The 132,741-nt window shown below is 39.5% G+C and overlaps 1 protein-coding gene across 1 annotated transcript; it reads right to left on the reverse strand.

The window, feature by feature from the left end:
• Positions 1 to 21,613: 21,613 nt before the first annotated feature.
• Positions 21,614 to 101,301, reverse strand: NIPAL2 (NIPA like domain containing 2). The gene is made up of 11 exons (XM_081266717.1): positions 100,939 to 101,301; positions 81,153 to 81,221; positions 77,966 to 78,137; positions 60,838 to 60,897; positions 50,104 to 50,225; positions 41,532 to 41,628; positions 34,242 to 34,377; positions 32,290 to 32,378; positions 26,079 to 26,142; positions 24,873 to 24,967; positions 21,614 to 23,555 (listed from the first exon to the last, which is right to left on the reverse strand). Exons 1-11 carry the CDS (start codon positions 101,071 to 101,073, stop codon positions 23,443 to 23,445), a joined length of 1,152 nt encoding a protein of 383 aa, XP_081122843.1. The 5' UTR covers positions 101,074 to 101,301; the 3' UTR covers positions 21,614 to 23,442.
• Positions 101,302 to 132,741: the final 31,440 nt, after the last annotated feature.

Genomic DNA, 132,741 nt, shown 5'->3' on the forward strand with positions numbered 1-132,741 from the left:
TTCTGAACTTGGCAACTTTTCTTCAACAATGTTGCCCTCAGCATCCCTTTTTTCAGGGGGCTTCCTGGAATGCTGACAAGAATGAGAAGGTTTGGGGCTGGGATTGGGGCTTGGTGGCAGAGCGCTTGCCTAGCATGCGTGAGGCACTGGGTTCCATTCTCAGCACCACATAAAAATAAACAAATTTTAAAAAGGCATTCTGTCCATCCACAACAACAACAATAACAACAAAAAAGTGAAGGTTTACCTTCCAGTTCTGTCATTCCCTGGCTGAAAGTCCCTGGACAAGTAGTTTAAGCTCTCTTGACCTTGCTCTTGTCCATTCAATGGAAGTAGTATCAATGCCCACCTTGCCATCTTAAGCAAGACTTGAATGGAGCAACAGAAGCCCAAGGGCCTTGTGCTGATCTAGCTTAATTTATATGGGTTATTTTGATCCTTGTAGCAACTTTAAAAATATTCATAGTTGTAATGAGACACAATACCTTTATTTTATTTATTTGTTTTTATGTGGTGCTGGGGATCAAACCCAGTGCCTCACATGTTAGGCAAGCGCTCTACCACTGAGCCACCACCCCAGCCCGCCTTGTAATTCTACAAGTTGTGTCACCCCCATTTTACAGAGAAAGAAACAGGCTTAGGGAGATGAAGTAACTGCCCAGGGTCACAGAGCTAGAAAGTAGTAAAATGACATCCAACACCTGTCTGCCAACATCTTGACCAAAAGCTCTCTAAGAAGGGTTTACCACAACCTAAATTTGGCCCTTTATCTCTCACATGTGACTTACTATTAATAATCCCTTGTAAAACAGGGGCTTAAGGCATCAGGGGTTATTCTCTGGGACTCACAGAGGGAAGAGGAGGGGTTGAATGTGAACATCTCCAGAGCCCAGTTTCCTCCAGATAGGAACAACTGTATGACTGGCAGCAGCCCGAGAACATGCAGTTCCTAGGAGTGACCGCGGGGTGTCGCTGCGGACCGCACAGATGCTCCCAGAGGCTGGAAAACCTCAGTTTAGCCCTGGGCCTGACCTGGATGCCACCGCTGGAGGGATATTCAGTTCTGTTTGTTCAGGGCAGCATCTAGGGAATGGGCTGGGGCTTACGTTCATTTTGATTCAACAGGCGTTTGTGCAGCTCCAGCTGCAGAACAGGGCCTAGGCTTGGGGAACCCAGAGGGATATATATAACCTTGTCCTAGGAGCTTGCAGTACATCTGAGCAAGCAGACACCAACACTCACACCCTCTTCCAAATGAATTCGAAGACATTATGGCATGAGTTTAAAAAAATTAAAATTTGAGTTTGCTTTACCAAGAGTAAATGAGACCCTGTTATGTAGATATGAGTGTTGTCCCCCAAAAGCTCATATGTGAGACAATGCAAGAACATTCAGAGGTGAAGTGATTGGGTTATGAGAGCCTTAACGTAATCAGTGTTAATACGCCAATATGGATTAACTGGGTGGCAACAGTAGGCAGGTAGGGTGTGGCTGGAGGAGGCCAGCCATTGGGGGGTGTGCCTTTGGAGGTTATATTTTGTCCCTGGTGCAGGTATCTTTCTGCTTCCTGATTTCCACGTTCTGAACAGCTTTCCTCTGCCCCACCCTCTGCCCTGTTGTTCTGCCCCACCTCGAGCCCAGAGCAACGGAGTAGACTGTTTATGAACTGAGATCTCTGAAAATGTGAGCCCAATAAACCTTTCTTCCTGTTCTTGTCAGGCCTTTCGGTCACAGTGATGAAAAATCTCACTGAAATAGACTCTCATCCATCCTCACTTGGGGCTGACCTCTTACTCATTTAACTTGGAGAGCTCTCTTTCTTCCTTAAAATGCTGCCTGCTGCCTATTTCCTCCCCCCACCCCACCCCCCCTTTTTTTTTTTTGTTTTGGTACCATGGATTGAACCGGAGGTGCTTTACCACTGAGTCACATGCCCAGCCCTTTTTATCTTTTTTTATTTTGAGACAGGATCTCATTAAGTTATCTAGGGCCTTGCTAAGTTTCTGAGGCTGGCTTTGTGTGTGTGTGTGTGTGGGGGGGGGGGCGGGGAGTACCAGGGATTGAACTCAGGGGCACTCAACCGCTGAGCCACACCTCAACCCTGTTTTGTATTTTATTTAGACAAAGAGTCTCACTGAGTTGCTTAGTGCTTTGCTAAGTTGCTGAGACTGGTTTTGAACTCATGAACCGAGCTGCTGGGATAATATTCGTGTGCCACAGTGTCTGGCATAGTGTTTGTTTTCTTGAATTCTCCAGAATTAGCTCCTCCTTCCTGACCATGAACTCTCTGTAATTGTGCATTTACCAGGATATGTAGTTATATGTCATTTTCCACATCTGCTCCGCTAACTAAAATGTCAGGGTCCCTGGGCTCAGGACCTGGCACAGTGCCAGGCAAGTAATGCATGCCTCAGGAACTTGTTTCATTTGATTGAGTTACTTGAGAGAGAATCACACATGATCTTTAAGTTATTGCCTAATTCAATCCTAACAACAACCCTGCGTCCCGGGTATTACCTGCATAATTTTACAGATGAAGCGATACAATTGCTAGGACAGATAAAGTCTGAAATCCCCATGGTTTAACACACCGAGATACACTCGCCCCCACAGCCTTCTTCCATCTTGATACCACGTAAACTAGAATACATCTTTCCAAGGCTGTTGCTTTAGTCGGGTAGGCCGCCATAACAGACTGGGTGAAGATATAACAAATATTCCTCACAGTTCTGGAGGCTGCGAAGTTGAAAATCAAGGTGTCACCAGTTTGGGTTCCTGGTGAGGGTCCTGTTCTTGGATTATGTGTGTCTTCACTTGGTTGATAGGGAACTCTGGTTTCTCTTCCTCTTCTTATAGGGGCAATGATCCCGTCATGGGATCCCCTACCCTCATGGTGTTACCTAAACCTGATCACCTGCTAAAGGCTCTGCCTCCCAGTAGAAAGCAGAATCTGAGAATCCTTGGCTTTCATGAATCTTCTAAAGACCAGTATAGACTCCTCACCCTCAAGCATATCCCATCATACTGGGGTCAGGCCTTCAGCATATGCATTTTGGGGGGACACAAATATTCAGTCCATAATCACCGCACTTCAAGGACACACGGATACTAAGCTGCCCTGGTCTAGAAGTCACTTCTGTTTGCAACACTAGCCATGTTGGTCCGGTATAAAAGCAGCAGGGACTAAGAAACACAAGGAGAATATGCATATTCAAGAGGCTCTCTCGAAGTCAGAGGCAAGACCACTTCACCTGCACGTACATACACTCACCCTCCAAGGCACCCACATCCACATATGTGTGCATGAGCATAAGTGTACATACCTACAAATCATGCTCCAACACAGTAATAAATATGAAACAGCCTGCAGAGCATCGTGTGCCACAGAAAAGGACATGAGTGAAATAATCCTCAGGCTGGGAATTGAAAAGGCTGAATTCCTTAAAGAAGCTGTTTTGCACCATTATGTAGCAAAGTATTATGCTTAAGATGTTTTGGGAGAGGCACAGCATCTGCTGACAAAAGGGAGATGATCATGTTCCCACTGTTTGCGAGGATAATGGAGTTCTGGAGACAAGCCGTTCTCGGGCAGCTCACAGAGCAGCGAGACATAGTCTTTGCAAGATTTAGCTTGTGCAGCGGGGACCATTGTTTCACATCTTATAATGAGTTTGTGTATTTATAGAAACAGCTCGAGAGGCAGCCTCGCGGTGCCGCCCCATGTGGGTGTCCATGCTGCCACTGAGGTGAATCGTGACTTTGGGGAGCTCACCTGATGACGTTTTGACATGACAGAGACTGGGGAATTTGTGGAAATTCAAATATTTGAGTCAATTGTAACAATAAATTTCCTTAAAAGCCAAACAGTAAAAAGATTTGAAACCCTTGGTTGATTGATGTCACTTTTGCCCTCTCCCAGGAGGCCCACAGTGAGTATCTGGGACAAAAAAGTCCTTTCACGGGGACCTTTCGGGTTCCGCCCAGGTGAACATGAGAGTCCCCGGGAGCTTTGGGTTTTGCCCCAGCAGCTCAACACTTTGATAAACACTGATGTGACAGTTTGTGAGATGATGCTCAGTCTCCATCTATTTCTCCAACTGAGGACCGGGGAGCCCTGCTTCATTGGTGCATGGAGTGACACCTCTTCCGTGAAGCCCTTCTGATCTTCCCCAGTGCAAACATCACTCCATTCCTCCTCTGTGCTCCTGGTAGACCTTGAACTTACATCCATACACCCAGGAGAGTGTAAGCCCCATTTTGGATGGGAGGTCTGGGTGACTGCTGAGTCTCTAGCACGTTCATTGCTGGAGCAATCCAACCACGTTTGTTTGTTCAATAGGTGAATGAACGAACTGGGGAGCCCTGGACATGGAGGGGAGGAGACCTGTGTTCCACTTTTCCTCTTACTTCCCTTCCCAGCCCTAGTTCACTGGCTCTTTGCCATGTCTTCTTATCCTCTCTTAGACTTTCCTTTCTGCCTGGGAATTAAATCTGCTTGGGAGGGACCTCCTGCAGTCGTTCCCAGGAAGACGTGGAGTGGGTTGCTAAGATGTAGTTGCTGCCTTGCCCAGAGGCTCCTGCACCCTAATCTGGGGCAGTGATGTCCTGAAACACGGTGTGGTAACTGGCCTCCAAGCAAACTCCCCGTGAGCCTCCTCCAGGGCTGTTGCCACCACTGAGTAGCTCCTTTCCTCACTGAACCAGGGGCAGCCTGAGTGATGAATAGGATATCAAGGAAGTGATGGTGGTGACTTCCAAAGCGAACTCAGAAGGTCTTGTGGCATTTGCCTTGGCCCTTGGATCACCTTCTCTGGAGGAAGCCAGCTGCCATGCCACAAGGATACTTCAGAGCCCTGTGGAGGTGCCTGCATGGATAGAAGCAGAGCTCCCCCTACCCCCCAACAGCCAGCACCAATTTGCCAGCCATATGAGCGGGCCACTTTGGAAGGGGGCCCTTCAACCCCAGTCCAGCCTTTATGTGATGGCAACATTTACTGGTATTCAGCTACAACTTCAGAGGGACTGTGAGCCTGAATTAGCTGACCAAACTATCCCTCAATTTCTGACCCACAAAAATGATATGGGATAATCAATGGTTCCTATTTAAGTCTCTAAGGCAATTTGTTATGCAGCTTTAGTTAACGAATACAGACAGAGACACAAATGGTAGAATTTCAGACAGCAAGACCCTTCCAGAATTGAGCTGCCCACCCATGGAGTAAGGTTGGTGCTACGTGGTCTGAGAGCCCGTTAAAATCATCTCAGTGCCATTCACACTTCATGGTGCTGCCTTCCCCTTTGGCAGTCTTGACCTCTGCTCCCCACTCCCATGCCTGGGTGTCACCAGAACTTCCCAGCACCCGCCCAAGCACTCAGCACCATTGGTATGGTCAGCTCTGCTTGCTTTCAGGATCCTGCCTTGGTCCCCAGGCCCAGCAGCCATGGGTGAAGACCACATTGCCACAGAGGACTCTCATCCTGAAACTTGTCAGATACCCAGTCATGGACTATGATTGTTTGAGGAGAAAAGAACAGGAATGGATGGAATTTTGTGCTTGGGATATGAAAGGAAAAGCTGAAAATGCTGAAGAAAAATTTCAGATCTTCTGAGAGAAATGAGCTTGTGTTGTTCATAAGCTGTTCTGAGCAAAAGGACCTGCTCAACCAGATAGCAAGGGCCTTGTGAACAGGGACCGAGTGTCTACTCTTTCATTCATTCACTCAGCAGTGCACAGGGGATCCATTTTCCAGGCACAGCGGTAAGTACTTGGGGTAGCAACAGCAATAATCCCTATCCTTATGGAGCTGACATTCCGGTTGGGGAAACAGACAATACAAAAAGTAAAATACACTCAGCTGGATATTTAATAGCAAGAGGTACTGTGGGGAAAAAAGGTCAAGGGAGAGTAAGTGTCAGGAGGTGGCTGCCAGTTTTAGTGAGTCAGAAGTTACTCTGATGAGCAGGTAATATTGGAGTAAAGGCTGATGAAATGGAAAACTGAGTCCTGTGACTGCTAAGGGAAGGATGTTCCTGGCAGAGGAGCCTTCAGTGCAGAGGCCCAGAGGTGGGAGCATCTAGGAGCTGTCAAAAGACAGCAGGAAGCTGGGTGTGGTGGTGCACACCTGTCATCTCAGGAGGCAGAGACAGGAGGATCACGAGTTCAAAGCCAGCCTCAGCAAAAGTGAGGGACTAAGCAACTCAGTGAGACCCTGTCTCTAAATAAAATGCAAAATAGGGCTGGGGATGTGGCTCAGTGGTGAGTGCCCAATCTCTGGTACCCACTCCCCACCCCCCACAAAAAGAGATAGACAGACAGACAGACAGACAGACAGCAGGAAGATATGTGGCAGAGTGAGCAAGCACCAGAGCAAAGGGGCCCAGGTGACAGGGCAAGAGGGGAGATTAAGAACTTTGGCTTTTACTTGAAGTGGACTGGGAGGGAGACGATGGTAGAGTCTGGAGCACCCGAGTATCTTATTGCCATGACATTCAATCTGTGTCTCCTTATCTTCCTGGTCTCTTGGTAGATGGAGGAAGGAATCTAAAGCTCCATTCCCCGGCTGCTCATGCAGGGCTTGCAGGACTTCCCCTCCTAAGGGGGCCTCAGATGTATTTATGCACATGGCCCTGGGATAGGGTTGCAGGTAACAGATACACAGGTGTGCAAGTATGCAAATAGCCCTGCTACTCAAGCCCCTCATGGGAACACCAACGTGGGTGCTCCATGCTTATTTATCCCTTGGAACTGAAGCACCAATTCTGTGCAGGTGCAGGAAAGAGGCCATGTCCCCATAGCTCTGTGACATCTGTGACTCTTCTGTGCCCAAGCACACTGCCTTGAGACCCAGCTAATCCATCTCCCCACCAAGCAGCATCCCCAGGGTTGACTCCCACCCAGCTGATAGCTCAGCCTGGGAGCTAATCTTTTGTGCCATGAATTCCACCCTTCTTGTTTGATACAGAAGGGCCTGGATTCCTCAGGGGCAAGAGGCCACGGGGGCTGTCAACACTAGCAGGGTCTGAGGGCCCAGGCCAGCTGGCCAAATGCCCTGAATGCTCATGTGAAGCCATTGGTGTCGCTGTTTGCTGATATTCCATTTGCTCTCATCTCCTCTGGTCACATCTCCCTTCCCTACACCTGGTTTGCTGGTCCCTGAAGGCGGCTGCCAGTTCCCAATCTTTTCCATTGGCCCTTTTGCTTCTTTAGTGCCTGCAAGAGTTTTGCCCTTGGTGGACTTTCAGTTTAACATTTAATATCTGAGTCATGTAATAGGTGCTGGTGACTTTTGCATAACACCCAGGACAAATGTTGTCTGATGATCTGAGGTGTGTTGGGAGTGTTCTCTTTGTGTGTTTGAGATTTGCACGGTGTACATGTTGCACGCACACCCACAGCAACAGTCTCTGTGTCCCTTGGTTCAGCAGTTTTCAAGCTGGGTTGTTGTCCTCGCTGCACTGACCGTAGTCTCCTTGTTATTGTTTTCCTCTGTATTCTTCGGACCTCCTCTGAGATAAATCTTCAAGCTCTCCACCCCTCCCTGAGCTACTCTATGACTCACGGAGCCCCACACTTGAGAACAAACAGGCCGTCCCCACTTCTCACCTCCACCCTGAGTGACCCAGTGCTCTCTCCAGCGATGATGAACCTTTATCGGTCCTGGGATGGTGACATTATTAAAAACAGATTTAGTAATGCTCTAGTTAGCCCGCCTGTCCAGTAACGGTTCATCATGCTCATAAAGCTAAACAGGTCCATTAGGGGTCAGCTAATCTCTGCTTTTAGGCACGACCACACCTACGTCATTCCAGAAAGATGGGATTATCTTTTACTTGTTATTTTTTAAAGACTTCCAGAGAGAGCTCAGAACTCAGCCTCAGTCAGGGACTGAATCCAGTTACAATGTTCCTGTGGCTGACTGTGGATCTGTGTGTATGTGTGCACACGTGTGTGCATGCATGTGAAGTGCACACTCCAGGATTTCTGGAGATTTCTGCCCTCCACCCCCTGCCCTCTCCCACCTTCTCCAGCCACAGGGGCTGAGACAATGGCAGGGAGAAGCGGAGCAGCAGAGCCGATGGAGCTCTGAAGCCTGTGGAAAGTTCACCCCTCTCCCGCCCCAGGTTCCCTGATGCAAATCCACCTCCCCTGCAATGCTTACTGTCTCCTTGAGCCTCAGTTTCCTTGACTGTGAAAGGGGGAATGATAGTTGACTTTGCAGTGCTACCAGGACTGGTGAAGATGTACGTGAAATGTCTCATTTGTAGTAAGTACTCCACAAATGCCTGCTATTATTGGGGATAGAGAAAGAGATGCGTGTGGGAGGCGCTGGGAACATTTTGACTTGAGAGTCTCCTGAGAACAGAATGTGTGGTCTGTGTGGGCAAATGTATGGCAGGGGCGGATCTCCTGGGGGCCTCTGCTGCTTACCCCACGAGGCTCCTGGGGAGATCCTGAGGCCAACTGAGCAGAGAGGGGTGCTGGGCTCAGGGCTGTTTACACCCCGATGCTTCAGCTGACTGGCTGGTGCCTCCTGCCCTCATGGTATACATCCTGTGTTCCTGGGGTGCGGTATACATCGCCTGACTTGATGAAAAGCAACCTGTCCCGGGGCTGTTGGTTTCCATGGCAGCATAGGGAAAAGCAGCCAAGCAACCAGGCAGTGATGCTTTTTTAAAAAGGGAGTATGATTTGGGAACCTACTGACTGTCATGGCTATGTATACGCAGCATTCAGAGAGGTTCATTTATATAACAAATATTTACAAGCATACCTCATTTTATTGCACTTTATTGCACTTCTCAGATATTGTGTTTTTATAAACTGAAGGCTCGTGGCAATCCCACATGGGCTCACTTCGTGTCTTTGTCACGTTTTGGCAATTTTTGCAAATATTCCAAACTTTTTCATCATTATTGTATCTGCTATGATGACTTGTGAGCAGTGATCTTTGATGTTCCTGTTGTAATTATTTTGGGATGCCATGAACGTTGCCCACATAAGACGGTGAACTTGGTCCAAAACTGTGGTTTGGATCCTGGCTGTGCCACTCACAGCTACCCCTCCCCCACACCCACATGGCTCCCGCACCTGAGCCACCTATACCCCGAGACGCAGCAATATGAAAATGAGACCAACGAATCACCCCACAGTAAGCTTCTAAGTGCTCAAGTGAAAGGAAGGGTTTCACATCTTTCACTTGAAATCAGAAGCTGGAAATGATTAAGCTTAGTGAGGAAGACGTGTGGAAAGCCTGGACAGGCTAAAAGCTGAGCCTCTTACACCAAAGGTCAGCCAAGTTGGGAAAGCAAAGGAAACGTTCTTGAAGGAAACTAAAAATGGACACACACATGCTAACATTCCTGTAAGCCAAAGCCAAAGCCAAATCCAGAACGAGGCCCTAACTCTTTCAACTCTAGGAAGGTGCAGAGAAGTGAGGAAGCAGAAGAGGATACATTTGGTGCTGGTGGAGGTTGGTCCCTGAGGTTTAAGGCAAGAAGCTGTCACCATGACGTACAAGTGCAAGGAAAAGCAGCAGCAGGTGCTGATGGAGAAGGGACAGGAAGTTACCCAGGAGATCTAGCTGAGATCAGGGACAAAGTTGGCTGCACTGATTTCAACAGATTTTCAGTGCTAACGAAACAACCTTCTATTGGAAGAAGATGCCATCTAGGACTCTCATAGCTAGAGAGGAGAAGCCAGTGCTTGGTTCCAAAGTTTCAAAGGATGGGTTGATTCTCCCGTTAAGGCCTAGTGCAGCTGGTGATTTAAGTTGGAGCCAATGCTCATTTACCATCCCCCAAATGCTAGGGCCCTTAAGAATTATACTTAATCTATTCCGCCTGTGCTCTATAAATGGAACAACAAAGCCTGGATGACAGCACATCTGTTTACAACATGGTTTGCTGAGTATTGTAAGTCCACTATTGGGATCTGCTGCTCAGAATAAAAGCTTCCTTTCAAAGTATCACTGAGCTGACAATGCACCTGGTCACTCAAGGGCTCTGATGGAGGTACACCATGAAATTAACGTGGCTTTCATGCCTGCTGGTGCCATATCCATTCTGCAGCCTATGGATTAAGGAGTAATTGTGACTTTCAGGTCTTATGATTAAGGAAAAAAAGTATTTCATAAAGTTATAGCTGTCATAGTGATTCCTCTGATGGATCTGGGCAAAGTAGATTGAAAACCTTCTGGAAAGGATTCACCCTTCTAGATGCTACTAGAAACATTCTTGATTCATAGAAGGTCAAACCTTCAACATTGCTGGGTGAGGTGGCACATACCTATAATCCCAGGGACTTGGGAGGCTGAGGCAAGAGGATTGCAAGTTGGAGGCCAGACTAACTGAATTAGTAAAGCCCTAAGCAACTTAGTGAGGTCCTGTCTCGAAATTAAAAAAATAAAAAGGCGGGGTGGGGGTTGGGGGGTGTATCTTGGTGATAGAGCAGTCCTGGGCTCAATTCCCAGTATTAAAAAAAAAAACAGTATTAACAGGAGTTTATAGTTATAGAAAGAATTTGACCCCAATCCTCATGGATGACTCTGAGGGGTCCGAGACTGCAGTGGAGGAAGTAATTGCAGACGTGATGGAAATAGCAAGATGACTAGAATTAGAAGTGGAGCCTGGAGATGTGACTGAATTGCTGCATCTCATGATAAACCTTGATGGGGGAGGAACTGTTTCTTCTAAACAAGCAAAGGAAGTGGTTTCTTGAGGCAGAATCTATCCTAGTGAAGATGCTGTGAACAGGGATCTAGAACATCCCATAAACTTAGTTGGTAAAGCAGCCTCAGGTTTTGAGAGAATGGACTCCAATTTTGAGAGAAATTGTACCACAGATAAGATGCCGTCAGACAGCATTGCGTGCTACAGAAAATCCCTTGTGAAAAGAAAAGTCTTTCAGTGCAGTACCTGTCACTGTTCTTATTTTAAGAACTTGCTACAGTGACCCAAACCACCCTGAGCAGTGTCATGGCAAGACCTTCCACCACCAAAATGATGATGGCTCACCAAAGGCTCAGATGATCATTAACGATTTTTAGAAACAAAATATTTTTAATTAAGTCATGTATATCATTATATTGTTTTATATACATGATGGTATTGCACACTTAATTAACTTTAAAGATGGTGTAAACATAAATTTATATGCACTGGGAAACAAAAAACACTCAGATTAGGGGAGGGGGGATAGTAGGGGATAGGAAAGGTAGCAGAATACAACAGTCACTAATAGGGCATTATGTAAAATTGTGGATGTGTAACCGACGTGATTCTGCAATCTGCATTTGGGGTAAAAATTGGGAGTTCATAACCCACTTGAATCTAATGTATGAAATATGATATGTCAAGAGCTTTGTAATGTTGTGAACAACCCATAAAAATATGTAAAAAATATATAAAAAAAACCCCACTCAGATTAATCACTTTATCGTGGCATTTACTTTATTGCAGTGGTCAGGAACCAACTCTACAATACATCTGAGGTATGCCTGTATTGAGCACCTTCCATGAACAGGTTAAAGGGATACACCAGTGAGTGTAACAGATGAGGGCCCTGTTCTTGAGAGGCTGACCTTGTGGCACGTGGGGTGGATGTGGGAGACCGACTAGCACGTGACTGAGTCCACTCCCCTGCTGAGCGATGTGGCATCCTGCGATGGCCACGCTGCTAGACAGCGCCGGTGGTCTTCTAGGATTTGAGTGACTGTGTCTTCGTGCATGGGCATGCCTTCCTACCTCCCCATGGGTGGAGCTGTGCTCATCTGTTCCTTTGTAATATAACCCCTTGCCCTGTTTGGGATAGAATGTTCCATGGAAGTGCCTTTTGTGTGTCCCCTTCTCTTACTGTGCCCTTAGGTGTGGCCTTCCTAGGTGTCAGTCAACCTGCCTGCAGCTGGACTCAGCCCCTTGAAACCTGACCCCTTGCCTCATTTGAATAGCTTCTCCTCAATAAAAGGGGTCAGCACATGTGCACGTGGGCTCGTGCTCTCTCTCTCTCTCTCTCTCTCTCTCTCTCTCTCTCTCTCTCTCTCTCAAGTTCAGAGGAGCCATAACAGCACCCCCAAAGGAAAAGGTCTTTCTGTCTCTTGTGTGGTTATTTTGCACAGCCCATTTAGCTCAGTTCCCCTGGAGTGACCCCTGAGTGTCTTAGTCATGAGCAACCCGGCAGGTGGAGATGCAAACACTGAACAGTACCCATCATAAATACATAAATTAGACAGTATTTCAGGAGCTGGTCTGTGCTATGGAGAGAAGGAAGAAAGCAGGGTGATGGGGATTGAGGGTGCTGGGTAGAGGTAGCGTTTCAAATAAGGGGGTCAGGCTGAGCCTCCTTAAGAAGGTGATATTTGAGCAAAGACTTAAAGCAGCTGAGGGGTTTAGCTTGATCAAACAGCCCATGCAAATGTCTCAAGGCTGGGTGCTTTCCAGGAATAGGGAGAAGGCAGCGGGGCTGGAGAGGAGAGAGAACAAGGGAGGGGGAAAGAGGTGGTTTTTAGGACAGAGAGGTCATGGAGTTCAGATCACTTTGGATCTTTTTTCTTGGGCTTTTCTACCAAATGGCCAGTTAGGTGCTGAAGCAATAATCCAGGTAGGAAGGATGGTGGTGATGTTGGAGGTGGAGATGAGTTGTAGCCACTGTTGTTCCACAAACAGCAGTAACTGCATAACAGGAACCAGATGAGCATGCAGACTACTATAATTCAAGGTGGAAGGAACTAAGAGTTGTAGCCTCAAATGTAGGGGCGATTCAAAGAAGGAAGGAGCATCTTGGCTGATAGAAATCATCATGTATGGTCAGGTACAGATGCTCACGCCTGTAATCCCAGCAGCTTGGGAGGCTGAGGCAGAGGGATTGAAAGTTCAAAGCCAGTCTCACCAACTTAGCCAGGCCCTAAGCAACTTAGCCCTGTCTCAAAATAAAATTAATAAATAAATAAAAGGGCTGGAGATGTGGCTTAGTGGTGAAGCACCCTTGCATTCAATCACCCCCCAACCTCCAGAAAAAGAAAGGGAAAAAAATCATCATCTATATTGGAGATGGGTTTTAAAGTTTGGATAGATTCCAACAGAGAGTAGGGCAGGAGGGTAATTAGGGCAGGAGGGTAGCATGGGCGAAGCATGACTGTGGATGGCACAGGGAGGGGCAGGACCTGGGCTTCTTCTATCCAGGATGCCTCCCTAGCTCACAGGGATCACAGGAATCTGGGGACTTGAAAATGGGTCAGACTAATGGGGGTATTTCAGGTGGGACAGTTCTCTTGTCTGTTTGTTTTTTTGTGACTTCGTTCCACTTCTCTTCCTCTAAAAAAACAGGATGGCTTTCATCCTGACAGGTTTAGAAAGATATTTATGCAAAGATATTTATTATGAGGGCTGGAGGACTGGGAAGAAGGGGGATGTGAGTAGAGGCTGGGGAGGAGTGTTGTTTGCTGCCTGTTATGTGAAGGCTGAGGAGCACAGAGGCACCACTCACAGATGTTGGTGTGTGTGTGTGTGGGGGGGGTGGGGGATGCAGAAGAAAGGGAGGATAAAGATGATGAGTTTGTCTTCGGACATCAGTATGGAGATTAAGATGTCCAGAGGCAGAGGTTAAGCAGAGGGTGGAAAGCTGGTCCTGCTGAACTTGATGGCACAGATTTGACTGTATGTTGGGAAGTTCACACAATCTGAAGCCTGCATGAATTAGGCATGGAAAAAGGGGCAGGAACCAAGTAAAATCAAATGGCTGGACCTGTGAGCAAGGTCAGGCTTCTAGCAAATGCAGAGTGGTACCATTGGTACCACTGCAATTGCACATTGGACATCACCCCTGCTGGTGGCTGAAGAGTACATTTGAAACTGCTCATGCTCCAGTTTTTATATTCTGGGATAGACCATCAACATGCCAGGTTGGGGACAGGGACTCTTGACTTTTTGACTTTCACAATGGAAGGGGGTGGGGGATTTCTGCTTCCCAACAAGACATGCCCCATAGGCCCCAAAGTTCCCCCAACACAGCACAGAGCCATAGCTGCTGGGAGCTACAGGACACACAAGTCCTTGTATTACTTTGCTTCATCTGCTGTGACAAAGTACTATAGTCTGGGGGGATCTAAGAACAGAGATTTACCATCTTGCAGTCTCGAGTCTAGAAGTCCAAAGTCAGGGTGTCATTGGGGTTGGTTCCTGTTGAGGGCTGTGGGAGACAATCTCTCCTCATTTCTCTGCTCAATTCTGGTGGCCGTAGGCATTCCTTGGCTTATTGATGGCCTGCTCCCTGTGTCTTTACCCGGCCTCCAGTCCCTGTCCAAACTTGTCTATTCTGTAAGGACATCAGTCATACTGGATCAGAGCTTGTTTTTAACTTGATTGCCTCTTTAAAGATCCTATTTACAAACAAGATCACATCTGAGATAATGGGGTTAAGACTTCAATGCTGCTTTCTCAGGGGACAGTTCTCATGTCTGTTTCGTTTTTTTTTTTTTGTGACTTCATTCCACTTCTGTTCCTCTCAGAAACAGGATGGCTTTCATCCCGCCTGGTTTGGAAAGATATTTATGCAATTGTCAATTTTTAAATTATGAAAATCAAATAAATCTGCTTTGCTGTTTCAATCATTCATAAAAATCAGTTAACAAGCTTTGGTTTGCTCTCAGCAATTTCTGTTGATAGAATGTAGATCCAATTCTCTGCTTGCCTAGAGTGTCCCGGGCCATGGGATAAATGTTTTTTCCATTATGAACTTTTATTGTTGTGGTGTAAGAATCAATCAGGAAAGTGAAGCTGTTCCCTTTGCTTTTGGACTAAGACAACATGTTCAGCACGTGGGCCGTGAGAAGGGGGCCAAATACCAGTTTGCAGCAAAGACCTGTCACCCATGGCCCACCCAGAAATGTCTCGTTCATCAGTCAGACCTTCTCCCCAAACATGCTTGATGTCCTGATGGTTTTAGGAAAGGGCTTTACGGTCACTTGCACGTTGTGAGGCCTGATGTTTGGAGCAGACCTGCTCATTTCTTCCGGATGAGCTTCATCTGCCTGTCACCTCATGTCCTCTCTGATTTCTCATGCATGTGCATTATTCTAAAGGGGAATGTAAAGTCTTGGTGCCAGGCACAGACCCCTCTTTGCACAGCCCTTGTGTCACCTACTCTTCTCCTACGTCTTCCTTTTGTGATTCAGCAAGCCAGACAGAGTTAGCTCTACTTTATAAATGAGATCATGGGGTCACCAGAGGTGGATAGCACCCAGTAACCTTGTGTCCCTCTAAATGGGACTAGAAAAGGGATATTTGGGAATTAACAACAACAACAACAAAATACCCCCCCAAATAAACTTACATGGAACAAAAGGGAGGGAAATAGAAACATGAAAGAAAAAAAATCATCATTTTCAGGGCTTTTGCAGAGGGACTTTGTACCCAGATATTCCAGTGAAGCCCCCACCCCGGCTGCGGAGAATCAGCCGAGCAGAGTAAACAGGAAGCTCCGGGAAGCTATTTTTATTTGGTGCCGTCTTTACTTTCCCTTGTTTCAGTGGAAAATGAGTCTGGATTCCACAAAACTCCTTAGTGAACAACAAATCTCGCTGGAGTCAGTGCCAAGGCCATCATTCCTCAGCCGTGGCTTGGATGCGTTCTCTCTTTGCGGAGACCTTGGAAAGCTGGGGCTTGAGCTCGGGCAGGAAACAGGTGGTTTGCTTTAGAGCAGGCTGGTGGAACGGCCAGCGAGGCCACCCCGTGCCCCGGTGACAGATGTCTGTCCTCTTCCGTAGGAGCCTGTTTTCCCATCAGCAGCTGGGAAGAGGGGTCAGCCTTGGCACGCCCTGGATAGCAGTGGTGTCCCAGGCTGCCACCCTGAGATCTGATGCCGAGGGATGAAGATGGTCAATGGCCAGGCTTCCAGAGGGTGCCTGTCTGGTTCCTGAAGGCAGAATGGCCGAGGCTTAAGTGGACACGGGAATTCCTAGCTTGGCTTGAGGTGGCAAGAGTCTGGGGGAGGTGTGGCGCTTGGAGGAGCCTCTTTGTGCCCTTGTTCATTTTTCTGGTTTTGCCATAAGACCCTCCTGTTCAGATTTACGCTCCCTGCTGGACCCAGCTGAGGAGTGAGGTGTTGAAAGGGCTCATTTGCTTTTGTGCCCTGGGTTCTTCTTGCCTCTGGGACTAATCTTTCTTTCTTCATTGAAAATGAGTTCCCATTCTGTCTCCAGCTCCCTCGGTGTCCCTTTCTGTCTCCCTTTTTCTCACGTGGTGATACCCAAGTCATCATTAAATGATCCCTTGTCGGGATCACTACATCTTTAAAAAATAACAAAGTTGGAATGTTCCTCGAGACAAGGCCCAGGATCTGCTGGGGGTTGAGAGACCACCAATGCACAATTTGAATCCAATCTTTACTTCAAGAACACTTATCATACCATCTTGTATTGATAGTGAATGGCTAAGGATGCAGGGGAAACACTGAATACTGATGGAAGAGTTTCTGAAAAGAAACTGATTATGATCGGATGTTCATCCTGCACTCCCAGAAATGAAGTAAATGCCATAATTTACTTTCCCAATCGAGGCCAGACTCTTGATTATAGCAGAGCTGCTACTTGAGGGCTTCTGAGCTGCTTTTCTGGTCTTACCTCGCTGTCTTCCTCTTCATGTGACCCCCACATCAGAAGCGTTCACCAGGCTTGCTACTCAGATTCTTCCTTGATCACAGAGCCTTCTCTGATATCTAAATTCTACCTGTGCTTCAAAGACCAGCTCAACCCCTGGGTTTATTTCCTAGGGTAACCACAACAAATTACCATACACTTGGGACTTGAAAAAAAAATAGAAATTTATTCTCTTCTGGAGGCCAAGGTGTTGGCAGGGCAGTACTCCCTCTGAAGTCTCTAAAGAATCCTTCCTTGTTTCTTCCAGTCTCTGGGGCTACAGGGATTCATTGGCTTGTGGCTTCATGAATCCAGTGTCCTCCTCTGTCTTCACAGGACTTTGTCTGTGTGTCTGCATCTTCCTGTCTTCTCTCTCTTCAAAGGACACTTACTGGATTTAGGGGTCACCCAGGTAATCCACGTTGATCTCATCAGGAACTTTCACTTCATTACTTTTGCCAAGAAGATTTTTCCAAATAAGGCCATGCATGTTCCCATGGTCTAGGGTTTAGAAGTGAACATATCTATTTTGAGGCCACCATTTAACCACTACAATTTCAATTCCTTTGAAGACTGTCTTCTGACCTTTATCTCTTACCTCCTGTATCCTTTGTGTTGTTCAAGTTTCTTAAGGCTGTTGTGACATTCTATTGTGCACTATAGGTACATTGACGACACCAGAGGTAAGAGTTAGATGTCCCAGGTTCAAATCCCAGCTGCTATTTGCCAGCTGAATGATACCAGTCATGTCACCTAACCCCTCTTGCTAGGTCCAGGACACCGTAAGGAGTCTAGATCACAAGATTTAAGGAGTTACTCACTCTTATCTCCTGAAAGTAAGATTTTCATGAACTTCTTCAAATGTTGTGCCTCAGATGCCTCTTTTGACTTACTGTCTTTTTTTGGGGGTGGGGGAGTGGAGACCAGGATTGAACTCAGAGGCACTCAGCCACTGACCACATCCCAGCCCTATTTTATTTAGAGATAGGATCTCACTGAGTTGCTTAGCACCTTGCTGTTGCTGAGGCTAGCTTTGAACCCACAATCATCCTGCCTCAGCTTCCCAAACCACTGGGATTACAGGTGTGCACCACCATACCCAGCGCGCGCTCTCTCTCTCTCTCTCTCTCTCTCTCTCTTTAAAGAGACAGAGAGAGAGAGAGAATTTTAATATTTATTTTTTATTTTTTTTGGCGGACACAACATCTTTGTTGGTATGTGGTGCTGAGGATCGAACCCGGGCCGCACTCATGCCAGGTGAGCACGCTACTGCTTGAGCCACATCCCCAGCCCATGCCCAGCTCTCTTGACTTATTCTAATCTAGCCCCTGCCCTGCCTCTTGTCTTAGTTTTCATGTAAAGTGGAGACAAAGACCTCCCTGACAGGGAAATTATAAGGATTAAATGAATAACTCAAGTAAAAGCCCAAGCACAGTGCCTGCACACAGCAATGATGTGGTAAACAGTAGCCTTTACTTCTCTGAGTAGATGGTAAGCTCCTGAGAAGCTGGTCTTCATGTTTAAAACATTTTATATTCCTAATATCCATAAACTTGGAAGCAACCAAGGTGACCTTTGGTAGATGGATGGATCAATAAACTGTAGCACATCTGGACAATGGAATATTATTCAGCACTAAAGAGAAATGAACTAGCAAGCTGTGAAAAGACATGGGAAGGGAGTGAAGTGCATTTCACTGAATGAAAGAAGCCAGACTAAAAAGACTAATACATTGTATGATTCCAACAATATGTCAAAACGTCAGAGACAGTGAAAAGATCCAGGGTTGGGAGGGGAAGGAATGAATATGCAGGACACAAGGGAGTACTATAATGATGGACACATGACACTGTACATTGTCCAAACTTAGAGAATGCATACCAGCGAGAGTGAATCCTAATGTAGAGACTCTGAGTGACAGTGATATGTCAATGTAGGTCCATCAATTGTAACAAGTATATCACTCTGATGGGGGATGTTGTTCATGGGGGAGACTATGCAAGTGTGGGAACAGGAAATCTCTGTACCTTCTGCTCAATTTTGCAGAAGCAAAACTAAAATGGTTCTAAAAACAAACACAAAAAAACCAAACACATTAAAAACAGTAAGTAATCAATTATGTCTGAGACTGTTATGAATTTATGAATATTTGCTAAGTGTGAGGCATCTGGTCATTGGGTGAATAGTCCACAATCAAGGAAATAGCCTAAGCTTGGAGTCCATGGATCAAGAGCTCTGGAGCTGATTCATCTCCTTGTTCATGCATGTGTTTAGAAGGTTTAGGTGAGGCGCTTTGGACAAAGGGAGTAGAGCCCAAACCTCAGAAAATTTCTGAGGTTGGTTTTCAAATTAGAACCATGAGGGAAAAGGCTCTGGAAGCGAGCTGCATGCGTGCTGGAAGGACTGGCTCATGTCTGGCTAGCAGCAGCTCAAATGTGCAAAGTGGCTTTGGTCCACGTGAACTGGTCCCATCAGGAACGGACTGGCTCCTTCAGTCTCACTTGCCAGCTCCCTGGGAAGGAAATTCTTTCCTGGAACACCAAGACTATCTTGCATCTTGCCTGGGACTCTGTGAAACTCTCAGCAATGCCTGGCCCAGCTGGGTGTACCCTGAAACACCACATTTGATATTGGGGTTGATATTCCTCTTTTACATTGTGGTTGGGACTCATTAACTCTCAATAGGGATCCACACTGAAGGAGCTGCCTCCCTTTCTAGCAAAAAATGTCTCATAAGTTGGGCCACAGCTCCTGTAACTGATTTGTTCTCCTGGCATGGGGACAGCATGTTGTGTGGTACCCTGAGGCTGGTGAGAAAGGGGACAGACTCAAGAATTCCTGGGTGGGAAGGGCTCTTCCTTGCATTCACCACAATTGCTAAAATACTATGTTTAATAGCCCGAGACTGGTCTATATTTGCATGGAAACCATGTATGTGTGGAATTTTATTTTATTTTTTTTACTTCAAGATGGCCATAATAAGAGCCAGACCATTGTTGATGAGTCTAACGATTAGAAGCAGCCTCGAAATTCCTCACACAATCATGTTGGGTTCAATTTTGAGATCTTGTTCTAATAGTTCAAAATGTGTGGTGTTTATCTAGCAACCTCACTAAAGAACTCATATTCACTGGTGCCAAACACGTGTGTTAGGTTTTCAGCTGCCCCCATCAAGGATTGGCTCAGTAACCAGCCAAAGTAACGGAGTTTACGTAAAGCAGTTTGGAAGGGTATTGGAAGGTTCATTTTAGTAACTGCTATATTTATGTCCATCATATCACTATTAAATTGGCAGGCGTGAGGCAGCCTTCAGAGTGGCTGAGTGTGTACCGTCACCATTCCTGGATGCGCGTGCTCGGGAACAAGGAGTGCAAAGAAGACTCTTGGCTTTAGGAACTTGGCTTGACATTTCTATCCATTTGAGTCATGGCCACAATGGCACCTGCTTCCTTTGGAGCCAGACTTACACATTACCACCATTACTCTTTAATAGCACTAAAATTGCACTTATTTGTGAAATCTGTCTCTTCTCTTTTCTGCCACAGAATGGAATCTCCAGGGCTCTGTGTGAGTGTGTGTGTGTGTGTGTGTGTGTGTGTGTGTGTGTGTGTGTGTATGTACATTCTGAGCTGCTGCCTGAGAAATTTTTTCTTACATTAGTTTTCAAGGGATTCTGGTAAAGAATGTCTTATAGCAATCAGAAAAACCAACATTTAAACTGAAAAACAATCAGATGGTAAAGATCTCTGCTTTAGTTTACTACATAAAAGGTAATGTACAAAGATATCAACTTGGGGTGTGGGATTGGAGAGGCTCTTCCAGTATAATGAGTGGTGTTTGCAAAATAATCACTGCCTTCCAAAGTGAGAAACTTGAACTCCAAGAATAAACTCGTGCTCTCATTTATTTCTTAAATGAGAAAAAAGACCCTAATGTAACTATCAAGACACTCCCATGGTTTCTGATTTATCATGAACAATGAAATGTTATTTTTAAAAATCTTCGATGTCCAAGAAATAGAAAAAACTTGCAGAGCAAGGGTAGAGGAGTCTAGATCAAGGGTTGGCAAACTATAGCCCAGGGATTGGTGTATTTTTATAAATCAAGTTCTACTGGGGCATAGCCATGCTCATTTGTTTACATATTGTCTGCGGATGCTTTTGTGCTACAATGGCAGAGTTGAGTATTTAGGATAGACATCGTATGGACAACGCAGACCCCAAAATATTTACTCTCTGAGTTTTTACTGAAAAAGTTTGCCAATCACTGGTCTAGACAAATAGTCAGATGAGCCAAATGTTGGCTGAAGGTCCCCAACTTACATGCCAAGGGAGGACTAGATTGGTTTTGTTTGTTGTCATGCACTAGTACTTTTAAAAATCCACAAGTCAGTACACTAAAACTCCTACTATTCACCTTACTTTGGGGCACCAATATGAAAAATAAAATTAGATCTGTGTGTATTTTCTATGTAATCTGGATTTCTAAAGCATTGCTGGATTATATAAGTCAATGTCATTTCTTAGTACTTTTAATAGTCTTGGTGGCCCGTAAATACTGGTGCTGTGCTTGTGTCTGCAAAATTATACAATATTCAAAACTGTGCACTCTAGCTATAAATGGAGTCCTACTTCAAGTAAAACTCTTCAGTCTAATTGTTTCCCAATCTTAACCAGTTTCAAGATTCACCAGAAAGCTGTAGTTTACGGCCCCAGACACACTTCTCAGTTGTGCCTCCCAGTGTCAACATGCCGTGCCCATTCAGCACAACGTGCCATAAATTAGACAACTGCTGACTCTGAACCATGGGACACTTTCCACAATGGCAAAAACTGTTACCAGGAGTTCAGAGGCCAGACACACATGGGCTCCGGGCTATTTTTTGTACACTGCTGATAGATTTGCATCTCTCTTCTTTGTGGCTAATTTTGGCCAGTCTGGTCAACAGTATGGGTTAGTATAGAAATTTTCTGGAATTATTCACACAAATCTGTTTTTAGAATAAGGAAATTATGTTTAATTTTATATTCTTTTAATCCATTTCTATATTTTAGCAGACCTTTATTTTATAATAAAAAGCTTCAGAATAAAGAAAAAGATTATAGGTTAGGCCAGCACAGTGGCAAATGCCTGTAATCCAGCGGCTCGGGAGGCTAAGGCAGGAGGATCCTAAATTCAAAGCCAGAATCAGCAAAAGTGAGGCACTAAGCATCTCAGTGAGACTCTGTCTCCAAATGAAATACGAAACAGTGGCTCAGTGGTTAAGTGTCCCCGAGTTCAATCCCTGGTACCTCCTCATTCCATAAATGAGTATAGGTTAGGATGAAGAACAAAATTAAAAGCAGTTAAGATTGCAATCCCCCTAGCTCTGAGTTGAACTCTTACACTAATGAGAGACCATTGGCTGGAACAATATCAGACTCGACAGGTCAGGAGTGATCTGAAGGTTTTGAAATATCATTAGGGATAGGGCTTCATTATTTGATTACAATTAAGTCTTCCTCTTTTCTTCTCATTTAAACGTTAGGTAGGTTATAAACAACAGATATTACTATGGATTCTACCTGCGAACTATCTTAGTAGACCTGAGATTAATAGCAGCAGAAAAGCCATTAAGGGCACAGGAGCACTACTGGGCAGATTTAACTAGCTGAAATCCAGCCAGGCACAATGGCTTGAGCAACTTAGTGATTGCTTACTAAGCAAAATATAAAATAAGAAGGGCTGGGGATGTGGCTCAGTGATAAATTGCACCTGGGTTAAATCCCTTCTCCCAAAAGGCTGAAAGCCAGGTCTCCCGTCATAACCTTCCTAGAAGAATCCACTAGGTTTGAGACAATGACTTGAGGAAGAAATGGAGTATAGTGCAAATATCACTATGAATCCAAATGTGAGTTTTGAGACTTGTGTTGAAAGTTAAAACATAAACCCACCTGATAAATCATAAAATCTGTAACAGTTAAAGGCATAGAATATAGTTTTTCTTCAGTTTCAATTCAAGTATAATAGGACCATATGGCTGAAGAAAATACCATCATTCTACATTTTTATTAAAAATAAACAGCCATTAGTCCTAATTCATTTCCCCCCTTAACATTTCACAGATTCACTTGTCATCCTTGCCCAGGGGCCATGCTCTGTACTGTTCCAATTTTAGAATATGTGTTATGGAAATGAGCACAGTCCTATTTTTAAAATTTTTTTTTAGGCTTAAAAAAGTCCGCCATACCAGTCTTTGAATTCTGCTATGGTACCACTGCAGAATGACACTTATAAATTCTCATTTTACAGAGGCCCTTTCTTTTCAAAGGAGGATTTTAAGTGTTAGTTTTCAGAAAAGATGAGTTGCCTTTCTAATTCAGGAATGAAAAGGGGAGCTCTGTATGGGAGGCTCATAAAAGGTACCCTAGAACTTTCTTTCAGGACTGAGGTTGCCGGGCTAAGGGGTCTTTTGAAGCCAAGCAATAGCCTACAAGCCACGTGGGAGAAGCAACCTTTGCCTCCTATGACCGGATTTCGAAGGCACATTTTTGTGTGACATTCCTGCTTGAGCAGTCAGGCCCCAATTAAGATCTAGCTGGTTAGATGATCACTAGGGAGAGTTCCAGGGTGTGGGGAACACTTCGAATTACATTCCATGAGAACATTAGTCTGTCAAAGCGTAGGAAGGCTCTGATTGTCCACAGTGGGGAAGGACTGAAACGAATGTGAGCACATGTCAGCATGAAATAGCTGCTGACACAAATTGAACATGTGCAATTTTTAAAAAAGGTGGTATCGAATAACAGGCCCACAGCCATCCCTCTCGGCACTTTAGACCTCTTTCTTCTCTCCACTTTGGCTCTTTGTTGAGTCACTTCCATCAGGCAAGGTTCCATAGGATAAGCCATTTGAATCTGGTTGTATTTTGTCCAACGTTTGTTTCCCTGTGGAGATAATAATCATAGAAACAATCTTTTTGAGCCTTGCGGAAGAAAAAAAATCCTAATAATTTCTCTTTGGTCTAGGCCACATTTTATTCCCCTTTATTTATTTATTTATTTTTTAAAGTACTATGTGGTCACCCTCTAAACAGAAAAGATAACCGTCAAGGAAGAAAGGCCCAAGGAATTCCATGTCACTTGGTGTGTGGTCACGCACTGTCCATGTGAGAGAGCTGTCTCCCGACCCCATGCTGGGCATGGAAATCGGTTGGCCAGTCAGGAGATTCATGTGAAGCACTCACTCATCTCCAAACCTTTCTCCCCAGGGCTTTGTCCTCTTTTCCATGTCTAGTCTGAAGCATATGACAACACAGAAAAACAGACTTTAATGGAGCCTTCAAAAGCTGCTCCTATATATGGGGCTTTATGAAGTGGAAAACAGAATTAAAAATAATGGTGTGGACAAATGTGGACAATCAGAGCCTTCCTACGCTTTGACAGTCTAATGTTTTCATGGAATGCAATTTGAAGTGTTCCTCACACCCTGGGTTTGGTTCCCAAACAAGTTGTCTCTAATGCATACCCTTGCCACAGATGCCTATTATTGCCCAGAATGCTTTTTGGCCAATAAGATGGCTCACACAGAAAAAAGAACACAGAATTCATTGCCCAGGGCCATGATTTCTCAGTCTTAGGGATGAGGCTTTAGTGGGTTTTGCCTACTGAATGGTGGAGGAGGCTCTGAGAATCTATTTCCTACCTGGAAACGAGAGAAGCAAGCTAGGGAGAGGTCACCCCAAATCCCTAGCAAAGTGGTGAATGTGAGGGAAGAAGAACCGGAAAGAGGATGCATGTTAACCCAATCTAGATGCATGAGGGGACAAGGGGGAGAAGCCCTCCTGTTCTGGAGGCTCTGATGATGTCACTTTTGGCACATGGTTCACAGGCCACCTCGGTCTCCCCTAGGAGTGATGTTCCTTAGCAGCCTAACCTTCAGTCCTTATATGTATCTCCAAAGCCTCTCCAAGTGGCAGGGATCTGCTGTTGGTAGCCATTTCCCACATGTTTCCCCTATCTTTTTACACTCTAAGGAAAAAAAATCCCTAAATCCCCAGATCTATGCAAAACTGACATTCCATAAATTATTATTAACATTTACACTGAAAACATCACCTTTGCTTCATCATTAAGTGTACTTTTTTTGAGGGTAAGAATTATGTTTTATATTAACTCCATACCACCAAATAATACCAACAATTGTTAACTTATAAGGATAAAAGCTTCTATTATAAATGAGAGAATATATTTATATATTTTTACCAGGAATATCTCCAAAATCAATATAGGACTGTTGCAGATGTTCCTTTTCTTGATTTCTTGTGACCAAAAACACACCAAGAAATGACAGAAAGCACCTGTAAGAAAAAATATTAATAAAGAACACAGGAACACTGAAACAGCTCATGGTATTAAATAACTGAGCTCCATATCCTACAAGATGACATAAATTCCATCAGTTTTGTTTATCCTGCTTCTCATGGTAAGCTGCCTAGAAGTTGTCTTAATTGTTGGAGCCAATAATATTTGTACCCAGAACCAAGACTTGGGCAGCTTCCAATAAATCTCTGCCCCAGGTTTTTACCATCTGGAGGCTAATTCAGTTGCTAAGCCCTTTGGGTAGACACTAGGTCTCGTTTTCTATCCATGCATGCCCAGACCCATTACTGGCATGCAAACACAAGTGCAAAACCAATTTATTCCTTAATTTTCTAAGAAATCTCGTTGTCCTTGGCCATAAGAGTAGTCATAGTTTCCAGACCCCAGAAGTTTGGCCTCGCCCAAATGTCTTATGAAATTGAATTTTCAAGATAGATGGTTTCCTATGCTGAAAATAGTTTAGGCTCAAGTTTGCATAACAATGGTCATGCTGAATACCAGATCAAGAAGCAGGAAGGGCTAATGGAATGCCACTTGAAGCCAATGGAAGCTTCTATACATTGGCTGTATCTTGTCAAGGTTCTGCTCTGTATGCCAGCAAGGCTAGTGATGTGTCCCTCAGATTTCTAGGAAGCATGGAGCTGGCCACTCTAACACAAGAGAGGAATGGATCGACTTGATGCTCCTAGGTCCAAATCTAGGGATCTGCTCCAGTCTTGGTCTTTTATTCCAGGTGATCCTAGAAGCATCCTCTAATTGAGATCCAATCTCCGGGTTCCCAAGGGCGAGGTAGGTCTGGTACAGTAGTAAAAGGTGGAGTAACTACAAAGGCCAGTGAGTTTATCTCAACTTTGGCTGGCACTGAAAATCACCAATGCTTTAGGACCCTCAGGGAGATACCTAAATCAAAAGCCAAAGACACTGAGCCCTGTGAAAGGTGTTAAGTTGAAAAATATGTTTCTTTTAGGAGTGCAGGAAACTGGTGTTTCTTACATTATTTTCCAATTTTCTATACTTCAGGTGCAATGCCAAAAATCCTATTAAAAGTAATAGAATTTCACATACTTTACTTCTGAGGCATTTACTCACCCAAAAAGATATATAAATACAGTGAGAAAAGCGGCACCACGGAATTCCTGGTAAAATACGATACCTATATAGGAATAGAATACAGAATTAATTTTAGGGTAGGAGTATTTACAATAGTTACACATTATTTCTAGAATTATGTAAATATATCTAAATATGGCTATCCTTAAAATGCACATTCAGTAGTTTATTTTTAAAAAAATTTGCATGCCACACTTACATTTAAAATTATTCCAAAGGAACAGAGACTTGTAGATTTTATGTAATATGATTATAATTATTATAAAATCAACACAATTGACAAAAGGTTTTCTTTTCTTTTTTTTTTTTTTTTTTTGGTACGGGGGACTGGACCAAGGGGTGCTTTACCACTGAGCTGTATCTTCTGTCCTTTTTATTTTATTTTGAGACAAGGTCTTGCTAAGTTGCTGAGTTTCTGAGGCTGGCTTTAAATTTGTGATCTTTCTGCCTCAGACTCTCAAGTTGCTAGGATTATAGACGCACCCCACTGTGCCTGGCTTGACATAACTTTTGCAAGTCAGGCACAGAATTACCCAGTCCAAGAATTTCTCACCAGAATATACAAGAGAACAAAAGTCTAGTGACCATATCCCACCTACGATTTTAGATCAGGGTCAGCACCTGGCCTGAGAGTCTGGGTGAACCATGGGGTCACTGACATGGCAGGCCCACCTCAGGCCAGCAGCTGTAGCTCCTCTGTCACTCTTGGCTATGCTCTGTGGTCTGCCAGCCTGGTCACATGCCCATACAGGTACAGGAAAACACTGGCTACTGGGGTGTTGCCCCGCTCCATTTTCCTCTGCTAACTGCTTTCATGTCCTCCTTCTGGCCTCCTTTCCTAGGCGATGGCAAGCAAGCATATAGGATTTATTTTGAGGAACTTTTCTTCTCTCCCTGTTGGTCTCAATGATTTCTTGTTAGTTTGAGGTCCTAAAACCTTTGTAGGGTTTTGTTAAACAAGATATCCTTAATGTATGAAGCACCTGGAATCAGAGTTTTTGTGTCGGGAGCTAGCTTTGTTAGCCAGTCAATGAGTACTTACCGAGTGTCTCCTGTGCACTGATGTTGGGGGTGATGGAGACCCCACTGTGAACAAGAGGAGTCCCGCTCACAGGAGACAAAGCTTTCTCAGCCTCAACCTTATCTCCTTACTCTGAGAATGGACTTCTTACAGGAAGAAGCCACATAGAACTGGATGAATATTTCTGAAACATCTTCCATATTATTACATACTTCTTCATAATCATTTTATTGTGTCCATGTTATTCTAAACTAATGCACCATAGTATTCATTTCTGAGGACAGTTTAAGTTGTTTCTAATTGCTTGTTCTTTAGTAAATAAGCAATGAACTTCTTTTACACATTTCCCCCAGTGTTTTATGATTTTTTTTGTCATTAGAATTGGTTTCTATAAATGGAATTTCTGTTTCAAAGAGTATAAACACATTTTATTTTATTTTTTATTTTTTTTAAATATTTATTTTTTTTGTTTTAGATGGACACAATATCTTTATTTGTTTTTATATGGTGCTGAGGATAGAACCCAGTGCCTCACATATGCCAGGCCAGCACGCTACCGCTTGAGCCACATCCCCAGCCCCACACATTGTATTTTAAAAAATTACAACAAAGTAAAGCTGGTGCAGTGGTGTACACCTGTAATCCCAGTGTCTCAGGAAGCTGAGACAGGAGGATCAAGAGTTCAAAGCCAGCCTCTGCAAAAGTGAGACATAAAGTGACTCAGTGAGACTCTGTCTCTAAATAAAATACGAAATAGGGCTGGGGATGTGGCTCAGTGGTCAAGTGCCCCTGAGTTCAATCCCTGGTACCAAAGGAAAAAAAAAAGTAAGCCAGGTATAGTGGCACATGTATGTAATCCCAGCTATTTGGGAGGTTGCGATGAGAGGATTGTGAGTTCAAGATCAGGCAAGGCAACACAGCAAGACTCCATCTCAAACAAAAAATTGTAGTAAGATGTAAATAATATAAAATTTACCACCTTAATCATTTGTAGATGTATGGATCAGCAGTGTTAAGCATATTCACATCGTTTCACAACCAATTTCCAGAACTTTTCCTCTTGAAATTGAAATCCTATTCCCATTAAACAACTCCCTATTTCCTCTTTCCCCAAGTCCGTGGCAACTACCATTCTATCTTCTGTTTCTAGGAATTTGACTATTTTTAGATACCTCAGATAAATGGAATGGTATTTTTCTTTTTGTGACTTACTTCACATAGAACAACATCCTCAAGATTTATTTGTGGTTTGATGTGTATCAAAATCTCCTCTAGTCAAAGGCTGAATAATATTCCATTGTATGTATATACCAAATTTTGTTTATCTACTCATCTGTCAATGAGAACTTGGGCCATCTCTACCTTTTGGCTATTTTGAATACTGCTGCTATGAACATAGATAACAAATTTCTTTAAGACCTTGCTTTCAATTCTTCTGGGTGTGTGCCCACAAGAGGAATTGATGACTATATGGTAATTCAATTTTTAAATATTTTTGAGGAACTTGCCATACTATTTTCTATAACAGATGCACCATTTTATATTCTACCAAGGATGCACAAGAGTTCTGATTTTTCCATATCCTGTCCAACGCTTGTTATTTTCTATTTTTAATAGCAGCTATTCTAATGGATGTGAAGTGATATCTGATTGTGGTTTTGATTTGCATTTCCTTGATGATTAGTGATGTTGAACATATTTTCAGCAATGCCTGTTGATCATTTTATATTTTCTTTGCAGAAACATCTATTTAAACAATCCTTTGTGCATTTCAAAATCAAGTCTTTTTTTTTTTTTTTTTTTTTTTTTTGTCATGGCCAGGGATGGTGGCACATTCCTGTAGTCCCAGCAACTCAGGAGGCTGAGGCAGAAGGACTGAAAGTTAAAGTCAGCCTGGGCAACTTAGTGAGACCCTGACTCAAAATTAAAATAAAATAATAGAAAGGGCTAGGGATGTAGCTCAATGTAAAGTGTCCCTGGGTTCAATCCCCAGTTAAAAAAAAAACCAAAAAAACAAAACAAAAAAAACCCCAAACAAACATTTTCATCATTCCTAAAGAGAAACTCAGCACCCCATCAGCAGTTATTCCCCTTTACCACTACAACAGCCACCATCACCAGCCCTGGCAACCACTAATTTACTTTGTGAGGATATTCCTATTCTGGACATTTCACATAAATGGAATCTTTACTAATATGTACTCTTGTCTGGCTTCTTTAACTCATGATAATGTTTTCAGAGGCCGTCTGTGCTGTCGCATGTCTTGGCCCTACATTCCTTTTTATGGCCCAGTGATATCCATCGCATTGAGAGAACACATTGTGCTCATCTGTTCATATGTTTGGGTTGTTTTTACTTTTTGACTATTATGAATAAAGCTTCTCTGACCTTGGTATAAAATATTTTTGGTGGATGTTATGTTTCCACTTTTCTTGGTACAGACATAGAAATAGAATTGTTACATTACATGGTGATTTTTTACTTTTTTGATTTTTGGTACTGGGGATTGAACCCAGAGGCGCTTGACCACTGAGTCACATCCCCAGCACTTTTTAATTTTTTATTTTGAGTCAGGGTCTCTCCAAGTTGCTTAAGGCCTTGCTCAATTGCTGAGGCTGGCTTTGAACTTGCTATCCTCCTGCCCCAGCCTCCCAAGGTGCAGGACTACAGGTGTGTGCCACCGTGCCCAACTAGGTTACATGGTAATTTTATGTCTATCATTTTTTAATTTGTTCTTTTTAGGTACACATGACAGCAGAATGTATTTTGACATATCATACATATATGGAATATAACTTCCCATTCTTGTGGTTGTACATGATGCGGAGTTACACTGGTTGTGCATTCATATAGAACATAGGAAAGTAAGGTCTGATATTTTACTGTCTTTCCATTCCTATCCCCTATCTTCGCTCCCTTCCCACCATTCCCCCCTGCCCAATTCAGTGAACCTCCACTCCTCCTGCCCCCTCCCCCCACCTATTGTGAGTCAGCATCCTTTGTTTTTTGGGGGGGATTGGCTTATTTCACTTAGCATGATAGCCTCCAGCTTCACCCATTTACTGGCAAATGCCATAATTTCATTTTTCTTTATGGCTGAATAATATTCCGTTGTGTATATGTACCACATTTTCTTTCTATTAAAGGGCACCCTAGGTTCCATAGCTTAGCTATTGTGAATTGAGTTGCTATGAACATTAAAATAAGGTCATTTGTGTTTTTATTTTGAGTTGTAGAATTGTAGAGTATAAAACATGTGTAAAGCTTTGATAAAAACTATGGACCTGAGTTCTAGGGAGCTGGGACCGTCTACCCAACCTCAGGAGGGTGTCTCTGATAGTGTAGCCTCATCTGCACTGGCTGTTGAAATAAAACAAGCAAAAGTTGACTAATTTAGTAGGCAAATATTTAACTTTAAGCTATGCCCTGTGACAGAGGCAGAGAGAAGTTAGTTGAGAAGCTTCACTTCCATTCTACTTGAACATAAGAAGAACCGTCAACACTCCCAAAGTCCCAGCCTCCCCGAGTCACCAATTACTCCACGTGTTGAGTATTGAGACCCAGCCCTGCTGCCCTCCTAGAAGATCTTCAGCCTGGGAACTGCATTCTTTACCCATCTTTCTGCATATTTATGTTAATTATTAGGCTGGATATCAGCCTGTCTATAACTCTTTTGGGTCTAATTTTTACTTTCCAGTAATTCTAGGACATAACAATATACAATCTTTTCTCACTATCTTTTATCAGGAAGTGCAAAATACTGAAAAAAAATTAGATGTCTTGGGATATAATTTTTCTTTAAATAGAAAGTTCAATTTTGGGAAACAGAAAATACATTATTACTTAAAAAATAAAGGAAAAAAAACCCTGTCCAATGGCAGTCACATTTGTTGGCCATGAGATAAGAACAAAGATGCACCAATTCAGAAGCAGGTAATCCCCAATTACTTCCAAAATACAAAATTTTAGAGAAATAAACTCCTAAGACAAGAAGGTGGTAAATAAGCCAAGGAACTAGGGCATATCAGTATTAAATTTAGAAGGAATCTATTTGAATCTACTGTATTTTAGTTTGGACCAAGTTTTAAATTTGTACTTTTGAACACTATTGCGTCTGTAATGTTAAAAAAAAAAAAAAACACTTCTTCACCAAAATATAAAAACTGTAAAAGAAGAAATATGGAGGCTGGAACACTGAAGGCAGTAATTTCCATGCTTATCTGTCTCTCCTTGCCTGGAATGCTAAATTGGTTTTACGACTCCACTCTCTGATCAAGCTGGTGAGGGGCATATAGGGAAGAGTTCATGAAATTGAGGAAGTCTGGCCCAGAGACAAGATTCAAGAGGGCTTTTGGTTGCTTTGATTATCAGCAGAGCTAGTAAGGGGAAGACTCCCAGGAACAGAACAAAGATAACTGTCTTGAATTTTTAATAAAACTTATTTCCGAGGCTGGGGTTGTGGCTCAGTGGCAGAGCGCTTGCCTTGCACATATGAGGCACTGGGTTCGGTCCTCAGCACCACTTAAAAAAATAAACAAAATAAAGATATTGTGTCCAAGTATAACTAAAAAAAATAATAAAAATAAACTGATTTCAGGTCTAGTATAAGGAAACACTTTTTTTGGGGGGGGGGGATGCAGGTACCAGAGATTGAACTCGGGGCAGTCGACCACTGAGCACATCCCAGCCCTATTTTGTATTTTATTTAGGGACAGGGTCTCACTGAGTTGCTTAGCACCTCGCTTTTGCTGAGGCTGGCTTTGAACTCATGATCCTCCTGCCTCACCCTCCTGAGCCATTGGGATTACAGGTATGTGTCACTGTGTCCAGCAACACTTTCTTTTTTTTTTTTTTTAATTTTATTGTTGGTTGTTCAAAACATTACACTTTCTAATAATTAGAACTCTCTGAATAAGAGCTGTCTCAGGTGACAAAAAGCTGTCTCAGGTGACAAAGAGCACTGGGTAGCATTCACAGCCTGTAGAATAGCCCATCCTGGAGGATGTCATGGAGGAAATTCAGACACTGGGTGCAGGCTGGGGGCGGGGGACATGGATTCCTTAGTTTCCTATAACCTAACCATTTCTTGATCTCTTATTTACCCTGAAAGAAACTTCACTTATGCAGGTGGGGGTGGAATCACCTATATGGGGAAAGCCAAAACTCACCTGCGATGATGGCGCTGGTTGTAAAGAAAACATGGTTAACGGGCACCACTGCTGTCGTGTTGTAGAGCTTCGTGGCTTGATTCAGGAACCTAGAGCAGAAGGTACTTACTAGAGCTTGGGCTTAGAGAAGCTTAGCAATAAGTTAACAATAACTTCAAGAAATGCATGTTCTGTAGCCACAACTACAAAGGGAAAGGAAGTGCAGGGAAAGGGCATTTCCAATCAGCAGTCATAGCTTATGTGCATCTGATGTATGAGATCAGATGTCAGGTTTTATGGTCTGTTTAAACCAACAACAGTAACAATGAAAAGCAATTAATCATATTCTGAGGCCACAGAAGTTTGAGTTGGAAGCGATTCAAGCTGCTGGACCAGTATCATACTGGGGCTGATTCATTAGGATAGACCCTTGAATCTGTTAAATATCATATCTGGGGAATAGTATAGCTATCCATTGACATGCCACGTGCCAAGAAAGAAGATGGAGAAGTAAAAGAATGTTTAATGTTTCAGAAACAATGCTCAGTGCTCCAGCTGCAGAGCACATGTGGGAGCTCAGCTTCTCACTCTGGCCACCAACAGGAATTCAGGTTCCCGCTCTGTGCTGTGCTGCCCTGCCGAGGAGGACTAGACTTTTCTAAAGCAGTGAATTGCATGGATATCACCTGGATGCTTTAAAAAAGCACTAATGCTTAGGTCCTACTCTAGGGCAACTACAAAACACAACACAACAAAAAACCTTTGTGGGTAGAGCCGAGGTGTGTGTGTGCACACATACATGTATGGAGGGCCATATAACTGCAGGAATATGTATGTGTGTACACGTGCGTGCATATTTACCTATATGTCCAAACACAGCAACTCTTTTAACCACAGTTCTACAGTGCGACAGGCACAGGGACTGAAGCAAGGGCAACAGGATGAAGTTTACCTTCCACGGTGTGTGCTTTTTAAGTCACCGAAGCTAAGATAAGGACAATGATACTAATCATTAAATCCCAAAAGATACTGTAGCAGTACTGATTAATTCAGAAGAAAGAGAGAAGAAACAAAATGGCAAGATACGATGTTACAAACATACTCAGTCTTATAAGGAAATGATAAAACAGTGAGTGTGCTGGGCTTCTCCAGCAACCCTCCAGAGGCCTTTGCACTGGGCTATATCCAGCCCATAACAGGGAGACTTCACAGAAGGCATCAGTCGTGTTCTGAGCTCTGATTTCCTGGCTGGCACTGGGTGGTCCTTTGGTGTAGCATTGGGGGTGAATAGAAAACTCTCTGGCCAACTCAAGAGGGCCTAGCAGGCAAAGGCATAAGCACTACGTGAAACAGAGAGGTAGTGATTAGAGCAGAGCGGGGTGGGGGCAGAGAAAAGCAGAAATTAAAAATGTTCCATGTCACCACTATTAGGACCCAAGAGAAACATAAAACAATCACTCTGCAATCCCATGGGTGCAAAGAAAATTCTGGCCAAAGATGCAGAATTCTGGGGAAAGGATTTTCCTCCCGGCCAAACGTCTGGTTTTGTCCATCTCTGGGCAATTAATGAGCATGAGCTAAGAAATGAAGGTGAAGGGTTCACGTATTTCCTATATTTAGAATGAAATCCTGGACGTGGACCTGCCCCTTTGATTTATTGCTAATGACAACCTGTGTACGATGGATATTAATTACAAGCAGAAGAGCATCAGGAAAGCATCAAAGCACACTTAGCTGGATTATGACCATATTTTAGAAAGCACAAGACATGAAGGCGATGCTCAGTAAAAACTTCTTATTGTATGCGAAGGACAAAGCAAGGCATGTTGGCTGCGGATAAGCTGCAGGTCCTTCACCCTTAGAAATCCACTGCAGCTCATCTTAATTATCATGTGAAGCCAATGAAGATTAACGCTTGGAGAAGGAAACACAGGAATGTTGAAAGATTAGTGAGTATGAAGAAGCTAACTTACTTGACTTGGAAAACACAAGATGCTATCATGATGATACACATGATATAGAAGATGGGATAAGTTAGTTGCGTTTTATTCGTCACAGAAAAAGTGATCATGCCTGAGACGGCTTTCACTGAAATAACAGTCAATGAGGCTGGAAAAGAAAACAAAAACACAAATAAAGTACATATTTGAGACAGAGTTACAGACACGTATCTTGAGTTTCTGTGGTGGGGTAGCATGTGTGGCAATTGTGCTTTAAGAGTGAAAAACCGTTGCGAAAGGTGCAGGGGAAGAAGTGACCCTCCGCAAGCAGCCCCTTGTGTTGCTCAGGCTGTGCTGGAATTTAAATTTGTTTAGATCAGCTCAAGATCTGTGGACGGGGTGCTTTTATCTTCGGAACAAGATGCTTATTTTTCAATGCTGTTGAAAGGGTTCTGCAGAGATTATGATCATTAGTAGATGGGAAGGGCAAGAACAGGGATGGGGGAGATGAGAGAGTTCAGACTGTCCATCTGACATTTGTGGGAAAATATCTATCAAACTATGGGAAAAATTTAAAGCCAAATAGATGTGAAGACAGGGAAATGGAAAGCGACACATTCCTCGTTTCCTGAGACTTGTCTGAAGTATATGTGTGAGTCTTTTTGTTAGGACATGCCTAGAGGTTACATTAAAAATGGTTTTCGACAAAGACAATAATTGGCAGCAGGACAGGAGCTGAGGTGTCATTTCTCAGAGTGAACCTTAAATCTAAGACTTACATAAACAACATCATATATTTTCTGTGCTAAACAGGGACCCATCCTTATGTGACCAAATTTTTCATAGGTTCAACATGCTAATTAAGAAAAATGACCAGGTCCTATCACTGTGAAAGCAATGAGCATTTTCTCCCCACACTGCTGTAGGAGGACCCTAGTGCTTTCTTTCTGTCTCAGGTTCCCTGAAGTTACTGTTGCAAAAATTCCTTGGTTTAGCTGAAATCTAAAGAAAGTTCCAAATTAATTTTTAGATGAAATCAAAAGTCAAAGGCAAGTGAAGGAGAAATACTCCCTTTGTTGCTGTTGAGCTACCTGGTCACAATACAGCTGAGTTTCTTCCTTTTAGCTTTTGGAATGGTATTATTTCTTCATATATATATATATATATATAAAGGCCAACTGAGAAGAGCCTCCCATAATTTTCTTTTCCAAAATCTGAAAATGTACTTTAACTTGAAGGTACACTTCAAATTAGGTATTTTCTTCCAATTAAAAGTCCTAATAAGCAGAGGAGACCAGGTAATAAATTCTAAAAACAAACCCCCCAACCAGAACAAAGAGGCCCTTAAAAAAACAGTCCCCTCTCCATCTTCAGATGTCTTTTGATGGGTCTTCTTACATATTTCAGATGTCATATCTGACTGATTATGACAATAGTCATGTCTGAGCTAATCTAGGAATTTTAAATATCTATAGAGATCCCTATGTCACTTGATGGCTTAAGTTTGTAGGTCAGCTCTTCAGGGACCTTGATTTCCTCCTAAAATAGTTTGCCTGGAATTGGAGCACCACATGGCTATAGTCCTGTGGTCTGAACAGCCAGGTCTCCCAAAGGGATAATTAATGGAGGAGTTGACCACACTGTTCCATTAGCTTCAGAACCTCAGGATTGCAAAGAACTTAAAGGTCATCTAACTTAACCACTATCTGATTTTAAATTATACTTGAACACAAAACAAAAGCAAAACTAGAATTATTTATTAAACTGCTAAATAAACTATCTTTCTATAACCCTTATATTTTCAAACACCAACTGATTAATCACTATTGTAACTGCAAGCTGTTTCTAAGCTGAAGTCAGGTACTTTGAAGTTTTTTTTGGCGGGGGACTGACGAGGATAGGTAGAAATGAAAAATTGTAATGCAATTTTGAAACATGCAATTCTAATGTTATATACACATATAAATAGAAAGTGCTTATGCATGCACAGAAAATGGCTAAAAAAAAAACCCCTACATTAAGATACTGTCAGTTGTTATCTATAGCACTGGGAATATCTGTAAAAGTGTACATGGTCATTTTTAAAAAACTGGGAAATGCAGAAAAGCCTGGAAAGAAAAATTAAAATCATCTGTAATCTCAATACTTGCTCCCAAATCATTTTTAACATTCAGGTTCATCATTATTTTTTCTATTCATAAGTATGAATGTATTATAACATGTAAATCATATGGCATACACTACTTAGAACCTATTTTCCATTAAGATTAAATATTTTCTATGCCATAAAGTATTCTTCTAAAGCCTGATTTTTATTTGCTATAAAGAATGCCTTTGTATGAATGTATAATTTATTTTGACAATTCCCTATTTTTGGATATTTGAATTGAATCCCTTTTATTTTACTATTACAATGAGGCTACAGTGAATATTTTTGAACATAAATCTATCACTCTGCCTATTTCCTTTGGAAAATCACCTGAAGGGAATTACTGTGTTGACAGTAAGACAGTGAGGAGGCTTCTAAAAAATCCTGATAAACTGCCTGGCAGAGAACACCAGGCATACTGTTGTACTGTGCCCCATAACACAATTGTTAATATTTTTTCTTTATATCTTTCTCTATTTTCTTAATTTTCAACAATAAATATATACTCCTTTCATTATTCTCACAGCACCATTTTCTTCCAACATATAGGCTGGCTCCGTATTTGACATTTGGCCCTTTCAATGTTTTCTTAGTTCCTCATCCCGTTTCACGGACTTCCTAGATGGCCAGACCCTAGATCAGTGTCTCCTTCTTAGATTCATCAATATTTCATTTGTTTATTTTGCTTTGACAACAAGAATATGCTATGGATAGAGCAGGACTTCCCAGCCTTCCCAGCCTCCTGCCCTGCCAGAAGAACTGTGGTAAGAGGCTTTGGATTCCTCTAAAAAAGGAGACCACAGACTGCAACAGAGCTTCCGACACCCAAACGAACACACAAACCCTCTTGTGAAGACAGAACATGTCTTTTCTTTATCTCCTCCTCACTGTATTTCTCCGGTCTAACTGAGATTTTTGTCCACATTTTTAAATTGCTGAGAAAGTACATTTCAATTGTCCTCATCACAAGATACGGTAAGAATCGAGGTGATGGATATGTTAACTAATTTAATTATTCCACGTTGTAGTCATAAATCATAACAGCACTTTATATCCCATAAATTCGTACAATTATAAGTTTTCAATTTACAATTCAACACATGTATAAATACACATGTACATATATTTGTGCATATATAAAGAGAGAAAGGAACTCACTAGAAGCCAGATTTCTTTCTTCCTGATTGTTCTATTTCTTTTTCAAATTCCATTTTCATCTGTCACACGATAAATATTACAGCAACAATAAAGAAAACACCCTACATGTGCTTTCCTTTCCCTCATTCCCAGGTTTTGCCTTGTGTGTGCTTTCACTCACACTGCAGGTGGGTACAATGTCGTGGGCTACTTCTTCCATTTTATGTGACACTAGACATGTTTTCTTCAAGGTAACCACATGGCTTTCATAATCGTTTTTCCTTGTAAAGTCATTAATGCCCACTGTGAAATACTCAAGCAGCAAGAGGAGCACAGTGAAGAGTAGATACCTTGTTTTCTCATTTCTTATGGTAATGAGGACACCTTCATAGTCATCATTAAGTTTTTTAAAGATTAGGAATGGATAAGCTTTAACATGACTTTTCAGTACCTATTGAGATAATTATACATTTCCCAGGTTTATTGTGACATCATTGAAATATAAAATTGATAAATTTAAGGTATACAGTGCTTATATATGATGTACTCCACATATCTAGTGAAATGATTATTACAATTAAGTTGGTAAACCCATCTATTGCCTTTCACAGTTACCATTTTGTGTGTGTGTGTGTGTGTGGTGAGAACATTTAATATATACACTCAGCAAAATTCAAATATACAATACAGTATTGATAACCACAGCACCATGTCATATATCAAATCCCCAGAACACATTTGCCTATGACTGAAAGTTTGTACTATCTGACCAACATCTCAATATTTCCCTTTTGACTCATTAACATGATGAACTATAGTAATGGATTTCTTAAAGAATCATACTTTTTTAGTTAATAATTCAAACGCTTATAGTGTGCTCACTGGGTTTTAGTTCTAGGTAGAGTATATGTAGTATAAAGAAAAGACGTGTTCTATATTCACAAACTTAATCTGGCAAGGAAGGTAAGCTCAAAGATGATGCATTAAACACATATATAGAATGTAAATACAAGTTGCTGTGTTAAACAGAAAAAGAAGCAGTTTCATTAAGATCACTTGGTCATGAAGTATGGTTTGCTCTGGATTCCACTTGCTAATATATTTCACTTGGGATTTTTCCATCAATAGTTGGCAGTGAAATTAGTTCAGAGTGTTCTATATTTGTATTATCTTCTTCAGATTTGGGATCAGTATTTATCTGATTATAGTTTAAAAAGGGAAGGCTTTCTTCTAATGTCCTCAAATAGTTCCAGTAACATCAGAATAATCTGTTCCTTAAAGATTTGAACCTTTGGAACTGTCTAGACCTGGTTCTTTTTTAGAATGTGACTTCTTAACAACCCCTGTATTTCTTTCATAGTTATTTTCCTTAAAAAAAACAGTTTATTTGTTTTGTATGTTAAAATGAGTAATTTAAGTTTTATTAAGTATATATGTGTGTACATCTCTCTTTCCATTCATCTCTCATTTCTATTTTTGAGTATCTGTGATTTTTTTTCTTGATGGAGGATCTATTTTTAGTTGTCTTTTAAGAACTTGTTCTGGGGTGTATTTTTCAATTCATTGCTTTTCTGTTTTCTATTTCATCCATTTTGGTCTTTATCAGTTGTTCCCTTCTGCCTTCCTTAGCTTTATTTCAGTGTTTTTTTCTAACTTCTTGAGCTGAATGCTTTGATTTACATCAAAAGCAATTAATTTCCTCTGAATACAGCATTAGTCATTAACTACAGTTTAAATATTAAGTGTTTGCATAGTAATTTAAAAAGTATGTGCTACAATTAAATCTTGCCTTGCCCAGCTTCAGTTTAAGAGTATTTTTTTAATATTTATTTTTTAGTTGTAGTTGTACACAATACCTTTATTTTATTTATTTTCTTACGTGGTGCTGAGGATCGAACCCAGGACCTCGCACATGCTAGGCAAGGGCTCTACCGCTGAGCCACAACCCCAACCCTAAGAGTACTTTTAACATTTCCAGGTGGGAAGGTTTTACTGGTTTTTATTTTTGTTATTATTTTCTGTTTTTATTTTACTGTGACATGAGAATGTGGTCTGTATTCTTTCAACTTCCTGGAATTGATCAAGGATTATTTTGTGTGTGGCCAATTACATAATCAACTTTTGTAAATGATACACAGGCAGTGGAAAGAAGGCATATTCTCTGTTTCCAGGATTTGGAGTTCAATATTAGAGATTCTAATATGACTTTAAGTCCATGAGCTAAGTCTCTTTTCCCCTTATATTTCTATTTATACATTTTTGCATCTTTCTGCAGATTTTCCTTAGGATATTATGTATGATGTTCTTCTGAACTGATTGATTACCCCCATTTGTCACATTTAATGTTTTCCATCTTGATTTTATACACACACACACATATTTTAGTTGTAGATAGACACAATACCTTTATTTTATTTATTAATTTTTATGTGGAGTTGAGGATTGAACCCAGTGCCTCATACGTGGGAGGCAAGTGCTCTGCACTGAGCCACAATCCCAGCCCTTGATTTTAACTTAGTAATATCCTAATCCCTTTCTTCTGTTTTCAACCTGAGTTACCTTGCTTTAGATAAAATTGATGTACACAGCCAAAATATTTAACAACCAATAAGACCAATGGGAAAAGGTGGGGGTTTGAGGCCCCCTGCATTAAAGTTTAGTGGCTAGTCATGGCAGGGGTAGGGTTGGAGGAAGAGAGATCAGTGAAGGAAGCACCCTAGAGGCCTGATTGGTAGTTATTTCGATAACTCTCAAAGAGCTGTACCCAGGCAAATGGCTGAATCCAATTTCAGAATCTTTTTCAATATCCATTTGAGAGTTTCTCTAAAGTTCAATTTGAGAATCTTTCTTTTTTAACTATGTAAACTTATGCCATTTACATTTATGCTCATGATTGATAATTTTCTAATTTTATGTCCTATTTAAAATTTACTTTATTTTCAATATTTTCCTATACAATATACATTTTATTTTTGTTATTTGCTTTTGTTTTCCCTACCTGGTAATTTGGAAAGAAAGAAATATAAAGTTCCCTTGATTAATACCATACTTGAATTCATTTCTAAAAGTAACTATCTTAAACACAAATCCTCCAATACAAAGTAAAAAAACTAGTTGATGAGATAGAAAAATGAAAACCCCAGTACCTAATTTACATGGGGCTACAGCTTGTCCAATGGTATAAGTATAATCTACAGTCATAGAAAACAATACATAACATATGGATCATCTTATTGGTAAAGAAGAGGTTAATGAAGGGTTATAAATAAAATTTTGAAAAGGGGGGCTGGGGTTGAGGCAGCGGTAGATCACTCGCCTAGCATGTGTGCACCCTGGGTTCAATCCTCAGCACTACATAAAAATAAATAAAGGTATTGTGTCCAAATACAACTAAAAAATAAATGTTTAAAAAAATTGAAAAGGGAATTTCCCAAATGTTTAGCAATATCTCCTTGTGTTGGTATATATGAGTGTGTGGGGTGGGGGAAGAGGGAGAAAGGAGGGACAATATATGAAAATATAGTGGGTTATCTAAGTATCAGATTTCAAATCCTGTAAGAAGTCTCTGGTAAAAGAAGTAAAAGGGTTGGCAAACAATGAATAAAAGAAATATGGTATTTAACAAAATCATACTGCTTATGTTTATGCTTCATTTTAGCCACATTTTAAAGTTTTTAAAAATATGTAAACAGGACAGATCTTGTTAACTTAAAGTTTAAATTAAGTTTATTAGTTTATTTTAAAAATCTTTTTCAATTATTTGCTTCAAAACAATTTGCAAATTTTTATAGAGTACATAAAATTACCAAGGAGTAAAAGTCCATAAGTGTATTTTGTCAAGAATTAAACATGTCCCAACTGAGTATAATGGGCATGCAAAGTATAATCTGAATAGTTTAGACTCAACTTCTTCCTATAGGTCAGAGTTGAAAAATAGAAACAGTCAGAAAGAAACAGAATGCTCAAATATTCCCTTCAAGCTTCATTTATGACTTAACATGGACTAATTAGAATAAGAACACAATATATTCCCTTACCTAAAAGTGCCACCAGAGTAAGCAGAATCACCATATGCGTCATTCCTTTTCTTTTAAGGAAATATAGGAGAATGCAGAAAATTAATATTTCTAAAATCTAGAAATGAAAAAAAAAACAAGAGCAAGTTATTCTATGCAAAATCTTCACAATGCCACACTTCTTTCCTTTAAAAAAAAATTTAAAATTTTCTTTCTCTTTTTGATTTCCCAACAGTTTCCATGAGCGCTGAGGGTGACTGAAGTTCCCAGGGACAATTATAAATCTAGAACAATATAAGGAGCTCAGCCATCCAGATCCAGAGCTTTCACACGGTCAATCCACCAGAGACACCCAAACCTAGCTCTCTAGGCCTCACCTTACTGAGACTACTAGACGTGTCCACAGGTGTGTTTAGTAGGTACACCACATGGACATGGGCAACACTTAAATCTTGATTTCCCTACTTTCCAACTTGTTCCTCCTGGGGCCTTTGCCCATATGGTCAATGACCTCACCATATGTTCTGCTGTACAACCCAAAAACTCCTTCCTCTGCCGTCCTTCACCCTCTGCCATGTTCTCCCTGGACTATTGTAATAATATCCTAACTTGTCTCTGATCTTACTCTTGCTTCTCAACAAGCCAGCCATTCGGCAGCTAGAAGAATCATTTAAACATGTGATTGGGATAATGAAATATTTAATTTGCAGAGGAGAATATGTATGATATACACTTTGGATATATGTAGCAATATGTCAAGAAATCACGTGCTTCTGCCCAGGAACCACTGTACTGCACTTTGCATTTACCCTTTGCTTTCTTTCTTGTTTACCACATTTTTACATATTCCCAAAGACCATGTTTATTTTCACATGTGCTTGGATTTTATCCATGTGGGATTATTTCCCTTGCTTGCTTTTTCACTCTGCATTATGCTAATGAAATTCATCCAGGATGATCCAGGAAGTAAAAATAAAAATTGATCCAGTCATTCCTTTGCTTAAACTTCTTTTTTTTTTTCTATCCCATGTAGATTAAGATCCAAATTCTTTACTGGATCACAAAGACCCAAACAACTTTTTGGACCCAAGTTTGTACCACTTGCTTTGGGATGGTCCGCAAAGGCCGGTCAGAAGGGCCCTTGTTTTCTTTTTCCCCTATTTTTCTTTGTCCGTTTTGCTCATCCCTCCCTCCTTTCCTTCATTCCTTGTTCTCCGCAGTCCTCAGATTTCTCCTGCCGTTGGGCCTTTGTACTATTGTCTGCCAAAAACACTCTTTTCCTTGATCTTTGCATGATGGCTTCTTCTTAGCTCTCAGCTAGAATGTCACCTCCTCTGAGCGGTCTTTCCTGACTACTCTGATCTAAAAGAGCCAGTCAGTCATCCTGCCACACCCACAGTTTTAGGTTGCTGTGGCCAATATGTCATTGCCTGGTGCTTTTCTTGTTCATATACTCTATGTTTCTTGTCTGTCTCTCCCACTAGACTGCCAGCTCAATGAAAAGGACCTTTTCTGTTCTGTTTGCCACTCTATGTCTAGTGCCTAGTACACAGTCTCGTAATAAATGTTTATGAAATTAATAAATAAATTATACCTTATATCTATTATAAACAACTTGCCAAATAAAGAGAGCACTGTCTGATAAACAGTGTTCCATAAGTAGTAACTGAAATTCTAAAATTTTCCTACCCTTAAGAAAACTCCAGTGTAATTCTGAAATTCTGTTTTATATTCGTTTTAATACTAAAAACATTTTTTTGTAGCCCTTAGGATAACCAGAAGCCAGGCTATTATTATTTTTTTGATAAGGGATGGGATCTCTGGACTGAAATCAAGTGTGAAGTCTTAAATTTCTGAAAACAGACAAGTACATCATTGAATTTTTACTTAAAAATCGCTGGAGAGGATTGCATTTTACTGGCAGAGCCCTCTCTAAATCTAAACAAATCTAAATCTAATAAATCTAATTGTTTGAATTCAAAGTTTTGCTTGGTGATTTGTGTTTTCCTTTAATCCTCTGTGGGCATGGGAAGCCACAGGACCATATCTTACTCATTCTAAAAAGCTTCTCATCTAATATGGAAGATTAGATCATCCTTTGGACTTTTCTCCCCCTGATAAAGTAAGCCAATTATTTTCACTATTTTTCTTTTTTTGTAGGACTCATTTGCCAGGCCTTTAATTCAATTGAGTGGTGCTACAAAAGCTATTAGAGTGCCATCTCTTTGCCTTCCCTACAGCGGCCATCAAAACACTGGGTGTCCCAATCGCTGTGTACCTCACCACCAGTTAACAGGCTCCTCTTGGCTTGGTGTCCCCAAGCACAGGCTTCCATTTCCCACGGATGCAATCACAGATTGTTCCCAGCAGTGCTGTATTCGTTGCTGGAGGCCAGAAAGCTCTTCTTGCACTAAATAAAGCATGGAGCATGGGAGCTACATCTAGTTGCACTCCAGCTATTAATTTTTGGGGGTGGGTGGGTAATGAGGGTAATGGTTCCAAGCTCTAAAGATCATGTATGACCTTTTTTTTTTTTTTTTTTTTTTTGCAAATTTCATCTCTATGACTTCAGAAACATAAAACATGAGTTCTCATTATTCACAGAATGACTATAGTTGACTTGGGTTCCACCTTGTGCCAAGGGATCACAGGTCTCAGGAATAAAATATTCAAGAAGTATGAATTAATGTTTATTCTTTTTATATAACTTTTTTCCTCTAAAATATCAATATTAATGAAGCTGGAATGTCACAGGTTGCTGTGCCCCAAGAAGAGGCTGCACTGCTGACTGCTATCTCTGAGGTTAGAAATAACAACAGATCCTACTGTGTGCCCACTGCATGCTGCACACTTTTCTCTATTTGTACTAATTCATGGCATCCTGACAACCTCTTTAGGAGGTAGAAACTATAGTTATCCCCACTTTACAGGTGAGGAAATTGAGGGTCAGGGGTTAAGTGGATGCTGCCCCAGTAGGCAGCATAACGGCTCCTCAAAGAAGTCCATGTCCTAATCTCCAAAACCTGTGGCCACATGATATTATTATTATTATTATTATTTTGGCTACATGATATTACATGGAAAGGGGCTTGGCAGATGTGGTTAAGGTTATGGAACTCGAGGTGGGGAGATGATCCTGGATGATTTAAGGATACAACATGATTACACAAGTCTGTAAAAGAAGAGAAGCTTCCCAGCTGCAGCAGACAGCTGCCACATAGGAAAGATGGGAGCCAAGGAACACTGGTGACTCTAAGCTGGGAAAGGCAAGGAGTCAGATTCTCCCTTGGAGGCTCTGGCAGGGAGCATAGCTAGCCTAGCAAGATCTGAGTAAGACTTCTGACCTAGAAAACTACAGTCATAAATTTGTGTTATTTTAAGCCACTAAGTTTGTGACAATTTGTTATAGAATAATAGAAAACAAATTCAGGTTCTGTTACCTGAAATCTTTCCAAAGGAATGATTTTTTTCCCCCTTGGGTACTAGGGATTGAACTCAGGGACCCTTGACCACTGAGCCACATCCCCAGCCCTATTTTGTATTTTATTTAGAGATAGGGTCTCACTGAGTTGCTTAGCTCCTCATTTTTGCTGGGCTGACTTTGAACTTGTGATCCTCCTGCCTCAGCCTCCTGAGCTGCTGGGATGACAGGTGTGTGCTAACATGCCCGGCAAGGAATGGAATCTTTGGGAGGAATTTTCTACATTGATTTTGGGTTTTCTGGATTGGTTCTCTAGTCTATTTAGACTTAGAGGCACCAGTCACCCTGTTTTTAGTGGCTTAAAGGGCTCTGGCTATTCAGGAGTGAAGTGGAAAAGGCAGACACAATTTCCTTGTTGGATGCTCCACTTCCAGTATAAAAATCCAAGCACGAGTTTACCTCCTTTTCTCTTACCAAGATTTTTCTTGGAAGCATAGCCCTTTGATGCAGCACCTTTGTCCAAGAAGAATGGGCCTTGCAAGTTCTCTCCTAGGCCAAGTTTGGACAAAGACTTGGTCCTTGGTAATCAGTTTTATTAATTCTGCATAGAGAGGTGTTTAGAGAAGTGTGTTTGAATGTGTCCCCACCTCCCCCCAAGAGGAGGACAACTTGGTTTTGAATTCTGGCTCTCCAATTTCATATTTATGTGACCTTGGGCAAGTTACTGGATCTCTCTAAGCCTCAGCTTACCCCTCTGTGAGACGTAGAGGATAATAGTGCCCCAAGTATAGGATCATTAGGCAGATAAAACATAAGACTGTAGTCGGAGCTATGCACAGTGCTCAGCTGCTCCATGAGCATGGTCTACTGAGCTGCAGAAATGTCTAATGGTGCAGACACACGAGTACTATTTGCATCCAGAAAATAAAGCAAAGAAACATCAGGCAAGAGACAACCGCATGTCTTATAAAAACATGCAGCTTTTGCCCTTCAGGTTTTAAACACCTGACAGTGGGTTGTGAAGGAGCTTTGCCAGAAAGGTTGACTTAACAATCAGCTCTGAGGAATAGGATTACCCCAAATGACAGGTTTGGCTTTTGCTTCAGCTGATTTAATTTTTTGTCTGGAGGAGCTAAAATGAGCACCATGCAGATTATTTTGTGAAGGATTTTATGTTCATGACAGAGGTTTCTATTTGAATAGTCTGTTGGAAAATCTGGGTGGGCAAAATGGCCATGATGAAGCCTGCCAAAGAACATGAAGTAATTGGGGCTTGGGGCTACATTTCCTCACGTGGACTCTGCAGAACATGTGAACACGAATTACTCAAAAAGGTCCTTCAGAAAAGGGCTCCTTGGTCAAATAAACTTAGGGTGCACAGGACTAACAAAATTAAACCTATCTCTTTCCTCAAGGACTTCTGGCTTTTAATCTGCTGACAGAGATGATGGATTCCACAGAGGGACCTGTAACGCCATATCTCTCTAAGCCAGTCTGGCCTTGAATCCACACTCATTTTTTATTTTTGGCAAGTATCAATGAGGGGAGCTACCCATCTGAGGCAGACAGGTGGGGAGAGGTTATGTTAGTGGGTGAAAAAAGGGCACTTCATTCTTCTGCTGCTAGCTGACACCAGGCTGCTCAAATCCTCTTGCAAAAGAATGCTTGATTAGAGCTCCTGGGCCCTGTGGCTGCGAGGTTTCCACTTAGTGGAAACCTGGAAGGTAAAACAGACACCCATCTGTCAGGCAACACGTAAGGTAAGGGATGGTATGACCCTGCCTGTAATACCATTTACAATCCCTGTTTTGAGGAGTGCAAAGCTTATTAAAATATCAAATATTTTTATTCATTTTGTAAGTTAGTTGATCAGTCCTGAAAAGCAATTCTGGTGCTGTATTTACATGCAGTGTAATTACATAAACAGATGAATGATTTGTCAAAGAGTAGTCTCAATTGCGTAATTATGATCTTTGCAGTCATACTTTGCAGAAAGAGTACAGAATCTGTCATAACTGATGATTAAATGTTAATTACTTAGATGTTTAACAGATTTAAATCTTAAGATCTCTGTATATAGCTAATCACCCCCAGAGTCTTCAGAGAAAAAAACCATATAATGGATTAAATTCTACATTACTATTACATGAATCTATTACCCTTAAAGTTTAATCCAAAATCCAGAGCTATTCCATATTAAAACTTATTTTATGCTATTTTATAAATACCTAGATTTAGCTACCTTTCTTTTTCCTGTGTGGCATTTTCTTTCAAATATACTGTCTTATAATTATACAATTTTACTGAAGGGTGGATCTATCCTGGTACTGTAAAATTTCTGCTATAGGAATTCCTCTCTGTAACCAAGGTGTCTAGTCAGTTGAATGGATGAGTGAATAAATAAATGAATGAATTTAAGAGTTGACTCTGGAAAATGACAAAGTTTAATTAATTTCAGAGTATTTTTGTGGAAATATAAGGTTTAATAAAAAGTGGCTTTGTTCTTTTCAAATATTTTCTCTGGTGTTAACACAAGATACATCATCATGAAGCAATGCAGTTTATTTCAGAAATAAGACTTGATCTTTATTCTTTAATCTCCAAAGGATTCAGCTCAGGCTATTAATTTTCTGATCACAGGTTATGTCACTCTTTTCTTACTGGATAAAGATTGTTTTGCCTGTAGGCAGAAAATAGTAATGTGTTGGTAGGACTTCAAGTCTGGACTGTCATGAAACATTCAACAAAGTTTAAAGAACAGAAGTAAATCACAGGGATTAAAACTTCTAGTGTGTATAGCTGATCGATGAAATCTGATAAAGAACTGAGTTTGGTGGACAGGCAGGAAAATGAATGGGTGGGGGAAGGCACGATGTACGAATGACCTCGGGAAGGCTAATCTGAGTTGGGAAGCCCAATCCTAAAGGTTGGGGTTGGGGACAGGGGCTGCGGGAGGAGGTAAGAGGTGACAGAGCTAGGGAAAAAATAAAGTCATGAGAATGAAAATCAGAGCCATAACATATCAAGAACAGGTGTTTCAATAGGCAGAGCATTATGACTGACAGCTGACTAATTTATTGACCAATAATGATTCTTCCCTGAGGGTGTGCATGGTCTACTGGAATAGAACAGAAAGGAAAATAGGTGATTAAAACATAATGTGTCATACAGAGAGCCCAGAAAATGGAGAAACTATGCTTTTTAACAGAAGATGCCCCATCTGAGCTGTGCCCATGAGGGCAAGTTTGGAGGGAGTTGCAAGGGCATGGAGACAGGGTTCCAAGGAGCTAGGACTCTGCTGGCAGAGGGAACCACAGACACAGTGGCACTGCATTATGAGGCTGAAGTGCACTAACTGAGCAGATCTCTCTTGTAGGAGAATATTTCCAGTCACAGTGTTGAGGATGAGCAACAAGGGGACAGACAAGGGATGTCTGAGCAAGGGATGATGAAAGCCTGAACTGATGCAAAGGCAATGGGAATATAAAAGAAGGGTCAAGTTCAAGAAACTTTAAAACATCCAATAGGATGAGAGGTAGAGTGGGGAGTAAAGATGTGGGAGAAGTTATGTGTAGCTCAGACTTCCAGTATTGGAAGCAGACACACAAAATATTGGAGTGAGAGAGTTTTGTGGGGAAAGGCATCAGTTCAATTTCAGATAACTTACATTTGAGAAACCAAATATCCAAACAGGGATGAGTAATAAGTGGACAGAAGAGAACATAAGGCTGGAGCTTAGGAGAGGCCTGGGAAGGACAGGTATGTCTGGATTTGGAAGGAGGGGTGCCACAGTCCGGCTGCAGCAAAATAACTGGGGGGTGACAAGCAACTTGTGTACATTGATACAGCAGGAGTGGGAGCCGTTTATTGTAGGACAGGAGGGGTATATATACATTCCACACAGCTTATCTTAATTAACATAAACTAGATACAGCAGTCAACCAATAAGGAATGTCCACACTTAATGGCTCGCTGGCGTTACTTCACAAACCACTCCCTCTGGCAAAATGCCAGGCGCCATCCTGACTTGTTTACAGACCCTAACAGAGGGGATTCTAGAAGATGATGGGCAGACAGCAGATGCTGCACAAAGTTCAAGAAGTGTCAGGAGCAAAAAAAGCAATTCCATTTGGCAAGATATGGGAGTGATCTACTAGATTGTAAGGAGAGGAGCGAATGGGATCTAAGAGAGTGGACAGGGTTGGCAAGAGTAGACAGACTATCTGAAAGCATCTTTTGGTGGTGAAGGGAAGAAGGCAAATAGGAAATATTGTAAAGGGTGTGTAGTGTATGAAGAATTTTTTTTTGAAAACAGAGAAAGTTAAGTATCCTTATAGAGTAAGAGAAAGTAAAAGTGAAAGGGGTAAAGAGGTCTTTCCTATAGATAGGTCTTTATAGGAAAAACCTAAGAATATTTGTCCCAGGGGTCCAAATTATATGTCAGAGATACTAAGATACATAGAATTCATAGACTAGGAATTGCTGCTGTATTACCCTGAATTACACTTAGATCAAAACTAGTAAACATATTCCTGCAAATGCCAAGGTCACACTTTTAAATACTAGGCATATAAACTAGGATCACACTTTTTACTCGTTTTAAAAGCAGAGGAGTATACCACCCAGCTTTTTGAGGTCATTAGACCATACCTTGCCTTTATGCTTTGATTCTATTTATTGAATTCACAATTATTTTACCAATCCAAATCATGGTTAAATGCTCAGCAAGACTGTCTCAGTTTTCTTCTTACTACCTTCCTGTTCTAGAGTATTTTTATTCTCCAATCTTAGTCTGTAACAAGCTACATATTAACCATTTCAATCATGTTCTCTCTTTACAATCACCTGATAACAATCACTGTATCAAATAAAGCACCCCAATTAATAGCTTCAAATACCTGTATCAGCTGTTTTCATGTTTTCTTTACATGTCTCTCGGGATCATACCTGCTCATCTCAAACAACCTGTTGCAGTGATAAATGAGGACTTCTTGGAAGATGCTTCTACTGCTGATTTAATATTTCAAATACTTTGGTAATGCTCAAAAAGATTTTAATTTCAATATGTTTCTAATGCTGAGAAGAAAAAGTCGTACCAGCTCTCCAACATCTGCAGACATCAGTGGTCTAGATAGTATCACTTTAGGAATAGTGGAATTTTAGAATTCTTACCACATAGACCAGGAACTGCCAGCCAACAAAGTAATACTGTATTGTTCTTGCTGAGACAGCCTGAGTTATATTTGGAGCAAAATTCACCAATAAATATGTTCCTGCAAATGCGAATGTCATACCTTTAAATAAAACAGAAAAGACAAAGCCAACTGAAAAGGGACACTTAAAACTTTTTTGTTGACTCAGACATTACCTAGAGACAGAGCATTACTTGTAAAAGTGCTGGCAGCCCCTCTCTATTAAAAATATGATTCATCAAGCCATCCTGTAACATCACATGTTCACCAAACAGCATGACCTTTACAGGGGCATCAAATCCAGGGATTGGATGGGCCAGAAAATAACTTCTGGTTCTTCTCTGTTGTTTCAGATGAGTCTTGGCCTCTCTGGAGCTTTTCTCAAAGGTAGAGAAGGTCAGAACATGTGCACATGCGCATGGGAAAACACATCTCACCTCCATCCACCTACTCTAGATCTCAGAGCCCAGAGGACAGGCAAGTCCACCACATGATGACCTGCCCTGCACTTGAGCATCTCTGGAGCCCCAGAGACACTCGCCCTAGTGATTTCACATTGTGAGACTCCGGTAAAATGAGTGCCTTAATCACTGTCATCTATTGGAGTTGGTTCAGCAGGAATAACAACAGGGCTGCTGACGTTGCTGCTGAATTTTAATTATTCTAATTTAGGACTGAAGGTTGCAAGGTTAGCTTAGTAAAAATTCATCGCATCATCAACCCAATGACAGGAGTGTGTTCCTCAGCATCACTTAACACGATAGAGGAGAGAGAGTGGCATGGGAGGGGTGGCTGCTGGAGGAGGCGGAGGACTTGTCCTTTCCAATAACACTGAAAACAGCTTTCTTTTCTTTTCTTTCCCTCCCTCCCTCCCTCCCTTCCTTCCTTCCTTCCTTTCTTCTTTTAAAATAAATAGCCACCTAAGAAAAACTGATAAAAGCAGTATATTTTTTTTCAGTACACCTACAAACAATTCAGCTTGTTTTATCACTGAGATTTGACACTGTGGAAATAATTTACAGGCAGCATTGATTCTAACCCGAGACAATTTGGTTTGTGTATAAAATCTAATATTTTGAAGGCACTAATTTCTCATTTCTCTTAACCACATGATTTAGGTTTTGAACTCCAGTTTCTGAGAACAGTGTTTGATTTTTTTTCATGCAAGTTAGACAACACTTATTTGTAGAAGCTAAAAATAGAAGCTACAAATAAGTTTTCTCTAATTTTTTATGTAATACTTTGTGAAGACAGAGATTAGATACATAATTTTTAAAGCTATTTCTAATGAGAACTTTTGGAATAAAGAAATATACATTATTAAATATTGTAATAAAAGCAAACTAATAAAAGCCATACACAAGAACCTGGAGAAAAGTTATTGGTCAGTTATGTTCTTTCTTTGAAAGAAAAAAAAAGATTATATAAGATAATTATTCCAAATTAAGCTCGAAGAAGAAAGAGATTTTTTTAAAAAAACAATTTTCTAAACTTGGTAAAGTAGAATCAATCAATTTAATTAAAAAATACACTTTAATCAGTCTCAGAGACTTCCAACTGTTTCTTTTGGGAAATCTATATTTCTTATTTATATTAAGCTCCTCTACCAGATTTGTCTCCTCTAACAGAATCTAGCATCAATAAACTTTCCTGTTTTAATTTCATTCTGAGTTGGTAACACAGGTATATGGTACAAAATTCCAGATACAATGAAGGTGATCAGTGAAAAGTTAAATCTCTCCTATACCCTGAGGCCACCAGTTTCCCTCCCCAACATTAACCACCACCACTGGGTCCTTAGGTTTTCTTTTCAGAGATGTTTTATGCATATGTGAGTGAGTGCGCATGAGTTTTGTCGTTTTATACAAATGATAGCATATTATAGAAATTGTTTTGCATCTTGCTTTTTTGTTTTTTCCCCACTTAACAGAAAACCTTGGAGGAGATGCAGGGCAGTCTCATTCTTTGAGGTTTACATAGTATTCCATTATATGATATGATGGTAGTAGTATTTAACTTAGTTTTCCTCAATATTATCTTTGATTTACATCTGTGTCTGTGCACATCTCTATCAATATGTCTTCATTGCATTCTGAAACTAAAAACAAAAAGGCTGATGATTTTGCAATTATACTTTCAAAGTCACTTTTTACATAACATTATTTCACTTGAGCCTCACATCACTGTGAGTCTAGTAACTCTACTAAACCCATTCTTTTTCTTGATAATTTTAATTTCAGCTACTCCTGACAGTTGCAAAAGCAGTTCTAGATAGCTGTTAACAGTTGTATGCTTGTTTATTTTGTGCCATTTGCATTTTTAATGCAATTTACTATCTCATGTGCATATTTTTCAGAGGTACTTAAAAGTGTTGAAGATAGTCATGTGTACTTCCTTAAATAAATTTCCTTAAAGTTTATCTATCTCTATATTTTACTAAAAGTGGCATGGAATGTCAGTTCCTGCTATTTTTATTTCAGTGAAACCATAAATACTCTTTTGGAGGACACAGATTTCTAACTTAGAAAACTTGCTAGTTTATCTTCTTTGGCCCTGTTACCCAAAAGAGTGATATGGATATGTAATATCCCAAAGAAGCAGGCAGTAGAGATATGCTTCTGGCCCACAGGAGTGGTTACAATTATGGTCAAGACTTAGATTCCTGCAAGTCTCATCAAAGCTGAAACTGTCTCTGAAAAATTCAAATTTCATTGCGACTTGCTAGCCAGAAGAGCTCCAGCAAGTTATTGATACAGCTGTAACTGGATGAGTCTCCCTGATCTCTAGGTATGAATTAAGTCATCATATCTTCTAGATCCCAAGAGGCCAGTTCTGGGCAGCTGAATATGCTTGAAACTCCCCTGGAGGCCTGATGCGACACAGGACCTAGGATCAATTCCCTCGGGATGTTGACTGTTTGCCATGAGTTAAAGGCCATCTAAGTTCAACTTAAAATCAATCTAAAATAGTATACCTAATGATATATCTCAGGATGATCAGGTACTGTCACTGGAACTGTTTATAAGGAGTCAGTGGAAGGTATGGACAGGAAGGAATCATCGAGCATCTTCTGACTGCTTAGTGAAAACTTTGCCCCATTGGTCTTAAAAGGAACTGCAATGAAGGAAATGATCTAATTAACAGAACACAGAGAAGCAAATATTGCAGCACTATGTTTCCTCCCCCAGCTAACCTTGGGAACTGGTGTATGAAGCACCAAGATCTGGATATTGGAGATGGCCCAAAACAGAGCAGCTGGGCACTGTGGGTAAACTTCAGGTGGGAGTCCACGTCTGGAGCTGAACACTACTCACCACTCAAGGAAGTGACTCATCTTTCTCCCTCACATCCCAACCTGCAGCAATTATGTTTTCTGATCAAATATGATGCAAGTTACTTAAAAGTTGACAGTGGAGATTTCACATTTAGCTTGACAGAATATACAAGCAATGAAACCTTCTTGTTTAAACTTGGCCTATGTGCAAAACAGGTATACAAGTAAAACAGGTATACAAGCAGATTCCTACTATTTACAGTAGGTGTATACTAGGTATCCTGGGAGAGAATGTACTAAGGCAAGGTAATCCTTTTTATTAAGGTGATATTCTTAGAACTATTGATTTCATCGGCAAGTATGGCCAACATGATTGTTTTATTATGATCAGCATAATATTAAAGCATGATAATAGAAACTATATAGCTAATACTAATAAGCACAATTCTATATTCTAATTTAATCCTTACCACAAATCTGTGAAAAACTATGATAGTAGTCCCCCCTTGTCCACAGTTGATACATGCTAAGGCCCCCAGTTGGTGCCTGAAATCTCACATAGGACTGAATCCTATGTATGCTGCTTTTTTCCCTATGTCTACCTACTTATAATAAAGTTTAATTTATGAATTAGGCAAAGTAAGAGATGAACAACAATAACTAATAATACAATCTAATAATTACAATATGCTTTAATAAAATTTATTTAAAACTTATGAATTGTTTATTTCTGCAATTTTCCATTTAATATTTTTTTTATATTTTTTATTGATTATTTAAAACATTACATAGCTCATGATATATCATCTTTCATACATTTGACTCAAATTGGGTTTTGAACTCCCATTTTCACCCCAAATACAGATTGCAGAATCACATCTGTTACATATTCACATTTTTACATAATGCCATATTAGTGACTGTTGTATTCTGCTACCTTTCCTATCCCCTACTATCCCCCCTACCCTCCCCTCCCCTCCCATCTTCCCTCTCTACCTCCTCTGCTGTTGTTCAATTCTCTCCCTTTTTTCCCTCCCCCTTGCCCCTCATAACCTCTTATAATTTTATGTATCATTGAAGGTCTCCTACCATTTCCATATGCTTTCCCTTCTCTCTCCCTTTCTCTCCCCCCATTCGTCTTTGTTTACTGTAGTCTTTTCCTCATGCTCTTCCTTCCTGTTCTGTTCTTAGTTGCTCTCTTTATATCAAAGCAGACATTTGGCATTTGTTTTTTAGGGCTTGGCTAGCTTCGCTTAGCATAATCTGCTCTAATGCCATCCATTTCCCTGCAAATTCTATGATTTTGTAATTTCTTAGTGCTGCATAATACTCCATTGTGTATAGATGCCACATTTTTTTTATCCATTCATCTATTGAGGGGCATATAGGTTGGTTCCACAGTCTAGCTATTGTGAATTGTGCCGCTATAATCATTGATGCAGCCGTATCCCTATAGTGCGCTCTTTTAAGGTCCTCAGGGAATAGTCTGAGAAGTGCGATAGCTGGGTCAAATGGTGGATCCATTCCCAGCTTTCCCAGGAATCTCCATACTGCTTTCCAAATTGGCCTCACCATTTTGCAGCCCCACCAGCAGTGTACAAGTGTACCCTTTTCCCCACATCCCCGCCAACACTTATTGTTGTTTGACTTCATAATGGCTGCCAATCTTACTGGAGTGAGATGGTATCTTAGGGTGGTTTTGATTTGCATTTCTCTGATTGCTAGAGATGGTGAGTCCATTTAATATTTTTCAGATTTCAGTTTACTATGGGTAACTAAAACCACAGAAAGTAAAACTGGATAAGGGGAGGACTATTGTTTACTATTATATAATTATATTATTAAAACATGCACTGTATATGCCATACAGTATTCAACATGCATGATATTTAATGTATAATCTTAAACTATTACTATCTATATTTAACAAATGAGGAAACTGAGTCACAAAGAGAATAACTATTTTGCTTGGGGTTTTCCAACTAATATGCTGAGAACTTGGATCGGAACCTAGGAAGTCTGTTTTCTGTTTCATTCCACTGCCTCTTGTATGCATTAAGGGCTAGGGCTGCTGAATGGAAAGCTCAAACTGTCATTCACATGGTAGTCTAAATGCGTGGAGCCCCCCACAACTGTACAGATCACCAACAGGCCAGAAATAAGGAAACGATTCCTCCCGGCAGAGGTCTCTGGGGTCCCTGACTAGTCTCACATAATTTTGGGGGCTCTAATGTTCATTTAGAAGAGCATTCCCAAATTGGTGTTCCCTGAAACCAGTTTTCAAAAGGTGGAGGCCTCACCAAAAAAGGCCCAAATGAGTCAAATATTATTTGGGAAGAGGCGAGCTAAATGAATTTGAGTAGTTCTTTCACTAGAAGACCTCTCAGATCTCCTAATGTGTTGATGTTCACATGGATTGCGTAAGGAGCATGTGGTTGTCATATTTCCAAATCATTTTTGACCATTTATATTTCCCTGAAGTAGTGCTTTAGGGAATATTTTCTACTGTGGGAAATACCTGACTTGTAACTGGCCTGGCTGTGAGAATGCAGCCCTTGTTTCAGGAGGTGCCTGGTCTCCTATTGCAAAAGTCTCCTGTGGACAGGAATGAAGTACAAATGTGTTCACAGGGAACCAAGCCTAGAATCCGGTTCCTCCTAGTGCTGCTGTTTGCTGGCACCTCCAATGAGCTGATTCCCCTCCAACCCCCCAGGGGGTGGGGTGTCTTTCACTTCAAGATTGATGTGCAGGGCTGGGGGTGTAGCTCAGTGGTACAGCACTTGCCTAGTGATCGATGATATACACTTCTTCCTCAATTTACATCCTGTTTTCGAGACTAGTTTTCCCTTTCACTAAAACCTGGAATCTCCTTGAATCTTGAACTCACTCCCCAGTTGGATGCCAAGTAGTATTAACTGCCTATTTTATAACTTGACCTGACTTCTGGGAGCTTTCAGAGTCTTAAAATATTCAACGAACCTCACTCCAAACAAGGTTGATTCCTTCAGTCCTCAAAATATGTACCTTGATTAACAGGAAACCAGTCACTGCTCTTTGGGATACCAGAAGTCACAGAGTAGACTGGACTGCTTAACTCCAGACATTTGGGCCCACCCTCCAATAAATGCAGCCATTCCAGACTCCTCGAAGGAACCCTAGACTGGGAAGTCTCAGTGATACAGGGAATCCAAATGGTCCTGGCTCTGCCATCAGAAAGGCTCCCATTCTTGAGGTATCTGAAACCAAAATGTCCAATCTGTCCTTCCCATTAGAAATGATGCTTCATTTGGCTGCAATACTCTTCTAGATTCTGGATCCAAACCACAGTGATCTCGGGTGTGTGAGAAGGAAGGAAGGAGGTGGCCTTCACCTCGCTATTAATCCCTTGGCTTCCCATCTGGGGAAACCCTTTGTAGGTGACTTGAAGTAATACAGTTCCTGGTCTCTTGGGGAGTGCTGATGAGTTAGTTGACTGCAGTTTTTATTTCTATGATGACATTATCTGGGCTCAAATCAACAAGGATCTCGGACTATTAGGTTTGAGACTTTTGATGACTGGGAGAAGAGAGAGGAAAATACTATAGTTTTTGGCTGGTCAAAGGGGAGAAAAATCTGGTGCTTTTAAAAAGGAAAAGTAATCATTAAAATAATTTAAAATTATTAATCCACTAAGAATCAGAGCAGAGTCCAATGCTTGTCATTGAGTTAATAATAGTTGGCGATTCCTTTCAGACATAGCTTTTGTGAGGTCATTTTTTGAGGCTAGTGGTGAAAAGCTTCATAGCCACAGAGCAACATTTGGCAATAAATTAGTTCAGCTTGTTTCCACATGGCCCCAAAATCTTTATTTGTTCCATCGTGAAAAACAAACTTTCATTTGCTTGAAGCAGGGAAAAATAAATGATTTTTCTTCTCACATTTTGACAATTTAATTTTTTAGCATGCTCATATGTTAATCTTTAAGAAACACCAGTAACTACTCTTTTCCCTGTTTGGTTTTAGACCCTGTAAAGGGGGAAAATGCATGTTTTGCTTTTAACAGAAAGAGCTTAATTTTCTCAAGGCAACAGCAATAAAGGTCCAAAGGAAATATACTGACTTAACACATTACTGAATACAGTTGGGGAAAAGTCCTTCCCTGGACTTCTGTAAGTATAAAGTGATCTTATGATATTGCTTGTCAGAGGAAAATGTGTGGAATATGTGACTAAATCCTGTTTTATTGTATGCCACTGATTAAAAGGCAAGAACTGATCACTTTTAACTGTTGTATGAAACAAATGTGATACAAGTGATGTAGCCATATTCCAAAAACATTCAGTTAGAAAGGGATAAAATTCCCAGAGTTCTGGGAAATGTTACCTGGACTACTAAAGGTAGAAAAATATTCCAATTCCTCTGATTAACTCGCAGAGCACAGTGGTGGTTGCTACTGGTGGTAAAAGTAATAACAGGAACCGCTAACATTTTGAGTTCTTATTATGGAATAGGCCATAATTTAATCCTGTGAGGTAGGTAATATTAACCTTCATTTTAAAGATGAGGAAATTGAGGCTTATAAGAGCTTATTTTATTAACTCTGAAAATAATAACTCTGAAAATAACTTATTTATTAACTCTGAAAAAGTCAAACAGTTCTCTGATGCTAGAGACTCACCCCAAACCATTATGCTACAGTTTTATCAGGTGGCCACTGTTAGAATACTGGCCCATCATGCACCAGTTAGATGGCTCTTTAACCTAAGTTTCAAATTTTGCTTCTGGAAATGGGGTGTTCCTACATTTAAATGAGATAATCCATGAACAGCACAACACAGTACCTGGCAAGAATAAAAGTTCAAAAGTTGTTAGCTGTTATTAACATATAAAAATTATCAAAGAATTAATTTGAAGTTTTACTTTGTTTTATTGGTGTGTGTGTGTGTGTGTGTTTCCCCATTTCTTATTGTTTTAGTATTACCTCTTGGGAATCTCTTGGATATGAAGGTGATCATAGTAATTATAACAATTAGAGTGAGAGAGTTTTACAGTTCTCAAAGTGCTTTTATGTGAATAATCCAATTTGATTTTCAAAACATTTTTATGTATTTGTCAGCAAACTGAGGCTTAGAGAAGTAATACTTATCTATATATGGTTGGTCATATAGTAAAAAGCAGAAGTTGAATCCAGATTCAAATCCATTAGAGTGAATTTAATTAGATCCTTTAATTTGTTAATTTATTGTATTTAGTAATGTTTAGTTAATCTTGGATTTTTTTTAAAGTACATAAGCAAACCATCTGTACATACTGATATTTCCATCTTTTCCTTTTCCATAGTTATGAGTTTTTCTTATTTTCCTCCTAATCCTTATAGGCAGCAGTTATAGTACAGTTAGTAAACAGACACTTACTTTGCCACTGCTGTACCTTTGTGGACGCTCCCTGCATTAGTCCCTCTATGTGCCCCCTTCATTTCCTTGGATATGGCCTATGCCTGTCCTATTCAGTAGTCAGGACTGATTTAAATGTTGATATAAAAAATTCTCTCTGATCTTCAGAGAGATTACTTCTCTTTATTCTAACCTAGTGGTTCTCAATTTGGCATAATTGTGTCCTTTAGGGGCACTTAATAATGTCCAGAGACACTTTTGATTGTGGTAAGTGGGGTAGAGGGTGCTAGAGACATCTAGTAGGTAAAGGACTGCAGGGTGATAAACACCCAGCAATGCAGTGAATATCTCCCTACAGCAAAGAATTAGGGAGCCTGAGATGTCAGTAGTGCTGAGATCTAAACTAATGGCTCATGACATTATGATATACATTGTTTTCTACTTCTAAAAAACGTGTGTGTGTGTGTGTGTGTGTGTGTGTGTGTGTTTATTTTGGTAACCAGTATTGAACTCTGGGGTGCTTAACCACTGAGCCACATCCCCATCCCTTATTTTTTATTTTGAGACAGGGTCTCACTACATTGCTTAGGACCTCACTAAGTTGCTGAGGCTGCTTTAAACTTGTGATCCTCCTGCCTCAGCCTCCTGAGCTGCTGTGCCACACTACCTAGCTTTTATGTATTTATTTTATTATGAATTGTAAATTATTTAAGGGCAGGGATTCAGCCCTAATTATCATTTTACTAACAATATTCAAGACAATTAGCAAATTTTCCACTATATCCATGTATATTATCTCATTAAGTCATATTAATTTAATTGGTAACTAACCACCCACTACAAAAGATAACAGGTGTTAGATAAAAGTATTCAATGTTTCCTTAAGACATTTGATAAATGACAAAATCAACATAGGATCTGCTTTTTTAATTTATGAAACTTGGGCATTGGTCATTCTTATTTCTGATTGCCTATGACTTCCGCAAATGATTTCATAAACCACAACACATAAAAAAGAGTATAGAAAAAATAATATGCTGCAAAAGATACAGTTCACATATGAATACATTTTAAAAAACATTTTAACCATGAAAAAATGTGACAATGTTGACTAAAAACTCTACTAGCAGAATCAAACCAAGGAGGAAAAGAAAAAGTGAAAACACTTTCAAGACATCAGGCTCAAGGGAAACATGATCTGGGAGAACAAATGCTCAACATACCAACACTGGTGTCACATTTAGAGCTCACATTTTTCGAAAAATATGATCTCCCTGGAAGAGGGCAGGCATTGTTTTATTTCAAGTGCCTAAAGTATCTGTATTCATTATCATATGTCAGCAGCAATTCAAGCAGGATTTTGTCAAGGAATAAAATATGAAACTCTATAATTCTTCCCACCAATGATATTTCCAACAAAAGCAAGAAGACACAATGAATAAATGATAGCTTCGCAATGTAACAGAAATCTCTTTTATAGCCAGGAAGACTACTTTTATTTTCTTTTCATCATTCACTTTATTTATTTTTTCATTGACTTTAGGCTTAGTTTTACCAGACCACTCCTTCCTCCATTACTCTCTTTGTTTTCTATTAACAACTATATTTCCAAAATTTGGAAGAACAATCCTCTGTGTTACCTTTGCAAGGAGTTAAATACCATAGGTAATTACTTGGTAATTAATTATCTTATTTTGTGTGGTTTTCACTTTTATACCATACAAATGCAACAATATAGAAAGCATATCCTTTGAAGTGGAATAGTCTATTAGGCAACACAGAAATTTTCATTGAATTTTATGTTCATAAAATTTTACAACATTAATAATAACAACATTACAAAATGATAGCTATGGCCAGTAGCATGAGCCACGGTCACAATGAAAATATGAGTATTTCATGTGAGAAGGGATGGCAGTTCCAAGGCAGAATTACAGTCACATCTAAATGAGATCTGCAGCCATTTCATAATTTTCTCCTAGTTTTAAAGCACACATTTTTTATGAATACTATTATTTATTTCCTGGTCAAGCAATGTTATAATTACATGAATTAAACAATTACTCACCCAGTAAATCTGAGGCTCTCAAATTTTCTTTCAGAAACATAACAGAAATAATGGCACTACCTATAAAGAAAATGGCCATTAGTGCTAGTTCTAATATAAAAACATATACTATGCAACTCCATTTGAAAGAAGTTAAGCATATTATGCCTCATGCCTGACTAGCTCTGTCCTGAGCAGAGACACCCACCAGACTTCCTTCTCCCTGTTGAAGATACCTAAAGATGGGCCTGGTTTACAGGAGATCTAGGACAGTGTGGCTGGGACAATGCCTGGTATAAAAGGAGAGCTTGATAAAGTTTCTGAATGACTACATAAATGAATGGAAAGAAAGAAGGAAAGGGTGGGAAATATGTAATCATAATTCCCAGAACCCTTGGTGTAGTTTCGTGCTCTATGGCTTTGACACATGCAGCTCTGTCCCCATTCTGTGATCAAATCTATATTCAAGCATCATTTCTGGAATCTCTCAGCAAAGTGGACCCCTCTACCATTGTGCTGAGATGACCCCTACATCGAGTTTTTCATGATAACTAAGAGTTAGTTTCTAGTTTTTGCCTAAAAGTCTGTCAGTTCCTTTTGGTCTGAGATGTCTTATTCATTTAAGATCCTCAGTATGTAGCTGGTATCTAGCATATAGTAAGTTCAATAAGTGATCACTGCATGAAATGAAATAAGTGAGATCCCAGCCCTGAAACTGCTGACTCTTGTCATGTTTTGGACTTTTCTTGCCACAACCAATGCTGCTGAACTTGCATCCCCATACCTGAGGCATGGCCTGCTGCTGTGACCTCAGGGAACAGGACCAAACTGAACCTCTCTGTGTTGTTCCTCATCTGGGGCTATTCCTTTATGAGTAAAAGCATTAGAGAACTCAGAATTGCAATAATAAAAAAATGCACAACATAATTTGTCTTTTAAATTTTTGCCAAAAATTACTAGCTAGGATTTTTTTTAAAAGTATATTAGAATGAAAAAGAAAAAAAAATCAATCACTTTATTCTTATGTTCAACTGAGTCAATACGCTCGGGATTCTGTATTTTATTCATCTTTTGTGTTTTTACTAGTTATAAAAATATGCTTGATGAATACACTATGGAATGTCATTAAATACAGTATTTTAAAATTATTACATTATTTAAAATAATACATTATTTCAAAATAATCCATTCTTACTTACATAAGGGATAATCATTGGTTTATAAATTGTTTTACTCTTTAGGCTTTCTATCTCTTCCTACTTTGTTTGGGGCTATTTTATAACTCTTCAGGAGGCCTAAAAGGGTTGATCAGACTGTGAAAGGACATTTACATGCAAAAGATATCTTAGCTATCCTCTGGGATTTTAGTTGTTTGTTTTTTAAGTAAAAATAGAGAAAAAATCATAAAATAATATCATCATCTAGAGAAAATTATGGTTAATAATGTTGATGTTTTTATTTTTATCTAGTTGAGATTAAACTATAATACAGAATTTTCTGTTTTCTCAGTCATCATATTAGAAATAATTTGCCGTGTCATTAAGAATTTTTCATAGACATAACTTTAATGTCTGAATAATAATCCATTCAATGGATGCTATAGCTAAATTTGAGTATGACTATGTCTGGTATTCTGGCAATTTATTTAAAACAAAATAACAGGGGCTGGGGATGTGGCTCAAGCAGTAGCGCGCTCGCCTGGCATGCGTGCGGCCCCGGTTCGATCCTCAGCACCACATACAAACAAAGATGCTGTGTCCACTGAAAAAAACTAAAAAATAAATATTAAAAAAATTCTCTCTCTCTCTTTAAAAAAATAAAACAAAATAACAAATTTACACCAAGAAATCTTCATTTAAGATAAGCTGGCACCAAAAAAAAAAAAAAAACCCAAATAATCCAACCACATAAATAGCCAAAAGAACTAAATAGGCACCTCATAGAAGAAATACAATGGGTCGACAAATATACGAAAAAATGTTCAACATCTCGAGCAATTGCAGAAATGCACTAAAAAGAAAAAAAATTTAAAAAGATAAGCTGGGATACTCATATGCTTTTTTCCATTTTTCTCCCTTAACCTAGTCTTTCTCATTTAAGTTGATCCTTGTCCTGATAAACTTTTCCAGGCAGGTTATTTATAGAAATGGAAGTTTGACTCAAAGTAAACTGAGCATGGGAAATGTTCATCAAGTGTGTGTCTAAAGCATTAAAGCAAGAATTTCGTAGATTAACTAATGTATGGATATGTAGCTAATTAAATGAAAAATTGAGTTTGGGACAGGTACAAAAAGCATATGAAAAGCTTCTATTTTAGGTTTGGACCAAAATGATTCAGGAATAACTGGGTCCAAAGAGGTAGTCTGTGTATTCACTCTCTGATCCACTCACCTAACAAACATTTATATTACAGCAGAACTGGAGCCCAGCATCCATACCTGCTTCTTCCCAGTCCAGAGCTCATGCTTTTTTTTTTTTTTTAAATTTATTGGTATATAATAATTATACAGAATAGTGGGTTTCACTGTGGCATATTTGCACATGCTACTTTGATCTATTTCATTCCCCAGGACCTCCACTCCTCCCCCGCCCGCCCCTTTCCTTTATCCTAATGGCTCCCTCTATTTTCATGAGATTCTTTTCTCTCCAACTTCCCCATATGAGAGAAAACATATGACCCTTGACTTTCAGAGTCTGACTCACTTTGCTTAACATAATGCAGAGCTCTTTCTAGTATACTGCATGCCATTTCTTCCCTTGAAGTCAGAAAAGACAGCTTTTCTTTTCCTTTTGTTGCTAAGCCACAGTTTCATAAACAATTTTAGTTTCAGAAGGAAGAGGGAAAAATGTAACATAGAAATAAATTCATTGCTTAAAGCACAAAGGACATGAATATAACAAAAAACTTGAAATATACTACATTCATTACACTGTATCAATTGCAATAAAATAATTATGTTTCATGAAATATAAATAGACTCTTCTTTTTTTTCCAAATTTAAAAGTCTAATGTACTTATACACTGACTTAATGACATTTTTCTCTTTTTTTAAAGAGAACATGAGCTTTTAGATAAGAGAATAATATTTTATTTATCTAGTAAAGTAACAAAAAGAAACATTCTACAAGGACACATTTACTTATAACTCATTTATATGCAAACCATGGTAAAATAGGAGCTGTGCTGAGCAAAAAAAGTATCTGGGCAACAGCTAATAACATAGCTTCTAAGTAGAGGAGTAAATTTTTTAAATGAGAAAAAATTAAACTGAAGTACTCCCATACATCTTGGCAATCAGATATCTGTCCAATTCAACTTTCTTGATTAGTTGCTATAATAACTACTGCCTAATGAACAACTAGGAAGGTATATTAAAAAATGGAGCACTTCAATATTTCAATATTCGAAAATAGAGCATTCCACAACCAATAGTTTAAAAAGCACTAAAATGGAACACATCTGCAAAATAACAGATGTGCAATAGGTGTGATTAGACTACAGTTATTATTGAGGTTTACTTCAGCATTCAGTTCTGTGTACCTTTTTGATTTTCAATTCAAGGTTTTTTTGGGCAGAGGCTCATGAATGTTTTTCCATGTAGCCTTCAGAAATGTTATGGTTTTAAGTGCTGGCGAGGATGTGGAGAAAAGGGTACACTTGTACATTGCTGGTGGGACTGCAAATTGGTGCGGCCAATTTGGAAAGCAGTTTGGAGATTCCTGGGAAAGCTGGGAATGGAACCACCATTTGACCCTGCTATTGCCCTTCTCGGACTATTCCCTGAAGACCTTAAAAGAGCATGCTACAGGGATACTGCCACATCGATGTTCATAGCAGCACAATTCACAATAGCTAGACTGTGGAACCAACCCAGATGCCCTTCAATAGATGAATGGATTAAAAAAATGTGGCATCTATACACAATGGAGTACTATGCAGCAATAAAAAATGACAAAATCATAGAATTTGCAGGGAAATGGATGGCACTAGAGCAGATTATGCTTAGTGAAGCTAGCCAATCCCTAAAAAACAAATACCAAATGTCTTCTTTGATATAATGAGAGCAACTATGAACAGAGCAGGGAGGAAGAGTAGGAAGAAAAGAGTAACATTAAACAGAGACATGAGATGGGAGGGAAAGGGAGAGAAAAGGGAAATTGCATGGAAATGAAGGGAGACCCTCATTGCTATACAAAATTACATATAAGAGGTTGTGAGGGGAATGGGAAAAGAAACAAGGAGAGAAATGAATTACAGTAGATGGGGTAGAGAGGGAAGATGGGAGGGGAGGGGAGGGGGGATAGTAGGGGATAGGAAAGGTAGCAGAATACAACAATTACTAATAGGGCATTATGTAAAATTGTGGATGTGAAACCGACGTGATTCTGCAATCTGCATTTGGGGTAAAATTGGGGGTTCATAATCCACTTCAATCTAATGTATGAAATATGATATGTCAAGAGCTTTGTAATGTTGTGAACAACCAATAAAAAAAATCTATTTTAAATCAGAAAAAAAAGAAATGTTATGGTTTTGATAATGGGTGTGTGAGACAATGCAAGAAAGTTCAGAGGTGAAATGATTGGGTTATGAGAGCCTTATCAGTGCATTGATCCCCTGATAGGGATTAACTGTTGATGGCAGGCAGGTAGGGTGTGGCTGGAGAAGGTGGGTCATTAGGGGTGTTCTTTTGGGGTACATATTTTTTGAGCTGAACTTAGTTTCTCTCTGTTTCCTGTGCCATGTCCTGAGTTGCTTTCTTCTACCACACTCATCCACCATGATGTTCTGCTACACACTGGACCTAGAGCAATGGATACAGCCATCTGTGGACTGAGACCTCTGAAACTGTGAGCCTGAAAATAAACTTTTCATCCTCTAAAAGTGTTTGTGTCAGGTCTTTTGGTCACAGCAGTGAAAAAGCTGAGACAAGAAGACATGAAATGCTCATTGGCCTTGGTGCTTAATCACAAAGCATCAAGATGGGTGTAATGAAAACCAGGAGGTGGGGCGGGGGCTGTAGCTCAGTGGTAGAGCGCTTGCCTAGCAGGTATAAGGCACTGGGTTCAATCCTCAGCACCACATAAAAATAAATAAATAAATAAAATAGAGATATTGTGTCCATCTACAACTAAAAATATTTAAATAATAAAAAAGAAAACTAGGAGAAAAATGCATATTCAATAATGTTGGAAGGTTAATAATATGTCCCTCCAGGTATATAGGCTATTTTCCCAGGCAAAACTTATTGCCCACAGTCAATAAACTGTGATTCTTGGCAAGTGAGAAATGTTTACAAAACTTGACACCCTTTCCCCCCAAGCTTCTAAAAAATTGATGGTGAACTCTGCTGTTGCAGTTGCCCTAAGAATCATCCTATCTTGAGGCCTATGTAAAAATTTTGTGAAAGGGGCTTAATCTGACCTGTCTTCCACTCCCTCTTATTTTATTTTCCTAAAGGAAATGCTCAGTTAGAAAAGATGAGTCTGATTCATGAAAATGCTGTGAAGTGGAATGAGGACAGGAATTAACCAAAAAGACTTCCTTTCTTCCATTACTATCACTGTGGGTGAACAGCAGGGGGTCCCACTGAAGGGTGCTGGAGCCAAGACACTGATGAGGAGGCAAGGCACTGATCTGGGAAGGCTGCACACCTGGCTCTAGTTTCGACTCTCAAGAATAAGCTATGAAACAGCTCTCGGATTAACTTCTTATCTTCTGGGTTTTATTTCTTAAACAGGTGAGATAAAGCACATTTGTTTTGTGGCTTCCAATTACCCATGCTGTTTGAATATGTTATAAATATCCAGTTATTTAAGAGAACATAGATCAAGCTGTGCCCTTCGTGTTTTTCAAGCAGCTTGGAGTATCTTATTGATAAGAGGCAGGTCTTCTGTTTTCCAAGATAGCCAGGTTCTGTGTATGCAGGTGTGATTTGAAGCACCAAGTTATGAGGTACTGCCCTGTCCTTACTAAGTGATGAATCAGGTGTACCCACACCAGTAGGGGAAAACACCCCAATGGATAATGAATGGTTAAGAATACAAATAGTTCACAAATAGGAGTAGACAAAGAGGAAAAAGAGTCCAACTAAGTCCAATGTCACCAGTAATAACAGGCAAGATAAAGCCAGGTGCTATTTCACACACAATTGCAAGGCTGAGTGCTGACAAGGACTCAGTACTCCTCCAACTGTTAGTGTCATTGTAAATTGATACAACCCTTCTAAAGAGTGATTGCACAATGCCTCTCAAGAGCATCAAACTATTCAAATTGTTTGACCTAGTAATTATGCATCTGGGAATCTGTCCTAAGGAACTATTCCAAAAAACACAAAAGAGGTTCAAGCCTATCACTGCCAAATTATTCTTCCTAGTGGAAAACTGAGCAATCTAAATGCTCAGCAATAATGGATAGAATATTAAATAGTTAATAAACATTATGATGCAAAATTACATAGTGACATAAAAATGCTTACACTGTAATATTAAGAAAGAGGAAATTATGTCTATGCAATGATATATAAAAATGTATACATAATAATGGTGGCTACATATTCTACCGAGAGTTTGGCATGGAATAATTAACTCCTTCTATCCTCCCTAGGAGAGAGGTATTGTTATATTCATTTTATAAATGAGAAAGCTGAGGCTCAGAAAGGTCACATAGTAACTCCAGGGCCAGGCACAGAGGCCATAATGCATTTTTTTTAAAGGTGAAAGGTTATATACAATTATATTAGACACCAGAAATACATTTCAGTGACTGATTCAGTGATACATTTTAGTGTGGTGACTGTACTTAATATGTATTGTATATTTCAAATTGCTAAAATAGATTTTAAACCTTCTTGACACAGATATGCTAATTGCTTTGATTTGATCTTTCTATAATATATATAATATACATTAAAACACCTATTTGTATCCTATCCTATTATATATATAATTATTGTTGGTCAATCCAAATTTTTTAAAAAATTAAATTCAAAAACTAAAATTAAAAATTAAAAAATATCATACGAAAATGCAAACAGTGGTTTTGTACAACATTGGGAGGGGGGAGTATGGATAAAAGACAGCACAAACACTATCCATAGGAAAAGGACATAATATATTATCTTCTAGTGTTTTCTCTGGTGCAAAACAGGACTTCTATTGGGCAGTCTATTAATGTATTCACTTTGCCTTGAGGTTCTAAAGCTTTATGTTTAGGAAGAATCTCAGCAACAATTAAAATGGACTGACTTCTCTTGGTGAGCCATCTGTTCTCTTTTTGGCTATCAAGTATCACTCTGATTAGCAATCAAAATGGAGAGTCAATCTGGTCAAGGCTGACATAAAGTAACCTATACGTGGATATTCTGATTCAGATTTCTAAGAGAAAATAAAGGTCAAGCAAGTTTGGTGGCTTCAGGCAAACCAAGTTTCTATGTAGAGGGGCCAGGCCCAGGAGTAGAGATGTGCCCTGGCGCTGGGCTACTGAAGAATCAAACTCTACCTAAGAAACTAAACAGATACTTCACAGAAGAAGAAATACAATTGATCAACAAATATATGGGAAAATATTCAACATTTCTAGCAATTACAGAAATACAAATTAAAACTACACTGAGATTTCATCTCACTCTAATCAAAATGGCAATTATCAAGAATAAAAGCAACAACCCATGTTGGTGAGGATGTGGAGGAAAAGGAACACTCATACACTGCTAGTGGGACTGCAAATTGGTGAAACCATTATGGAAAGCAGTATGGAGATTCCTCAGAAAACTTGGAATGGAACCACCATTGACCCAGCTATTCCACTCCTCAGTTTATACTCAAAGGACTTAAAATCAACATACTACAATGACACAGCCACATCAATGTTTATAGCAGTTCAACTCACAATAACTAAACTATGGAAACAACCGAGGTACCCTTCAACAGATGAATAGATAAAGAGAATATTATGCTGTCTTAAAGAAGAATGAAATGATGGCATTTGCCCATAAATGGATGGAGTTGAAGAATATCATGCTAAGCAAAATAAGCCAATCCCAAAGAACCAAATGCCAAATGTTTTCTCTGATATTCGGATGCTAATTCACAATAAAGTGGTGAGGTCTAGAGAAGAACAGAGGTACTTTGGGTTAGACATAGGGGAGTGAAGGGAGGGGAGGGGGTATGGGACTAGGGAGAATAGTAGAACGTACATATATGATTACATGATCGGTGTAATTCTACGTCATGTACAACCAGAAGAATGAGAAGTTATACTCCATGTATGTATGATGTGTCAAAATGCATTCTGCCATGTATAACTAATTAGAACAACAACAAATAGAATCACCCTTGAATTTGCCCTTCATTTACCTCCTCTCTGACATCACTCAGTTTCTGAGGTTCCAAGACCAGCTGTTATTCTGGAAGTTATTTAGCTTAATAGGGTCAAGAATAGATGCTTTAAATTCACAGTAGATCACAAGAGAGAGAAAACACAAAAACTCTCTAGATTAATCTGGTGCATAGGAGTTCAGAAAGGTTGTACAAACTTGTTTTGGGGTTTCCACTGTCATTACTACTAATGGGGATTAGGAAATGAGAACTTAAGCATCAAATTTCACTTAGCAGAAAAACCCAAAGGCAAATTTTAACATGTTAGTTTAGATCTTTGTGTCTGTAAAATAATAGATAATGGGCATTTGCTTTTTCAATTTTTAACATTATGACATGCATTTTTACTTAAATTCTTTCCCTCCCATGATTTTAAAAAATTTAATAGCACAGAAGAGAGTTATAAGAAGTATTTAAATGTCTGTGGCATGGTTATTTTAAAGTGATTTTGATTACTTTTATTAATTTCTCTTAGCTTTTTGCTCCTTATTACCTTTTTTTTTTTTTTTTTTTTTTTTTTTTGGTGGTATTGGGGATCAAACTCAGGGCTTTGTGCTTACAAGGCAAGCGCTCTGCCATGCAGATACATTCCCAGCACCTCTGTTACCACTTTTTAAAGACAAATCTAACCCAAAGTTAAAATATCCACTGATTACATTTTACTCAGATGTGATTATGAATATGATTCTTATCTGATTTCATGAGGAAGAAAAAACCCTTTCAAAATGTTACAAACCAGATGCCTGCAGGGGCCAGTTAGGTAATCTCTAAAGAGGAAAAACAATGAGGATTGGTGGGATGTGGTGAAGAGGGTCAGTGGAGCCTTGGTGAACTAAACAATGGTGGTAGTCATGATTCAGCCTAGCCAACTGCAAGTCCAGTGCCACCAGATCTGATTCTGTAAGACAAAAATCCAGGCTGTGTGACATGGACTCATTTTTAAGCATGGGAAATTATATTCTTTAAAAGTATTGTTGAGCTAAACAACACACAGCAGTGACCAGTTCTAGTTTAGAGGCCACCAGTGTGTGAACTCTGACCTAATCTGCAAATGAAAACTCCACCAACTTTTAGTGCTTAACCTCTGTGATCTTAGGAGAAACCAGGATATATGTTTATAATATAGGAAAGTAGAAGACAAAATAGTTTAAACAAATCAAAAAACCCTTTCTTTTATTAAAAAAATAACTATGACATGAAAAGAACATATTTACATAATAATGCTACAGACAGAACCTCACATGTAAATATCTGGCTTGTGGTTTCTGACCACTCATAATGGCAACTTTATTGTACTGCTAAAAAGCAAACCACAAAAACACTTTCATGTCAGTCACAATCAAGCTTCAAGCACGTGGGCATACTGAGCGTGCTCACAGGCTCCACCAACTCTAACCATAGGAGGTACTGCTCTATAATTATCATTCCCCATTAGTTGTAGAATTTTAGGGAGAAGAGTATGTCAATTACAATGTACTCCATGGATTCAGGATTTGGAGCTCTGAGGATGTGACAGTTTGAAAAATGTCTGCTTACGGAAAGAAAAGCTGTCCTACCAACCATGTTGGCAGGAAGAGAAGAGTCAAGAAACTCACACTGATGAAAAAATGCTTTTGTCATTTACTGAAGATAATGAAGACATAACCATTATTAGGAGGCAATTTACATAAATACAGATGAGGAAATTTACCTGGACTAAGAACAATAATCCTTTCTTTTCTACATTTTTCTTGGCATGCACTAATGATTAAACTTGAAAAGACTCCAAAAAAGTAAAAATACCACCACTGACAAGATTAATATTGTATTATAAGTTTAATAGCACATTACTTCATCATTAGCAATTTCTCTAGAAATATTTTGTGGCATTCTCAAAAAATAAAGATGGGTGGAAAAGATGTTTCAAATAAAGTTTTAGGCTTCAGGAATGCTTTCTGCTGAGAGTGTATGAGCAGACATAAAATTAAAACGTCAGAGTTTTATTCCACAGTTTATGTAGGCTGGTTTTTGGACAAATGTGCTTAAGAGACAATTCAGCAAGCCACTTAGCAAAGGAATATTTTCTGCATGCTTCAAGCATTAAAACCAACATCCATGTGAACTGTCACTATCACAAGCATCCAGGAGGTTTTGGAGATGCTGAGGCTTGATCCAGGCTGGCACTAAGCTCCATGCTGTGAAGAACAGAGAATTTGTGGCATCTAGGTTTGTGTAATGCTACAGGTCACTTGCTCATTGGTCTGTTTGTGTTTCCTTTCATTTGTTTCTAATAAAAATCTTGGAGACCAAAGTTTTTGCTTGACACGACTTCTTTGGAATTCCAAAAGGCCTCACTAGGGTTTTCTGGCTACACTATGACCATTGTCTAATGGATTGCAGATACATTTCAGCTTAGGGCTTCAGAGAAGCACACAGAAATACATGAAACAGGGGCTGGGGAGGTGGCTCAAGCGGTAACGCGCTTGCCTGGCATGCGCGGGACGCTGGGTTCGATCCTCAGCACCACATACAAATAAAATAAAGATGTGTGTCCACCGAAAACTAAAAAATAAATATTAAAAAATTCTCTCTCTCTCTCTAAAAAAAAAAAAGAAAGAAAGAAAAAGAAATACATGAAACAGCATGTATTCTTTTTTTTTAATTTTTATTTTTTTTACTGTTGGTCGTTCAAAACATTACATAGTTCTTAATATATCATATTTCACAGTTTGATTCAAGTGGGTTATGAACTCCCATTTTTACCCCGTATACAGATTGCTGGATCACATCAGTTACAGAATAGGATAGACAGCAGAATACATCAGACACTAGAATGGCAATATGTAAATCAATGGAAGTGTAACTGATGTGATACAACAGCATGTATTCTATATCCTGAATTTCAGTTTGGGCAGCAACTAGCATGTTAGGGAAAATTAGAGATGGAGAATCCTTGTTGATCACCGGTCTGTCTCACTCTCATTCTCTCAGTGCAGTTCACACCCCAACCTTAATCCATATAAGCCCAGTAACAGGGTTTCTACTTCTCTTAGGAAGTTATTCTAGGGCCAAGGAGAATTTACTGTTATTAATTTCATCTTTCCATATAAAATCCCAAGGGTTTAATTTCATATAATTCATCCTAAATTCAATCTTCTTATTACTTTCTTCTATTAAGCTTGGCCATGTTAATAAGGTAACAAGTTTTGTCTTTTTTTAAATTTTTTTTTTTTTGGTAGTTGTAAATGGACAGAATGCCTTTATTTGTTTATTTTTTTCATGTGGTGCTGAGGATTGAACCCAGTGCCTCACACATGCTAGGCAAGCGCTCTGTCACTGAGCTACAGCCCCAGCCCAATAAGATAACAAGTTTATGTGTCTCACAGAGCACCCGGCAGAGTGGAGCTTCATTCAGTATTAGTTTCTTACCTTTAACTACTTCACCTAAAGTATTTCCAGAATTTAACTTTTTCAGTTCTGTCCCTCTGAGTATACTGATTTAAAGTAATTCAAAAGTGTCATTGGTGCTTTCTGTCTTCCTTCTGTTCTCCCAGTCCTGCAGCAGTCTTCCTCCATCTCTATTCCTTTGCCACCCCTGGACAAGTTAATTTCATACTGAGTGACGTCTACCACGGAACTCCTTAATTCCATGGGCTTCAGTTTTTTGAGTTGTTGATAACTTCATTATTTTTAATTGTCTCTAAACGTTGAGGCAGAACGCAGATCACAGTCATGGGGGATGAACAGGAAAGAGAACATTAAATGTAAGGCCACGCTTTGCAGAGGCACACATAATCCAACTCAACACGCAAGGGACAGGCTTAGAAACCTCTAAGTACTCACAAGTGTGAATATTCATGAGTGCCTTGCAATGAACAACTGTTTAACCACCGGGTTTCATCAGGAATTGAAATCTTTTAAGCAAGTGTTTTGCTCTTTTAGCACCTTAGAACAGAACATCTGATGCCTGTTTTATCAAAATTCAAATTCACACCAATTCTACAGGCTGTGTTGTGTGATTTCCTGCACTGTGAGAGCTGACGTCAAGCAATGACGTACAACCTGCCGTCTCCTGCATCTCGGCTGAATGGTGAGGACAGACACTGCTGTGAGCATGAGAGCCCTGCTGGAGGGAAGCACAGCTCCAGGCCACTGTGTCACCATGCAGGCTGTGCAGGTGAGGTGTGCAGGGGCTCTGCATTCCAGGAGTCACCACCTGCCTCCCAGAGCTTGTCAACTCACGTCTTTCTCAGGACAGTTTTCTGATAGGTGGCACTAGAGTGTCCTGCTTTAATAAAATCAATGTATTACAATAATTTGTAGACAGAAATAAAGTTGTCATGAGAAAGGGCTGTCTTCTTCTAATTCGAAAAATGGCACCACATAAATGAGAGAAGGGCCCGTGTAGGGTGGGAAGAGTGCAGAGAATTCGGCTGCTTAACACAGTTCAGATGCCAGGAAAGGGCTCCTGAGGAAGGGGGTTTACCTGAGACAGGAAGGATTGGCCATCTAAAATTGAATTACAGAATATCCAACTTATTTCCTTTCAGTGGATTTCTGGTGTCCCAGAAAATACATTCTCAAATCACAGTTGGACCAGAAAGAAATCTGCCCTTCAGCCTCGAGTTCATTTGCAAGTGAATAAATGTGCTATGAAGCCAGAGGGAGAAGATGGCGCTGCTGCACACAGCTGGATGGCCATGCAAACAGCAGACCTGTTTCTTCAAATGTGTCTCCTTTGGGTTCTTTATTTGGAAATGCTGATATTTTTCCAACATGTTTCTGAATAGACAAGGTGGAAGAATTGAAAGGTGATTAAACTGAACAAATGAGTTCAGAGGACCCTAGTTTTCTGCTCCCTACCAAGGAACCATTGCAAGGATATGAACAATAAAAAAGCATTTCCTGAATTGGTTCATCCATTTTAGAGACTGTAATCATTATCATTTGCGGGGGGAGCATGGGAATAAACTCCATTATAAAGAACAGTGTACTCTATGTAATAATAATAATGATAAATCACAATGACAACAGCTAGTGTTATCATGTCAAATACTTTTCTTAAGTGGTTGTGTTTACTAAATTTTTCTGAACAGCCACAGACACAGGAATTATTTTCACTCCCATTTTACAGATTAGTGAGGTATACATTGGTTAAAACAACTTGCACAAAGTGACAGAGCTTGCCAGAGTAGGACTAAGACCTGGAACCGAGCACAGTGTCCCCAAAGCTCGTGCTCTTGCAATCCACTGCCTGGCTTATTGAGGCAACAGCCTATACTCTAGATGAAAATGGAAACCATTGAGGTTTCTTAATGAAAACACAAAAACAAACCAACATCTAGAATTAACCATACTGCCAGTATAGCTAGCATTTTCATCAGAAAAAGCTATTATTCATTAAGAAAAATCTTTAGCAAGAAAAGTAAAGTGATAACATGAAGATAGGAAGGCTCCAAAGACTCCTTTCAAACACGTGGAGCCAGGCCTGGGCACTCAGACCCACCTACGTGCTAAGATTATTCCCTACTGTATAATCTCCAGTGCTCGGCCCTGGCAGGTTATCTAGGCTGAGTCTCTAGCATGATGTAACTACTTGTGATCATTGCTGAGAGGTTTTCTGCAAAAACTGTGGTCCCTTCAGATGCTCCACATAAAAGTATTTGGGGTTAATAGGTTTTGGAGACTTGGTTCATTGCATCTACCTCTGAAGGATTCACAGTGCCAGGGGCCTATTCCAGGGCCCTGAGACACCCTTATATTAATGAACTGTGTAATTTTCTAAATCCCAAACTGCAGAAACTTGTTTGACTATAGAATTCTTTGTTTCTTAGAAGACCTATGAAACTGCCTGTAAAACTAATGTTTGAGAAAAGCTACCTGAGGGTGAACATATCAGTGAGGAACAGAAGGGACACTGTGCAGGAAAGGGAGGATTGAAAGGATGATGGCTCAAGTCAGGAAAATGTGAGGAAAAAGCAAACTAAAATCCTCACAATGCTTCTATGTACCATTCCTTATGCTATATATCATATATATCATGTATATCATGTATATCATATATAACATATATTTTAATATATATTTTATATATAGAACATATGCATATGTGTGTATATATATATATATATATATATATATATATATATATTTGTTTTTCATCTGTTGATGTATACAGAAAAAGAAGCAGGAATGTGATTGTGTAAGACAAAATAGCAGATCTGACATTTTAGCCATCTTACATGAATAAGACAGATGCATATATTTACCCACACACTATCTCCTTACTTCTAGGGAAAAAAAAAAAAAGGAACACAGTATGTTGGCATTGGTGTGAACCAGAATATCTATGGCAAGAGTGAAAATTGGAAGAAAGCACCTTTCACTTCAACTTAAGGTCTAAATGTTTTAAACTATCTGAATTTTAGCACTCTCTCTTTTTAAATAAAGCAAAAAACAGAAGAAAGATCAGAAAAGAATATATAATTCTCCATGCAAAATTGCAATATATTATCTTCTTCTTTTTTAAATTCAAAGGGAAATTTGATTTCTTTCTTAAGTTCCCAAGAAATAATGGAGGCAGGGTTCTAGCATAGAAGAGTGGACACTATTCATTCTGCTTATCTATAGACACAGCCCTTTCTTTTAAAAAGGCTTTCCCTTTTGTTTTGAATTCTAAAGTTTCTAGAATCTTTACAAAGGGAATCAAGGGGGTGTTCTAGAGTAATCCTCTATCACCAGGGGTCTCTTACCATCCATGGCACCTCACAATAACCTCGAATTCAGCTCTGGAGTGCAGTGGGAATACTATTTATGAACGTTTATCACTGTTTGCAAAGATTGTCAAGGAGGAATGATTTGTGTTTGAAGCTATTAATTCACATCTTTAAAACATTTAAAATGGTCAGAAAGAGGGTAACTAAAAATTTCCTGAAGTTGAAACTTTTATCAGGGTTAAGAGCACACAAGGAAAAATAACCTGCAGCATTAAGAAAACCCATGTATCAAGGCAGTGGGCTCCAAGTGTGAAGGTTGGCGAACTGGCCCTGCAGGGGACTCTCGAGAACAAGACGTTTTCTGAGTGTAAGGTTGGAAAACTTAAGATGATTATTATTAATGAGAACTTTGAGCAAGTTAGGGAAGAATGGGCAGATTCATAGTGTAACTGAAGGACTTCAAGGGGTATTACTGCTGACCCTCCAAATTCTCATTTAAACTCCACCCATGCAAAACAAAAACAAAACCAAAAAAACCAGTTAACCCAAACTAGAAGACACGAGATAAATGGAGAATTTCAATTACAATGCAGTGCACTCAACTCACTCCCAGGTGTCTTTCTGATATGCCCAGACACTTTTTCTTCAACTATTTCATGAAAACTGAACATAAAACAGAGTAAGAAACAAAACTAAAGATCAGCACTAAATGCACAATCTAAAGAATAATACAACATTTTCAGAACAACTGGAAAGATGCCAAGTTGACAATCTAACAGGATATTTTACTTAGATTTTGAGAAGAAAAATAATCTAGAATGCCCATGAATGTGTTATATGCAGTAAATAGAAGATAAGACACAAGCAATTTGCTCATTTCTTTGAGAGTTGAAAATGGTAAGTAACTACATACATTTTTGTCTCTAGGGCAGTATTAGTATGGGGATTTTAACTAAATTTCTAGAAAGTGAAGTAAGTGTTCTTTGAAAGTATTCTATCATATATACCATGGAAGTATTTTAAAATATTTTAGAAGATTAATAAGAGAAGACACTTTCAAAATAAAGTAAAATTCTCTTTGGATATGCATTATTTCAGTTTAAGCTATGGTTTCTTTAGGGATATCATATTTTAAGAGATATATTAAAATTAGGATATGTGAGATATGATATGCTTGCTCTGGTTGTTCACAATGACTATCAACTTGTTTCTATTTCTATGAAGGGTCTAAATTCACAGAAATTTAAAACCATGCTGTTTCCATGGCAACAGATAAAGTGTAAAACCAAAAAGATTTTATTGATTTTAACAGGAGTTAGAGAATTTTTTCTCTTTTTTTGCAGTGATTTTTGCTCTTTTTTTTTAAAAAAAGTCTTTAGCAACATCTCATTATACTCTTTTCTAAATGTATTTAATAAATCTTGAAGGTAGAGAATTGTGACAATGCTATAAAATTGTACATTTTATGGTAATATTGAATCAGCAATATTTAATTTTTAGTGTCAAAGAGATGTTAAACTATGGAGTCAAGATCGAACAACAAAAACTCTAAATGTTAAGTTTAACATCTGAATAAAGTAAAGCTGCATTATAAATGCTTTTAGATAATCCATTAATTATTTAAAACATCCATTATTGATTAAAAGCATAGTGTAACATTTTCTTATATTTTTTTTAATATTTATTTATTTATTTATTTATTTTTAGTTATCGGCGGACACAACATCTTTGTTGGTATGTGGTGCTGAGGATCGAACCTGGGCCACACGCATGCCAGGCGAGCGGCGCTACTGCTTGAGCCACATCCCCAGCCCCAACATTTTCAATTACTACTATTAACTTATAAGATCCAGACATTGAGGATTAGGCTTTTAAATGTAAGTGGGACAGCTATAAAACACAAGTTTCTTCACGGTTAATGTATCAGCTTGAGACGGTAACTGCAATTTGAAGCATAATTCCATGTTAACACACTAAGAAAACAGTGGGTAGATTTTCTTCTTCTGTGCTTTTTTTCTCCAATTATTCCAAACTCTTAACATTTCTATTTGTCGCAATATAGAAAAATGGCCCACCTGCAACAGACATACAGCCTAACGGTGCGATCAGAGTAATGGGAGCGAGTCCGTACGCGGCAAAGTTCCCTGTCTCCCCAACAGCCATCAGGAAGATTCCGACCCACCAAAGCACGCTCTTGAAGTATGGCCTTGGGTGTTCTTGTTGTGCCAGCTGAAGATGAGAATATTTCTGGAAATAAATCAGAATGCAAATAAGAAAACACTTCCATCCAAGTAAAACTTGCTTTGAAATTTTGGGTCCCCTAAATTTACATTATGGCATTTAAACTTATTTGCAGATTATAAAGCAATTAGGATTCCTTCTTTGTCCCAAACATATTAGCAGCAGGAGCAACTCATATTCATATAGTATTTTATAGTTTCAAGGGACTTTTAACATATGTACATTGCTTTATTTTCCTCACAACTGTGTAAAATATGTATCATTATTACTATTTTAAAAAAATGAGAGGTATGTTAAAATGTCAAGGGAACTTCTAGAACAGTACACCAAAAACATTTTTTTAGAATGTTAAGTAACTCCAGATGCCAAAATAAATGTTACTAAAATAAAGATAAATTAGTAAAGGGAAACATTTTTAAGGAAAAATCAGATTTATGGGTCAAAGTACCTACCACAATTAACATAGCAGGGGAGAAAGCTTTAGCAGCTGGGAATTGTGAAGGGATATAATCTGACCCTTATTTATGTCTGATTTAATATTTCTTTGTATTTAAAAAAATATATAAAAGGCTATGGATATAACTCAGTAGTAGCATGCTTGCTCAGCATGCTCAAGGCCCTGGGTTGATCCCCTGTACTGCAAAAACAAAACTAAACCAAATATAAATTCATGAAAAATGGGCATTAAATAAAGACATTTCCCTAATGATTTTATGATAACTAAGATGCTTTCTTATGAGAATTGTGTATAATTCTAGATTACTTAAAATGTTCAAAAACCAAAATAATGAAAGTATTAGAAGAAAATACAAAACATTAACAAAAAAATCTTGGCATAATAGGAATACCTTTGTAAGTGTGATACAAAAATCTATAAGCCAGAAAAGCAAATATTTTACTGTATTAAAAAAAAACTTCTCTCCAGTTAAACAGAGAAAGGAAACAGGGGAAGGGCAGAGGGGAGGCCAAGGAAAGGTTCTTATGATTGAAATTGGTCAAATTGTATTATGTGAATGTATGAATATGCCACAATGAAACCCACTAGTCTATACAATTATGAACCAATTAAAAAAATAAAAAAGGCAAAAAATAAACTTCTGTATAGAAAAATACTATGAACAAATTTAAAGCACAAACAATATAACACAGTGGGAGAAAACCTTTGCAACACATAAGTGATAAAGGTTTAATATCATTAATACAAATAGAATTCCTACAAGTAAATGGAATTCTCCCACCCCCAGGGAATCCAAGAGACGATATACGAAGGATATGAAACAGTAATTTATAGAAGTAAAATTACAAGTGAGAAAAGATCTTAACCTCATAAATAAAGAAAGAAATGCAAATAATTTGAAACAATAAAATACCATTTTCATCTATCAGATATCATTCCCTGCCCTCACCACATAACTAATGAGACATGGTATTAAGAATGTAGGGAATGGTCACAGCCAAACTGCTGTATGAGCGTAATATGGTACAATCCACACAGAAATCAATTTGCATGGTCCTAGCAATATTTAAAATGAAAACACACTTTGACCTATAGAATAGTCATGTAAGTATATAAGGAACATGTATCTTTATATTAATAGAAAACTCATTTTATCATTATTTATAACAGCAAAAGCCAATTTGTGTGTCCTGTAGTGTGTCCTTTAATAAGAGATGGTTATATACATTTTGGAATACCCACTCAAATATATGTATGTATGCTGTTTATGCATAGAAACTGATTTGGAAAAAACACATAATCAATAGTGGTTACTTCTGAGCAATTTTTCTTTTATATGCTTTGAATTCTTCTCCTTCTCCTCCTCCTTCTTCTTCTTCTTTTTTTTTTTTTTAATAAGTGTCATAGTTCAGGTCTGGAATGTCCCTCAAAGGCCCAGGTATGAAAGGCTTGACGGCCAGTTTACGGTGCTGTTAGGAGGTGGTTTGAAAGACAGGGCCTACCATAGGAAGTTAGGTTATCAGGGTGTGCCACTGAAGGGGATGGGACCTTGGCCCCTTCCTCTCCTCCTCTGTCTGCTTCCTCACTACCATATGGTGAACAGGCCTCCTCCCGGTACTCCCACCATGATGTACATGCTGCCACAGGCCCAAAGCAACAGATCCAAATGACAAGGATAAAATCTCTGAAACCATGAGCCAAAATAAACCTTTCTTTTATTAGCTGATTTTCTCAAAGTGATGGAAATCTGATTAACACAATAGGGAAAATGATTTATTTTTGTATTTTTTCTAGTAACAAATAAATATCTTAGTAATTATTGACAGTTATAGTAGGCCATTTTCTAGCAAGGGTTTGTATAAAATTATATAATATTCTGGGAGATATTTCAATGTTCAGGTTTATTTGATTCAAAATTTTAGAAACTGCGTTAGTGTGATCCTGTTTCAAACTAATTAAGCCGAAATTTTTTATTTCATTCATGACTTGGTTCAAAATTGACATTTCATTCAGTTTTTAGTTCAACAAATCAGCAATTCTTCTAGGATTTTAATTCATCTTTTAGAGGAAGTTCCTATTTTATACACTGTATTCTTTCTTAGAACTTTATTTCACACAGACATATTTAACAGTATTTTAAACAAAGAAAGAAAACCCTGTACCCCTAAAACTGATTCTAAAACATATTTGTATCTCATCTGGGGATAAGGCCAATGAAAGAAATCAAGATACCAAAAATCAAAACAGGTAATTCATCCATTAGACTTGAATGGATGGCATATATTATAATGGATGGCATACATACAGTCCACAATACTACTAGGGGCCCTCAAAAATATTTAAGTTCTTTTAAAATCAGAAAAGGAAAAGAATGTTAGTGCAATCCAGCCTGAATTAAATTTGTCTTTATACCAATGAGTTTGAAAAATACAATTTTTTCCCTATTGTGTTTTAAGGAAGAAAGAGCCATAAAGGTTAAAGTGACTAAGTCTTATCAAAGTCACAAAATGTTCCCGGATCAAACTACAGAGTTAGAAAAATAAGTTGTTTTTTTTTTTTCTTACCTGAATATTTAGGGAAATGCTGATTACCAAGTTTCCTAAAATGGCCAGCAAAACTCCAAAAAGGTGAACCTGTAAAAGAAAATATTTTCTTTAAATGATATTTTAAATAGTACTTGTAAAATATTTACTAAAAAAAGAGACAAATTTAAGTTGATGTATTCATTCATTTATTCACTCACTCATTCATTCATTTGAACCTTTCAGCTTCACTTAGCATCCATTTGCCAGGGTAGGTTTGGAATGTGGATAAGGTTAATCAGGATTAGTTTTCACTTTAATCAAATACTATTTTTGAGAAATAATTTGGTCCTTCTCTGAATTCTACAGGTATTTATTTGCCTCACTCACTAAAATAAAGAAAAGAGTTCTCAGTTCCAACTTTCTCCCACTGATACTTCTTTCTGATGCTTTCGGTCCGTTTTTCTCTTCTCTTTAATATATTCTAAAGGACTGTGGGATGAAAGAAAGATCATAGAACTTGTAATTAAAGGAAAATCTAAGATACATATCTGCTATTTTTTTTATATGGGTGACCTTGAACAAGTTATTTCACTCAGTGAAAAGGGGATGTTGGGTGTTTCCAGAAAACCCTTTATCTTTAAAGTTCTAGGAGCTCCACTAGAGAGACACTGCATTTTCCCACACTCCCCAGGTCAATGTCTCTTTGTAGTTGACTGCATAAAATACAAAACTACTATTTAGCTCCCATAATCAGCCCTCTTCCTGACCATCCAACTGTTTATGACATAGTTGACTTGCCTCTCCTGCCCCAGGTATCTGTCACAGGCCACTCTCGGGTCACATGGGACACACTTCATGCCACTCCATTCACCTGGGTGGTGTAGCTCCCTTCCTCTGCCCACTCCATTTGGACTTTACCCTCCTGGCCTGCCTCCTTGAGACCTTCTTAGACCACCTAACTCATCTTTACTTTCTTAGACTCTACATGGCAAATACCCTTGCTTCTTTGATATTGTCATGAGTGTCATTAGGATCTATAAAGAGAAGACAAATTCTCTGAAGGAGAAGAACCAATTCTTATACTTCTGTTGAGTCTTTTACATCACCGACTACACAAATAAGAAGTTCAATAAATACAGACTTCAAGCTAGTATTATATAATGAGATTACAAAATTAAGTTCTTATACATTGCCCAAGATGTTTATCATAGATAGCTCATGAATTATTTGATGACTTCAAAAGATGGATTTGCTGCTCCCATCTCAGTACACAGGTAGAATATCTTCTGTAAGCATAAATTAGCAATGATACAAGGGATCTTTCCTTCTTTTATTCTACAGCATGTAACTTCTACAGGCTTCAAACCCCAAGGAGCTATTTGAATTTCAAATGAACATTACAACCACAAGAAATCCTTTGCAGAATGCAAAATGTCTTTGAAGTCTCAGAGCTCTATTATACAAGCTGAAATGAAACTCAGCATTTAAAAACACTGAAGCAAAAAAATTTGAAAACTCATTTTATAGTTGATATATAATATCCACGGTCTTTAATCAGTTAAGAATTTTCTTTTCCTAATAAAGGCACTTGGCAATAATTTTGATCACTACTCTTCATGGGGAACAATTGTATCACAATACAATGTACTATTTCCATGCTTTCTATTTACAATCTAATGCATTTGGCAGCAATCAGGAAAATAAAAATTCAAAAGAAATTTGACATTGAATGGATAATTATGAAAATCTTCCATAATTGTAAAAGTAAATTCCTGAATAGAAAGTACTTCAAAATTCTTTAAATCATTCTCTGAACAGTTCCAATGACATCAGGCTGGGTGTTTAAAAATTAGTGGCAAGATTTGGCAATGATTTCCTGATATGATATGGAAGAAAAAAATAGGTAAGTTGGACATCATCAAGATCAAAAACTTGTGCATCAAAGGAGACTATCAACAGAGTGAAAAGGCAACCAATGGAATTGGAGAAAGTACCTGCAGATCATAGAAAGCAGTAAGGACTAATATCCAGAATATAGTACATACACAACACATACAACTCAACAACAACAACAAAAATCAACAACCTGATTTTAAAACGGGCAAAAGACACGAATTGATATTTCAACAAAGAGGACATAAATGGCCAAAAAAGCACATGAAATGATGTTCAACATCAGTAATCATTACAGAGTTGCAAATCAAAGCCTATAATGACATACACCAAGTAATCAACAATAATCAAAGACCAGATAATAACAAGTCTCAGCAAGGAGTAGATAAATCGGGACCCTCATACACTACTAATGGGAATGTAAAGCAGTGCAAATTGGGAACCCAGTCTGGCAGTTCCTCAAAAAGTAATCATGGAATTTTCATTTGATCGAGCAATTCCACGCCTGGCTATATATCCAAGAGAAATGAAAACATATGTAAATGCAAAAACTGGTACAGAAATGTCCATAGTAGTAGTGTTACTCAAAATAGCCAAAAGTGGGAATGATCTAAATATTTGTTAAGTGATAAGTGAATAAACAAAATGTGGTACAGTCATACTATGAAATCTTACTTAGGTGGGAATAGGAAAGACAGTAGAATGAGTCGGACATAACTTTCATATTCGTATATGAACACACAACCAGTGAAACTCCACAAGAATGGGATCCCAAATAGTTATACTCCATGTATGTATAATATGTCAAAATACAGTCTAATGTCATATATGTCTAAAAAGAACAAACTAAAAAATTACACCAAAAATAAATCTTATTTAGCCATAAAAAGGAATGAAGTACTGATACATGCTATAAAATGGATGAAACTTGAAAAGTCTGTGCTATGTCAAAGAATCCAGTTACAAAAGTTCACATATTAGAGGATACTATTTATATAAAATTTCCACAAGAGGCAAATTTATAAAGACGGAAAGTACATTAATGGCTTGTTTAAGGTGGGTAAAGATGAGAGACGACATAAAGGTGGGGTTTCCTTGTAAGGAGATAAACTGTTCTAAAGTTCATTGTGTTTACAGTTGCATAATTCTATGAATATGCTAAAACCCAACAAATTGTCCACTTTAAATGAATGAATTGTATGATGTGTGAATCATATTTAAATAAAGTTGCAATGTAAAATAAAGTTATGCATATAAGTTATATATAAATATATTTTTGTTCAAGGAAATAAAAATGCTACAAATGTAGTTGTTTATTCCAGTCTCTTCGATTGCCATGAGAAAAATAACATTTTTCTGTAGTTGATACGCATGTATTTCTTTCATTCCCAGATTTTTACTACATTTATTTTGTTTACTCATTTTTTTCACTTCTTTATTTGAACTCTTAACTCATTAGCTTCTCTTTTTCTTCTTATTTAATAATATGTGCAAGTTTAACTATACTTTCTCTTTGAATACATCTTCTGTTTTAGCTGCATGCCTAGTTTTGGCATGTACAATGATTATCATTCAGTTCTAAATATTTTATGGCTTTTATCTGGGATTTATTTATTCAGAGGGTGTTTTTTAAAATTCTAAATGAATGAGGTGTTGGTTATCACATTTTTACTAGTGTCTAATTTTATAGCATTGTGGTTAGAAAACATGCTGCATTTAAATCAGCATTTACTTTATGATTTAGTACATAGTATAAAGTAAAATTCAATTTGTAATGTAGTAATGTGTGGTCACGTTTTGTAAGTGCCCGAGGTATGCTTAAAAAGCAAAGCATTTAATTGTTAAAATTACAGATGTTCTACCTGCGTTTTCTATATCTATTCTACTTCCATCAATCAAATCTTCAATATTCTTACTAAACTTTGGACTGCTTTTGTCTCTCAATTGCCAAAGGACTATCAATATATTTTCATTTGTGTCTACTATTGTGTGTGTGTGAGTGTGTGTGTGTGTGTGTGTGTGTATAATTATCTTGTTTATTCTTTTTTTTTTTTTTTTTTTTTGGTACCAAGGATTGAACCAGGGTATCTTGCTTATCCTTTGCAAGAGAGTTCTCCTTTCTTCTTTCCTACACTCTCTCAGAATTACTTGGGTTCTCTTTATTCTCTTTTCTCCCTACTCTTCTGTTAAGAAAATTATAAATCTCATGTCTATTTTTTAAATAATTACTATTAACTTTAAAACTTTTTATTATGGATTCAAAGTAGGTTGCAATGAATTGTTCAAGTAGGTCGAATACATCCTTCTAGCCACACTCACCATGTGAACATATTATGCAACTAGAGAAAATATCAAAACCAACAAATTCATCTTTCCTCGGTCATACACACACTAAAGTCTGTGTATGTGTGAGCGTGTAACCATCACCATCAAGATACTCATCTGTACCATCACCCTAAGACTTCCTGATGTAACCCCTTTAGAGATACACTATCCTCTCTTCCACCCCATTCCTAATCCACAGCAACCACTAACCACTAATCTGTTCCCCATCTGTATAAAATTTCACACATTATATAAGTAGAATCATGAAGTATGTATACTTTTGAAGTTAACTTTTTTTCCCTCTCGGCAAAATTTCCTTCAGGTTCATCCAAGGTTGCTGTATCAATAGTTCATTCAATTCTAATTGCTGAGTAGTATTCCATGGTATGGATACATCACAGTTTGTTTAACCATTCAGTCATTGAATGGCATTTGAGTAGTTTCCAGTTTGGGGCTGTTACGAATAAAGCTGCTATAAGCATTCATGTACAAATTCTTCCTGAAAATAAGTTTTCATTTCTCTGGGATAAATGCCCAAGAATGTAATTGCTGGGTTGTGTGGTAAGTCCATTTTTAGTTCTGAAAGGAACTGCAAGACTGTTTTATAATTTTACATTCCCATCAGTGATGTATGAGAGATCCAGTTTCTCCACAAATTTATCATGCATTCTTGACATAAATTCTATAATCAATATTCCCATCCTCCTGAGCACTATAAAAACTTCCATTTGCATTGACTACTATCTGTTCTCTCCTCCCTTAGATGTTGTTGACTGGTGTATTAGCATACTGACTAGTTCTACCTTGCCTCAATATTCTCAAAATAGTCATTGTTATTATTTTTTAAATAAAATTTTATGTTTAGAGCAGTTTTAGGTTCATAATAAAATTAAGCAGAAGGCATGGAGATTTCCAATAGACCTCCTGCCCCCACCCAAGCACAGCTTCTCCACTGTGCTTGGGTGGGGGCAGGAGGTCTATGGGAAATCTGTCCCCATCTCAAGAATGGTACATTTGTTACATTTCATGAATCTGCACCGACACTTCATCATCACACAAAGTCCTTAGTTTATGTTAGGTTTCAGTCTTGGGCATTACATGACATGTATCCACTATTATAGAATTATACAGGGTAGTTTGCCTGCCCTGAGAAATCTCCTTTGTTGAGCTATTCATCCCTCTCTTACCCCAACCTCACTTTTCCAGGATGTCATATAGTTGGAATCATACAATATGTAGCCATTTCAGATTGGCTTCTTTCTCTTAGTAATATGCACATTAGGTTCCTCCATGTCTTTTCATGCCTTGGAAGATCTTTTTTCTTTTTTTTAAGCATGTAATGAACTTCCATCTTCTGGATGCATTTAACAATTCACCTACTTTTGGACGTCTTGGTTGCCTCCAAGTTTTGGACAATTATGAATAAAGCTGCTATTAACATCCACAGGCAGGTTTTTGTGTAGACCTAAGTTTTTGATTGCTTTGAGTAGACACCAAAGAGTACGACTGCTGGACTGTATGGTCAAAGTATGTTCAGTTTTATAAGAAAATGCCAAACTATCTTTGAAAATGGTTATGCCATTTTTCAGTCCCACTAGCAATGAATGCAAGTTCCTGTCACTGTCACTATTTTTAAATACAATACTTGTCTCATTTACCCATGTTTACCCATTTCTTTTCTCATCACTTCACACCCTTTTAAAGTCTACATTTCAATTACTTTTAGCATATGTGCCAAGTTGTGCAGCCACCCCCTATCTAATTTCAGATATTTTTATCACCCTAAAAAGAAACTCATCTATTAGTAGTCACTTTCCATTCCCTCCTCCCTGAAGTCCCTGGCCACCAATTCTGCTGTTGGTATAACTTGAACATTTTTACATAAATGGATAAGACAGTACATTGCTTTTTAATGTTTGGTTCCTTTCACTTGGTATAATGTTTTCAAAGCTCATCAAGCTGTAGCATGTATCAACATTTAACACACAATAGCATTACTATTCTTTTTTAAAGCTATGTAATATTCCATTTTATGGACATATCACATTTTATTTATCCATTTGTCAGCTGGTAGCTACATGGATTGTTTCCACATTTTGGATATTATTTTCTTGTATCTTACTTTTTCTCTGGGTTCAGTGTTCTTCCTGAAGAAACTTTAGCAGCTCTTTCAGTGAAATTCTTTGAAGTCCAAATTCTGTCACTTAGGAAATATCTTCATGTTATCTTTCCTTTCAAGTACAGAAAGTACAGGCTGTCAGTTATTTCATTCAACACTTTGACAATATCATCCTATTGTCTTCTGGCCTTTGGTTGAGAAGTTAAAGTAGTTAGTTTAATTGTTGCTCTGTCATTTTTCTCAGGATGCTAAGATATTCTCTCTCTCTCTCTCTCTCTCTCTCTCTCTCTCTCTCTCTCTCTTTCAGTTTCGCCACAATTTCTCTTTGTGTGAACGCCCCCCTCCCACCTCGGGGCTCATTCTTCTTCAGTTGAAGGATTCATGTCTTTTACAGTTTTGTTAAGTTCTCAATCACTATCTGAATGCAATTTATCCTTTATTTTCTCCATAATGAATTCTTCTTACTAGTACATTAGACCTTTTCATTCTCTTCTTATTTCTCAGTTCTCATATATGCTAAATTCTGGATAATTTCCTCAGATCTATGTTCTAGTTTGCTTTCCATCAGTGACCTACCTCCTCTGAATTGAGTCTTATGTACTTCTATCAAGCCAATACCCATATTATACTGAAACATATTTTTTCACAAGTCTATTGCCCCTCTACATCATGAGCTCCTTGAAGGCAGAGGTGTGACCTCCTCATGAAATCTTCTTTATGACCCTAATGACAGAGAAGTGGTTTATTAAATACTGTTTGAAATACTATCATATTTATTATAAACCATCTAAAAATTATAAATTTTGGCCATTGGATATAGAAAGTTATTGAAGGGAGCAACTATTTTACAATCAACTGGAGTTTGCATCTACCAAACACTCAGTTTTTGTGAGAACAAAGGTTTTTTTTTTTTTTTTCAGAATTCAGATTTCAACAATTAAGAGGGACTAAGAATGTGCAATAAAAAGCTGCTTGCTGACTTTTTAAAAAAATTCATTTGTTCTTTTTAGTTACACATGACAGTAAAATCTATTTTGACATATTTATACAAGCATGGAATCATTCTAACTAGGATCCCAGTCTTGCTTGCTGGCTTTTAAGTGAATTCATAGTACACTGAAGAACAAGAAAAATAGAGGTACAAAGCAGGTATTAGAAACAGTTCCCCAAAAATACTCAATATAAATTGGTATATATTATCCTTTATTATCCCAAGATTTTTCTCTAACTTAATTAAGGGTTGATTGCATCCTCATTAAATTCCATCAGCATTTACCTGTGACAAATAGCAATATGGAAGGCCTCATTAATGCCTGCCATGGCTGAGACGCTGATGGTCTCCCAAAGGTCCATATATTAAAGGTCTGGTTCCCAGGTAGGCACCTGTGAGAGGTTCTGTGGACCTTTTGGGGGAGGGATCTTATGGAAGGTCCTTAGGTCACTGGGGGCACACCCATGAAGGAGACTGTGGGACCCTGGCTCCTTCTTCTCTCCCTTTTCCTTCCCTAGGTGGACTCCGCCATTGACATCCAGCACCCACCAGAGGCCTAAAGCTAAAGGTCTGCCCAATCATGAACTGGAACCTCTAAGCTGTGGGCCAAAATAAACTACTTTTTAGAAGTTAATCAGCTGAGGTATTTTTTTAGGGACAGAAAACTGACTGTTTAACAATGCTCTTAACTGTTGGAGAGGCAAGATTCAAATTTGTGTTGCTTTTAAAAAGAAGGCGGTTTCATTTACATTCAAGGACATACAGGAACTTGTAGTAACCACCATTAAATACTGTTTCCAATTAGAGTCTCTGGCAAATTTGCTTTATGACTACAAAATCCTCATCTGCAATCAGAAGTTATCATCTGTGTACAGCAGGCAGGCCCTAACACATTTTTTATCCAATTAAAGATGTCTAGTTTACATCATTACTTATTCAGCATATTATAAAACCAATATGCTTTTCATTCTAAAAACAATATGTTTTCTAATATTTTAGAATTAGTGGAGGCTTAGGTTCTTTCTCTCTCTCTCTTTCCTTTCTCATACTCAGCCCTTTACTAATCTAGAGACAAGCCAGGAAAAAGAAGAAAGAACCAGAGAAAGAATGTGACTTATGCAAAGTCACACGGCTTGACAGTAGCCACATTTTGGCCCTAGGGCACCTAGGCCAAGTCTGAATCACTTTCATGGATTGCAATAGGTGACCTTCTGGCCAGTCAGTGGCAATGCAATACAATTTTCTTAATTGGCAAAATTGATTTCTTTTTCTCAGTGTAAATTAGATAAAGCAACAGTAGCTGGGAGAAGAGGTTGCTTTACATCTTGGTAATGTGGTTATAAGTACAGCAACACAGGAGGATGGCCTTGATTTTTAGAGATCATTGTTGTCACCATTGTAGCTTAATCTTTGGCTTTTCTAGGACTAACAGATGGTGGCAGCCCCAGCAAACAATTTATCTAGAATGTCAAAATGTCAGCATCAATAAGTATTACAATGCCTTAATTTTATTTGAAATAACAACCTTCTATCCTATTTTTTCAAGCCAGAGTGTTCTTTAGAAATTTCACATTGACCTGTACTATTATGTTATGACCTGTAATCGGTGAGTGGGGCAGTTCAGCCACATGGAGATAGGACATGATAATTAGGAATGTATGCAATTGGTAATAGTTTGTGCAAGTTCTGACTTTGAACTCAACCATATTCCTGGCTCCACCTTCAAAACACAAACTCAGAATCAGACCAATACGGAGGTTAGTATATGGCTCCTAAGAACCACAGATTCAGAGCTGGCTTTGAACACAGTAACAGTCATATTCAATTCATGACTGGAAAAATGCTATCTCCTGTTCCAGATAGTAAAACATGACTGACTTTCAGAAGCTTCAGTCCATGGTTGAATGACCCCTTTGCTTTCTCTGGGCCTATGGCAGCAAAGTACATCATGGTGGGAGTGCATGATAGAGGACACCTGCTCACTTCACGGTGGCCTGAAGCAAAGAGAGAAGTGGTGAAGGAGCCAGGGTCCCAATATCCCCTTCAAGAGCATGTGCCCAATGGCCTAACTTTCTCCCACTGGGCCCACCTCCTAGAGATTCTGCCATCTCTCAATAGCACCCCAGGTGGCAACCAAGTCTTCAACACATGGGCCTTTAGGGGACAACTGAGATACCAACTACAGCAAATGTGGAAGATTGATGGCAGAGAGGAGACCAGGGAGCAGGAAGACCAATTAGGAGACTGCTTCAGGAGTTTAGACAAAAATATAGGTGCAATGAGGACAGGTAATTATAACAGGCTAGAAAGAAGCAATATTAATAGCAGTAAACACTGGTGACAACTGAAATATGGTTATGTCTTTTAGATTACTGGATAGACTGGACTATTCTTACCCTAATCTCCTTAATTCTTGTAGGTAATTGAATTGTCTGAAATACAAATCTAAAGTTAAAACTATAATCCCATATGTGAAAAAGAAGAAAGGAAAATTTTCATTCAGGAACAGATTTTTAATTTGTTATCTTGGTCACTGCATGCTATAAGGTTATTGCATTCCTATCCTGAGAAACTCTCATGACATTGGATCCAAATCTGGTGATTAAAAGCCAAAAGAAAAGGTCAAGGTTATGTAACACCATATATTGTTGCTATTCTTCAAGTTGTTCTGTGCCAGTTTCTAATCAACTTTAAAATCTAGGCAGAAAACCCCAATATAATGCCTTCTCAGACAATTAAGAACTATTACTTTCTTTCTTCTTTTTTTTAAAACTGGGAACACATTTACTTACATAATTTTATATTCCTTATTTTTAAAAATGAAATTCCATCAAGGATAAGCTCTAGTGTAAGAAGCCACCCTATTTTTTTGTTTCTGAAAAAATTAAGTTTCAGCAGGACCAATTTATGAGAAAAGGAGCACATTTAATAGCACATTCTTTGGGAATTTTTAACACTTTGTTAAAAGGAGAACAACAATAGTGGAGAAAAGGAGGAACTGCAGTTAAGGAAGTCTTAATCTTGGTTCCATTCCAAAACAACTTATTCCTGTATAATATCAGAAAGGGAATCTTTGAAACAAAGACAGACATACTGAACACAAAGAACAATATTGTTTGCATTCAGATCAATAAGGGGTCCCATAACTTTCATATTTCGCAAAAACCTATTTATAATCATAATTTTTTAAATGTGCAATTCTTTGTTTCCAGTGAAGCAGTAATTAGGTTGCTTTTTGCAGGCCCAGCCCAGGGTTTAGGGTGAGGCTTCCAACCTAAAGCTGTGAGCTCACTCAGCTGCCTCTCTTTCCACCACACCTGCCGGGGTTTCCGGAGGACACTCCCCTTTGGCAAACAGTGCCTGCCTTGAACTCCAACTGTAGTTTGCCAGCAACCTCCCAGGAAGATGGAACTCTATTGTCTCTATCAGGTGCTAGCCATTGCCAGAGTTTCTGCCTCAAAGTGGGAGGGTTCATGATGTTGCCACTTAGTGACTGATCTCTGCCAGACTCCTGAGGCCCTTGCCACCCACCAGACCAAATCTTTCTGAAATCAGGACAGGAATCAAGTTCAAGTTTGCTACATGTCTTGGACATTGTGACCTGGGTTCTTTTTTTGCCTCCAAAGGGCCAGCCCTCACAGCCAAGCTAATTTCCCCTATCTCCAAACCCTCTCCCAGCAAAACTCTCACATCCTGCTTGTCCAGTAGCCAGGTCCCGACAAGCCTCATGGTCAACACACACATAACACCCACAGGACTCGTCAATGCTAATTGTTATTTGGGTCAAAAGACTTGTAAAATGTGCAGCATATAAATCACAATTACCCTTTCCTTTATGGCTGTGGCAGCTGCTTGTAACACAAGGTCTGCTTAAGTCTTGCTCACAAAGAGTGACTACAGTGACTCAGGCAGTCACAGTCAAAGGTGTCTTACAGTATTTCCTCATACAACAGTACTGTTAGTCCTGAAAGTTTAAATAGTCCATCAATTATATAAATAAGGATGACTTCACTTGAAAGCGCCCCTTCAAAGTTGTTTTTCAAGAGTTCTTTCAATAAATTTAAAATTTTTGTTATAAATCAATCATTTAGAATTATATATATTTATGGGGTACAAAGTAATGTTATGATTTATAAATAAGTGGAATAATTAAATCAAGCTAATTAATATAGGTATCACCTCAAGTACTTATCATTTTTTATGGTGAGAATATTTTAAATTTAGCAGTTTTGGAATGTATAATACACTCTACACCTGTGCAACAGACCTAAAAGTAATCTCACCTTCTTCCCTGGGAAACTTTGTACTCCTTGACCATGTCTCCTGGGCCTCCCACTTCTCAGTCTGTGCACCACCACTCTACTCTGTCTCCATGAGATGGATTATTTTAGATTCCATATAGAAGTAACAATAGGTGATATTTCCCTTTTTGTGCTTGGCTTATTTCACTTAGCATAATGTTCTCTAATTCAATGTTGTTGAAAATGACAGAATCTCCTTATCTTTTAAGGCTCAGTAGTATTACATTGTGTAGATATACCACATTTTCTTTATCCAGTTGTCTCTCAATGGATACTTAGGTTGAGTCTATTCCTTGTCTATTATGAATTTCGAGTATAGCAATGAACATGGGGATGCAGACATCTCTTCAACATGCTGATTTCAACTTTTTTGGGTAAACATCCAGAAGTGGGATTGCTGGATCATGGGGTAGTTCTATTTTTAGTTTTTCTGAGGCAGTTTCTCAAGGATTTCTAAAGCATTCTCTCCCCTGCCCACACCCCACTCAGAGGCAGTATAAAAATGCAGCTACATTTTGAAGGCCTAGTGTGTTTACTCACTTCTTTGATCGTTGCTCACACTGCCTTATTGAGAAGCCTCTCTGCTCCTGATTTGTATCATATGGTTGCATTTCTGGCCCTTGTTATTGATTAGCTAGTCCTGATTTCTCTCTTCGATTTTTCCATCAATAGGAAAGACCAGAGGCCTTTCTAGAATTTCTTTGGTAGGGAGGGGATAAGTCTAGAACTTAGAAGTAAGTAACTAAATAGAGATGATGCTAATGAAAGTGTTTCAGAAATTAATCCTATAATCTAAGCTTTTGAAGAGATTACTGCTCAGGTCCTATCCACAAAGTCAAGGCTGCCCAAATGGGGAGCTGTTTTGTGGGGGATGATCATGCGAGCCAGGATACAGAAAGGGAAGGTTCCGGATGTACTAGGATGGGCATCAGCCTAAGGTTTTCCCATGAAAACATGATTTACAGTAGGAGGACCTGAAGCCACCTCGTAGGAACTGTGTTTTGGGCACACAGTATCCCCTTCTCTTGGTATAGAACCCTCTATTTTGTAGGGTCATCCAGTTCTTCCCAAGGGCACCCATATGCTTCAGGGACCCTGAGACCAGTTACTCTGACTGTGGTGACTTATATGCGACAGGACATTTTCCAAACCCCACCCAGCCAGAGTAAAGCCCATGCTTTCTCATTAGTGGTGAAGAACACCAAGCTCTTCTCTGTGTAGCCTAGAGGGGAGTCTGCTAAAGTGGGGGGCAAACCTGAAGAACAAAAGTTGAAAATGAGAGTGAGAAACAGTGTTCACCATTAGAGCCCCTGGATCAAGACTGGTCTGAGCCTGAATTCTTCCAGCTTTTTTTCTGTATCTAAATGGATTAATTACCTGTATTATTCAAGTCAGTTAAAGTTAAGTTTTGTATAAAGTGCAATCTACAGCCTCTTAACTTTCAAAGCATCTTTGGTAGAAAAGGTTCAATCAGAAGACAGAGGAGAGACTGACTACTAACACTACACTCAAGAAATAAGGCCAGTGATCCAAGTTCTTGAAAGAGGGAAACAATTTGAAAGTTGCAAAGAACTTTCTGGTGATTTAGGAAGCCAGTGCTGAGGTTGCAGGCGGGCAGCAAGACGTTCATTTTATGCAGACCTGGTGTGACCTGCCAAGCTCAGGGTGGGTCTGGAAGGAATCGTGATGAAACCCAATCTTCAGTGAGGTGTGGAGTGCATGACTGAACATATATCCACCTGTATTGACATTAGGGATCATCATCGGCAGGCACCTCCTGATGTGTGCCAGTGGTGACAGGAGACCATGGTGAGAGTGACAATGGGCTAGGCAAGAGGCATGGTAAGGCAAAGGCACAGCTATAGCTGGGTGTGGTTGTGCACACCTGTAACCCCAGCTACCTTGAAGGCAGGAAGAGGAGGGCAAGTTGGAGGACAAACTGAGCATCTTAGTGAGATGTTGCCTTAAAATAAAAAATAAAAAAGGGGTGGAGGTGAACCTCAGTGGTAGAGCACACCTGGATTCTATCCCCAGAAAAGACAGTACAGGTGTGCATTTCCTCAGAGCTTTGTGAAGGGAAATATAGTGTTACCTGACAGCTCCCAGGCAATTAGGACACTGGTGGCTGTGGAAGACTGAGTAAAGAGCTTTGACTTTGTGTAAAACCTAAGTCAGCTGGAACTCAGGGCAAGGGGAAGGGAGGCTAATAATAGGAATAAACTGAGTAGAGGAATACAGGCTCTTCAGGGGGAAAAACACAACAACAACAATCCAAAACCAAACAAAAACCTAAGCTAAAATAAATGGCACAAGTCTTACCTTAACTCTGAATAAGCCTTCTCAGAGTACTGGTCTCCTGATTGGTTAAAATACAGTCAGGTTCTATGAAATATGATCACACCACTGTCACCAAACACCACTGTCAACTGGTACCAATGCTACCCAGCCTGTCTCCCTAACTAGAAGTCTGGAAAATAGCGGAAGACACGAGAAGAATCCTTGGCTTAGCACATCAAGATACCAAGTGTTCCAACTAGGAAACTACTCTAATTAGGAAGTGTTGTGGAATGTGACTCTGGGAGAGTGAAGGGGAGGCAAACATCAAAGGGCATGAGGAAGACACAAGATTCAGAGGAACCGTGGATACAGGTTAAAGAATGCAAAGTGGCATCAAATGGCTGGCATGATTTTTCTGATTTCCATTTGCAAGAGCTAAGTCCAAAAATTACCAGAAATCTATATTTTATGAAATTTCTTATAATACAGGTGGATTGTAATATTACTAATAATAGGTGGTGCTTATTGGGTACTTTCTATGTGTCTGGCATTTTGCTCTTTGACATCTATTATTTTATTCTTACAACCCCTCAAGGTATGATGTGTGTATATATGTATGAATTGTTATTTCCAATATCAATCAAGTATGCCAAGAAATGGAGAAATCAAGGGACTAGCCAACATACAGAGCTAAGAGGGTGAGTTTTAAAAATTGTGCTAGGGGCTGGGGTTGTGGCTCAGAGGTAGCGCACTTGCCTAGCATTCGAGAGGCCCTGGGTTCGATCCTCAGCACCACATTAAAAAAAAATAAAGATATGTGTCCACCTATAAGTAAAAAATAAATATTTTTAAAAAATTGTACTATACAGGAACAAAAAATAGTTTTGAGAATGTCATCCTTTCCACAGTGAGCTTTCAAAGGCCAAATGGAACAATCAGGCAACATATTTAAAAGAAACTGTTTAAATAATTCTTCTAAGCAAACAAAAGGCATACATTTTTCAAACTATCTAGGTGAGACATGCAAGTTGAATAGTCATAGTAATGCTAATGTCCTTAAACCTTTAAAAATGTAGAATAGATAACTGCAAAGAGAATTATCTAGATGGATAAATTACTACAACAAATTCTTACAAGGAAACACCCTTATAACAACTATTCAGATCAAGAAAGGGAAATTGGGCCCCCACCAAGCCTCACTGCCCTACCCGATCACTGTGACCTACCTGCTGCCAAAGAACCACTGGCATGACTTTGACAATCCTTTCTTCCTTTTCCTTATACGTTTACCACCCAAGTGTGTAACCCTAAAGACTGTAGCTCCGTGTTGGCCTTTTTTTTTTCCTACTATGTCTTTCAAGTCTATTTTAATCTATAGCTTTTTTCTCTCTCCATTTGCTCCTGTAAAAATGATTTCTGAATAAACCAGACCTTGCAAACCTGCAAACTGGCAGTTTCCCATAGCCTGGATTTGGCTGAGTGTATCAGTGCAAACATTATAACTAGTCAGTAAAAATCAAGCCATAAGGAGGGTGTCAGGTAGATTTAAATGTAGACACCTGTTCTGCCAAATTCATAAGTGCACTAAAACTCAGTTTCTCTAACAAAATGTTGCTCTTTTTTTTTTAAACATAGCTTGGATCAGTTGCTTTGCGGTAACCTGCCTCTTTCTTCCTTCCTGATGCCTTAGACATTTATTCCCAAGAAAATGTGGTAAAGGAAAAAATACCACATTAGATGTATAAGGAAGGTCAATAAATCAATAAGTATAAACAAAATTTTTTAAAGAGAATTTTTTCTTAGGAAAAAAATGAAAATGACCAGCAACTTATATCAAGCCCTTTGATTATCTGAAAAATTTGGCACTTTTCTTCCTTTAAAAGATAAATCATATGTAGTTACTGGCAGAAAAGACATGGTATCAAAGCAAAATCAATATAAGGGCAACATAAAATCGCGATTTTTCTTAAGTACAGCAAGAAAAACCATATACATTTCTATCTTCGCATTTACTCTCCCACCACATCCTTTTCAAGCCCCAATCTCTAGCAGTGGCCTTTGGTCATGGAATAAAAATATCTTTGCCATTAAACCTACTTGATAAAAGACCTTGGGGCAAGTTATTCAACACAAGCTTCCCTACATGAACAGTAAGGATACTATATACCTTATGAAGTAGCTGGGAGCTCAAACTAGATAATAGCTATAAAGTGTCACATAGTAAATGCATAACAAATGTCAGTCTCTTCTTTGCCTCTTCTCTGCCAACTGGTATCAATTTTCATTTAAATCTGTTGACTAAAAAAAAAATCAAGCTATTGAGAATCAAAAGTTCAAATAAAGGACATAAAAATTTTGGGTTTTCATTTCACCAGGTGCAAAATAAATCTTTCTGACAATATCCTTATGAATGGAGCCACTTAGCACTATGCATGAACTTGAAGAACCAACAACAAAATTCCCCTTTGCAGTATTTCCTGCCTTCCTCCTCTTCTGCCCGGTCCCTCTACTACCTCTCTGGATTAGTCTTTATTTGTTCAACCACGTAGCATGAGGGGCCTGGAACTCTTCTACTCCAAACCTAACTTTATTGGGAAGGAAACTGAGATCCAGAGAAAGAAAATGACTTGCTCAGGGACACTCAGCTAATTAACAGTAAAGACAACAGCTTCAGTAGGGCTACTCCTTGGTGGCTAGGCTTTCTCCACCTATGCATTCCTATCACAAAACCCTGCCAATGCTTACTGGTTACAAACTAGATGCCCACAGGAGTCAGTAGGTAAAAGAAATGAGAGCAAAGACAGGGGCCTCAGTGGAGGGGGTTGGGCCACTCTGCTCCAGTTCACAGTGATCCTGTAGGGAAGAGGGCTCTGAATTGCTAGAATGTCTTAATAGTGAAGGAGATGATGGAAACCTGAAATTTTATGGTTAATCTCACTTGCAAATGTTGACAATATATTAAACATGTTTAAACTTCTCTTCAGGTAAAATAAGCACATCTATGCACTGGACTTAGTCCACAGCTGGCTATTGGAGGGCTCTGCATGCTGCTAAGCCTAATTTAAATTTACTTAATTTTATTTGCTTTGATTCTTGCACACTCTGCTCAAAAAACTTCAAGGGCTCCTGATGGTCTGTAAGATAAAGTCTAAACTTCCTCGCTAGTCCTTTATGGCAATCCAGGACCACAGCCAAGGTCCCAAGCCCTACTTCAACCTTGCAGTCCATTCCTGTCTTCCGCTGCAGCCACAACAACCAACGAATTGTCCTTTACATATGAAAATGCACAGAAAGGCACCTGCCCAGGTCACCAGGGCCCACTCCTTGGTCTCTAGGCTTTCTCCACTTGTGCATTCCTATCACAAAACCCTGCCTTGCCTTTAGCTCCAACACCACTCTCCATGAACACATCCAGAATGGCCCCTGCTGCAGGACTTCATATCATTTACATATGCCACCACATACTCTTTGTCTTGGAGTTATTTACATCTTCCCAAACACCTAACAACATTCATGGAAGGAAAGTTTTGGATCTTGAACTATAGCGAATAACCCCACAGTACTTTGTACAGCACAGTGAGTTCAATAAACATCTTAGGAACACTGTCCTTTTGTACTGAAAACTTGTGGATCCAACTGTGCAGAACTGTGTCACATCCATGCTTCTATAGCAGGGTTTTTACCAAGTAGACAGGCTCTTGCATGCAAAAGGATGACTACTTCACCTGCCTGGCTTCCCAAGACATCTTTGTGAGTTAGCACTTTCTACATGCTTTGAGATTTCCTCCTCTAGAAGCACTCATGTTTCTGCCTTGGACAACATTGTTTCTAAGCAGCTACTGTTAAATAGCCATGTGCCACATGCAGGCATTTCATGGGGAATCAGTCTTTCTCAATAGAGTAAGATTAATTAAGCAGATCTGATGGTAATCACTGTGAAAGGTACAGAAAGCTGGACTATCAGCAAATAGATACTGTGCAAATATTTCAGATTTGATAAAATCAATGAACCCTAACAAGGAGCACTAAATCTTGGCTAGCCAGCAACCAAGGCTTATTGTGATGGCCAGCGTCAGAAATTTGTGTCTCACACTTTGTTATTCTGGAGCTGCACCCATGTTCAGTCATCTCTAATCAGTTAGTGTCAAAAAGGAAAAGAAAGAAAAATTGGACTCCATTTAATTTTTACTGGCCTGGCTAACAGTAGGGGCACTCAATAAAATGTGTGTTGAATGGATTTTTAAAAATCAATTTTTACTCTTGCTTAACATGAAAGTAATTATCCTTTCAGCAATTACTGAAAGGAAAAAAAAATACTACAGTGATCTAAGACAGTCAAAATTTGCACAAGAATGGAAAAAGCTGATACAGTCTTATTTCAAATCAACAACAGTTTAGATATAAGCTTGGTAATTTCATTTAGCATATAGAGGTCACACCCCTTCTATCATGTACAAATATGAACTGTCAAAGGCAAGTTAAGCTTTGAAAACATTATCTGCCTCACATTTAATGTCACATGACAATCTGTGTTCAAGTAACAGAAGCCAAGACAATCAAGAATTCCAGGAAATGTTAAAGAAAACTAACGACTGCAGATGGTTCCACTGTGAAAACAATGTTTTCTTCTGCTCTGGATGATGCCATGGTAGGTCACATCTATTAAACCTCTAATTTCTTTACCAAGAGTGGGCAATTCATTCCTAAACTTTCAGTGGAAATGCTTCTAGTATAAGCATAGTATAAAAGATATAGTGCAAGAAGTTTCCATAAAAGTGATTCTTTTCCTTGTAACTCCTGTGGGTAAAAGGAAGGGGTGGGGGCAGAATAAGTCTTCAGTCCCCTGAGATTTCCCATTTTAATCTCTCTTGTGGCAAAGTAGACTTGAAACAATACTCTTCCATCTGTTGAAAACCTATAACGTGGACACGCGTATTTATCTTTATATAAATAAATTATCATCTGACTTTAGAAACAAACATCCAAGACACTGTTCAAGCATAAAAGGAACCTGGACCTTTGATATTGGTTAAAATCCCACACTGACTCCAATAACAACAAATATTTAATGGTTAAAATTTGTAAAATAAAAAGATTCATGTTTTTGTTAAAGAATAAGAACAAAGCAGCACTTAGGAAAACAAGAGGAAGCTTGGAAACCACTACATCAAGCTCACTTGTGCCCACGGAAAAGAATATAAACGCTGCAAGAGGCACGGCTCACCAGAGATTGCGTTCTTTCTTTCTTTCTTTTTCTTTTTTTTTTTTTTTTTTAACTTTAGACCTAACCAAAAAAAAAAAAAAAAAAAAAAAAGGCAGGCCCAATCCCCTTTGGTATTGTTAAGTGCGTTGTTTATGCTGATGTTTCCCAAAGGGTCGTTGATGAAGAATGAAAGAGCCATGCAACTACGACCTGAGAATATCAGTGTTCCTCACATGGAAATGGAAGCACTAGGCACTTGGGGACACATCACCAGAACATCTGCGTAGAGGTGACATTCGGATGCTCTTAATGAGTTTCCTACTTCTAAGAACCCGATGTTCTTTTTTTTTTTTTTTTTTTTTTTTAACTGTACAAGGGTCCTGGGGTGAAAACGAGTGAAGATTCACCCACACTCTGGGTCTCCTTCTGGGAGCAGGCTGTGCACTCGGGCTGGGGACCCGAGGCCCTGCAATGGGCCGCAGAGGTCAAGGCCACATACTGGGCGTCCAGAAGCCTGGGGGTCCCCCTCTCTGCCAAATGAGAGGCAGTCAAGTCAGGTGTGGCATCGCGGCGTGTCAGCTCTCCCCACTGGCACAGCTGGCGTCGCTCAGAGACTGGGCAGGAGGGCGCCCGCAGTCCCCGCCGGCCTGCGCGCGGATGGCGGGCGCCGCGGCCCCGCCCAGGTCCCCCCGGGCGGTGCGGGCGGCGGCCCTTACCTGGTTCCTGCGGTACCACTCGCCCGACAGCGAGCCATTGCCCGCGTCCGGCGCCCAGTACGTGAAGTTGCGGGACAGCTTGTCCAGGGCGGCCGAGGCGGCGTCCCCGGGGCCCGCGGGCGCCAGCGCCGCCATTAGGTCTCGCTCCTGGCGCTCGGGCTGCGGCCGTCTCCCCGCGGGGCCGCCCCGCCAGCAGGCCGCTCCGAAGCCACTTCCTGCCCGGTGGCCCTGCGAGGCGGACGCGCCGGCCACCTGGCTCCCGCCCCCGCGCGCGGCAGGTGCGGCGCCCTTCCGCCAGCCCTGCCCCGCGCGGCCGCCGCCTCCCGCGCCCCGCCGGAGCCCCGCGCTCTGCGGCCTCCAGCCCCCGGGGCCAGCGCCACGCTGCCGGGCAGAGCCCAGGCCAGTCCGCGCCCGCTGCCCACCCCTGTCGGGGCGAGAAGTAGACGGTCTCCAATGCCCTCCCGCAAATCTCTGTCCTAGTGAATGGAAGAGCAAGGAACCATTGGCTAATAACCCAAAGAGCTACCTTCGCCGGACTGTACCGGGCAATTTCAGCTCTCTGTTACGTGTGCAGAGATCCTCACATTTGGATTTAAAATTGTTTGCATATGGAAGAGTCAAGAGTTCCCCCAAATACTGTGAACGATGTGCGAATAAAGATCCCAGCAAATAATCTTGGTGCCAGCGCTTCAGAGATGCTTACTAACTGTTCCTGGAATGAAGGACGGAATCCCCAGTGGTAGCTGGAGGATCCCAACGTGTATTTGATGACTGAATGGGGTTTCCTTCAGAAAGGACCAGAAGGAATGGCTGAAGAGTTGCCAGCTACTGCTTATAAAATTTTAGGACAGGAGAGAAATGTGAAATGAGAAATGAATGCTGCTAAGAGCTCTAACCAGATGTTCTGGTTTTACCTGTTTTCAAATTGTATTACTACAATGATCAGTAAGGTATCTCGCACTTTAAGAATAACATGCTTTTATATTGTTGCCTGAAGCGCTGGGACTTGGAATTCTTTCACTTACACAATGCTGAGATTCTTCCTAAATAATGTGCTTAAATAATGTGCTCTTTCATGAAAGAGACCTTGGAGAAAAGAGAATTGCTGCCTAGCAGGGAATAGTGAAGATCCTACTTTTTTTTTTTTTTTTTTTTTGGTTTAATCAGTTATACATGACAGCAGAATGCTCTTGGATTCATTGTACACAGAGCACAAGTTTTCACTTCTCTGTTCACCAAGTAGGGTCGAACCATTCGTGCAATCATACATGTACCTAGGATAATGATGTCTGTCTCCTTCCACTATCTTATCCCCTTGCTTCCTCCCCTCATCTTCCTCCCCTTTGCCCAAAGTTCCTCCACTCATCTTATGCACCCCACCTCCATTATGGATTAGCATCCATTTATCAGAGAAAACATTCAGCCTTTGATGTTTGGGGATTGGCTGACTTTGCTTAGCATGATATTCTCCAACTCCATCCATTCACCTGCAAATGCCAAAATTTCATTCTCTTTCATTGCTGAGTAATATTCCATTGTGTATATATACCACAGTTTCTTTAACCATTTATCTATTGAAGGGCATCTAAGTTTGTTCCACAGTTTGGCTATTGTGGATTGTGCTGCTGAAACCATCGATGTGGTTGTCAGTGTAGTATGCTGTTTTTAAGTCCTTTGGGTATAGATCAAGGAGTGAGATAGCTGGGTCAATTGGTGGTTCCCGTCCAAGTTTTTTAAAGGAATCTCCATACTTCTTTCCAGATTGGTTACACCAATTTGCAGTCCCACCAGCAATGCATGAGTGTGCCTCCCCGCTGCCCTCCTGACTATTTCTTAAGGGAAATGAGCAAATAAGAGAAGAAAATGAAAAGCAATCTTTTCAGATACAGAAAAAAAATAAGACGAATCATCTCAGAAGTTGTGTAGTTTCTTGCTTGAGCAACCAAAATGTTCTGTGAACAGTTAATGATGATGGTTAACTCTTCCTAACTTAAAGAGGCCAATTTATTTAAAATAAATATCTGAAGGAAAAGTTGTATTTTTTTAAAAATAACATCATATTAATTCATCTTGGTGACTTTATTAAATGCTTCTTTCTCTTCCTATGCCATAGAGTGCAAGTAACAGAAGATCTAAATCAAAGCGGCTTAAGCCATAAGCATCTGTTATCTTAAAGGGAATGTTTCTCTATATGGTTCTATGACGTTGCCACTGGATTTTTCTGCCCTGTAGAGCTTTTAGACATCGGCCTGGTTCTTTTAAAAAGGAAAACTTTCTCCAGAACCACCCCCGAAGCTGCCCCACCCCCAGATCCCATTGGCCAGAACGCATCACTTGCTTGTATCATACTGCAAGGAGACTGGGAGAGTGATTCTTGGGCTTTTCCAGCCTTGAGAGTAGGAGGTGAGCTTTGCCAGCCAGGAATAACAAGGTAGACTGGGGATGGCAGAGGGAACCAGCAGATCCTGGCATGATCACTTTTTTTTAAAGTATTTTCTATCAGCCAGGTTAGTAGTCTTGCCGTCTCTAACAAGCAAAACACTAAACAGATTGTGTTCCTTTCCAGTTTAAAATGCCTCACATTCTCAACTTTGACACAATAAAGTTCACATTTTAAACCTAGCGTGAGACCCTTTATGATCCGGCCCCTATTCTCTGCTCCACTCAACTCGTTCTCACTTTATTTTTAACTTAAAAAAATAATTTTCAGTATCTTTATATTTGTTTAAAGCCTCTAATTTGGAAAGAAAGTATTCGCTGCAGAAAGATGTGATTGTACAGCCTACGACACGTTTTTCAACGGATTCCAAGATGCCATTGCCATTGCTGCTGCTGTCCCAGTGTATGTGGGTGGTTTCAATGAAGAAATCGTGCCCAGAGTGCCTTCCCACACAGTTCACAAGGAGGCGGCAGGAATGCGGTGTGAACTATTTTGGTCCCAGCTGTGTAGGCGGAGCTGTGGAGACTGTTCTGTGCTTTGTGGTGGCCTCTGCCTTTTGCAAGGTTCTGCAGGGGATATCCTGTTCACTTTACAGGATGCCAAAAGTGTTTGATCAACCTCCTGTCTTCAGTGCCTCAACCTGGAGGTCTGTCTTCCTTGATTAATTCAAAGAATTCTATTCTGGTACCACATCATTTGAAGAGGGACTTCACCATGAACTTGGAGAACAGGATTACATTTGCCAGCCTTGCTTGGAATCTTCCACTTGCAACATAAAAGAAACTCTTTTTTTTTTTTTTTTAATTATTATCTTTGGCAAGAATCAGTCAACACTAGATATTGTGTGTGTAAGGGTCTAAGGTAAAGATTAATTCAAAATTCACACATCATATACAAAAGCCGATTCCAGATTAGTGACTGTAATGAGAAAAGCAAAACTTGATATCTTTTAGAATAACATTATGAGGTAATCCCTACCAAAAAAAAAGTAGTTTGGCAGTTGTTATAGCGCAAAGAATGAAGGTAGATTATCTGTGTTCAAATCCTGACTCCACTGCTTAGTTGCTGGGTGACTTTGATCTAGTTGCTTAATTTCTCTGAACCTTTAATTTGTCTATCTGTAAAAGGGAAATATTGAGTACCAAACACTTAAGAAGTGCTGGATGAGTTTGGGCCATTACTATTTATAACCTTAGAAAAGGGAAGGATTCCTTAAACAGATACAAAAATACAAACCACAGAAGAAAAGATTGAGAAGTGTGATTATACCAAAATTAAGAACTGCTATAAATCAGTTGTGCAAAGTGTGAAAACATAAGTCACAAACTGAAAAGATTTACTTATCACCCAGATGACTGACAAATAATTCACATCCAGAATGTATGAATAATTCTAATAGGTCAGTTAAGAAAAATACCATCAGGGCTGGGGACATAATTCAGTGGTAGAGTGCTTGTTTAGAGTATATGAGGCCCTGTGTTCTAGTCCTAGGACCAGAAAGAAAAAAAATCATACAACCCTAGAAAAAGGAGCAAAAACATACATGGTCATTTTTGAAATAAGAAAAAAATATGAGTGGCTACATAATCATATATAAAATACTTCTATTTAACCAATAGCCAGAAAAATACAAGTTAAAACCCCCAATGAGAACTATTTTTATATCCACTGGTTGTCAAAAACAAATTTTTAAAAATTTCTATGCTGTGCATTTTTAAAGATGTTGAGAAATAGAAATTCAAGGCTAATGCTACTGATATTGGAGCTTGGCAATATTTTGTTAAGATGCAGATATGTATGTGAATTTCACTCTTAGGTACCTACACAAAGAAACATTTGCCCATGGACAGGGGGAAAGTCATACAAGGATAAAAGCACTTTTTTAATAGCAAGAAACCTGGAAACCGCTCATGTATCCATCAGCAGGAATAGTTGGCAAAGGAATTTTTATACGTTTAGGTAATGGAATACTACATAGCAATGAAACTCTCTGAACCTGAGTTACCCAGTGCATGAATCCCACAAAGGGTGAGTTCAGTTTGTTTGATATTCCGCATTTGAGGAGCTTGTGGAGTATTCAAGTAGAAATAGATGTGCAGAATAAAGGTGCACAGTTAAGAGCGGGGCCCAGGAAATAGATTTGGAAGTCCCCAGCACCAGAAAAATCATACAGCTAACATCTGCTCTAAAGCAATATTTAGCAAACCTCTTCTGTAAAGAACTGGGTAAAAATATTTTAGGTTTTGTGGATCATATAATTTCTGTCACAACTGCCATGGCCATATGGAGGTAGATCCAGATGACATGTGAGTAAATGGATGTTGCTGTGTTCCAATAAAACTTTATTTACAAAAACAGGAAGTGGGTTGGATTTGGCCCAGGGGTCACAGTTTGCCAACTCCTGGGCTAGAAAGAGAAGCGTCAAGCATAGAACAAAAGGCAAAAAAAAAAAAAAAAAAAAAATTTAAAAATTTGAGAGGTAAGTGAATATATTTGCTAGGTTTCGTGACATTTCTAATAACAGAATCCCAATTCAAAGGGAAATTCAATAAGTCCTGCTTAAAACCTGTGAGGGTGGGGTAGATCCTGGCCCCTGGATGTAAGAACATGGTTGTGGGGGATGGGCTTCATCCTCAGATCTGCTTCACATTGTGAGATCTTAGCCACAGCAGCTCCTGGTGTCTGTATTTACATCCTGGATTCAGAACTGTAAGGAGTCCCAGTTTTTCATGCCCCCACAGGCAGAGATATCTGCATGATAATCCCCACCATGGCTCAGTGACCCCCAATTCCTCCCACTAAAAGCATCTTCCCAGTGATGTTGGGCTTAACTACATGGCTTGCTTTGGTAATGCAAACTGGATGTGAAAGGGTAAAGTTTCTAAGCTTCAAAGCCTGAGTTAAAATGTAAAGGACTAGGTATTGTAAAGTTTCTGAACTGCACACAGAACCTGAAACTCCTGAGGCAGTTAAGACAATGCCCGGTACTGACCATTTAGTTGTTAAATAACCTGGACCCTGTGCAGTTTGGCATGTAGGCATTCAGGGCCCAAACCAATCAGTTTGAATGTACCCCCCCCCCTTAGGACTGACCTATCACCCCCACCTGACCTGTTCCCGCCAATGAATGGACTAATCATGTTTGAGAGTTGTTGTTCAATTTTCCCGCGCCTCATGATGATTTGCTGTGATGTATGCAAAGTCCCTGCCCTCCCTAAAAAAGTGTACTTAAGCACTGCTCAACCCCTGCTCGGGGCTCTTGGCCGCTCTCCCTTCTTGAGTGAGCCTGGAGCCCCAGCGCGCTGGATTGGATCCTCAATAAACCCCCTTTTGCTTTTGCATGAGTCGGTCTCTTGGTGGTCTCTTCCTCCGACGTTCGCCAGACCCTTACAGATGGAGTGACTGTGTGACGATTCTGGGCCCAAACTGTCAGAGCCACTGCTGTTTCTGATTACTCTGTGCTCCTCCCTGATAAGAAAATGCCCCGGGTAGACACTGCCCAGAGAAGACACGGTCTAGAAAAGCTTCAAGGAGAATGGGGCCTTGGGCAGGGACTGAGAGAAGGGGCAGCTGAAACAAGTGTAGGGACACAGGGAGAGTATGGAAGGAATACCAAACTCCCCTGACGAAAGCAGAAAGTCCAAATATGTGCTGGGATGGCGAGTGGTAGCCTAGGCGGCACCTGCACCACGGAACAGCTTGATGTCTGGAGAGCAGCCTTCAGGAACAGCTTTCGACCCAGATTGCTAATTAGAATTTTTTACTGTGTGTGAAATTTTCCAGGATCAGCAATGGAGTGTCGTCTGCATCTCCAGCAGGCTTCCCCTTCCAAACACAGCTTCCTCAACCTGTCTAGCCAGTCAAGTGCCATGGCTACACCACCGGCTCACACATGCCCCTGGGAAAAGTCCCTCTCATGCTGCACATGCTTAAAACAAAGAACAGCAAGACAAGAAAAGCCCTCTCCTCCTCCTTATGCACTGAGTTAATGGTTTTGTCCTGTTTGTCCTGTTTATCTGCATCCACAGGGATGATTCTAGAAGTCACTAAATTTCAGCACACTGGAGTGTGATTATTATTATTAGCATGGAAATACAACGAAGTGCATGGTGATTAACTGTGGCAAATGGCTTTCAGGCAGACCTCAAGCTTCATCCCTGACCAGCTGTGTGGCCTTGGGCAAATTTTTTTACTCCCCTAAGTCCTAGTTTTCTCTTCTTTATAGGAATGATAATAGTTCTTGCTTTGCAGGGTGATTAATGAGGATTCCATAAGACAATTAAAAGTGCTTTGCCATGCCTGACCCAGAGTCAACATACAATGCATTTAATCACAGTTAAAAAAACAAATAAAAATAATGTTTTAACTAGCTTTTCATTACTTTAGCAAAATACTTGAGATGATTAACTTATGAAAAGAAAAGGCTTATTTTGGCTTAAGTTTTGGAAGTTACAGTTCATGATTGATTGACCCTATTGCTTTTAGGCCTGTAGCAAGGCACACATCATAGTAGAGGCAGGTTGTGGAGTGAAATTGGTTATATTATGAGCCAGGAAGCAAAGAAGAAGGTAAAGGGTTAAGATCCTGAAATCCCTTTCAAGAGCATGCCCTGATGACCTTCAGATCTCTCACGAGGCCCCACCTATTAAAGATTCCACTACCTCCATGTTAGTAATCTTTCCATCACTAAGACAACGTGTTTGAGAAAGACAACTTAAAGGAGGAAAGATTTATTTTGGCTTACAGTTTCAGAGGTTTCAGTCCATGGTCTATGGGCTCCATTGCTTTGAGCCTAAGGAGAGGCAGAACCTCATGGCAGAAGGGTATGGGAAAGGAAAGCTGTCAGCTCATGGCAGGCAGCTGGAAAGCAGAGAGGGAGAGAGAGAAGAAGGAGAAGGAGTGGGGGGGGGGGGAAGGTCCAGGGACAAGAAATAGTCTCCAAGGGCATGCCCCAAGACCTACTCTGTTCAACTAGGTTACAGCTCCTACAGTGTCCATCACTTCCCAATAATGGCATCAAATTATAAATCCCTTACTGGGTTAATCCACTGATGAGGGTAGGGCCTTCACTATCCAAGTGTTTCTCAACAGTCCCACCTCTGAGCATTGCTGCACTGGGGACCAAATCTTCAACACAGAGACTTTGGGGGATGTTCCAGATCCAAACCATAGCAATTTCCCAACGGACCTCCTCCTAAGTCTAGACCAGTCAACTAGAAATGCAAAGCAAGCCATGTGATTTTAAACATTTTTATAGCTACACACATAATGAAAAAGGCAAAAAGAAATAGTTGAAATTAATTGTAACAATGGATTTTATTTTACCCACTATATTTAAAATATTCTCATTTTGACTTATAATCAATATAAAAACTTAATTCTTTGTACCAAGTTTGAAATCTGGTATGAATTTCACACTTGGAACTCATTTTAATTCAGATTAGCACATTTCAGTGCTCAGTAGCCACATGGGTCTAACGGCTGCTCTGTGGGGAAGCACAGCTCCAGGCCAAGAAAGCACACCAAGCACAGGGCTCAGCTCCCTTCCTGTCTAAGGACCCCTTCTTTCCCAGGTGGCTGCTCAGGAGAATAGCTTCTGGCTTCTTGGAAGACATGTCCACTGCCCACAGGGGTATGCTTTACCTTACTCACCTTGCCTGAAAAAACACATCAGAATGAAACATCAAAGCCCCAACATTCATTCAACAGGACACAGACACAACAGGAGATTAACATTTCCCAACACTTTCAAGCTCATTATCTGAAGTAGGCAACTATCACCTATCTCTTTCTGTAATGGAGTTACAAAACAATAATGCACAGGAAGGGTACAATCTTCTGCCCCGGAGAAACTTAAACTCGAATGGAATAAGCAGGATCTTTTAACATAGTGTAATGGGGAAAGTAAATACTAGGTGTTTGAGTGGGTGATAACCTAGCCCAGGAGTGTGTGGGGGTATGTGTATGTATGCAGATGTTGTTTGCAGATAGATGTATGTGTGCACACGCACTCATGCACATGTAAAGAGACATTCAGGAAACCAACACCTAATGTGAGACCTGAAGATTGAGTTGAAGTTGGGGTGTGGGCTGTGGACATGGATTGGGGAAAGGAGGACACCATTCCAGGTCAGGGAAGAGCATGAGCATGTTCCAGGAAGAGCCTGCAAACCACTACATCCAGCTGGAGTCCAAAAAGAATAAATCTGTGATTTGGGGAAGGTGTGAGAGTGGCCAGGGATAATCATATTTAAATTCTATAATGAAGGTCCTGGAAACGTGAGCTCTGGTTCTGATTTCTCACCTGCATTCTTGTTCTGTATTTCCAGCTGTTTATCCTGTTCCAGGGTTAATTTGACTCATTCAATATCACTCAGCACCTTCACTCTATTAAATATTCTAAACCGACTGTGTCTTGATTTTTGTGCCTCTAATAGTGGGATCAGCATCATTTCAGACTCCTGTCACAGTTAAGACTTCTTTCATCCCTCCCATATGTTACCCACTGTCACTAAATCTTGCTAATTTTTTGACTGAGTATCTGAAGGCTTTTGGTTCAAATACTTTTTGGCTTCTCTGAAGATAATTCATCACTCATTTTAAAATAATAACTTGAAATTTTCACCAGGGCTATCAAAATTCCAAGTGGTATAATTTGTACTCTTTTGAAATATCAATTTGGAACAAACCAGCAGTTTGAAAAATCATATCAGATTATAAAGTAGAAAAATAATTTCCATGATTCAGAGAAGCCCCAAGTAATTTTTTATTGGGAAAAAAAGATGATTCTTAATGTTGTGTTTATTCTTAGATTCTACTGTCTTCTTAGGTAGTAGAAAGTTCCACCCTCCTCCTGAAGGCATATCATTTAGTACCTGCATAAAAATTCCATAAACAAGGACTTACTTGTCTTTCTCTAGTTGGGTTCCACCCACTCTTTGTATTCCCTGGATACATTACCTGCAAGTTGACTCACCCTAAAAAAAAAAAAAGAAAAAATGATCAACATTGTTTAAACTTGTCCTGGATTACCAAGTATCTTACTTCATATTGGCTCAGCAATTCATTATAACCACACCCTGAAAACTGGACATGGAACATTTAGAACACAAGAACCAGATTGCATTTTGTGTCTCAGGAATTAATGATCATTTCCCCCAGTTGTATTTTGTCATATTTTAAAGAAAATATCCACTGTCTGAAAATTCCATTTAAATTAATAAGTGTTTATTGAGATTTATGGACCGTGTTCAGCATGCAACCACTTGTTAAAGGTATGGTAACTGTGCTTCCTAAAACTAAAAACCAGGACACATGATGGTGTGACAATGGAACAGAGCACCAGACATCAGTACTACCTTGGAAAATTTGGGCTATGTGATTGCCATAGTTACAGGAAATGCAAAGAAATATTGTCCCTCAAGCTCATAACTTTATTGGAAACACAAGCCTAGCACACTTTCATTAACTTTACCACCAAGTAAATATTGAGCAAATTCCTAGTAGAGGAAATACTTTGTTAGCTGGGAGGATTACAAAAATGAAAAAAAAAATACAGTGATCCTAAATGCTTTCTCAAATATGGTAGGCCCCTGGGATGACAAGTTTTATCTGAGACTTTGGCAAGGCTGTGGGGCCCAGTTGTTTGGTCCAACACCAGTGTAAGATGTTGCTGCAAAGATACTCTTTTAAAGATATGGTTAATATTTAAGCCAGTAGATTTTGAGTAAAACAGGGTACCCTCTCTAATATGGGTGGGCCTCATTCAATCTTTGTCTTCAAAGAAGAGACTGAGGTTCCCCCAGAAGAGAGAATTCTGCCTCCAGATTGCCTTTGGAGTCAAGGCCACAATATAGGCTCTGGCTGGGATTTCCAACTATTGTCCTGTCCTCTAGATTGTAGACTTATGAGGCCCCACAATCTTATGAGCTAATTCCATAAGATAAAACTCTTTCTCTAATACAGAAGCACACCCTATTGGTTTTGTTCCTCTGGAGAACCCTAATACAGTTCACATAAGAATCGGTATTTGTTTCCCATTTTAGACATGATCTCTGCATTTAAAATATCATTATCTAATATCTTTTTTTTCCCACAAATTGTAACATCCCACTTAACAATATGCCCTCTGGCAATGTTGTGAATGCCTGGCTTGCACTTTGAAAGCCCAACTAGCTGCAGAAGAGAAAATTTTAGAAGCCCATATGGATTTATCGGATGAAACCAAACTGAATTTCTGGTGGAATGAGAAACACAACAATATGGAGAGTGTGAAGAAACTTAAGAAGGACTCAAGAGACGGAGGAGACAGCAGGAAGGAAAACACAGAAAAAGCAACTTTGTCCTTTTGATTGCAGAATCTGGGGAAAAGGCATGCTAGGCCCTGGGCCTGACAGTATCTTTACATTGCAAAGATACTCTAGAAAGAAAAGAGACGCTAGAGCAAGACTGGTCAAAGAAGCTGGGGGGTAACCATTAAAATTAATTGGGAGTAAAACAGGAGCAAAGAATTTATTTAAGACATAGAACTGTTAGTTCAGCACTAGATTAAGGTTTGGAGGCTTCAGAGCTTCTGCGCACTGTGCTCTGGGTAATGGTACAGCTTGATCTGTTCCACAAAGGGAATGTGGGTCCTCTGTAGTGAGAGAATTCCAGACAGTCAATTTTCCCATCTGACTTAAGAACTTAGCAGACCCACTTCTCTGAACTGGCACTAGGAAACACTTGGAAGGGGGAAATCTTATGAATAATTAGACATAATGAGGTTGTCAGCTCGTATATCATTATGCCTTGCCTCTCAGGGATGTTTTGCAGATTAATTAGTTAATGTTTGTAAAATAAGCTCCAAGTGCCATGTATCACTGGCATAGAATTTGATTTTCAGTGTGATGAATGTAATTAAGTCATGTTGATTTCATACGGACTCTCACCGCAGGATACCGCCAGTTCGGGAATGTTCTGGGGCATGGGCGCCTGGGTTCCTACACTGGCATTTCATCAAGAAGAGCTCTCCGTGACAGGTATTTTGCATCAGGTGTGATATACATCTCAAGCAGGATGAGTCATTTAAATTGTCAGATTAGAGTTGTGGCTTCTATTGATAAATGAAAGTTATGTTAGTACATTAGCATCTATCTTGGCAGTACAGTAATTAGAAGAGAAGACTTTAATCTCAAATTCAGCAGAGGAAAAAAAACACTAAGTTTCTTCTTTGGGGCCTTAAATCATTCTTGCCTACCATATGACATATACGTTAAATATTCTTCAGTTAGGAAATTCATTTTTTTTAAACCCAGCAATGGTTTCAAATATCTCCAAGCCATACCTTGTAGTAAGCATTTCTTAAATAATACAATTGATTGTTGACTCAGAAGTTCAAGTATGTGATTCGTATTTTTAGATTTGGTGATTTTTGAGAGAGGAGTTGATCAGGCCTTTTTCAAACATTTTGGTCTCAGGACCCCCCCAAATAATCTCAAAAGTGACTGAAGATTCCAAAGAGCTTTTGTTTACTTGGGTTATATCTAATCAATGCTTGTTGTATTAGAATTACATTTAAGAAATAAATTTAAAATGTATTTCTTCACAAAAATCACAAGCCCATTGCTTAATAGCATGACAAGTTACTTTTAATGAAATTTTTAGTGAGAAAAGTGGCATTGTTTTACATTTTTATAAGTTTCTTTAATGTCTGGCTTAATGGAAAACAGCTGTGGTTCCAAGTCTGCTCCGGCATCCAATCTGATGTGATACATTGTTTTGGTTGAAGTAAATGAAGAAAATTTGGCCTCACACAAATCTGTAACTGGATCAGAGAGGACTATTTTAACAGCCTTTTTAGATAATTGTGGTTACTCCTTTCTGATTTGACACCGAAACTTGACAAGAAGTAGTTTCTTAATGGTTGGTTTCTGAAACCATATGGAAGATGTTTTGTCCTCCATTGCAATAAAATGTTTTGGTCTTTCTTGTACTGGTATCAAGCATTGGTCATTTGGAAAATATCAATTCGTTGAGTTATGCAGATCTTCCAAATGTTGACACATTTCAATATCAAATAATCACTTTCATTAATATCACCAATGATTTCATCATAAATTCTTTAAGTATTGGTATGTTGTCAAGTTTTCTCAAATTCTCATTTTCACTTGAAAGCTGGAATTTTATTATTGGCAATAAATACTTTCAATTGTTTTCTTGAAGTGATAGTCTTACTTTGTTCATTTTAGGGAAAATGTCTGCCAAATACCCACATCTGAATAACCATAGTTTGTTTTCAAGTAAAAATGGAATTTCATTTTTTTTAAAAAAAGCAACTAGCTCAGCACACAACTCAAATAATCACACACGTGATTTTCCTTAAGTCAAAATCATAACCAGTATTCACTGAGGTCTTTATGAGAAGTTCTCATTTCCTTACTGTATACAAAAATGATATGTGCTCAAGGGCCAACATTTAATAAAATGAACACTTTTTACTTTTTAATCAATATCACTGTTAAGTGAATTGGCACTTTAAAAGAAAAGTCTGTGGGCGATGGCAGTGACATATATACTCAACTGCTGGTGCAATTTCATGCCACTGTCTTTGGTGGTGTTGTTTTATCCATGTTAACCAGGAACTTTATACATTTTTTGGGGGGGGGGCTTTGTACCACCAAAATGTTAGCCCAGTGAAAAAGCAAATAATATCCTAGTTTACTATGAAAATAGTTTCAACTTGTAGACTTCCTTGAAAGACTCTTAGGGATGCCCAGGGGTCACTGACAACACTTTGAGAACCACTGGCATAAGAAATGCCCTGAAGGTAGCGCAGAGAAGGGAGGGTATCGTTTTAAAGAGGCTATTTCAGCTATGGGTAGGATAATTAAGGCTGTATAATTTAAAGCAATTTTCAGCTGTTATTTTTTTTTTAAAGAGCAGGAAGCAAATTAGATTGTTCTTGTTATGGTTTGGATATGTGTATTCCCTGAAAAGCTCATGTGGCAATCCAGAAATGTTCAGAGGTAAAATGGTTAGATCATGAGAGTTGTAATCTAATCAATGGATTAATTCATTTGCTGGATTAATAATTTGAATGGATTACTGGGTAGGAAGTGTAGGCAGGTGGGGCATGGCTGGAGGAAGTAGGTCACTGGAGGTATACCCTTGGGGTTTTGTTCATGTGTGAGACAATGCAAAAAAGTTTAGAGGTGAAATCATGAGACTCTTAACCTAATCGGTGAATTAAGATGGGAATTAATTGTGTGGTAACTGTGGGCAGGTAGAGTGTGGCTGGAGGAAGTGGCTCATTGGACAGTGACACTGAGGTAATTTTGTCTGTGGTGAGGGGAATCTCTTTCTGCTTCCTGGTGTGGTGTTCTGAGCTACTTCCCTCTGCCATATCCTTCCACCATGATGTTCTGCCTCACCTGGAGCCCCAAGAAATGGATTCAGCTGTCTATGGATTGAAACCTCTGAAATTGTGAGCCCCCAATTAACTTTTATTTCTCTAAAATGTTCTCATCAGGTCTTTGGGTCACAGCAGCAAAAAAAATTTAAAAAAAATGCTGACTAAAACAGATTTATATTTTGTCCCAGGATTCTTGCTCTCTCTCTTCCTGGTTTCCATACGCTGTGAAACTTTCCTCTGTCAAGCCCTTCCACCAGGATCTCCTGCCTCACCTCAGGCCCAGTCAGCCAATCAGGGACTGAACTTCTGAAACATGATCCAAAAATAAACTTTTACTCCTCTGAGTTGTTATTGTCAAGTATCTTGTTCATAGCAACAAAAAGTTGACTGGCACAGTTCTTAATCAGTCTTCCAAATTCTTGGCTTTACCACACAAGAAGAAATATCTATTACATTATGATGTGGTATACCTGTGTGTACATACAAATATATTTATTGAAATCAAAGTTTCTAGAGAATAATACTCTTACAATTTGTCATGCATTCTAGCATTTAAAAATATTTTATTCTATTTCACTAAAATGTATTGGTCATGAACCACTAAATGGAACCCATAGGGGCTGGTAATAAATAAATAAATAAAAATAAACCTGCTCTAAATAAAGGAAATTTCATTTTGTAACAGATAAATCCTCCTAAGATATAATTACCTTAGGTTTGAAACTAAATGTACCCAGGAATTTTTAATGGCTTATGATGCCATTCCTTGATTCAGTTGCAAATGATTTTAAAATGTGGTCAAATGAGAAACATTTAGTTTCAAAGATGCAATGTGTATATTATTACATGAAATACCTCTGTGATTTTATTTTCTCTGAGAAAGTCTAAATGTTTACCCGGGGTTTCTAAAAGCTGATGCTTTTTCTTCAGCAGTATAGATAAATACACATAATAAAGCCTTCTAAAGGAGGCTATGTTGAGTCTGGCACTGTAGTAATTATTGCTCTCATTAAAAAAAACTTTAATGCGTCCTCCGGAGCTAAATTTATATTCTGTTTGCTCCTTAACTTCCTGCTCTGCCAGTACTTGGAGAACCATTACTCTGACAGATACTAGTTGTAAAAGACAAAACAAAATGGCTAATAAGCATTTTGGTTTGGGGCTTCAAAGTTAGGTGATCGTTCTTATTGTTGATAAGATAAGAAGATAGATGGTAAGAAAATAGAATGTATCAGAGATACGGAAATATGTCCTTTTCCCTCTTCAGTCCTTGGCCCCTCCCTACTTCTCCAGGGCTTTCAGGACATCACTAGGGACCTCTCTCCCTCCCTCTCTCTCTCTTCTTACATGTACTTTCCAATATTTCTCAAAAACTATTCTGCCTTGATCCTTAAACATTGGATTCCCCTCTTTGAAGGTCAAGGTACTTGTCTAGCCTTTCCTCCTTTGCTTTGCTACCATTTGCTCCTCCAGCTTCAAATGATGTGTAGGAAGGGCTGGTGTGGAGACAACTGGAGGTGAGACAAAGAGGTGTCTAGAGCAGTTGTTCAGAAGAGAGATGATAAGGACTTGAGTCAGGGAGATGTCACTAGGAAAGGAGAAGAAGGAAAAGACCCATAAAATTAGGTTTGTGATTGGAGTGGAGATACAGGAGGGAAAAAAAGAAAGATGGCTTTGACATTTTAATATGGGTGAACTGGTAAAGTAGGACAAGAAGCTGATACAGGAAAAAATGATGAGTTTGTCCTCTAAAACATACTGTAGATGGCATACAGGCACCAAAGATACTGTAGTGGAACATAGTCATGACTTGAGCCAAGAAGTCTACTGGTTGAGGCTGTTGTTAAACTCCTGCATATAAATGAAATCATTGACTAGAGAACACAAAGGAAAAAGAAAACTGATAATAAATTTGGGGAGACTTGAGAATTCAAAGGGCAAGAAAAGGGGCCAAAGCCCATGGAGGAGATATAGAAGGAAAAATCTAAGGATCAGAATCCGTAATAAAAATGTAATTCAGAGAGAGGCAAAGTAGTTTGACAGCTCATGAAGTCCTAAGTTACAGACTTTTGGGAAAAGGACAACCCCTACCTCCTTCTGAGCAAATATTATCAGAATGATGGTCAAGGAGATGTATGGGGTGAAGAGAAAGATCAGAGTCTGCAGCCAGCAACAATGGACTTTCATTTTATCCAACGTGCTTGCTAGTTAGGTGCCACAGAACCACAAACCCTGATAGGAATCAATGGGAGGCTAATCCGTGTGCAGCGGATAGTCAGAGATGATACATCATCAGAAAAGTACAGCTGTTTGGGTAAAGGACGTTTGAGAACATTACTGGGCATGTGGAACTTGAGGAGAGTGTCTAAGGATTTTAGAGGTACAGTAATGAAGGAGAAATCATCGCTTTGAAAAAGGGTGATTCTTCATCTGGATAAGACAGAATTGAAGTATAAATTCCCCTGAGAAAAGAATCTTGGTGTTTCCTTTCTCCTTATTTTGAAACAGAGAAGGACTTTTTGAGATGTTGATATTCTATAGTTTGATATTTGATGGAAGAAAAGAAAAAAGAAGGAGAAAGTATGCATTTATATGAAAAGTTTTCCTTTAGGGTGAATGATTCTTAAAAGTTTCTCTTTATTTACTTTCATTACAGAGACATACTCCAAAAGTTTTCAGCAAGATTCTTCTTAATGTTACTCTTAAGAATCTTAGTAGCATTTTATGTAGAAAGCTAAGCAACCACTTAAAACCTCCCACTTTATAGGCAGGAGGTCCAAATAAGCAATTTCTTTGTTCAACTTAGATCAAAAGTGAAACTGAGAAGGTTTGGGAGGTGTCAATTAGATGGGATATGAATGTGTATCTTGGATCACAGCAGGACACAAATGCAGAAGTTGATTTCAAAATGAAGAAAGGCACAGAGAATATAATCTAGAGGGATCAAACTGTCAAGAGTATTGACCATAAAGATAAAATATCATTTTGGTAATAAACCAACATTTTGGGGCCATGATGCTATTCTTTAGGGGGAACAAAATGAAGTCAAAGAAAATAAAAGTATCACATCCACCATTTGGGGAGGAAATACTATTTATGAGATTGACCTCTAAGAATCCGCTGCAGAATACTGTGGCATTGCTGGCCCGTGTTGGAACAGAACCAGCAGCCGTGGTGCTGTGGACACTCGAATCAGCAATGCTTCACAAATGGTCTCAGAGTAGTGCACCTAGCTTTGAACGGAGCCAACGAGCTCATTAGTATTCACATTAGTGAGGACAAGTGAGGATTAGCATCTTTCTCAAATAAAAACCAAGAGGTACTAAATGTGTCATCATTGGGAGGTGGTGCTCTGGGTTTTAAGAGGATTTGGACATATACAAGGATCATTATTATGTTATTAAGTTATTAAGTGTGCATTTATAAGTTATTTTATATTTGCCAAATGCAAATATAAAAATCATTTCTTAATTCTACAGGCATTAAAGTCTTGCATCATTAACCACATATTTTAAACAGCTTTGTATCACTTACAAAAACAAAATATCAGATTATTGAATTTCTTCCATTCCAATGTCCCACTGCCTTGCAGCCAGGATTAACCTGTTTATTGTCTCATGATTAAATTAATGTTCTTTTTTTTTTTCATTTATCTGAAAATTTAAGTGCAGGGAAATGGGGCAATTCAGGGTTATATATATTCACAGATCCACTGTTTAAAATGATCAAATTGATTTTTTTTTCAAAACTACTCTGTATTTGTACAGTATGATGGGCAGGCAACATGCATGTAAGAGAAAAAAAGGAAGACAATAAAACTAAAAAGATTATGAGCTTTGAGTTGAACAACAAGGGAGCACCAAGAGAAACTCATCCCCTAGCCAAGAAGAGTGTCACTTTACTCTCCTGTCGTTACCAGCTGGCAGATGGGCTGGGGAACCATGGAAAGCTTCGTAGATGACAGGCTCTTTGCTTAGGCAGCGGTTGGTCTTTGTTCCTGCCATCCAGGAAGGGGAGGCCAGGGAGTGGCCCAGAGCTCATGGTTCCACACAGCGGCTCACCCCACTGTTAAGGAAACTGTGAGGTTAGCCAAGGAAAATGGAATTCAAATTTGGAACCAAACCTCACCTGATATATTTTAATTGATGGCCATATGATTGTTCATCTGTTTATGATTTGAGTGTCTTTTCTTGGTATGAAAAATGCTTTTGTACAGGGTGGGACCCATGCTCCTCTCAATTTCTATATGGAAAAAAATATTTTCTATCTTTTCATTGCTTTGCTGAGTAGCTTTCAACAAGCTTTTGGAAAAAGTAGGGATCCATATTTATAAAGTATCAACTGATGCTATGCTAAAACAATGTGGTATTTTATGGGCTGTAAAGCTGTTATTATTAAGTAATTTTTTGGTTATGATAATTTTAATAATAATAGTAGTAAACTATCCTAGATGTTGGAAGGCTAATAAACCTTTTAAATCAGTTGGGATTATTTAAATTCAATTTACACTTTAAAGACTAACTCCAGAATATTATTTGACTCTAACTATTGTCATACAGTTTACTTAAATATCACCATTTAGATATTTTACAGAAATTGATGCTAGAATAATGGAACAAAATGGGCCTTAAAATGGTAGAAATGCAGAAATTGATTTATTTTTCCCATTTAAAATATGCTTATCTTCAATGGTTCAAATTTGATTTTCTTGTCTAAATTTGCCTCTCATGAGTGTGTTATCAAAATTTCGGCAGTTAATATAAGATTTTGAAGCTGCACTTCTTTGGGAGAAAAGAGCAGATGTTCTCAAATTTTGTTGCATCAGAATCACTTGGGGACCAGGCACAGCGGTGCTTGTCTGTAATCACAGGACTCAGGAGGCCAAGCCAGAATTGCAAGTCAGAAGCCAGGCTTAGTCAGCAACTTCTCCCATTTATTCTTTCACCCAGAGAAACAGGAGCTAAAAGCCATACAAATGCTCTTGGGGTTAAGCAGGACTTTAGATATTGCCTTTAATTTTCTCCAAATCTTTCAATTGCTTCAAACAAATGAAAGAACAGTGAGCCAGGAGTGGTGGTGCACACCTGTAATCCCAGCGGCTTGGGAGGCTGAGGCAGGAGGATTGCAAGTTCAAAGCCAGCCTCAGCAAAAGCAAGGCGCTAGGCAACTCAGTGAGACCCTGTGTCTAAATAAAATACAAAAATAGAGCTGGGGATGTGGCTCAGTGGTTGAGTGCCCTTGAGTTCAATCCCCGGTACCCCCACGCCCCCCCCAAAAAATAAAGAACAAGGAAATTGTATAATATATACTTTTAGATTGACTATTTGTTGAAGATTTTGGAGATTTAATGATGTTCCAACTCTTGGCAGCAGAATAATTCAGCACTAAGTTAAGCTCTGTACTCCATGTGATATCATAAATTTAGTGCTCCGTTATTACAGTGAAGTTCAAATATGAGAAAAAGTAAATATATTCAGAAACATTCATCTCAAAAGGTGAGTAATATTAGAAAGACGATAGGGATTTAGAAGTGTGTTTGAATTCAGCAAGGCAGTGTGAGAAGGAAAGGGCTGATGACCGTCATGGCCGCCCAGCCAAAGACAGCACATCATAAAACAACCATGCTTTCTGGTGATACAGTACAAAAATGCTCTGTACACAGCATGAAGCATCTTGAAATGTGAATAAATTGGAAGAAGTTCCAGAAACAATAGATATGCTCAAGTGAATGGGAGGTTGGAGTTGCAGCAAATCTTTTGATTTACATAGCATGATTACTTCAAGGCACACACAGCCCTTCCCCAGAGCTGGGATGGATTTTCCTACCAGCGCTTGTAGGAGATGTTGAATTGACATCACAGGGAATTGTCAACAGAGAAGAGAGACTGATTGCCAGGCTATGGGAGGGAGTTGGAGAAGGGAATTAAGTTCCTTACACCTTGTTCATCATGTCATTCCCTCCCTTCTTCAAAGATCTTCTGTGACTTCTTATTACTTAAAGAATTACAGTCAAACCCGGCTGGGCATTTCTGGCGTCCTTTAATCTGCCCCTTCTGTTGGTACCACACAGCATTTTCAGGCCTACTGTGCCTATCACCTCATTGGATCAGTACACTGTCCTTCACACAAGTCAGAGGTGCTGTTAGCATTCCCATTTTAAAGATACATAAGCTCAGGAAGAGCTGATTGAACGGACTGGCTAAAAGTCAATCATCAATAAGTGACTGAAGTCAGGCCTGGAATTCCGTGTCTCTTGCACCATACAACACGTTCACGAAGCTTTTTTTCCAAATTAGATTTGTTCCCCCAAACACACCTGTCCCTTCTCCATGTGAAAAGCCACAATTTAAATCCTAGTTCAATTTGTCCCTGCTCAAACCCTTCCTAATTCTCCTTTTCTTTTCTAAATTTATGCATTTTTGTTGTTGTTGACACCACTACTTTTCCTGAAAATCCTGACATGCTTTGTAGCATTTTCTTGGCTATTTGTACTGCTCAGTGAGGCTCTGAAATGCTCTTTAACTTTGCACATGTCCTATGTCTCCAGTGGAAATGTAGCTCTTGGAGACAGTGTTTATACACCGTACATTTTTTTTCCCTTCCATGATATCTTGCACAATTGAAAAGAAAGCAGGATTCAATACATATTTTTTTGGACAAACAAATGATCCTATTCTCATGCTATCTCTGAATATGATTAAGAGAAATTAGACGAAACTGAGAAAGTGGACCAGGTTGAATATGACAAATGTGTTTTTAATAGCACATTCTTTTCTGTTGAATCAAAGTGTTCCAAGGGCAACAACCAATGCTCCATGTTTAGCTAAGATGCAGAGTCATAAGAGCTGACCAATCTTAAACTGGGCATAACATAAACCAGCCCTTAAGAAATTAAGACTTGGAATATATACTGATAAGACAAGCTCTTGTGCCTTTGACTTCTCAGGCCAGTAACTCACAGGCAGTTGGCATAGCATGGAGAAAGAGAAAGACAGGATTTCCCTAACTGCCAAGCGCTGACCTGGCCATATTCCACCTTCCTGAGATCAGTGCTGTTCCTTACTTTCCTGGCCCATGCAGAGGTGCAGCTGTGTGACAAGGCAAGCCCTGCCTGGAGCTTCTCCAAGACCTTCTTCTCATCTCTTTTTGGCTATGGGATTGAGAGCTAAGCATAGTTGCCTTTGGAAAGTCTGGGACATGGGAAATAAAAATCATGGAAGCATCCCCTCACAGGTCTAAGTGCCTCCTGCAGAGTGGGCTTATACTCCCACTTTCACTCACTCACTCAGTGCCAACACACCCACGACCGTGTGTCTCTGGGTTGTGTGTTCCCATTCCCAACGGCCCTGGCCCTCCAGGATCTGTACATGAAAACGGTTTAGGACTGATTGGGCCTCCCACACTGACCACACCTGTGATCAGAGTTCTCTGGGTTCAGAGCTCCAGCCAATTTTGACAGAGCTGTGTGGTCTACACCATATTTCCATGTTTATGGATGAGGGTATTGACCAAGCAAAAACTAAATGGTAGGTTATGCCTATTTACATTGATGACTTCCTCTCAATTTACTAGGTCCTTCCATCACAGAAAGTGATTATATTAATCTGAGTGCTACCTGGGAAGTTGAAAACTTATGTGGCTTTTATTACTTCTGCAAGAGCCTCTCAATTATATTCTACACACATATTTCTTCACTTAAGGGTAAAACAGAGCTATGTAAAGTGAGCAGCATGTTTACAGTAGATCCCTATGGCTTGCTATCAAATTAGTGGCAAATCAGTATTATAGTAAACAGAGGTCAAAGATCAAACCCACAATTTCACATAAAATTCAAAACACAGACGCAAAATACAAAATAGAGGGCTTGTGTCATGAGACCATCAACTACTCTTAAAAATAATCAAAACCAGGGAAAGATGAGAGGAAACAAAGTTTAAACATAATTTTAGTCCAGAATTTGATGCAAAAGCCAGACCTTACAGAGATCTTTTTAAAATCATGACAATCGACTACATGTCACTCATCTTAAATGGAAACACACATCAAAAGGTGGCAAGAACCAAGGGTTAGCGACTCCTGAATTTTATTTGTGTACTTGATGCTGACTTTGGACAAGTCAAAATCTGTCTTCATCTTTCACTCTGAAAAGCAGGGTGGGAACTATTGTTTTACTTCTCTAGATGGACAACCCTGGAGAGAGTCAGGCTAATAAGGAGAGAGTGGTAATTCTCTCCTAGATCTGATTAGATGTGTTTTTGAACAGTCAAATAATTTAGTAGCATGAAATTGTACACACCACACCCCATTGTTACTGTAGGCAGCTCTCGGCTCTTGGCTTCTAAGCAGGAAACTAGAAGAATCTAATTTACTCCATGTTAAAGTACTCTTTGAAAACAAAACCAAAAAAAAAAAAAACCATACAAATTGATTATCATTAAGATCACATTATTAAAATTGAAGTCCTAATTTAGTTAGCAGTTCATACCCATTGTTATTAATCTAGAATTAATGAATCTTGAATTAAAATATAACTTCTCACTGAATGCTTAAATAAATGGACTAGGTCAAATGATAACTATTATAGAAGGAAAATCAAAGACTCTTGGAGTTTAGAAAAGCTCCAAGAGAGTTCTGAATATTTAAAAACAATTCAGGCAATGATTCAACTCATAAGTCTGCCTATTAGTTTTCAAGTATTTGCTTAATCAGGACCACCAGATGTCAGTATATCCTGTGTGATTATGACTGGGTTCTCAAAATCACCCCAAGTTTTTCATTCCAGTTAATAAAAAGGATGTAGTGGCCAAATAATTAAGGTTCTCTAGAGGGTCATAAATTCTGTTCCTCCCTGGGGCATGTTATGATAGAGTCCTCTCATATGAGAGGCAAGTTCTCAATTTCCCAGTAAATCTCATCACTGAGGATCTTGAAAACAGGAATACCATGTTCTGTAAATAGACACAAGGTCATACGCTCAAGGAGTATTTGAGGAACACAAACTTGAGCCAGTGCCATTGGTCAGCTCTGAACCTCTGCTTCTGGGATTGGTCAAGTCCATTGACTTTGATTTTTTCCACCAAGTAAATATCTTATTGGCATTTGATATTTAAGCCAAAGCAGTTATCCTCTATAGAAGTAGAATTTATATTAATGGAGGGGACAACTCAAACTGGATATATGCTAAGACGTTTACCCATGTTATCTTATTAAAACAACAAATGGAGAAAGAAAATGTTTGGAATGCCCTATGACTTTCATGTGTGCCTCTTCTTCATGATAGAAAGAATTTAAATTTGCTTATTAGAAGAGAGTCCTCAGTCTTCCAGAGTTTTCATTGCAGTTAGTAAAAGTGATGTAGTAGTCAAAAAATTAAGGCTCTTAGTAGACTTGGCACATTTTTTAGTTTTTAGAATATTATTAAGCAACAACTGGTTTGTTATTTAAAAGGATAAATCTGGGAGCTTTCTGAGAAGGAGTTAAGCTTAAGATCTGAAATGTTATTTAGCAATATGCCTTCATTGTGATATATGTGCATTTTGGAACTACAAACTCTATAGATGTTAAAAGTCCCTGACATTTTGCTGGTTCCCAGGAGAATTGAATTTGACATAAATAAAGTTCACTTTGGGACTTCACATTTGGAAGACTTGTCCATGGTGATTGTCCTGGGCATGATCCCTGGGGACAGCATTATGAAGCAGTTCCAGGTTTCCTGCTGTGTGATGAAAAATGCACTTTTTATCTAGAAATAAAAGGATCCTCTTTTATCCTAGAAGTTGATATCACTGTCAGATTTAAGCTTGAAGATAAATCCTTTGAAATATTAATCTTTAGTAGAAGAGAAATTGTTATAGTCTTGGTCCTTTGGGACAAGAGGAAGAAAAATTCAGCAAAATATCTTAGACTCTACTTATAAAAGACGTAAATATATCTGCTATTGTGTTTGTGAAAAAATAACTGGATTTTTTAGAAAGTTTATCTGACTTTAAAATGTTTGTGAAATTTACTAGAAATGGTTCCTTCCCTCCTCGAATGCACATGCATGTGTGTTATTTCTTTGGCTCAAAGAAATGGCTGAACCAAATAGTTAAGGATTCTCTCTTTATTGGATAATGTCAAATAGGGAATTTTTAACTTGATAACATATGTTTTATGACACAGACCCCAAAAGTCATTTTATTTGAATATTTGCACTCATGTACCATCATAAAACCTTAGAAATCAGAAAATTTTTGCTTAGTAACTGAAAGCAGATGCTCCAAAAGTCACTCTGAGATAAATCTTACTTGTCTTTGAATCTTTCCCTATAAAAACTTATTTCACAAGCTACAGAGAATCCCACCCACTCATCAGGTCCCCGGGCATTTCCACCACTTACTTCTTAATAATGATAGCTCTACTACACACTTATTTATTTTACTCACTAAAACTGGTTTCCAGGCAATCACTAATCTTCCCAACAGGCTGTTAGACAAGTAGATGGGATATAATTAATGTTTTAAGGCTGGAGAAAGAACACATGTGGAAGTGGAAGGCATTTCACATACACCATCTCATTTATTTTTTATGAAACCTACTGAGGTGAGGGTTACCTTCTACACTTGGCCTCTGAGAAAGCCAACCCAGAAGGATTAATTAATGTGCTCAAGTCACTATCTTTTTAAGTACCAGAACCAGAATTTAAATTCAGATCTGTCTGACTCTAGAAACTGTATTCTGTCCAGTGCAAGCTGCTTTTGTTTAAGTGACTTATCCAAAATTACATGATGAGGGATAATAGAATTGGGCACAAAATTCCATGTCCATGCTCTGGATTATGTTTGCATAGAATCTTCACAATAAAGCCCAACAGTTAATTCCTACTCCTTAACGAATAATATCCTACAGTTTTTTTCTTTCTTTTATTGCTAGTTCTGATATATTCCACATACTCAATATCTCAACTGAATTTCAGATTTTCTTTCTTTTTAAACCTGAAAAGGTCAGTCCACAAAGCACCAAGGAGATAATAAGGAAATCTCAAAAAGGACTACCATGTGGTTTATAACCACAGAGATGTACCATGGATAGATCAGCAAGCTTCTGTGTGTCTATGAATCAGGTCAAGTGGGGCAGGATGAGGAGCTTGGACTTGACACCTTCGCATTGGTTTGGTGCTTCAAATGTCATGTTCACCTTCTTTGGCTCATCTTTCCTTCATTTCTTATCTCTAGTTCAAACCATCATTTCCAAAACAGAAGAGAAAGAGAAGAAAAACAAGAGTGCATGTACTCGGATTAGTTTAATATTAAGTTATGCGAGGTTGATATTGCCTTAACAAGTAGAGGGTCAAAAAACTGATGCAGTTTAAAATTCAGTCTTGTTTAATTAACATGTATCTCAACAGACTTAGCTAGTACCAGGTTTATAAACTGACCTCAATGCAATGAGAGAAATGGGAAATGAACCACTTTCTAACCAGATCGTTCTGGTTAGAGTCTTTGGGAGATGCTTCATATCCAAACCATAACAATCTCCCAAGAACAGCAAACATAAAGACTCATGTGTTGAAGGCTTGATCCTCAATCCACCAATGTTCAGAGGTGGGCAAGGCTTTTAAGAAGTGCTTGAATCCTGAGGGCTCTGGCCTTATCAGTAGATTAATCCATGTGTGTTTTTAACTGGGTGATTGAGGAAGTTTCTACTTGTGTGTCTAAAAGATGATCTCTAATGTTTTGGAAAAGTACTAAGATCCTTCTAGGGGCCAGTTTGGAACCCGTACTCAAAAGATTACAGAGTATTGGTCGAGAAAGGCTTCTGAGGACACAAGCACTTGCTGAGTAAACTCAGTTTAATGGGCACCATTTTGTTACTGGGTTATGGAGAGCAGAAAAGAATGTAACTGAGAAAAGATGTAGCATTGTGGCAAAAAAAAAAAAAAAAAAAAAAGCACACTGTGCCCACAGTAGGCCATTAACCAACAGGCTAACTACTTGCTCTTGTCCATGACTCACTCTATGGTGATGCCCAGTTCTTGCAAGTTTTAGCACCAGACTCTGCATTCCCTAACTGGCAGGATCATCATCTTATTCACTATTATTGCCTCAGTGCTTGCTACATAATAGGAACTCAATAAACACTCAGCAAAGAAAGTGAACAATTAAAAAAAATAAGTGAATATCTGAAATTCCTGGCTGGTAAAACCCCCTGCTTTGCTTCCAAAGTTAACTCCAACACTAGCTCTCCTCTGAAGCTCTCCTTGTCCTGGACCCTCTTTAGAATTCACAGTGCTTCTCTTCTTCCCATTCTCTTGGAAATGTGCTAGAATATAGATAGTATAGTTAGCAGGACTAAAATTATGGTCTGTAAAGTTGAAAGCTCTTTGACGGCAGAGATTATATTTTTATCCACTTAAAACTTCGGCACTGGCACAGGGCCTGGCCCTCAGTAGATGGTCAATAAACATCTGCTGAACTGAACACTGTGCATAACATTGCCTGTCCATTCATCTCAGTTGAGACCTTTTATTAGAATTATGTCACCATAAATGAAAGAAAATTAATTATACAAAGAGAAAAGAACTGAGAAAAGATGTAGCATTGTGGCCAAAAAAAAGAAAAAAGCATAACACCCAAAAACAGCAGTGTTCTGTTCCTGGGGCTTTCTGTTCCCCTTGCCTAGACACTTGGGCATATTACCTCAGAGCCTAAGTCCTTCCTTAGCTCGTCTCCCACTAGATCTGTAGTGTAGCACATGTTCAGCCACTTAGAGAGCACGCAGTGGGTCTTCTCTATCATGTTAATGTTTACTGATGAGCAGAAACTATCTGCAAGTAGGTGACAAGCTCTCAGGAGGCCATGCCTCAATGTCATTTGACACATCAGTCTAGGACTCACCCACTCCAAGGAGTTTTGTCTTCAAAAAGAGAGAAGTTACCCTTTCACCTGACTCTGTACTCCACCCCATCCACACCTTCCATCCAGCTAGACTCTTTTTGGCCACTCAAATGCCAACATGGACACTATGCCCCCAAGTGTCCACCTTCCACTCATTTATCACTTTTGTTTGCTTGGAAAATTCCCCCTCCCGTCTTTATGGTTGCTGTTCTTGGGAGTTTGTTAAGGTTTGGATATGAAGCATCTCCCAAAGACCCATGTGTTGAAGGCTTGATCCTCAATCCACCAATGTTCAGAGGTGGGCGAGGCTTTTAAGAAGTGCTTGAATCCTGAGGGCTCTGGCCTTATCAGTAGATTAATCCATTGTCAAGTTCATAGCCAAATGGGCTATTAGGAGGTGGAGCCCATTTGGAGGAAGTAGGTCACTGGGCATGACTTTGAAGAGACAGAAAAACACATACAACAAAGCAATTACTCCAAAATGGAAGTTTGTACAGGAGATCTCTTGCTCCAAAAGTTAAATCCTGCGATGAGGATTTGTACATCACTCCTTTATTTGGGAGGTGATCTAAAGAATCACAATGAGGAAGTGAGAGAGTGAAATAGAGAAGGAAAAGGTGGTTACAAGAGTATTCAAAATGTGTCACACTGTGGGCAATGCGGGCACCATCTTGCTGGGAATCCTCTGAGAAACAGTGTAGAGCACACTTTGGAATATCAGTGAATTCTTGTCCTTCATTTTAAGGGATTCTTCTGGGGAATTAAGTCTTTGGCACTTTTGTTGACCTTATGTGAGGATGACATGCTCCTATGGCTAGAGAAAGTCCTTAGGTCAAGATGCAGATGCTTGAGGAACAAAGCCATAGACACGTGGAAACTGACCAATCCCCTCCAGGTGGTTTCTGGATAGTCCCAGGGAATATGAGTTACACAGACACAGAAATACGGATATGTGAGAGGAGGGTACTGACAGTCAGAAAAATGTTCATCAATCAAGGCTTTGACAGTGAATAAGGGTTCTCCCAGGTGCACAAGGAGAGGAAGTGCTTCAGGCCCAGGGGACAGTATGCACAAGAGTTTGCAGATGTGAGCTAATGTGGGCTCTCCCAGGTAGCTGGCTGTGGACAATCCTGGAGGAGAAAGAAATGTGTGGGGCAAGTTGAGATGGGAGAGGTCTGCTAGCATTTGCATTCTCTTATTCCAGTGTCAAGAGAAAAAAACCCATAACAAAATGGTGGAGAGGGTTTTTGTCCGCATTGGCCACAAAGAAAGGATTTGGCTGGCCATCGTGGCCAGTGCTGACAAAACTCGCCCTTCTCTGATCTGTGATACCGTCCCCACCATACGCACACAAACTTCTGCGTCCATGTGACAAGTACTGGTTATGGATTTGAAGAACATTTGGATGGAGAGGGAAGGATGCCAACCATAGATTGAAGATTTACAGAACAGATTTTAAAGGTTCTATAGATTTTAGCTTCCGGCATCTTGTTTTCTTTGATTTATTAACTCATTTGCATGGATGGAGAGTTTGTTCTTCCTGAACTTGTCAATTTTATTCTAGTGTCTAGCTGACTCGTGTGGAATAAAGATCTGGAGAAGAATGTGACATTTTCAACTCTTATGAGGAAGTATAATTTGGGGCCCAAGGAAAACAGCCCGTGTTATTGACAGGAGAAACATGACCCTCACAGGGGAAAAGAGAACAATACGGATTGGGAGCCTCTGACTTCAAACATATGCCACTGTGTTCAAATAAACAATAACCCAGAAATATCTACAGTGGAGAAAACACAATTAACAAATTATAACGATCACATTTCATCTGTGTTTGAGGTGTAGGCCTCTCTGAGCAGTTCACATATGCAAGGCTTTCTCCATGAGCTACTGCTCATCTGTAGCTGCAGCCTTTGATGGTGTCTCTCCCCACTGTAATGTGTTTTACGACATCAGCAAAGAAGAATGGGAAAAAGGCCAACAGTAAAAATAAAGGGTATTTGGGGGGTTATTCTTGTTTATTTAGTTTCCTTCTTAAAAAAAAAAAGCAGCTGGGAACAGAGAAGTGGGGGACAAGAGTATTTAATTATAGCATAAAAAAATCTTCTGAGTGCTCCATTCTGGCTTCCGTCACAGTACCAGCTATGTGTGAGTCAGAGCCACCCGGGGTCAAGCTTGTGACTGTTGAGAACCACTGTGGTGTTTGGTTATTTTTGTGAAATTCTGAAAATAATAGCGTCAGTCCCATCCCCACAGGGCAGGGCTTCTCACACTGGCACTGTTGATATTTAGGGCTGAATGACCCGTTGTTATAGAGCTAGTCTGCATATTGTAGGATTAATATATACTTATATTATATATTAATAATATCTATTATTACTATATATGCAATTGTAGATGGACACAATACCTTTATTTAATTAATTAATTTATTTTTATGTGGTGCTAAGGATCGAACCCAGTGCCTCACATGTGCCAGGCAAGCGCTCTACCCCTGAGCTGCAGCCCCAGCCCTGTAGGATTTTTAACAGGCCTCTGGCCTCCATTCACTAGGTGGGGGGGGGGGGTCCCAGTAGATATCCCTTTTTCAAATTGTGACAGCCAGAAATGTCTCCAGCCATTGCCAAATATCCCTTGGTAGGAGAAGATCACTCCATGTGAGAACCATTGAGTTAGGGCCCCAAAATCATTGCTATGGAAGCAAACTTGTTCTACAGGACCTTTCAAATAGATCATTCCAGTTTTTCTTGGAAAAAAGAAGAAACCAGTCTTTTGCCTTTCCCCTCTTTGGTCTACAGTTGTTTTCTTTTAACTTCTAGAGCCTTTTTATTACCCTGAAATACACATTCCCCTATAATACTTGGTCTTTATTTGATTTTTCAGTCTTCTCAGGCAGACCATAGTTACAAAACAAAACCCAGGATCCCTGTGGCTTGGGAAGCTTAGGTGAGCTGATAATCAAACATTTTCAGACACTAAAAGGGAAAAGAAACATTTTTTTAATGTCCTTCCTACTAAAAATGATCTATTGTAAGTGATGTTATTTTTAATTTCCAGAAAATTATGAAAGTTATAGTCTCCTTGAAGCAAAGAATGTCTTTTGTCCCTATGAGTATAATTGTTCAAAATGCTTGATACATAATAGATGCTCAATAAATGTGCAATGACTATTTGATTGAAATAGATCAACTAACAGTTAGACTTTAGCTGTCTCAGCCATAAAGAACCCAGAAACAAGCAAGCAGGGCTCTAGGAAGTGCTCTGTATTTGAATGAGTCATTAGTGAAGAGATAAGTCTCCATGTTCTTCTCAGTTCAAATCTGTTCAGTAAACATTTATCAAGTGCTTGGTACAGTGAGACAGAGACACAGACGCGAAAAGAAAAAAAACATTCTCTACTCTCAAGGCACTCACGAAAGACACATTATGGATAATTTCATGTAATGTGGTACATTCTGAGACACAGGGACTTACCAGTTCTGTGAGAGCCCAGTAGAGGGACGCCAGTCCAGACTTGGCAAGGAGGAAAAGAGTTTTAAAGGGTGGCATGTGGGCCGTGTCAAGGGACAATCTGTAGGTAGGCATGTGAAGAGGGATGGGGAGTGAGGGAGTGAGGTTTCTACCTCCTCCCAGTATCCATTCAAATGTTTAATTCATCAAATGGATTGACTAATCCACCAATGAGGTCAGAGCTCTCATGATCTAATCACTTCCTAAAAACCCCACCTCTGGACACTGCTGCCCTGGGGACCAAGTCTTCAACATGCGAAGACTTTGGGGGAACATTCCAGATCTGAGCCATAACACTCATAGATGCCTTTGTGTTTTTAAAGATCTCTAAGCTTATCAAAGAAGTAAAGTTAGTTTCCCCAAAGGATGGAGCTGAAGAGATGGGAAAGAAAAAAGAGAGGAGTCCAGTCTTTGAAAGGAAAAGAGGGTTAGTTTATTAGCCTTAGTGTCTCCAAGATTGCAAAGTCTGCAAATGGCCTGAGTCAGAAAACTATATTTATGTGCTGAATAGCAGTGAGTTCAGGAATTCTCGTGAAGTTCAAGACAATGCTAAGATCTGGATAGGAACTGAACAGGTCAAACACTCTTAAGGCTAGTACTATGTTGGGTAGGCGTCCACAAAGCCACTGAAGTATCCCATGGTGAAGTAGGAATTCAGTCTATCCTTGAGGTTTGCAAAGTCTTGGCAAGAATTCACATGGAGGTGTCCCCCCTTCTCCTCCCAACCCCAGCCCTGTTTCTTTGTGAGATGTGAGCTGGAAGAACAGTGTATGATGAAGCAGGCTTGATTCTCATACTTGTGTGACACAAGCCCGTAGCACTGCCCATCCCCTGGTGGACAGACCCAGAGGGGAGGTCCTGGAGGTGGGCTCAGGGCTATTTGGGCAGGCCAGGGTCCCTGGATTCAAGGTTCCAGAACATGGTCTTGAAAGAGTAGGCATATGCTCCCGTGGAACTCTTTCCTTGGCCCTGAACTCCTTGTTCCTTGAAGAACAACATCTTCTAAAAGATGTAGACCAGGGTGAGAACGCTTGTGGGTCACATTTAACAGTAGTGATGACAGAAATTGAGTCAGGGACTTGCTCTTCATTGAGTGAGAGTGTGTGTTTGTTTCTGGGTGTTTTGGGGGGAGGTAGATAGCAGTGATGACAAATAAATATATTTATAAATATATACAAATAAATAAATAAATAAATATAAATGCATCCAAGGAAAACAAAGAGGAAGAAACAGCTTAATCCAACTCTATTACCTCAGAACCAAATGAAATGTAAGGTGACTGCTCTCACAGATTGATTTTCTGGTTTTCCCTGGTACCTTAAGTTCCTGCAGAGTTAAAACAAGCAAGCGGAGTGGGACACGCTGGGAGACGACCCACTAAGTGGTAGTTGTCACCATCCCCCCCAAAAAAAAGAGGGAGAGAGAAAGAGACAAAAGAATCCCCAAATAGAAAAAATGCATTAGTTGGGGGTCAGTTAGTGCCAGGGAAAATAGCTCTACATGCCTCCTCAGAACAAAACTCCATTACAGCATGGGACAATAATGAGTGTGCTTTTAGAAGATTCCATTTTTGGGGAAAAGCATTTGCT

The sequence above is a fragment of the Spermophilus citellus genome (genome assembly GCF_964194105.1).
Source record: "Spermophilus citellus genome assembly, chromosome: 14".
Lineage (NCBI taxonomy): Eukaryota > Metazoa > Chordata > Mammalia > Rodentia > Sciuridae > Spermophilus > Spermophilus citellus.

What these genes read in the sequence shown, in the direction of transcription:
- NIPAL2 (XM_081266717.1), bottom strand. Translation starts at nt 101,073, where the DNA reads ATGGCGGCGCTGGCGCCCGCGGGCCCCGGGGACGCCGCCTCGGCCGCC. An exon ending in GCATTTCCCTAAATATTCAG is followed by an intron (nt 78,138 to 81,152) that starts GTAAGAAAAAAA and finishes ATTTATTTCCAG; the next exon opens with AAATATTCTCATCTTCAGCT. An exon ending in TCTTGTGTTTTCCAAGTCAA is followed by an intron (nt 32,379 to 34,241) that starts GTAAGTTAGCTT and finishes CTTCTGCTCTAG; the next exon opens with GTTCCTGAATCAAGCCACGA.